This window comes from Notamacropus eugenii, chromosome 1, assembly GCF_028372415.1.
Source record: "Notamacropus eugenii isolate mMacEug1 chromosome 1, mMacEug1.pri_v2, whole genome shotgun sequence".
NCBI classification, from domain to species: Eukaryota; Metazoa; Chordata; class Mammalia; order Diprotodontia; family Macropodidae; genus Notamacropus; species Notamacropus eugenii.
This window is the reverse complement of record NC_092872.1, coordinates 123097723-123241901: the sequence shown is the minus strand read 5'-3', so window position 1 is coordinate 123241901 and position 144179 is coordinate 123097723. Positions and strand designations below refer to the sequence as shown.

The window sequence follows — 144179 nt, the reverse complement described above, 5'->3', positions numbered from 1 at the left end:
TCCACGTATCCAAATTGCTTTTGTCAGGGAATTTCCCATTGACTTTTTCTTTGAAAAAGAAATATATGTCTTGAGACACCTTCCACTATATCTACCATATTGGCCAAAGAGCAATGGAGGATGTGATATTTGCAAATATCTCCCAGGTAACTGCAAACCTTGTATTGAGATCCTTGCTGCAGATAAGATGTCAGGAGGTTTACCCTTTACATGTATTACTTCAGAGTATTCTCTTTAGTTTATTTGCCAGAATGATTTTATTTGGATTCCTATAGCCTGCAGTTGAAGAAATAACATATATTGACATTACCTTCAGGAAATATGCACAAAATTGAAACTCATATTCTCCATGAATAGAGTGAAGGGAAACAATCCTGTTAATGTAATATCTTCCCAGTGTTCAATATAAGTCTTGAGACACCTACCACTATATCCACTATAATGGCCAAAGGAGCAATTGAAAATGTGATTTTCCCAAATATCTCCTACATAACTGAAAACCTTGTATTGAGCTCATTGCTGAAGATAAGATGTCAGGAGGTTTACCCTTTACATGTATTACTTCAGAGTATTTTCTTTAGATTGTTTGCCAAAATGTTTTTATTTGGATTCCTATGGCCTACAATGGAAGAAATCTGAAATATTGAAGTAACCTGCAGGAAATATGTAGAAGATTAAAGATCATATAGTCCATGAAGAGAGTAAAGGGAACCAATGCTGTTTGCTTAATACCTTCCTAGTGTTCACTGTATGTTTTGAAATCCCTTCCACTCTATCTACAATTTTAGGCAATGGAGCAATTGAGAATGTGATATTTGCAAATTTTTCCGGAGTAACAGAAAACCTTGTATTGAGCTCTTTGCTGCAGATAAGATATCAAGAGGTTTACCTTTTACATGTATTACTTCAGAGTTTTCTCTTTAGGTTATTGGACAAAACGTGTGTATTTGGATTCCTATGGGCTCCTAAGGAAGAAATCCTAAATACTGAGATAACCTCCACGAAATATGTACAAGATTGAAGCTCATATTATCCTTGAAGAGAATGAATTGAAACTATGCTGTTAATATAATATCTTCCTTGTGTTCAGTGTATGTCTTGAGATACCTTCCAGTACAGCTACCATATTGGCCAAAGGAGCAATTTTCAATGAGATATTTGCAAATATTTCCCAGGTAACTGCAAACCTTGTATTGAGGTCATTGCTGCAGACACGATTTCTGTAGGTTGACCCTTTACATGATTTACTACAGTGTATTCTCTTTCGGTTGTTTTCCAAAATGTTTTTATTTGCATTCCTATAGCCTACAATTGAAGAAATCAGTTATACTGAGATAACCTTCAGGAAATACGTACAAGATTGAAACTCATGTTATCCATGAAGAGAGCAAAAGGAAACAAGGCTGTTAGTGTAATATCTTCCTAGTGTTCAGTATATGACTTGAGATACCTTCTGCTATAGCTACCATGTTGGCCAAAGGAGCAATTAAGAATGTCATATTTGCAAATATCTCCCATGTAACTCCAAACCTTGTATTGAGCTCATTGTTGCAGATAAGATATCTGCAGATTGACCCTTTACATGAATTACTTAGTTTTGTCTTTAAGTTATTTCCCAGAATGTGTGTATTTGAATTCCTACGGGATCTGAATGAAGAAATCCTCAATATTGAGATAACCTCCAGGAAATATGTACAACACTGAAGGTCCTATTATCCGTGAAGAGAGTGAAGGGAAACAAGGCTGTTAGAGTAATATCTTCGTACTGTTCAACATATGTCTTGAGATACCTTCCACTATATCTACCATGTTGGCCAAAGAGCAATTGAGGATGTGATATTTGCAAATATTTCCCAGGTAACTGCAAACCTTGTATTGAGATCCTTGCTGCAGATAAGATGTCAGGAGGTTTACCCTTTACATGTATTACTTCAGAATATTCTCTTTAGGTTGTTTTCCAAAATGATTTTATTTGGATTCCTATAGCCTACAATTAAAGAAATAACATATATTGACATTACCTCCAAGAAATATGTACAACATTGAAGGTCGTATTATCCATGAAGAGAGTGAAGGGAAGCAAGTCTGTTAGTGTAATATCTTCGTAGTGTTCAATATATGTCTTGAGATACCTTCCACTATATCTACCATATTGGCCGTAGGAGCAAATGAGAATTAGATATTTGCAGATATTTCCCAGGTAACTGCAAGCCTTGTATTGAAGCCATTGCTGCAGAAAAGAAATCTGGAGATTTACCCTTTACATTACTTCAGACATATCTCTTTATTTCCCAAAATCTGTTTATTTGGATTCCTATGGCCTACAATTGGAGAAATAACATATATTGACATTACCTTCAGGAAATATGTACAAAATTGAAACTCATATTATCCATGAAGAGACTGAAGGGAAACAATCCTGTTAATGTAATATCTTCCCAGTGTTCAATATAAGTCTTTAGATACCTACCACTATATCCACTATAATGGCCAAAGAAGCAATTGAAAATGTGATTTTCCCAAATATCTCCTACATAACTGCAAACCTAGTATTGAGCTCATGGCTGCAGATAAGATATCAGGAGGTTTAACCTTTGCATGTATTACTTCAGAGTATTTTCTTTAGATTGTTTGCCAAAATGTTTTTATTTGGATTCCTATGGCCCAAAAATGAAGAAATCTGATATATTGATATAACCTTTAGGAAATATACACAAGATTGAAAATCCTGTTATCCATGAAGAGAGTGAAGGGAAACAATGTTGTTAGTGTAATATCTTCCTAGTGTTCAATATATGTCTTGAGATACCTTCCACTATATCTACCATATTGACCAAAGGAGCAATTGAGGATGTGATGTTTGTATATATCTCCCAGGTAACTGCAAACCTTTTATTGAGCTCATACCTGTAGATAAGATATCTGGAGATTGACCCTTTCCATGAATTACTTAGTTTTCTCATTGTTTCCCAGAATGTGTGTACTTGGATTCCTAAGGGATCCAAATGAAGAAATCCTAAATATTGAGATAACCTCCCAGAAATATGTACAACATTGAAGGTCCTATTACCCTTGAAGAGAACAAAGGGCAACAAGGCTGTTAGTGTAATATCTTCCTAATGTTCAATATATGTCTTGAGATACCTTCCACTATATCTACCATATTGGCCAAAGGAGCAATTGAGGATGTGTTATTTGTAAATATCTCCCAGGTAACTGCAAACCTTGTATTGAGCTCATTCCTGTAGATAAGATATCTGGAGATTGACCCTTTACATGAATTACTTAGTTTTCTCTTTATTTCCCAGAATGTGTGTACTGGGATTCCTACGGGCTCCAAATGAAGAAATCCTAGATATTGAGATAACCTCCAAGAAATATGTACAATATTGAAGGTCCTACTACCCTTGAAGAGAGGGAAGGGAAACAAGGCTGTTAGTGTAATATCTTCCTCGTGTTCAATATATGTATTGAGATGCCGTCCACTATATCAACCATATTAACCACAGGAGCAATTGAGAATGAGATATTTGCAAATATTTCCCAGGTAACTGCAAACCTTGTATAGAGGGCATTGCTGCAGATAACAAATCTGGAGGTTTACCCTTTACCTGTATTACTTCATAGTTTTCACTTTAGATTATTTGCAAAAGGTGTTTATGTTGATTCCTATGGTCTACAAATGAAGAAATCTGAAATATTGAGATAACCTCCAGGAAACATATTCAACACTGAAGGTCTTATTATCCATGAAGACAGTGAAGTGAAACAAGGCTGTTAGTGTAATATCTTCCTAGTGTTCCATATATGTCTTGAGTTACCTTCCACTATATCTACCATATTGGCCAAAGGAACAATTGAGAATGTGATATTTGCAAATATCTCCCAGGTAACTGCAAACCTTGTATTGAGTTCCGTGCTGGAGATAAGATGTGAGGAAGTTTACCCTTTACATGTATTACTTCAGAGTATTCTCTTTAGGTTGTTGCCAAAATGTTTTTATTTGGATACCTATAGCCTACAATTGAAGAAATCAAATGTGTTTATTTGCATTCTATTGGCCTAAAAAGGGAGAAATGCCATATGTTGACATAACCTTCAGGAAATATGCACAAGATTGAAACTCATAATATCCACGAAGAGAATGAAGGGAAACAATGCTGTTTGTGTAATATCTTCCTAGTGTTCAATATAGTTTTGAGTTACCTTCCACCGTAACCACCATATTGGTCAATGGAGGAATTGAGAATATGATATTTGCAAATATCTCTCAGGTAATTGCAAAACTTGTAATGAGGTCATTGCTGAAAATAAGATATCAGGACGTTTACCCTTTGCATGTATCACTGCAAAGTTTTCTCTTTAGGTTATGTGACAAAATATTTTTATTTGAATACTTATAGCTTACATTTCAAGAAACCTTAAATATTGAGATCACGAACTGTTAATCTCAACAAGTCTGAAGGTCCTATTATGCATGAAGAGAGTGAAGGGAAACAAGGCTTTTAATGTAATATCTTCCTAGTGCTCAATGTATACCTTGAAATACCTTCCACTGTATCTACCATAATGGCCAAAGGAAAAACTGAGAATGCGATATTCCCAAATACCTCCCACGTAACTGCAAACCTTTTATTGAGCTCGTTGCTCCAGATAAAATGTCAGGAGTTTTACCCTTTCCATGTATTACTTCAGAGTATTCTCTTTAGGTTGTTTGCCAAAAATGATTTTATTTGGATTCCTATAGCCTACAATAGACAAAATAACAGATATTGATATTACCTTCAAGAAATAGTCAGAATATTAAAATCATATTATCCAGGAAGAGAGTGAAGGGAAACAATCCGGTTTGTGTAATATCTCCCTAGTGTTCAATATAGTTTTGAGTTACCTTCCACTATATCCACCATATTGGTCAATGGATTAATTGAGAATGTGATATTTGCAAATATCTCTCAGATAACTGCAAACCTTGTATTGAGGTCATTGATGCAGATAAGATATCTGGAGGTTTACCCTTTACATTTATTACTTGAGAGTTTTCTCTTTGTATTTGCTAAAATCTGTTTATTTGGTTTCCCATGGCCTACAAGTGGAGAAATACTATATATTGACATAACCTTCAGTACATATGCACAAGATTAAAGCTCATATTATCGATGAAGAGAGTGAAGCGAAACAATGCTGTTAATGTAATATCTTCCTAGTGTTCAATATATGTATTGAGTTACCTTCCACTACATCTACCATATGGGTCAATGGAGCAGTTGAGAATGTGATATTTGCAAATACCTCCCAGGTGCTTACTTTGTATTGAGCTCATTGATTCAGATAAGATATCTGGAGATTGACTCTTTACATGAATTACTAAATCTTCTCTTTTAGTTATTTCCCAGATTGTGTGTATTTATATTCCTATGGGCTCCAAATGAAGAATTCTCAATATTGAGATAACCTCCAGGAAATATGTACAACATTGAAGGTCCTATTATCCATGAAGAGAGTGAAGGGAAAAAAGGCTGCTAATGTAATATTTTCCAAGTGTTCAATACATGTCTTGAGATACCTTCCACTATATCTACCTTAATGGCCAAAGGAGTAATTGAAGATGTGATATTCCCAAATATCTACTACGTAACTGCAAACCTTGTATTGAGCTCATTGCTTTAGATATGATGTCAGGAGGTTTAAACTTTACATGTATTACTTCAGAATATTTTCTTTACGTTGTTTGGTAAAATGTTTTTATTTGGATTCCTATAGCCTACAAATGAGGAAATCTGATATATTGAGATAACCTTCAGGAAATATGTACAAAACTGAAGGTCATGTTATCCATGAAGACAGTGAAGGGATACAATGCTGTTAATGCAATATCTTCGTAGGGTTCAACGTATGTCTTGAAATACCTTCCACAATATCTATCATTTTGGCCAAAGGAGCAAATGAGAATGTGATATTTTCAAATATCTCCGAGATAACTGCAAACCTTATCTTGAGATCCTTGCTGCAGATAAGATATCTGGAGGTTTACCCTTTACATGTATTACATGAGTGTTTTGTCTTTAAGGTACTTGCAAAAATCTGTTTATTTGGATTCCTATGGCCTACAAGTGGAGAAATAGTACATACTGATGTAACCTTCAAAAAATATGCACAAGGTTGAAGCTCATATTATCCATGAAGAGAATGAAGCGAAACAATGCTGTTAATGTAACATCTTCCTAGTGTTCGATATATGTATAGAGTTACCTTCCACTATATCTGCCATATTGGCTAATGGAGCAGTGGAGTATGTGATATTTGCAAATATCTCCCAGGTTACTGCAAACCTTGTATTGAACTCATTGCTGCAGATAAGATATGAGGAGATTCACCCTTTACATGAATTACTTCATAGTGTTGTCTTAAAGTTACTTGCCAAAATGTGTGTATTTGGATTCCTATGGGCTCCAAATGAAGAACTCTTAAATATTTAGATAACCTCCAAGAAATATGTAAAAAATTGAAGCTCATATCAGCCATGAAGAAAGTGAATTGAAACAATGCAAATATTGTTTAAGAAAGTGAATTGAAACAATGCAAATCAGGAGGTTTGCCCTTTACATGTATTACTGCAGAGTTTTCTCTTTATTTTATTTGACAAAATGTTTTTATTTGGATTCCTATAGCCTACATTTGAAGGAACCTTAAATATTGAGATAACTTCCTGGAAATATGTAGGTGATAAAAAATCATATTTCCCATGGAGAGAGTAAAGGGAAGCAATGCTATTAATGTAACATCTTCCCAGTGATCAATGTACGTCTTGAAATACTTTCCACTATATCTACCATAATGCCCAAAGGCAGGGTAGAATCTGGACTCTCATTTTCCTGACCTCCACTCTGGCCTTCTATCTACTGGGGCTTCCTGTTTCTCATCATTTTTTCCTGTGCAATAATCTATCTATCATGTAGATACGTAATAGGTACATTTTTAAAACTTTATTTCATTATTTTTTTCAGAAAGAAATCTATCTTTTCTCGTCCAATTGACCTACTCCTCATTGAGAAAGAAAGAAAATCAAATCTCCTATGATATGCTTGTCAAGTCAAGCAAAATAAATTTCTGCGTTGGGCATGTTAAAAAAAAAATAGTCTCATTCTGTACTCTAGCCTTACGTATAATCTGCTGAACCTGACATATCTTTTCCCAAAGAACTGCTGTAACTCCCTCAGCCCCCACCCTAATAACAGCATCAATAGGGCAATTGTAATTCTTCATAGGGTGGGCTCGAACCCAGGGCTGCCTGACTAAGCCCAGCTCCACTCTCCCTGTGCCAGGCTCCCTGTTCCAGAGGAATCATTGCCCTGTCCTCCTGAAGGGAGAATCAAAGGAGAGCGGAACCTAGACTACGTTTGTCCCAGGGCATCCATCAGACATCAGAACACCAACATGGCGTTGGTTTTCAGTCTGGGCTTCACAGAATTATTCATGGCTTGCAGACACTTGGGTAGTTATAGAGATCCAAGTCTTCCCTGTACAGAAAAAGAAATGGAGGCTCAGAGAGGAAATGCTTTACCCTACTTCACAAAGGGAAACAACAGAGCGGGTCCGGGATTCGACATTCGAACCCAAGTGCTCCCAATCCACATGCCCCACCCTCCCCTTAGGTTTCACCTAGCCTCTATAGCGCCCCCCTCCCCTCCTATGCATCCTGTCGCAGTGCGAGGTTCCAAAGAATCTCCAGCACAGGATGCAGCCAGCCCAGGGCTCAGCCACCCTCACGATCTTGATCTTGATCTGCGGGCCCTTCCCGTGGAGAGCTAACTGACCTGGCACATGCACACTCACCCAGGCTTAGCTTTACTGTTGGGCCCATGCGTGTGACTCCTGCAACTGGAGAACCCATGCGCATTTCGGTCCCCCTAGGGGCGTTGCTAGGGCTACAGCCATCTCTAGGACGGATTCACTTATCGCTGTTACCTGCTTAGGAGTCACTTCACTTGAAGCCTCTAGTGGTTGACCTTTTTTTTTTTTTTTTTTTTTTGGAGCATATGAAAGGGCCCAGAGAAGGCTGAGACACCATGGGAGAACTCCTCGTGAGTTCCCCCACCCTCTCTGAGACCCACTGCCAACTTGAAGAAGATTTTAAATATCTTTGGGAGGAGGGCTCGAGGCAAAACTCACACCTGCTTCTCCTGAAGGGCCAGCGGGGTCCGACCCTTCCACCCAGCTACTGATTACATTTTGAAAGTCAAGGACCTCGATAAGATCCACAAAACTGCCGCCTTCGGGAATGTGGAGAAAGTGCAGAAGCTGCTGCTGCACGAAAAGGCTGGAGTCAACGATCTGGATGAAAAGTGCAGGTGAGAGGGCGGTGGGGGAGAGTAAAGGGAAGGCCCCCAGGAACAGCCTCAGACACCCCTTCCTCCTCCCTCCACGGGGGCGCCTGTGCCTCGGCTACCCCTTGCCCAAGCTCAGCACCTGGGACAGCGCAGGGTCAGGCTCTGCCTGTTGGAGAGTGGATCCCAAGTCCTGACTGCTGACGCCCCCTTCCCCTCCTGCCTATCCATTTTTAATGAAGGGAACTTTCTTCAATTTTCCTTTAGCCAGCCTCCAGCTGACATCCTCTTTCTCAGTGATTAAGTGGGAGCAAATGCTACCCTGTTCTAGTGAAATGTTTTCAGCCTTTCAGTTGTGCCTGACTCTCTGTGAAAGCCTTTGGGGGATTTTCCTGGCACACATACTGGAGTGGTTCACCATTTCCTTCTCCTGGTCCTTTTCCAGATGAGCAAATTGAGGCAAACAAGGTTAAATGACTTGCCCGGGGCCACATAACTAACATTTGCGTAAGGTTAGGTTTGAACCCATGAAGATGAATCTCCCTGATCCAAGGCCCAGCACTCCTATTCCCTGGGCCACCTAGCTGCCATCTGGAGAAATATGGTCATTATATATGGAGTGTAAAAGCAAGAAAGCAGAAAAGTACTTTCTGCTTTTATTAAATCGCGTTCTGTGTGTCAGGCACCCAGCTAATCTCAACAGATACAAAGAAATCTGAGAGCTGTCCCTGCTTTGTAGGAGGTCAGGTTAATGGGGATGGTAATCTGCAAGGGAGACTGAGAAGAAGAGAATCAGAAACTTAGGAGGAAAACCAGAAAAGAGTAGTGTTACAAAACACAGAGAGTAAGGAATATCAAGGTTAAAAGGATTCTAGTTTGAAAAGGCTTCAGAAAGGTCAAGTAGGATGAGAATTGAGAAAAGACCATTAGATTGGGCAGTTAAGGGAGCATTCATATCTTTGGACAGTTTGGAAGTCAGAGTGTCGTGTTTGTTTGTTTGTTTGTTTGTTTTAGTTTATTTACTTTTAGTTTTCAACATTCATTTCCACAAAATTTTGCGTTCCCAATTTTCTCCCCATCCCCTCCCCCCAACCCATAACACCTTGCATTCTGATTGCCCCTTCACTCAAAATGCCCTTCCTTCTATGACACCCCTCCGTTCTCTTATCTCCTTCTACTCTCTTTTCTTGTAAGGCAAGGTAGATTTCTATACCCCCTTACCTGTATTTCTTATTTCTCAGTTGTATGCAAAAACAATTTTCAATATTCATTCCTAATACTTTGAATTCACACTTCTCTCCCTTCCTCCCTCCTCACCCACCCCCACGGAGAAGGCAAGCAATTCAACAGAGGCTGTATAAGTGTAGTTTTGTAGAAGACCTCCATAATAGTCATGTTGTGTAAGACTAACTATATTTCCTTCCATCCTATCCTGCCCCCCATTTATTCCATTCTCTCTTTTGACCTTGTCCCTCCCCTAAAGTGTTTGCTTCTGATTACTCTCTTCTCCTAATTGCCCTCGCTTCTATCACCTCCCTCAATCCACTTGTCCCCTTCTCCTCTACCCTTCTGTAGTGCAAGGAATATTTTCATACCAAAGTGAAAGAGCATGTCATTCCCTCCTTAAGCCAAATGTGAAGAGAGTAAACTTCTCTTTTCCCCTTTCTCCTCCTTCCTTTCCTTCTCCACTGAAAAAACTTTTTCTTACCTCCTTTATGAATGATAATTTGCTCCATTCCATTTCTCCCTTTCTCCTCCCAATATACTCCTCTCTCACCCCTCAATTTTATTATATTTTTAAGCATCATTCCTTCTTATTCAGTTCATCCTGTGCTCTGTGTGTGTATATTTGTGTGTGTGTGTATGTATGCGTGTCTTTATAATCCCTCCAACTACCTGAATACTGAAAAAAGTCTCAAGAGTTACAAATATTATCTTTCCATGTAGGAATGTAAACAGTTCAACTTTAGAAACTCCTCTATGATTGCTCTTTCGTCTTTATCTTTTCATACTTCTCTTCACTCTTGTGGTTAGAAATCAAATTTTCTATTCAGTTCTTATCATTTCATCAAGAATGCTTGAAAGTCCTCTATTTCATTGAATGATCATTTTTTTTTGTCTGAAGTATTATACTCACTTTTGCTGGGTGGGTGATTCTTGGTTTTATTCCTAGGTCCTTTGATTTCTGGAATATCATATTCCAAGACCTTTGATCCCTTAGCATAGAAGCTGCTAGATCCTGTGTTATCCAGACTGTATATCCACAATATTCGAATTGTTTCTTTCTAGCTGCTTGCATTATTTCTCTTTGACCTGGAAACTCTGGAATTTGGCTATAGTCCTAGGAGTTTCTGTTTTCGGATCTCTTTCAGGAGGTGATCTGAGGATTCTTTCAATATTTATTTTGCCCTGTGGTTCTAGATTATCAGGGCAGTTTTCCTTGACAATTTCATAAAAGATGATGTGTAGGCTTTTTTTTATCACGGCTTTCAGGTAGTTCCATAATTTTAAAATTTTCTCTCCTGAATTTATTCTCCAGGTCATTTGTTTTTCCAGTGAGATATTTCTCATTATTTTCTATTTTTTCAAACTTTTGGTTTTGTTTTTTAATTTCTTGTTTTCTCAAAAAGTCATTAGCTTCCATCTGGTCCACCCTAATTTTTTAAAGAACTATTTTCTTCAGTCAGCTTTTGAACCTCCTTTTCCATTTGGCTAATTCTGTCTTTTAAAGCCGTCTTCTTCTCATTTCCTTTTTGGACCTCTCTTGACAATTGAGCTAGCCTATTTTTAAAGGTGTTATTTTATTGTTGTTGTTATTATTAGTATTATTTTATTTGTTTTCGGTGTTCTACAATCCCTTCCATGTAACCTAGATTCCCCCCCCCCTCCATCCCCCTCCTTCCCGCCTGCTTTCCCCATCCTTCCCCGAGCTGGCATAAAATTTTATACAGGTTCTACACATTCATTCCTATTAAATACATTTTCGCCTTTGTCGTGTTACATAGAAGAATTAGAATGAGTGGGAGAAATAGTAAAACAAACCAAAGTGTCAATACAAAAGAAAATGATCTGCTACATTCTGCAATCGAATTCCATAGGTCTTTCTCTAGATGTGGAAGACATTTAGCCTTAAGAGACCATGGAGAATTTGTTAAGTCCTTGCATTGCAATGAAGTTCTAACTCTACCAGGAAAATCCTTACACACTGAGGCTGTTTCTGCGTATAAAGTTCTTGTGATTCTGCTCCTTTCACTTACCAACAGTTAATAGAAGTCTTTCCAGGCCTTTCTGACTTCTTCCTGTTCATCATTTCTTACAGCACAATAGTATTCCATTATATTCATACACCATAATTTATTCAGTCATTCCCCAGTTGATGGGCATCCCCTTGATTTCCACTTTTTGGTCACCACAAAGAGTCCTGCTATAAATATTTTTGTACATGTGGGACTCTTTCTCATTTTTATGATCTCTTGGTCAAAGAGTATGCACATTTTTGTGGCCCTTTGGGCATAGTTCCAAATTTCTCTCCAGAATTGCTGGATCAGCTCACAGCTCCACCAACAATGAATTAATGTTCCAAGTCTCCCATATCTTCTCCAACATTTATCATCATCCTGTTTTTTCATGTTAGCCAATCTGATATTCATTGACTACTGGGTTTTGGGTAACTGACCTATTCCACAGGTCTACCCTTCTCTTTCTTAGCCAGTACCAAGTGGTTTGGATAATTGCTTTTTTATCATACAATTTCAGATCTGGTAGAGCTAGGCCACCTTCCCTAGCAATTCTTTTCATTAGTTCTCTTGATGTTCTGGACCTTTTGTTCTTCCAGATGAATTTTAATATTATTTTTTCTAACTCTACAAAATAATTATCTGATAGTTTGATTGGCTTGGCAATGAATAAGTAAATTAATTTCGGTGGAATTGTCATTTTTATTATATTGGTGTGGCCCACCCACGAGCAACTGATGTTTTTTCCACTTACTTAGATCTGACTTTATTTGTGTGAAAAATGTTTTGTCATTGTGTTCATATAATTCCTGGGTTTGTTTTGGCAGGTAGACTCCCAAATATTTTATAGTATCTACCCTAGATTTAAGTGGGATTTCTCTTTCTGTCTCTTGCTGTTAGGTTTTGTTAGTAACATACACAAATGTGGAAGATTTGTGTGGGTTTATTTTGTAACTTGCAACTTTGCCAAAGTTATTTATTATTTCAAGTAGTTTTTTACTTGATTCTCTTGGATTCTCTAAGAATATCACCATATCTTCTGCCAAGAGTGATATCTTAGTTTCTTTTTTGCCTATTCTAATTCCTTTGATTTGTTTTTCTTGTCTTATTGTTACAGCTAACATTTCTAGTACCATCTTGAATAATAGTGGTGATAATGGACATCCTTGTTTCATCCCTGATCTTAATGGAAATGCATCTAGCTTATCCCTATTGCATGTAATGTTTACTGAAGGTTTTAGGTTAATAGTGCTTATTATTTTATGGAAAGTTCCATTTATTCTTAGCAATATCAATGGGTGTTGAATTTTGTCAAAACCTTTTTCTGCATCTTGTTGAAATACTCATGTACTTTCTATAAGTTTTGTTCTTGACATTATCAATTATATTAATAGTTTTCCTAATATTGAACCATCCCTGCATTCTTGGTACAAATCCTGCCTGATCATACTATATTATTCTCGTGATTTATTTTCTTTTTGCTAAAATCTTATTTAAAATTTTTGCATCTATACTCATTAGAGAAATTGGTCTATAGTTTTCTTTCTCTGTTTTGCCTCTTCCTGGTTTAGGTAAAAAAACCTTAATTGTATCGTAAAACGAATTTGGGAGGACGCCTTCCCCTATTTTCCCAAATAGTCTGTATAATATTGGAATTAATTTTTCTTAAAATGTTTGATAGAATTCACTTGTGAATCTTCTGGCTCTGGAGAGTTTTCCCTAGGGAGTTCATTGGTGGCTTGTTCAATTTCTCTTTCTGAGATGGGGTTATTTAAGTATTCAATTTCCACTTTTGTTAGTTTGGGCAATTTGTGTCTTTTAAAATAATCATCCATGTCATTTAGATTGTTGAATTTATGGGCGTACAGTTGGGCAAAGTAATTTCTTATTATTTTTTTTTAATTTCCTCCTCATTGGAGGTGAGTTCACCCTTTTCATTTTTGATATTAGTATTTTGGTTTTCTTCCTTCTTTTATTAAATTGACCAAAAATTTATCAATTTTATTGGTTTTTTTAAATAAAAGCAACACTTTTTTTTTATTAGATCAATAGTTTTCTTAATTTGAATTTTATTAATCTCTCCTTTGGTTTTCAGCGTTTCTAGTTTGGTATTTACTTGGTGATTTTCAATTTGTTCTTTTTCAAGCTTTTTCAGCTCCAAACTCAATTTATTGATCTCCTCTTTATTTTGTTCATAGAGGCATTCAAAGATATAAAGCTTCCCCTAAGAACTGCTTTTGCAGAATCCCATAAAATTTGGTAGGTTGTCTCATTATTGTCATTCTCTTGAGTGAAGTTGTTTGTTTCTATAATTTGTTGTTTAACTCACTCATTCTTAAAGATTAGATTGTTTAGTTTCCAATTAGTTTTTGGTTTGTATTTCCATGACCTTTGATTACATATTATTTTTATTGCATTATGATCTGAGAAGGATACATTGACCATCTCTTCCTTTCTGCACTGGACTGTGAGATTCTTGTGGCCTAGTACGTGGTCAGTTTTTATATATGTGCCATGTAGCTCTGAGAAAAGGTGTATTCCTCTCTATCTCCATTCAGTTTTCTCCAGATATTTATCATATCTACCTTATCCAGAGTTATATTCATCTCCTTAACTTCTTTTTTATTTGTTTTGCTGTTAGATTTATCAAGTTTAGAGAGTGGGAGGCTGAGGTCCCCCACTAGTATAGTTTTGCTCTCTTCTTCCTGTAACTTCCTTAACTTCTCTAAGAATTTGGAGGACTTCTCTCTATCATTTGGAGCACATATGTTTAATAATGAAATTTATGCATTGTCTATGGTGCCTTTTAGTAGAATATAGTTTCTTTCCTTATCTCTTTTGATTAGATAGATTTCTGCTTTTGCTTTGTCTGAGATTGATTGCTACTCCTGCTTTTTTTCCATCAGCTGAAGCACAATAAATTCTGTTCCAAACTTTTACCTTTACTCTATGTGTACCTCCCCTTTTCAAACGTGTTTCTTGTTAACAACATATTGTTGGATTATGGTTTCTAATCCATTCTGCTATCCATCTCCGTTTTATGGGAGAGTTCATCCAATTCACATTCACAGTTATGATTATTATTTGTGTCTTTACCTCCATTCCTTTTCCCCTTGTTTATTCTTTTACTTCTCCCTTCTCCTTTTCCCAAGAGTTTTAATTTTTAACTGCTGCCTCAGTCATTCTTCCCTCCCTTCTTTCAGCTTCCCTCCCTTTTAATCCCCTTTTCCCTTATTATTTCTTCCCTCCCTTTTAGCCTCCCCTCCCCTCTTTCTCCTTTCCCTTCCTATTTCTTGTAGAGCTAGTTGCATTTCTACATTTAACTGAGTTTATTGTACTCTCCTTGAATCCAATCAGATGAGAATACCTTTCAGACAATACTCATCTCCTCCCCTCTTTCCCTCTACTCTAATATATTTTTCTGCCTCTTTTTGTGATAGAATTTATTTTTTCTGCCTCCTCTTTTTCACGTTTCCCATTACCATCCCTTCACACCCTTAAATCATATTTGTTATCATCACATCATTAAATTTATACCCCCTCCCTCTATCTATGTGTATCCCTTTTACTTTTCGTAATAAATATACAGTTCTCAAGATTAACAAATATCATGTTCCCTTATAGGGATATAAACAGTTTACCAATGCCATGTAATAAGTTTTTTTCCCCCTCTTCACCTTTTTATCCTTCTCTTGAGATCTGCGTTTGAAGATCAAATTTTCTGTTGAGTTCTGGCCTTTTCATCAGGAAGACCTGGAAATCACTTATTTCATTGGATATCCTTCTCCTTTCCTGAAATAACATGCTCAGCTCTGCTGGCTAATTAATCCTTAGTTGTAGTCCCAGCTACTTTGCCTTATGCAATATCATACTGTAATTCCTTCAAACTTTTAATGTAGAAGCTGCCAGGTCCTGTGTGATCCCAATTGTAGCTCCTCGATATTTAAATTGTTTCTTTCTGCCTGCCTGTATTATTTCTCCTTCACTGGATTATTTCTCAATTTGGCAATGATATTTCTTGGTGTTTATAATTTGGGGTCCCTTTCAGCAGGTGAATGATGGATTCTTTCAATGACTATTTTGACCTCCATATCTAGGACTTCTGGGCAATTTTCCTTGGTGATTTCATGGATGATGTTGTCCAGACTCCTTTTTCATCACGACTTTCTGGTATACAAATAATCCTTAAATTTTCTCTAGTGGCTCTGTTTTCGAGGTCAGTTGTTTTTCCAGTTAGATTTGTTTTACATTTTTTCTGTCTTTTCATTCTTTAGATTCTGTTTGACTGATTCTTGATGCCTCATAGATTCACCTGCTCCATTCTATTTTTTGTCTAATTGTTTTCTTCAGTTAACTTTTGCATTTCCTTTTCCATATGCCCAATTGTTCTTTTTAAGGAGTTATTTTCACCAGTTAGGTTTTGTACTTCCTTTTCCATTTGTCCAATTTTCGTTTTTAAGAAGCTGTTCTCTTCAGTGCACTCTTTTCTATATTTTCAAAATCATTGGTCAGTTTTTCTTCTATTTCTCTAATGTGGCTTTTAAAATTCTTTTAGAGCTCTTTCAAGAAGGCTCTTTGTTCTTTTGACCAGTTCATATTCCCTTCTGAAATTTCAGATGGGAGTACAGTCTCACTGCTGACCTGTTTGGTATTTGTGCTTTCATTCTTGTCCCCACAGAAAGATTCTGTGGTCTTTTCTGCTTTGCTTTTTACTCATAATAATAACCCTTTTCCTGATTTTTAAGGTAGTTCTCTGAGTCTGTGGCATAGGGAGCTCTGTCCCACATTTCTTGTTCCTAAAACTTGAGACTTTGTGTGTTGTGGCCTCTGGTTCTTTCAGCTAGAAATTAAATGCTGCAGCTTACTTGGTGCTGAGCTGGCTAGTGTTTGACAGCGGAGGCCAGTTAGGACTTTTTGGGTTTCCCCACAATTACCCTGGAATAAGCTCTTCAGTTGTGGGGGAGGGTTGATATGGATGCAGGCAGCTCCTCTGCTGAGCTAGAGCATAGGCAAGCTCAGCTTTCTGTGTTTGTGTCTTCCTGATTCCACTGGAGTGCTGAGGCATGCCTGCGGTCCTGGTGTTGGCAGTTGCTGACTTCACCTCCCTGGGATTCAGAAACTTCACCCAGTTTGTTGAAGTGGGACTATCGGGGACAGCTCTGATCCTGAGCTGATCGCCTTTGGCCACAGCATGAGGAACCCTTCTTAGAGATCTTTCTAGCCTCTTTTGCTGCAAGTCTGTTTACCCCTTCTGCTGCTCCCACTGTTCCAGGGTTTTTTTGAGGAAATAATCTCTGTTCTGGTCAAGGTCATCAAGAAGAAGGAAATAGCAGTTACCAATGACTCTGCCATCTTGACTCTGGGAACCAGAAAATCAAAGGTGTTAATTTCTTCAGCATTTCTTTGGGTCTCCTATAGCAAGCTGTTGACTTGCTTCTCATGCTTTTCTTGCATACCTCTCATTTCTCTTCCCAATTTTCCTTCCACCTCTCTTCCTTGATTTTCAAAATCCTTTTTGAGCTCTTCCATGGTCTGAGACCACTGCGTATTTATTTTGCAGGTTTTGGACATGGAAGCCTTGACTTCCTCCGAAGTTATGCTTTGTTATTCCTCATCCTAACAGAAGGAAGAAAATACCTGTTCACCAAGAAAGTAACCTTCTATAGTCTTATTTTTCTCCCTTTTCTGGGCTTTTTCCCAGCCAGTTGTTTGACTTTTGAGTCCTTTGTCAAGAAGAGGGCATACTCTGAGGACCTGTCAATTCTCAGTTCCTCCAAAGTGGCACAATCAAGAGAGAGGAGTTTATCCTCTTCCTGGCCTGCACACTGGCCTAGGAGCAACCAAAAACTTTTCTGCTCAGAATCTATAATTGAAATTCCCTCACCACAACCACCCCCAGTTCCATTGCCAGTGCTCCTTCTCATCCATGGGTGGAACTTAGGGTTGAGAATTAGATCAGTGGCTCAATTTCCCCAGGGGCTCTAGGCAGAAGTCTCCAAAAGTTGCAGCTGCAGTGCCTGCTGTTGGAGGTCCAGATTCAGCTCCCCTCTCCTGGCTGAAGGAGCCCTCCCACTGATCTTTAAAGCTGTCTGTGGCATTTGTGGGTTGAGCAATCTGGGAACTGCTACCTGTGGTGCCTTGAAGCCTGTTCCTGGTCCTGTTGCTGCTGCGTTGTGCTGGTCTGCAATCGACACTCTAGGCTCAAGACTGTAGCATTTAAAAAAAGGGCCCAGAGAGAAAGTGCAGACACGTATAATCAATGATCCTCTTGGAGCATTTGGACACAAACGAGATGAGAAATGTACAATGAGAGTGAGGACAGATTAATGCAGTGAAAATGATTTTGGGAATGGGGTGGAAGTTATGGGCATGTTTGTAGGCAAGCAGGGAAGTAGCCAGTAGGCAAGGAATGATTGAAGAAAACCAGAATATGAATTAGAAGGGAGGGTGATATGCTGCAGGAGATATGATAGAATGGAATCACTTGTACCTATAGAAGGTTTTTCATGGGCAAAGGGAAGATCTATCTCTTCTTGTGAGATGGATGATGGAGGAGATAGTGACAGAAGGCATTTGGATAATGTTAGATGAGAAGAAGCGGGGCCGGGAGATCTCAGGTAATGGCCTCAATTATTTTCAGCCAAATATGAGGCAAGATTTTTAGCTGAGGAAGTGCAGAGTGAAATTTGGGAGATTTGAGGAGGGATGAAGAGGTTTGACTTTTGGCTACTGTGGTAAATGTAAGGAGACTGTTTTTCATGTGTATTTTATAGAATCTGCTTTCTTACTCTCTCAATTTGCCTAATATAGCCATCTGATTAAATGCGTATGTTAGAGTTTCTCATGGAATGTGGACTGAATATGTGGTGTCATTGGTATCGGGAATTCCCTTTACCCTTCAGGCCACTAGATTTTCAGCAAGTTAGAATCTTAGAAAATTGCTCAGGTGCCTGAGAGGTCGCGCTGTCAGTGTGAGTCAGAGGCAGATCTTGCCAACTTCAAGGCTGGCTTTCTATCTGCAATACTGTGCTGCCTTTCTGTAGTTTATTCAAAAACATGTGCATGGGGACCTTTAAACATGAGTCAGTTAAATTATCCATAGGGAAGTCAAGTTCCAAATATAATTTTCAAGGGTATATATGTATATATATACATATATGATATATATATATATCTTTTTTGTTTGTTTATTTTGTTTCTTAAATATTGAAAATCTGTGGAATCCAGGGTGGAAATGTGACGGTTCAGAGTGTCCCAATTGAATTTGTATAGTTTCTTATTTGGTGAAAATATACAAAAATAATATGATATATGTTCTTAGAAACAACGAAACGCTGAACTGTTGTAACCATGACCCATATATTAAATGTAATTTCCAATATTAGTCATACATCAGTTTTCAAAATTAAAAGGGATAGCTATATTTTGAGTTTTTACTAATATTTTCAATTGTTTAAAAGCCAAGAAATGCAGACATTTCCATGTTTCCTGTGAACATAGGTCCATGTCATTTCATCTGCCTTCACATTTATAGAGCTAAGGCAGGAATGGATATGTGAGAACAGCCTCATGGGTTAAAGGAGCTGGAGAATTGGCTCACTGAAGTGGCTGAAACCAAAGGCTTTCATGGTTCTCTGACTATCCTTACTCACCTTCCTCTGACACATATGCTGTGATTTGCAGACTAATAACTTTTGCCCTTCCCATAAATATATGTTGTTTTGTTGAGGTGATTATTTTTTTTTCTTTTCTTTTTTTTTCTTTTTTTTCTTTTTTTTTTCTTTTTTAATGTTTAACAATCACTGCCATACAATTGCGATTTTATCCCTCCCCACCTACCCCCCACTACCCCCCTCCCTCCCCACGACTGCATACATTTCTGTATATATTCTACATATACTTTCCTATTGAGTATATTTTCACTATAGTCATGCTATGTAGTCAGACTAAGATAAATGAAAGAGATCGTATAACAAATCAGAACATGATACACAAACACATACACATACACAAACATGATCTGCTACATTATGTGAGTGACTTCCATATTTCTCTCTCTGAGTGTGGAAGGCATTTTGCCTTGAGATCCACCATTGGGATTTTTTTTTTTTTTTGTAAGAAGTTCTTGTGTTATTACAAAAATCTAAGTCTACCAGAAAAAACTCTCACACACTGTGGTCGTTGCTGTGCATAAAGTTCTCCTGGTTCTGCTCCTTTCACTCAGCATCAGGTCATATAAGTCCTTCCAGGCCTCTCTGAAGTCTTCTTGTTCATCATTTCTTATGGCACAATAGTACTCCATTACATTCATATACCATAATTTATTCAGCCATTCCCCAATTGATGGACATCCCCTTGACTTCCAGTTTTTGGCAACTACATAGAGTGCTGCTATAAATATTTTTGTACATGTGGGACCCTTTCCCATTTTTATGATCTCTTGGGGATATAGTCCTAGTAGCGATTGTTGAGGTGATTATTAAAAAAGCAATTAAAATAGAGTAATGATAACAGAAATGAGTGTAGGAAACTTTGCTAATAATGCAAATGTTATCTAAAACTGAAGAAAAAGAAAAACCTACAACCAGTCACTATACAGTTTAGTGCTAGTCCATTCTCAAGGTTGAGATACCTTTCAAAGTGTTCAGTAGTGGCCTGTGAAGAGAACGCTAGCCTGTTGAGCCTGCATGGCATGTCGACTAGATATTTATCCCCTAGTTTGAAGATTAACTGTACTTAACACGGAAAGAAACATTCCCAGAATGATGAAAGTTGTAATTGCTAACAGCAACTACATGTGAATTCCGATTGAAAGTTGTCACAGATTCTTGTCGTTCCACCGTCTTTGCGTTATATTCTTCCTTGAAATACAAAGCAATGAAGTTGGCCTCCCCCCATATTGCCACTCAGTCAGTGTGATGGCTGACCCAATATCTTTCTCTTTCATGATCCTTTAACCTAATATTTGAGGCTGTTTTGCTTCCTTCTTTTCTGATTTCTTTCACCACCCATAACTCATTTTCTTGCTTAAGTAACTCTCAAATGTATACAAACACGTTTTTAACTTCCTTCCCCTCTCTCTGCCAATGCCTTCCCAAGAATATCTCTATCTACCCTGGCTCTTTTACCCTGCTTCCCATTTCCTTTTGTCTCTTTTCTGAATAAAATAAAATCCTACCCTAATCATAGATGATAGGGATGGGATACCACTGGATTCAAAAAGAGAAAATGAGTGTAAACCGAATGAACCAATCTCAAATTTATTTTAGTTCCCTTCACAATCTCCATAATCAAAGGCTTCATTTCATCTTCCCCTTTTTTTCTTTAAGCATTAGCATTCAATGTTTTCAAGAGACACAGAAATATTATTTATTGTTGTTTTTTGTGTTTTGTATAATTACTAATTCAAGATAATATTGTCTTGCCAAAAATGATTTTTGACTGTGGATAGAGTATTGAGCCTGGAAGTTGAGGAAGACATGAATTCAAATTCATCCTCAGAAGCTCTCTAGTTGTGTGACCCTGAGCAATTCCTTAATCATTCTTTGGCTCTGTTTGCTCAATTATGAAATGAGGCTAATAACGGCACCTACCTCCCGAGGTTATGTAAAGGATCAGATGAGAGAACATTTATTAAGTGCTTAGCCCAGTGTCTGGGACACAGTAAATACTTACTACATACTAGTTGCCTTACTTCTCAGACTTCATCCAAGCACATCACCATTGCAACTGGGAGGAGGGAAAGGAAGATCTGTTCCCTCTCCCCATGTGAAGAACGCATGAGGGAAAAGGCAAAAAGGGAGTCCTGAGGAAGAAGAAAAATGAAAACTATCGATCTTTGAATATTTAGATAGACATTCATTACTTCAGGAATACGTGATTTTGTGGGTATGGATATTCCCTCCACCAGTACATATCATGAACCCTAAGGGGCAGCTAGGTGGTGCAGTGGATACAGCACCAGTGCAGGAGTCAGGAGGACCTGAGTTCAAATTTCACCTCAGACACTTGACACTCACTAGCTGTGTGACCTTGAGCAAGTCACTTAAACTGGATTATCTCCAGTCAGATGGTTCTGGAATAGAAGTGAGGCTGGTGGCCTGGACAGACCTCACTCACTCAAAACAAAGTCAGTGCAAGTCATTTCATTATTTCTCTGATGACATGATCTTCTTCAGCAACGAAGGACGAACACATACACACATACATACCATGACCTCTTTACAACTTGGCAGATGATCAGCCAGAGGCAGCTAGGTGAATCAATGGATAGAATGCTGGGCCTGGAGTCAGGAACACTCATCTGTGTGGGTTCAACTCTGGCCTCAGACATTGATTAACTATGTGACTCTGAGCAAGTCACTCAATCCTGTTTGCTTCAGTTCCCTCATCTTTACAATGAGCTGGAGAAGGAAATGGGGAACCATGCCAATATCTTTTGTCAAGAAAACCCCAAATGGGGTTCACTAAGAGTTAAACATGACTGAAAGACTGAACAACACAGCTAATCTTTGAGATTTACTTTTGATAAAACAATTCATCCTCCTTTGAACAACCTGGTGAAATCTTTATCAGCTCAGTTAGGTTGATCTGTGGACAGCAGACATACCAGGCTCTTACCTTGCCAGCATGGTAGAGCTCCCAAAACTTGCACCCTGCTGGGATAGCCTTTTAGTATCATAGAGCCCCTTCACCTGTCCAATGTTTCATTGCAGTATGATTTTAGTGGAGAATGCACACACATATGCAAATGTGCCTATCACAATACACAATATACAAATTTGAAAATGTTTTTTCCCCCTGAGGCAGCTGCTTTACTAAATACTTTGTAATTATGAATTCTCTTAGTGTAAAAAGTTATTATTAGACTTAACAGCCAACCAAGGTTGTACACACTTATAATCCCAGTTGCCAGCAAGGCTGAGGCTGGCAGATCTCTTGGACTCATGAGTTCTGAGCTGCAGTGGGCTATGCCAGTAGGGTGTCTGCACTAAGACTGGCATCAGTATGGTGAGTCTCAAGGTACAAGGGACCATCAAGTTGCCTATGGAGAGGCGAACCACTTGAGGTCAGAAACTGAGCAAAGTTCCCATACCAGTCTCTAGTGAAATCTAAATCTACTGTTCTTTGTCCCCCAGGCACTTTTGTTCATCATATCCAGTAATGAGAGCTAATACACATTGTAGGTTTCTTCAGGTGACAGTAGTGACCACTTATATTTATTTTGGCAGTGATTTAGAGTTCAGGCATCATAATAATTTTTATTTTTATATTGCTATGTTAAAATTTTTCTATGTTAGAACTACAGTATATAAAAATAGAACAATTTTAATTTTTGTAATTATGAAGCAATCACATCGCTCTCTCATTTCCATAGGACACCACTCCACCTGGCCTGTGCTCATGGATTTCCAGATGTTGTGGCCCAGTTAGTAGAGAAAAAATGCAAGCTAAACTTGTTTGACAATAAAGGTCAAACACCTTTAATAAAGGTATGCACTAGTTAACCATTTTGGTCTATTTAATGTCTTTTGATTTCTGTCTTAGATTAAGAAAATATGCTTTACTCATTTAAATACCATTAATGATATTTTAGTACACTAAATTTTATCTTAGAGTACCTATTATCTCTTTCTCTACATTATATTGGCAGGCAGTACAGTGTCAGCAGGAGGAGTGTGCAGCTGTCCTGCTGGAACGTGGTGCAGACACTCTTCATTGGGATACCTACCACAACACTGCACTTCACTATGCTCCCTGTGGACGTAACATAAAGATAGCAGCCAAGCTGCTTAGACATAATGTAGTAATGGAAGCAAGAAACAAGGCAGATCCCACCTCTTGTTAATACAGTAATTTATAAGCTAAAATGTATAAATCAGTTCATGTCCAATTCATGTATTTACAATTCAAATATTCTTGGAAGCATTTATTTAATGAAAATAACTTAAAATAGTTCTATAGTCAACGTTCATTGTCCTTTCGAATTTTCTGGTGGCAAGGGGGATCAGAGGAGAAGATTTCATTGACATCTGACCTCCTAATGTAGAACGTCCCTTTACTGCTTTAGAACAGCATCTGCTCTGAAATTTAATCTTAGAGTAGGGATTCCTAACCTAGGATCCATTAATTAAAAAAAAAATCAACATTTACTTTATAGTTATTTCAAACTATAGTTATAGTTATAGTCATTGGCTTCCTTTGCATTCTTTATGTTTTAGGTATTTAAAAATGGTATCCTGAAAAGGTGTCCATGACACACAAAAAAGTTACAAAACCCTGATGTAGGGAGTGTTCTGAAATGCTGAAATGACCAGGAACTTCCCAGTGTAACCCAGCCAGTATAGGCAGCAGACCTTTAATCAGGGTCTTACTGACTTTGAGGTTAGCTCTCTATTCATTGCATCACAACTGTCTACTCAGAATTTTCTTTGCATGCTATGTTAGGTCTGCTCCTCAGAATGAAATGTTTCCATCAGATATTTGTCTACAATGCTTTTCTACCTGTAGACCTTTACTTGTGATAATGCAATGTTAATTTGTCATGTAGAAATGCCATAATGTTTTTAAAAATAATCTTCTAAAAATGTGTTCCTATTAAGCATAAAACTACACAGAATTTTCACAAGAACAAATTCTTACTTGTATGTAGGTTTGGTTTTTTTTTTTCTATTTCCTAAACACTATGCCATTCCCTTTCTGGAGTTACTGAACAACGCCTGAATTTTAAGAAAAAGGTTTAACTCTTAGTCACTGCCACTTGAGTGAGAAAACAAAATAAATTATACATTTGAAGGGTTGGGAAGGGAGAGAAAATGTGGAGGTGAGATTTTCTTGAGATTTGAGGTTGGTTGTACACACTTCAGGGGAATGGGTGAAGAGAGCCAGGCAACCTTAAAACTGACCAGAATATATACTTTTAGCTTGGCAGAGTACAAAGGAAATAAGGTTGGCTGCATGCAGACAATAATTGGTCATGACATGAAGATAGCAAGAAAGGAGGTTATTCCTAAGGTAATATGAAACAGTCTCTTACAAATCTTGGGTTTCTATGTCCTGATCACAAATTAATCGCTGGAAGAATTCCCAGAAGCTTTCTACTTTCATTTGGTCATTTTATATACGAGGACACTAAGTTCCAGATAGATGAAACAACTTACCTATGATCACACAGAAATTACTCAACAGGAGCAGGATTCATGCCCTGCTTTTCTCTCCAAATTTCCATTGTCCCATACTTCCTTGGCATGTTAGTTAGCAAGTTCAGAGCATGTTTACAAAATGCCTTAAACTCAGTTGAAGTATATAAATATTTCTTGCATACTGTAACAATATCTTTAATATGATTTTGCACGAAAGCCTTACACCACTCTTGCTTGCAGTTATAGAAAATGACCGAGATATGGTGGATCTTTTCTTAAAGCATGGAACGAATGTGAATACCTCAGATAGTTTTGACAGGTACTGTAATTAAAGTTTGAAAGAAAAAAGAGGGGAAAGATACTAAATGAATAAGAATAACTTAAATCATGGAACTCTTAGTGAACAACAGTATTTGGAATTGATCATCATTGTGAATGGATGAAAATGCCCGTAAACATCAACTATGAAAAGAAGAATTATTATTTATGATTCTATAAGAGACAAGGCAGTTCATGCGGGCATGCCATCCAATGTGAATTGGTGATTTCTATTTGCAGTTTTCTCTATTTGATTTTGTTATTAACGATCATCACATAGAAGTTTTGTGCTCTAGTGATGCAATTGATTCTCTATATGAAGTAATCCTCATGTCACCCATGAGAATTGAAGTGTGTAATTTTTGCTCTTTCTTCCTTTGATTATCCTGAAGGATATGTGCATTAGCAAATACAAATCAATACACGAATAATAGGAATGACTTTGATGGCCCCATGATCTTACAATACTTCTGGTTCAGATTTTAATTCTGCCATGCCTTTTAATCTTACATGATTTTTTCCTTGTCAATCCATAAATTCTTCGTAGAGGATCCCAGAAAGACACTGGAACCTTCTCCTGGTTCTTTTAATATTTGAGGCTGAGGAAAGCACTATGTTCTCTTGATTTCTTCTCTCATTTTTTTTTAAGTTTAATTATTTATATTTGGTTTTCAACATTCCCTTTTTTTAAGATTTTGAGTTCAAAATTTTTTTCCTTCCCTGCTCTCCCTCTTTCTTTGCCCTCTCCCCTTCCCAGGACCATATGTAACCTGACATAGGCTGTACATGTGCAATCTTATTAAACCTATTTCTATACTAGTCATGTTGTGATAGAAGAATTAGAATAAAAGTGAAAAATCCGAAGACAGAAAAAGCAAAGAAAGGGAAAATAGTATGCTTCAATCTCCACTCAGACTCCTAGTTCTTTCTCTGGATGTGGATTTTATTTTCTGTCACGAGTCTTTTTTTTTTCAGTTTTCCCAGCAGTTTTTGTCCATTCTTATCCTTATCCTTATTCCTTAATGAGCCTTTGGGTTTATCATACAGTAGATTATTATAGTCATTGACTATGGTGTCTTGGATACCTAACTTATTCCACGGATCCACCATTTTGTTTCTTAGACAGTATCAAGTAGTTTTGATGATTGCTGCTTTATACAATTCACTTTTAGATTCAGTAGAGCTAGGTCAGCTTCCCTTGCATAACTTTTCGTTAACTTTCTTGATATTCTAGACCCTTTGCTCCTCCAGATGAATTTTATTTTTAGTTTGATTGGTATGGCACTGAGTAAGTCAATTAATTTTGGTAGGATTGTCATTTTTATCATATTAGCTTGGCCTACTCATGAGGAACTGACATTTTTCCATTTATTTTGATCTGACTTTATTTGTGTGAAAAGTGTTTTATAATTGTGCTCATGTCGTTGGTTGGTTTGTATCTTTCATATTGTGGTAATTCTCTTGGATTACTCTCATTTCTTTTCCTACTTTTTCTTCTACTTCTCATATATGATTTTTAAGTTCCTGTTTAATCTCTTCCATGAGCTTTCTCTGGGACTGAGAACACATTTCCTTTTTCTTTGGGGTTTTGCCTATAGGTGTTTTGAAATTGTCCTCCACTGAATTTTTTTCTCCATATTCCATGTGACCACAATAACTTTCTATGGGCAGATTTCTTTAAATTGTGCTTGTTTTGCTCATATTTTTTCGTCTTTTTTCTTTCTTTTCAATTTGAGCTCTGCTCACAGTGTGGAAAGGGCACTGCCTACAGGTACTGACCTTGTGCTGCACTGATGTTCTGCTGAGGTCCATTGCGGACACTCTTGTCTGGAGCTGTGCTAAGGGGGTGGGAGTGGAGATGGCTGGCACTGCTGTAGGAAGTAGGAGTCTGGCTGTTTGCCTGATGCTGAACTGATGTTCTAATGCTGATGTCTGGCATGTGCTATGGCTGGTGGAGTGTTTTTGCATTGCCCTAAGGACACACTGAAGCATTTGTCATTGTGGCCACAGGGGGATGGCTGTTTGCTTAAGCACCTGTAAGGATGGAGCCTACCTGTTTGCCTGGGATTCTGGTGAAGGCATGCGGGTTCTCAGAGCTGGAGTCTGCTGATGCTCCTGTCTATTCTGAGGCACATGGGTGGTCCTGCTGTTGGCGTTGCCCTGTTCCACCATACTGGGGCTCATGACCTACCGCTGCTTTGCTGAGGTGGGGATTGCTCCTGGCCTAGTGGGACATTTCCTGTCCTGGACTGTGCTCCCTTTTTCCTAAGTAAGAAAGGCCTTTCCTGCCAACCTTCCAAATTTCTTGGTCTCAAAGATTGTTTCACCCCATATTTTTGCTGGTTGTGGTGTTCCAGGATTTGTTTAGGGGTACTATTTTATGTTTGTTTGGAAGCAAATATGGGAAAGTTATGGAAATTTACTACTTATTCCACCATCTTGGTTCCCAGAATTAAACATCTAAAAAAGCTCATATTTTAAAACATATGATATCAACCACTAATGCCAGAGCTGATGACTCCATTCCTTTCAGTCTTTCTCATAATCCCTGATTTCCCACCCAAATATAATTCCCTAGTTTCTTTTGGTCTCTTATTATGTTTGCTATTGATAGTTTGGATCAGAGAAAGAAGTTTAAACAGAATGAACATTTCTACCTGCTAGAAAGAGCTTATTAACCCTTCAAAGTACCTTTAAAATATCCATGATTTCATCAATAAGGATACTTCTTAAACTATTTCAACATTTAGCTGAGTCAGCCTGTTGTATTGGTTATCATTAAGTAGCCAACAGACAGCAAACCTCTACTTGACATCACTAATATTGGTATAATACTGCTTGAGGCAGAAAGTCCATGAATCATTCAGCATACCATAAACTCGGTATTTTAGAAAATTTGTGTTCTCATCATGGAAATTCTCTCTACTAGTGCAGCTCATAATCACACGAACTCTTAATCAACTGCTTTCATGACTTAATGGGCATTCCTCAAATCAAGTGGTGCTCGCTTTCTGGTGATGAATCTTTCTGGACTAAATTAGATTTGTCCTTAAACAGCAGAATTCATTGCTATATTCATGGTCAAAAACTTGCAGGTTTGTTAAGACATAAAATAGCTTGTTCTGGATTAACCTTTGACAACCAAGTGTCAGTTCCACATTTGGAAGTGGTATTGGAATAGCAACAGAGTGAGTTCCCAATTTCTAATTCAATCATTTGCAAAGTCCCTCCACTTGACTTTGGACGCTAGTAGACAAATTGAAACTCTGTGTTTGGTCCTTTTGAAAGTCCTGAACTGTTGTAAACAAGTGACTTTTATACCCTCCCTTCTTCTCTGTCATAAAGTCTTAAATTTTACAGTCCCTGCTAAAACTCTATGGGGACCAAAAAACCCCTCTTATTCTTATCTGTCATTCTGGTCTTAATTGCCATTTTTCATGCTGCACATAAGCAATAAAAGTACTCATATCCATCACTAAGTGTTCAAGGTCCACATACATATTAACTCATAAAGGACATATGATCCTGTTGAAACATATCAAGAAACATCTAATTACATGTGACTAGTTTAAATTTTTAAATGTGAGTTGTTTCTTTGGCATTCTAGAACACCTCTGATGATTGCTGCCAGTTGTGAACCAAGAGGTGTGGTCAAACATCTTCTTCAATATGATATTGATCTCTCTCGTAAAGATAAAAATGGAAAGAAAGCTGAAGACTTTGCTATTAACACTGGTCATGTCCTGTAAGTACTAACATTAAAATTCTAATTATTTTTACATAATTGCATTTAAAATACTTTTTCTTCTATACAACTGAGACTGCCTTCAACTTTCATAGTTGCATAATATAGCAAGCATCTGGCCAGCATACTTCAAGGAACTAAGAAGAAATTAGGCAAATGGCCAAGTTAGGTCATGCAAGTTCACGAGGAAACAAACAAGTGACAGACTACAAAGCAGAGTCAGGCGATCTGAGAACAGAATTTTCAGAAGTAATAATGATGATGACAATAGCTGCCATCTTTAAGGTTTTCCGATGTTTTACATACATTTTATTAATTTATCTTCATAAAAGTTCTATAATTTACTTATAAGGTGTGATTTAGAGAAATGAGTGTTTTTGTTATTTTAACATTTCAACATTCATTTCCACAAAATTTTGAGTTCTACATTTTCTCCTCATCTCTCCCCTGCCCCCACCCCAAAACACCTTGCATTCTGATGGCCCCTTCCACCAATGTGCCCTCCCTTCTAACACCCCCTCCCTTCCCTTATCCCCATCTTCTTTTTTATCCTCTAGTGCAAGATAAATTTCTATACCCCATTACCCGTATTTCTTATTTCCCAGTAGTATGCAAAAATAATTCTCAATATTTATTCCTATAACTTTGAGTTCTCACATCTCTTCCTTCCTCCCTCCCCATCCATCCCCACTGACAAGGCAAGCAATTCAATATAGGCTATGTATGTGTAGTTTTGCTGATGACTTCCACAAATAGTCATGTTATGTAAAACTAACTATATTTTCTTCCATACTATCCTGCCTCCCATTTCTTCTATTCTCGCTTTTGACCTTCTCCCTCTTCAAGAGTGTTTACTTCTAATTACTCTCTCTTCTCATTTGCCCTCCCCTCTATCATCTCCCCCACCCTGCTTATCCCGCTCTCTCTTACTTTCCTGTAGTGTAAGATAGATTTTCATGCTAAATTGAGTGTGCATGTTATTCCTTCCTTGAGCCACATGTGATGAGAGTAAGCATCCCTTTTTCTCTCTCACCTCCCTGCAGTTCCCCTCCATTGGAAAAGGTTTTTTTTGCCTCTTCTATGAGATAATTTGCCTCATTCCATTTCTTCCTTTCTCCTCCCAATATATTCCTCTCTCATCCCTTAATTTTCTTTTCTTATATATGATCCCTTCCTATTCAGCTCACCATGTGCTCTCTCTCTCTTACTCTCCCCCTCTCTCTCTTTCTCTCTGTGTGTGTGTGTGTATATGTACATGTACATGTATATGTATATGTCTCTTTGTGTATCTGTGTGTGTTTATAATCCCTCTATCTACCAAGATACTAAGAAAAGTTTCAAAAGTTACATATTTTATCTTTCCATGTAGGAATGTAAACAGTTCAACTTAAGTCCCTTGTGATTTCTCTTTTCTGTTTACCTTTTCATGCTTCTCTTGTTTCTTGTGTTTGAAAGCCAAATTTTCTTTTCCTTTCTTGACTTTTCATCAAGAATGCTTGAATGTCCTCTGTTTCCCTGAATGACCATTTTTTCCTTTGAAGTATTATACTATGTTTTGCTGGGTAGGAGATTCTTGGTTTTACACCTAGTTCCTTTGACTTCTGGAACATCATATTCCACTCCCTTCGATCCCTTAATGTAGAAGCTGCTAGATCTTGTGTTATCCTGATTGTATTTCCACAATACTTGAATTGTTTCTTTCTAGCTGCTTGCAATATTTTCTCTTTGACGAGGGAACTCTGGAATTTGGCCACGATGTTCCTAAGAGTTTCTGTTTTTGGATCTCTTTCAGGCGGTGACCTGTGGATTCCTTGAATACTTATTTTGCCCTCTGGTTCTAGAATATCAGGGCAGTTTTCCTTGATAATTTCATGAAAGATGATGTCTAGGCTCTTTTTCTCATCATGGCTTTCAGGTAGTCCCATAATTTTTAAATTGTCTCTCCTGGATCTATTTTCCAAGTCAGTTGTTTTTCCAATGAGATATTTCATATTATCTTCCATTTTCTCATTCTTTTGGTTTTGTTTTGTGATTTCTCGGTTTCTCATAAAGTCATTAGCCTCCATCTGTTCTATTCTAATTTTGAAAGAACTGTTTTCTTCAGTGAGCTTTTGAACCTCCTTTTCCATTTGGCTAATTCTGCTTTTGAAAGCATTCTTCTCCTCATTGGCTTTTTGAACCTCTTTTGCCAATTGAGTTAGCCTATTTTTCAAGGTGTTATTTTCTTCAGCATTTTTTGGGTCTCCTTTAGCAAGGTGTTTACCTGCTTTTCATGCTTTTCTTTCATCTCTCTCATTTCTCTTCCCAGTTTTTCCTCCACCTCTCTTACTTGATTTTCAAAATCCTTTTTGAGCTCTTCCATGGCCTGAGCCCATTGGGTGGGCTGGGATACAGAAGCCTTGATTTCTGTGTCTTTCCCTGATGGTAAACCTTGTTCTTCCTCATCTGAAAGGATGGGAGGAGATACTTGTTCACCAAGAAAGTAACCTTCTATAGTCTTATTTTTTTCCCTTTTCTGGGCATTTTCCCAGCCAGTGACTTGACTTCTGAGCTTCCTCTTGGCACCCACCTCACCTCCAGATCCGTCCAGGCAGAGCTTGGGGTCTGAGATTCAAATGGTGCTTCCCAGCCCCAGTGCTTCTGGTGGGGGCGGGGCTGCTATTCAGTGTGAGATTAAGTTAGGTGCTCAGGTGGGGGCAGGGACGCCACACAGGACTCAGTTCCCTCAGGGTGTTTATGTGGAGACCTTCAAGAATGAATCCGGGCTCCTGCCTGCTTGGGGAGCCCCTGTCCCTTGCCGCCTCCGCTGTTGCCTCCCAAGGGGGCCTGAGTTATGGAGACACCCCGCTCCCCTCCCAGCAAGCCAGAAAGACTCTCTCACTCAGCCCTGGCACCCGTGGGTGGAGGGATGTGCGCAGCCGCTGGAGCTTCCCTCCCTGAAGCCTGCTTGGATCTGCTCCTCTCGGTGCTGCAGGGCCACTGCCAATGCAGGGCTAGGCTGTGCTCTAGTCCGGGACGCAATAGACCTTTCATCTGAAACAGAAATCTCGTCTGCTCCATTCTTCTTTGGCTTCTGCTACTCCAGAATTGGTTGGGAGTTCTTTTTTACAGATATTTTATGGGCTGTGGGTTCGGAGCTAGCATATGTCAATCTTTTTACTCCGCCATCTTGGCTCCTCCCCCCTTGGATGCTTTTCCATGGTCCATCCTGGACACCTCTTGGAGTAATGCTTAAAATATTCTCTTTGAGCCAGTCTGGCTTTTCAATGACGCTCTGTGCTGCTGCCACTCACTCAGTGACCTATCATGTACTTTTAACCATGGTATATTACACTATCTATCTGAAAGAGATGAACTACGTAAACCCTTCCATGAAAGAAATGAGAAATCATAGTGGAGAAGAAAGAGTATGTAATTGTAGGTATATCTTACTACTGCCTGAAAAATAACCTTTTCCAAAAACACATATTTCAATTTCCTATAACCATTCCGGGGATGACTGAACCACATTTTTCCTCCTTTATTCATTTGTAAAATAGGCTGTCTCCAGCTACATACATGAAATTGTTATGACAAGCCATTAAAGCTAAAAAAGTCAAGTTTTATTCCTCAATTTTTATCATATAACTATATAAAGAAATTTTAGGTGTAAATTTTTTAAAATGCCATATCCAATTTTAATAAAAATAATTGTACTAAGGAATTTCATTGAAGATGGAGTATCTATGAAGTTTACCAATCAAGAAAATGTTATATTTTAGAATACAGAACTAAATATAAAGACAATTGAAGACTAAGAATTCTGAGAGATAACAACTATTCACAAATATGGTCATGGCAGATAACTGATTGTGGACAATGACTTTATGAAATACATAGTAACCAATAACATTTTCTATAGCAGCCAAAATCATAGTATAAACATAAACTTATTGGTGTTAGAATTTTAAAAGTTTAAAACAATTGGGGATAGTCATAAGAAGAAAAATAAATTTTTATAAATTGCTATTTATAAAATACATATTTTTCTTCAAATACCCGTTCTCCACCAAAAGACATTTATTTGTTGCACTCCATTTACGTTCCTCAAAAAACTGGTAAAATTCTTTACTTGATGGATAAGTGAAGTAGTGCAGCATCACTTAACTTATTAGACTTGAAACTGATGATCTCTTCACTTTGTTTGAACTTGCGGAGTTGGGGAACTATTTCCCTTAAACCATAAACCTTCATTGATTTTGGGTGAAGCTTAGAGTAGTAATAAATTGAGAATCTTCTCTTTCTTGAGTATTTTTAATCGTGAACCCTTTGCATATAAATTTCCTTACAAATCATATTGTCAAAGGGAACAAGACTCTTATCATGAAGTATGAGTGGTTTAGAATTCTGATCCTGGGGCCTGATAGTCATTTTCACTTCCCTACAACAACATCTTGCTTTCTTGCCATTATTTCTTGCATTCTTGTGTTCACATTAATTGTGAATAACCCTAATTTCTTTGTCAGAATCACCCAATATTATGAGTTTTCTGCAACTTTGACAAATTATTATCTTCTGGAGTTGTGTATTCCCTAATTCTTTATTCTGATTACTTTGATATTTTAACTCAGGGTCGTGGGAGAAAAGCCATAAATTATCCCAAAACACTGAAATCCAAAATGTTTTTTTCCTGCTCTCTGAATATTGATACTCACTTTGCTTTTTTGCAACCATAAAATTTTAATTATGTAATGTCATCTTCCTGCATAGTTCATCATGGGTAATACTATGAACCAGGAATGACAAATTCAAGCAAGTAAAGTTATCCTTCTCCAGTGAGACAGTGCTGTAGTGTAGATAGATAAAGCAGGCAGGATTTAGGACCATGTGGTATATTCCTTGCTCTTCCACAAATTAGCTCCTTCAACTCGTTGAATTTCATTTTCATTTCGTTTCCATTTATAAACAGGAAGTAAAGGGTTTGGAATGCTCTCTGAAATTCTATCCCTTCTAAAGTACTATGCTTCTGTGCTAATTTATTTTTCGATATCCGTGAAGTATTTTTTTTTTATTTTGACCATGCATAATATGGCTAGTCAACTGCAGTGATTTCATTCATCATCTGCCCTTATAAAATATTTTATACTATTTAAATACTAGTCTATAGCATGACATAGAATTGCCTCTTTAGTTGTGCATTTTTAAAATTCAAACACTCCTGTCACTTGGCTCCATAAGTGCATAAAAACTTTAATTCATAATTTGTAACTCCCTTAGGTCATCAATACTGCTTCACTGCATTGCAGTGAATAAATAAGCAAGAGAAAAGAACCTCAATACTGCTATCAAAAGAGCCTTCAGCTTCTAAGCTAGAATTCTGACCTATATAGTTACCACTTTCACAGTCTCTTTAGCTTAAGGCTGAGGATAGAGTGCTATGTGCTCAGCAGTTGGAAAATATTCTGTTATATTTAATATGTCAAATTGAAAGAAGCAGGCACATTCTAATTGGAAAAACATAGAACAAAGTCTGAAAAACTGGATTCAAATATCACCTGTGTGAATGTGAACAAGTCACTTGACATTCCTCAGCTGCATTTTTCTCACCTCTAAAATAATGATGTTGGTCTAGATATCCTCTGATATCCCTTCTAGCATAAGTTTATGTTTCTATTATTTTATTGAAAAAAAAACAATAGGGTCAGCACTTAAATGAAAAGTGGAATATTTCAGAACCTACATACATGGTTAGAAAAGTTTGAAATTTATTGAAATGAACACGGTATAAGTACGTTAATTGTTTACTTCTTAATTCTTTTTCTGAATTTTGTCCGCTTTTCTTAATAATAGTGTAAATCACATTCAATTAGTGTTTAAATGTTTTGCTTTTTTCTTTTTTCTTCGTATTATTTTTTTCCAATGGCATGTAGATAGTTTTCATAGTTCAATTTTGTAAAATTTTAAGTTCCAAATTTTTCTATCTCCCTCACTTCCCTCCCCTCTCTCTTTGTTAAGATTTCATTTATAATTTTGCATGAATATTATTAGGGACAGTAGTCTATAACTTTCTTTATCTATTTTGACTCTTCCTGGTTTAGGTATCAGCAACAAATTTGTGTCATAAAAGGTAGTTGGTGGGACTCCTTCTTCACCTGTTTTTCCAAATATCATAAATAGTATAAGAATTAATTTTTCTTCAAAAGTTTGGTACAATTCACTTGCAAATCCATCTGGCCCTGGAGATTTTTTCTTAGGAAGTTCATTGATTGTTTGTTCGATATCTTTTTCTAAAATGGGATAATTTAAGTATTTTCATTTCTCTTCTATTAAGCTGGACAATTCATATATTTGTAAGTGTTCATCCATTTCACCAAGAGTGTCAGATTTATTGGCATCTAGTTCAGCAAAACAGTGCCTGATTCTTGCTTTAATTTCTTCTTTATTGGTGATGAATTCACCCTTTTCATTTTTGACACTAGTAATAGGTTTTTCTTGTTTCTTACTTAGTCAAGATACCCAAAGTATTATCTGTGTTTTTGGTTTTTTCATAAAACCAGTCTTACTTTTATTTATTTGTTCATTGGTTTCCTTACTTTCAGTTTTATTAAACTGTCTTTTGATTTCCAACATTTATAATTTGGCATATGTTCGGGGATTTTTAATTTGTTCTTTTTCTAACTTTTTTATTTGCATGCCCAATTCATTGATCTTTTTCTATTTTATTCATTGTAAGCATGTAGAGATATAACATTTCCTCTAAGAACTGCTTTGACTTCATGTTTTGGTGTGTTTTCTCATTATTGTCATTCTTTTGATAAAATTATTGATTATTTCTATGACCTTCTGTTTGACCAACTCAATTCTCCTGTCATTTACTTGCATTTCCAGAGTCTAATTTTTGAGATATTATTTTCTTCAGTTAGCTTTTATGCCTCCTTTTCCACTTGGCCATTTCTACTTTTAAAAGAGTTACTTTCTTTAGTGGATTTTTTTCCATTTGCACAATTCTGTTTTTTTACTCAAAGATACTTACACATCATTCATGCTGTAAAGATGTATTAGAAACAAATGGAAAAAGTCTGAGAATGAAGAACCAAAAAAAGAACAAAATTGTATCCTTCTATCTGCATATTCTTTTCATTGGTTTTGAATAACATTTTCCAACATGAATCTTTTGAAATTGTCTTAGATACTTGTCTTGCTAAGAAGAGTTAAATGGATCAAAGTTTCTCATCATATAAATTTGCTGTTACTGTATGATAGGCTCCAAAAAAGAAACCGTTATTGGGAGTATTTTTCCACACGTTACAAAAGAGATAAAATACATGACACATGAATTAAGAAAATAAAATCATAAATCTTGGTAGCAATTTGAATGACATCCTGGGGTAAATTTAAATAATGCATCAGGTGGATAAAACGGATGTACTATTTAACTCCACTATTTCCTTTTCAGATGCATCCACCATTAGTTGTTGGAAAAAAGGAGAGCTACAGATACTCTAAGGATAGGACTTTTGATGTCAATCATCCATGCCACTCACTCCCAGTGATGAAAGAACACTCAAGATCCAATGAGTTTAGAGTGTCTCCTGTGCAAGAAGATGAAGCAGCTGGAGCTGAAAGTGCCCCTGAGAATGCGTACAAGATTGTGATTCCTGGAGCAAAACCAGTCACTCAGAAATAGGGTGAGCCACAGCTCCCTCTAAAAATAGAAGGTGAAGAAGCTACTGAAGAGGCCTGTACAGTTAACATTATGAATTTCCCATGGGTCGATTGGTTTCTGAAATTGTTACATTGCAATCTTTATTACAAGAGATAAGAAAAGATAAATGATAAAGTCATGTGATGACAAAATTCATTTCTTGTTTCTCCTCTCATGGAGCCTAGAATCAAGCAGGTGTCTTTCAACAAGTATTTTTATATTCTCCTTAAATCAATGTAACATATTCCACAAGCACTGAAAGGCAGTAGCACAGACCATTGTGATAAATTAATCTTCTCCGGGACAACTGCGATTTGCTACTTCCCTTTTCAAATATTTAACAAGTTAAACAATTCGGCTTATGTGAATTGATATCCACACAAAATGTTCATCTATGCGTGGTTTTTCTCTCATTTTGGATTCTTTAGAGCTGTCTTCCCCAAAACTGAAATTTAATCAAATTGTCTTTTCCAAGATACGAAATGAACTAGTTAATTGATTATAAGACTGATAAATCCTAGCACATGGCTGCTATCATAGATTCACTGTTCATGTAGTGGTCCAGAAGACGCCTCAGAGGGCTTAATCCTCTTGCTTTATTCTGGTCTGATCTTTTGAAAGGGAGTTTTTGACAATGGGAGTACTGCTTCCTTCAACATTCCTTAATCACCCTTCATGCAGGGTCTGGGGAGAAGGGCAGAGCAACTACCCCTACATCTCCACATGTCAGTCAAGGCAACCACAGATTGTGCACTCCCCTATAAAAATCAGAGGTGAGATTCAAGCCTCAATGGGGCTAGGATGAAGCAAACACACATTCTTCCCACACATTTACATACAACACTCTAGTTTGTGCATTCAACCCTAAGGAAACCCCATTCACTGAAAAGTGCCCACTTGCTTTATAGGGTATCAAACAAAGAAGGTGTATTGCCAGCAATAGCCTCCAAATTTACCTTACATGGTCTCTGTATCTCACTGCACAGTCTCAGCACGTAGTTGCAATTTTAACCTAAGTATTTATATTATTTATTGTATAATGTGGTACAAGTGTGGTGGAGATGTTTTGAACCTTAATCATGAGAACTCATATCTAATACCAAGGAATAAGAACTTTAAGTACAAAATCACAGTAATTGCTTCTATGAAATTAGATAGAATGGAATAAAATTATCATACCAGGGAATATGTTTGTAATGCTTTCATTAGAAGCTTCATAAATGAAGGTGATTGTGTTGTATTCAGGTTTAAAAGTTTGTGTTCATTTTGGTTCAGTAGATTTGTTTGACCTGGAACATATACAGTTATCTCTTGCTAATCTTTGCAAATTCTGTTAATCTTTTTATTTTTGTGAATGTCACTCCATGCAATCATACTCTGTCTACCTCTGAGGTACCTGAAAGTGTTACAGTGAATTTCACATTAACTGCTGGCTTATTATCTGCACACCTTGCAGTCGTGATTCTTGGCTGAATCAGAGTAGCTGAAAGAGTTACTTAATGACAGAGATGTCATTTTCTTTGACTTGCCTTTGGAATATGGTATTAAGGAAGAGGACTTCTTTCCTGCTTCTTTTGAGACAGTCCTTGCCAGTGATTTCACATATTAAGAGCTGGGTTTTGTTCTCTCTCTTTTGAGATAATCAGATTGATTTTGTCATTTTTTTTTAAATAGTCCTCTCACTGCCTGACTCATGATTCTTTGTCTCCGAATTTAGTTCAGAAGTTCATCTGTCCAGTAACAAGTTAAATTTAGAATTCCCATTCTCTTGTAAATTACTTTTCTATTCCGACGGTTAGTTTCAGGCAACACAATAAGATCAGTTTTAGTTTAATGAGTTTGTTAAACAGATATCTTCCTTATGATACAAGTCCATATCAAACTATTCTTTTTAGTGCTGGAGATTAGAATTGTAATTCCATTGGGATCAGTTAACTCTCTTGACCAGGGCACGTTTAGTGCCTTGTGTGAAACTAATGTTTCAGAGAACTGACTGGAAAACTGAAACGGGAAGTGGTATGTTAATAGTCTCAGAGGCAATATCAAAATCACGGGTGAAACTCCAGCTCAGGCCTTTCTCATTCCAGAGTCAGATCTCTATCCACACTGCCTCTCAAACTTCATTCGTCTCTCTCTGATCCCCTGGCTCTGAAACCTTTGCTTATTGATTCCCTGCGTCTATCAAACAAAATGAAAACTGAAGAAAATGTGTAATAAGTTCCATCTTTAAAAAAAAACAACTTACGTATCTCCTTATTAAACCTGTGAATGTTCAGACACTTGTAACTTTAGAAAAGAGATTTCATAGTCTGATGCCAATAAATCGTGGCAAAACAGTAAGCATCAGGAAGTCGTAAACGAACGTAATAGTACACGGCTTCATTGGAACGAGGAAGAGAAAGCAACCAGCGATCCCTTTGCTTTCATCAATTTGGGGGAGGAGGGTATGAGGGCTTCGATCTCTAATGCGAGTTTTTTTTTTTCCTTTTTTTCATCCAGATACACGTTTCCCCTCCCCATATTCATTTCCTCAAGAATCCTTCATGGTTTCTGTTCTCTTCATTTCTTTGCAACTTTTGCCTTACTTTCTTTCATGTTGGCATCTAGCTACATAATCTAAGGATGTTAAAACGAGGTGACCATAGGAAAAAGTAGAAAGTTCAAAAAGAAATTCTGAATTGTTTAGAACAGTAACTCTCCTGCCTGCAAATGTTTACGAGATGAATGATTGCTGGCTACTAAGGACCTTAAAAGTCAAACTCTAAACCAGCCTTATTTCATCCTGCTCATCTTTAGACACTTTCAAACCAAACGGTTCTATTAGTCTGCATATTGTCCTCACCTGTGTTACCTCTTTGTGTCCCTTCAGATCATCTGTTGACTAACAATTGATTTCCATTACATTGATTTGTTGATTGCTTTTAAATGTGCACTTCTTATAAAGAATATGAACTAATTTTACAGAGCACCTACTACTACATACATGAAAATGCAATACTTCCTGAAGTTTACTCAACTTAAACCCAAGAATGATTGTTCCTTCAGAACTTATCAAAAAGAGAAATAGAGATCAAATATTATATAGAAACAAAAAGAATTCTATCTTCACTTAGCCCAAAGATCCATGATTTCATTGTTCTAGACACTACTGTAGATGCTGTGGAAATTGAGACAGATTGAGCCCTAATTCCTTCCCGCCTTTTTTCTGAGTTATGTACAATCTTCTTTATTAATTTCTGTGGGGAGAAAATCATCTCCCTATTCGCAGACATTAAATGATATCCAGACAGAATATACATATACGAACAAACATTGCTCACCTCCAGCTGCATATGCTATCCCTCTCTCCTGGAAATTAAAGACGTGTTTCAGTTGTCAGTAGCAATTGAGTGTTTTCTTCCGCAATGTGCAAATGTGGCCAGCATGAGTGTGCTTTGTTCTGAAAGAGGACCAACTCGACATAAGTATGCTAGAGTCAAGATTCAATGTGTCAAACTGTGGATGATGACACAAATAATAGTTTTGAATTGTCTACCACACCTCAGGCACGAATACTCCGTGTGGACAATTGAGGTGAATACTATCAAAATGTTCATCTCGGGTTTCCTTGTAGCTATCTCACAGAGCAAAACACCTTCTCTGACATGGGCACACGAGGATGACAGGTCCTGTGCCAGTGTGTCCCAAGGCATATGGTCAATTCCAAAATTCTTAAGAGAGAACTTGAGAGTGTCCCTTTATTGATTCTTCTCATTCTTATGTGAGCATTTGCCCTTTGGCAGCTCTTAATAAAATATCTCTTTTGACTAGTATAATGTTGCATTCACTATGACCACCCCATGGGACTTGGAGAATTTGCGTGCTTGGCTGTTCATTTCCAAGTTCAGGACCACAGCGTCTGGAACCTTACCCTATCCTGCTACATGATCTTCAGAATCTTCCTGAGAAAATTCAGATGGGAGGGATTCATTTCCCTGGCATGGCGCTGGTATAATGTCCAGGTTTCAGAGGCAAAACACAGTCCATTACTTCTTCTCTCATATAACTTCCTCTGGACCCTCCCAAGCACCGAACTACTTCTGCCAATGTCTGTGTCAACCTCTTGAGCAAGGCTATGCTGCTGTGTAAGTGGTAGCAAAAGGAAGACGTAGAAAAAGTCTATCAGTTTTAGCAGTGAAAATATCATTGATAATCTGCGGGTCAGCAGTTTCAATAGAGTCTTACACCATAATAAAATATAAGTGTATGTGGAGTGAATAAAAATACCTCTAGCATTTAGAGAGTATAAAGGAGGAAAGATGTTGGGTAATAATAACTGGAAACAATGCCATGATTGAATGAAGGATCAAAGAAACTTTAAAGACACAAAAATTGAATGTTGATTCAGTATTCTACTGCTTCTAGAACTTTCCTACATCATTGTCATTTAGTTGCACTTTTTGAGTCTAGGATAGAAGTAGTCTTGTCATACTTTAAAAGGAAATGCTGAAACTCTATAAACTGTTACTTTCATGCTAAATTGATTTTGGGTATTGACAGTAAAAAGATTAATCTATAAGAAGTTATATTATTCTAGAAAAGCTAACTTCTGATGTAATTAAAGTAGTACAAGTGCTACAAAAATGTTGCGAGTATGTATAGAGCAAATAAGAGCTCGTTTCAAAAAATAAAATAAGAAAACGGATCCAAATTGTAGGCATTTTCTGTGGCAAAGTATTTGAACGTGGTGGATAGAGAGCTGACCTCAAAGCCACAAAGACATGATTTCAAGTGTCATCTATGACACATCCTAGTTAGATGATCCTGGACAAATCTTTTAACTTCTAGGTGATTTAGGACACCCTGTAAGAGTAAAAGTTGCAGAGAACGTTCCAACCTCCGTTATTCAAGGGGAGTTTCCTCACCTGACAGTTCTCTGTAAATGAAACACAGGTTGAACATCATTGGTTGAGAATCTATTTCCTAACCCGGAAGTCAAATGTGCATGTTAGTTTTAAAAGATTATCCCACGATAAAAACCTTTCCCCAAGCACATTACTCAGAAATTCTTTGGTACTACACATGGAGATAAATCTTGAGGAGGAAGTAAGAGCTGGATATCCGAGAGAGTTAGGCTGACAGAAAAAAAAGAAAAGAAAAGAAACTATTATTAAGATTGTTTTCTCACACATGACATAAGAGATAAAATAGATGATGTGTAAATTAATAACATCAAGGCATAAAGCTAAGTAGTATTTTGACTGACATCCCATGATAAAATTAAATAACATGTCAGGTGGATAAAAGTGATGTACCATTTAACTCCACTATTTCCTTTTCAGATGGATCTACCATTAGTTGTCAGGAAAAGGACAGTTACAGACGTTCTAAAGATTTCACTGATAATTTGAATCATCCTTTCCAGTCACTGCCAGTGACCAAAAGCCTGTCAGGATCCACACACTCTACAATGAGTCCTGTCCAAAATGATGAATCAACTGGAGTTGGAAGTGACCCTGAGAATGCGTACAGGGCTGTGATTCCACAAGCAAAATCAGTCCCTCAAAAGCAGGGTGAACCTCCCTCAAAAAATGGAAGGTAAAGAAGCTAATGAAGAAGCCTATGCAGTTAACATTGTGGATTTTCTATGGGCTGATTGTTTCCTCAAATTGTTACATTCCAATCTTTATTACAAGAGAAAAGGAAAGTAAGTGATAAAATCATGGGATGAAAAAATTCATTTTTTATTTCTCCTCTCATGCAACCTAGAATCAAGCAGGTGTTTTTTGGAGAGGTATTTTATTTTTCTCCCTTAATCACTGTAAAATATTCCACAAGCCCTGACCATTGTGATAAATTAGTCCTCTCCGGGATACCTGTGATTTGCTACTTTTTTAAAAAATACATAACAAGTTAAACAATTGGACTTATGAGTTAATATGCACACTAAATGTCGATCTCTGCTTGGTTTTTCTCTGGTTTTGGATTCTTTACAGTTATTTTCGCCAAAGCTTAACTTTAATCAATTTACCTTTTCCGAGATATGAAAAAACTAACATACAGGAGGGCTGCTTACATATGTCCTTGCTAAAATTTGTAAAATTCAGACACTTGGAACTTTAGAAAGGAGATTTCACAGCCTGATGCCAATAAATCATCACAAAAGAGTAGTCATCAGGGATTCATAAACGTCCATAGCAGTACATGGCTTCATTGGAAGCAAGAAGAGAAAGCAATCAATGATCCCCTTGATGTCAACAAAGAGGGGGTGGAGGGTATGAGGGCCTCAGTCTCTAATGGGAGACTTTTCACTTTTTTCATCCAGATACAGGTTTCCCCTCCCCATATTCATTTCCTCAAGAATCCTTGATGGTTTCTCTTCTCTTCATTTCCTTGCAAATTTTGGCTTACTTGCCTGCATGTTGGCACAAAGTTACATAGTGTAAAGATGTTAAAATGAGGTGGACTTAGGATAAAGTAGATAGCTCAAAAAGAAATTCCCAGTTGTTCAGCAGAGGAACTCACCTGCCTGCAAATGTTTGAGAGATGAAGGAGTGCTGGCTACTGATGACTTTGACAGTCAAACCCTAACCAGTCTTACTTAATCCTGCTCATCTTCCCTCTCACCTTCAATCCAAACAGTTAGTCTGCATATCTTCTTGCCCGGTGTTCCCCCTTTGTATCCATTCAGGTCACCTGTTGAACTCCCTCCTCTTCTGGAAACTTTGTGTGGTGCAAGCTCCAGGACAATTTCCTGCATTTTACCAGTGTTCCTGACAATTATATCTCATTATATCGATTTATTGGTTGCTTTTAAACGTGTACTTCTTCTAATGAATATGAGCTAATGTAACAGAGCACACATTACTATATGCATGAAAATGCAATCTTTCCCAAGTTTAGTAGACACAAGTGTTATTGTTCTTTCAAAACTCTTCGAAAAAAGAAATGTAGATTAAATATTAGATAGAAACAAAAAGAATACTATGTTCACTTAACCCAAGGATCCATGATTTCATTGTCCTAGATACTACTGCAGATGCTGTGGAAACAGACAAATTGAGCCTTAATTCCCACCATGTATTTTCTGAGTTCCGTGTATGCTTCTTTATTCATTTCTTCTGGGGGAAAAATCTTCTCTCCATTGCCAGATTTGGAATGATATCCACACAGAATATGCACAAACCAACAAACATTACTCATATCTAGCTGGATAAGCTATCCTTCTCTCCTAGAAATTAAAGACGTGATTCAGTTGTGAGCAGCATTTGAGTGTCTCCTTCCTCAGTCTGCAAATGCTGCCAGAAAGAGTGTCCTTTGTTCCCAAAGAGGACCAAATTGACATAAACTACCCCAGGGTCAAGATTCAATGTGTTCGAATGTGGAGGATCACACCCACAGTATCTTTTAACGGTCTACCCCACCTCAGGCACGAACACTCTGTGTGGATACTTGAGTTGGATACTCCCAATATGGGCATCCTGCTGTTCCTTGTAGCTGTCTCAATTGTGCTTTGTTCATAGAGTACAACACCTTCTCTGATGTGGGCAAGCGACGAAGAATGGTCCTGTGTCAGTGTGTCCCATGGCAAACAGTCAATTCCAAAATTCTTAAGAGAGAGCTTGAGAGTGTCCCTTTATTGATTCTTCCAACCCCCATATGAACACTTCCCTTTGGCAGTTCTTAATAAAGTAGCGTTTTTGGCTAGAGCAAATTTGGCATTCAACATGACTAGCCCAAATGGAGTTGGAGAGGTTGAATGCTTGGCAGTCCAGTTGCGAGTAAAGACTACAAGGTCTGGAACCTTATCCTGTTCTGCTAGATGATCTTCAGAATCTTCCTAAGAAAATTCAGAGGGAAGCGATTCAGTTCCTGGCATGACGTTGGTATAGTGTCCATGTTTCAGAGGCACACCACAGTCCATTACTTCTTCTCTCCCATAATTTACTTTGGAACCTCCCAAGCACTGAGCTAGTTTTTCCGATGCCTGTGTCAACCTCCTGAGTAAGGTTTCAGCCAGAGGAAGGTGTAGAAAAACGCTATCAGCTTTAGCAGTAAAGATGCCATTGATAATATGGGAGTCAGCAGTTTCAGTAGAGTCTTAGCTCCATAGCAAGATAAAAGGATGTGTGAAGTGAACGTAAATAGTTCTAGCACTGAGAAAGTATAAAGGAGGAAAGATATTGGGTAATAACAGCTTGAAGGGATGCCATGATTGAACGAAGGATCAGAGAGAGTTTAAAGCCACAGAAAGTAAATGTTGATCCTGTCTTCTATTGCTTCTATCACTTTCCTACATCACTGTCCTTCATTTGCACTTTTGAGGTCTAGTATAGAAGTAGTATTGTTATATTTTAAAAGGAAGTCCTTAAACTCTATAAACTGTTATTTTCATACTAAACTGATTTTCAGTGTTGAAAGTTAAAAGATTCATCTAGAAGATGTTATATTATTCTACAAAAAGCTCTCTTCTCATGTAATTAATGTAGGTCAAATATTCCAAAGCAAATAACAGTTCATTACAAAAAATAAAGTGAATGAACGGATGCTAATGGTGAGCATTTTCTGTGGTGAAATATTTGAACACAGAGGACGAAGAGCTGGCATCAAAGTCACAGAGATATGGTTTGAAGTGTTATCTCTGACATATCCTGGCTAGGTGAGCCTGGGCAAATTGTTTATCCTCTATGTGCTCCAGGACACTCTGTAAGAGGATAAATTGAAGAGATGGTGTCAACCTCCATTACTCAAGGGGAGATTCCTCACCTGAGAGTTCTCTGTAAACACAGCACAGCTTGGACTTTATTGGTTAAGAATCTATTTCCTATACCCTAAGGAATTTGAGAAGTCAAATGTGCATGTTATTTTAAAAAGGCTATTCCAAAAGAGAAGCCTTCCCAAAAGCACCTTAATAATAAATTCTTTGGCACTATAAATGGAGATAAATCTTCATGAGACAGTAATAGCTGGATATCCAATAAAGAGAAGATGGGCTGAAAAAAAGAAGGAAACCACTATTGGGATTGTTTTTTTCACATGTGACACAAGAAATAAAATAGATGATGTGTAAATAAACAAGATCAAGTCATAAAGCTCAGGAGTAATTTGGGTGACATCACATGGTAAATTTAAGTCATATGTCAGGTGGATAAAAGTGATGTACCATTTAACTCCACTATTTCCTTTTCAGATACATCTGCCATTAGTTGTCGGAAAAAGGACAGTTACAGACGTCCTAAAGATGTTACTGAAAATTTAAATCATCCCTTCCAGTCACTGCCAGTGACCAAAAGAATGTCAGGATTCCCACACTCTAGAATGAGTCCTGTCCAAAGTGAAAAAGGAACTGGAGCTGGAAGAGGCCCTGATAACTCATACAGGACTGTTATTCCAGAAGCAAAACCATTCCCTCAAAAGCAAGGTGAAGGACAACTCCCTGGAAAAACAGAAGGTAAAGAAGCTAATAACCAAGCCTCTGCATTTAATATTATGAATTTTCCATGGGTCGAATTTTTTCTGAAATTGATACATTCCCGTCTTTATTACAAGACATAAGAAAAAATAAATGATAAAGTCATGCGATGACAAAATTCATTTCTTATTCCTCCTCTCATGCAGCTTAGGATCAAGCATCTGTTTTTTGGAAAGGTATTTTATATTCTCCCTTAGTCAGTGTAACATATTCCACAAGCACGACCATTGTGATAAATTTCTCCGGAGTAACTCAATTTTAAGTATTTAACGAACTAAAAAATTCGGCTTATAGGATTTTATATTCATACAAAATGTACATCTCTGCACAGATGTTTTCTGGTTTTGGATTTATTAGACCTACCTTTCCCAGATATGAAATGATCTAGTTAGTTGAGTATAAGACTGATAAATCCTAGCACAGAGGATGAGTGCTTGAATAACATCCCTGTTCATCTGGCCAGACGGGGAGACATATCAGAGGGCTTAATACTCTGACGTTATTCTACTCTGATCTTTTGAAAGGGAGTTGTTGGCCATGGGAGCACCGCTTCCTACAGCATTCCTTAATTAAACTTTGGCAAAGGCCTGGGGGAAAAGACAGGCAAAGGCGCCTACATCTTGCTGTGTCAGTAAAGACAGTTAGAGTTTGGAACTCCCCTATCAAAAATAGAGGTGAGATCCAAACCACAATGGGGTTCCGGTGAGGCAAGCCCACATTCTTCCCACACACTCACACATACACACACAAACATACACAGACACGCACACATGCACAGCATTCTAGTTGGTGCATTCAAATCAAAGGATTCCCTACTCAGTGATGACCATCTGGTCTATAGGGCATCAGACAAAGAAGGTGTATCGCCAGCAGTAGCTTCCAGGTATACTTTACATGATCTCTGTGTCTGAAAAGGAGAAATACATATTAAATATTAGGGAGAAACAAAACGAATTATATGTTCTCTTAGCCCAAGGAACCATGATTTCATTGTTCTTGACACTACTATAGGTGCTGTGGAAACAGACAGATTGAGCCATCATTCCCCTCAGCCTATGCTCTCAGTCAGATATAGTGTGCTTTCCTCATTTCTGCGGGGGGACAATCATCTGTCTATTTCCACATCTGGAATGATATCCACATAGAATATGCCAATACAAACAAATATTGCTCACCTGTAGCTACATAAGCTATCTCTCTCTCCTGGAAATTAAAGACGTGAGTCAGATGTCACCAGAGATTGTAGCTGTCTCAATTGTGCTTTGTTCACAAAGTACAAAACCTTCTCTGATGTGGGCAGGTGACGAAGAATGGTCCTGTGTCAGTGTATCCCAGGACAAACAGTCAATTCCAAAATTCTTAAGAGAGAACTTCAGAGTGTTGTGGATTTTTCTAACTCCCATGTGAACACTTCCCTTCGGCAGTTCTTCGTAAAAAGCTTTTTGGCTAGCGCAAATTTGAGATTCACCATCACCATCCCAAATGGAGTTGGAGAGTTTGAATACTTGGCAGTTCAGTTCCGAGTAAGGACCACAAGGTCTGGAACCTTAACCTATCTTGCCAGATGATATTCAGTACTTTAATAAGAAAATTCAGATGGAAGCGATTCAGTTCCTTGGCATGGTGCTGGTCTAATGTCCAGGTTTCAGAGGCACACCACAGTCCATTACCGTTTCTTTCCCATAATTTTTTTTTGCACCCTCTCAAGCAATGAAGTTGTTCTGCAAATGGGTGGGTCAACCTCCTGAGCAAGGCTATGTTGCTGTGTAAGTTGCAGGAAGAGGAAGACGGAGAAAAAGACTATCAGATTTCGCAGTGAAGATGCCATTGATAATCTAGGAGTCAACAGCTTCCGTAGAGTCTTAGCCTTATGGCAAGATAAAATTGCGAGAGGAGTGAATATAAATACCTCTTGCACTGAGAGAGTATAAAGGAGGAAAGATATTGGGGAATAATAACTTGAAGGAATGCTATGACTGAATGAAGTGTCAGAGCAAGTTTAAAGCTAAAGAAAGTAAATGTGGATTCCCTCCTCTGCTGCTTCTATCACTTTCTTACATCATACTCCTTTACTTGCACTTTTGTGTCCTAGTATAGAAGTAGTCTTGTCATATTTTAAAAGAAAATGCTTAAGCTCGATAAACTTTTTCATGCTGAATTGATTGTTAAAAGAGTAAAGATTAAAAAGATTAAAAGTTAAAAGATTAATCTGTAAGAAGTTAGATTAGTGAATAAAAAGCAATCTTGCCATGTGATTAAAGTAGTTCAGATGTTACAATATTATTGCGACTAAACATAGAGCAAATGGGAGGTCGTTACAGAAAATAATGTCCGTGAACGGATGGTAACTGTGAGTATTTTCTGTGAGAAAGTGTTTGAACGTGGTGGATAGAGAGCTCTCCTCAAAGTCACAGAGACATAGATTGAAGTGTCATCTCTGACACAGCCTGGCTAGGTGATCCTCAGCAAATTGCTTCACCACTTTGTGCTCTGGGACACTCTGTAAGACTAAATGAGTCAGAGAGCGTGCCAACTTCCATTACTAAAGGGGAGTTCTCTCACCTGATTATTTCGCTGTTAGTGAAGCACAGGTTGCACATTGTTGGTGAAGAACCTATTTCCTAACACAAAAGAAGAATTGGAGAAGTCCAATGTGGGTGGTATTTTTGAAAGGGTATCTCAAGAGAAAAGTCTTTCCTCCAGCATCTTACTAAGTAATTCTTTGGGACTACTCATGGAGATAAATTTTCATGAGGAAGTAAGAGCTGGATATCCGAGAAAGAGACGATTGGCTGAAACAAAGAAAGAAACCATTGCCAGGATGATTTTTTCACACGTGACACAAGAGATAAAATAGATGATGTGTAAATTAACAAGATCAAGTCCTAAACTTCGGTAGTAATTTGAGTTCCATCTCGTGAGAAATTTACATCATCTGTCAGGTGGATAGAAGTGATACACAATTTAGCTCCACTATTTCCTTTTCAGATGAATCTACCATCAGTTGTCGGAAAAAAGACAGTTACAGACGTCCTAAAGATGTCACTGTGAACTTGCATCATCCTGTCCAATCACTGCCAGTGACTAAAAGCCTGTAACGATCCACATGCTCTAGAATGAGTCCTGTCCAAAGTGAAGAAAGAGCTGGAGCTGTAAGTGGCCCTGAGAACGCATACAGGGCTGTGATTCCAGAAGCAAAACGCGTCCCTCAAATGACAGCTCCCTCACAAAACAGAAGGTAAAGAAGCTAAAGGAGAAGCCTCTGCAGTTAACATTATGAATTTTGAGTGGATCGCTTCTTTTCTCAAGTTGTTACATTCCAGTCTTTATTGCAATAGATAAGAAAGAATCAATGGTAAATAATGCGATGGCAAAATTCATGCTTATTTCTCCTCTCATGCAGCCTAGAATCAACCAGGTCTTTTGGGACAGATATTTTATTTTCACCCTTCATCAGTGTAACATATTCCACAAGCACTGATCACTCTCAGAAATAAGTCTTCTCCAAGATAACTGCGATTTCCTCCTTGCCTTTTAAAGTATTTAACAAGGTAAACAATTCGGCTTATATGAATTAATATTCACGCAAAAATATCCATCTCAGATAGTTGTTCTCTGGTTTTGGATTCTTAGGGTCATCTTCCCCAAAGCTTAATTTTCATCAATTTACCTTTTCCTCGATATGAAAACATCTAGTTTGTTGAGTGTAAGACTGATAAATACTTGTACACAGGATGTGTGCTTGCATTGCTTCACTGTTGATCTGTTGTAACAGGGAGACACAGCAGAGGGCTTAATACTCTGACGTTATTCTAGTCCGATTTTTTCAAAGCTAGTTGCTGGCAATGGGAGGACTGCTTCCTACAACATTCCCTAATCACCCTTGGTTAAGTGTGTTAGGGAAATGGGGGGCAAAGATGCCTACATCTTGCTGTGTCAGTCAAGACAGTCATAGTTTGGAACTCCCCTATCAAAATTAGAGGTGAGATGCAAGCCGCAATGGGGCTCAGGTGAGGAAAACCCACATTCTTCCCACACATACAGATACACACACACACACACACACACACACACACAGCATTCTTGTTTGTGCGTTCAACCCTAAGGACTCCTCACTCACAGACGAGTACTCACCAGATCTATAGGGCACCAAACAAAAAAGGTGTGTTGCCAGAAATAGCCTCCAGGTTTGTTGATCCCTGTGTCTCACTGCATAATCTAAAATACTTAACCCAAGTGTTTTCATTTTTTATTGTATAATGTGGTTGTGTTTTTCCTTCTTTGCCGAAGAACCCCATGGCATCAGGGAAATGATGACATGACTTGCCCTTGACTTTGTTTTCAGTGAGAGAGGGCTGATAGGGTTAGATTTGGTGTGGTGGAGATATTTTGAACCTTAATCATGACAACTCATATCTAACACTAAGGAATAAAAACTCTAAGTACAGAGTCACAATAATTGCTTCTATGAAATTAGATTAGAATGGCATACATTTATCCTATCAAAGAATATCTTTGTAATGCTGTCCTTACAAACTCCGTAAATGATGATCATTGTGTCATATTCAGGTTTCAGTGTTTAAGTTGATTGTGTTTCAATACATTTTGTTGACCTGGAGCATATGCACTTATCTCTTCCTCATCTAGAGAAATTCTGTCAGTCTTTTCATTCTTGTGAATTTCGCTCCATGCAACCATATTCTTGGCTAGGTCTGAGGCAACTGACACTTATACAGTGAATTTCACATGAACTGCTGGTGTATTCTCTGCATAACTTGCTGTCATGTTTCTTGACCTAATCAGAGTAACTTAAAGAGTTACTTAGTGATTCAGATTCCATTTTCTTTGACTTCCCCTCACAGTATGCTATCAAGGAAGAGGATTTTTTCCTACTTCTTTTGAGATGGTCCTTGTTAGTGGTTTCACATATTAAGAGTTAGGTTTTGTTCCCTTTCTCTTTTGAGATAATCAGATTGAGTTTGTCATTTCAGAAGAAAAAAATAATCCTGGCAGTTCTTCAGGCCTGATTCTTTGTCTTTGAATTTAGTTCAGAAATTCCTGTGTCCTGTAATGAGTTAAATTTAGAAATTACGTTCTCTTGTAAATCACTTTTCTACTCTGATGGTTATTTTCAGGAAACCCAATAAGATCAATTTCATTATAATGAACTTCTTCTACAGATGACATCCCTACAGTGCAAGTCCATATCCTACAATTCCTTTTAGTGCTAGAGATTAGACTTGTAAGCCACTGGGAGCAATTAATTCCTTTGACCAGGGCAGGTTAGTACTTTCTGTGAAAAGAAGGTTTCAGAGAACTGACTAGAGCACTGAAACCAGAAGTGGTTTGTAAAGAGTCACACAGGTAATATCAAAAGCACGGGTGAGACACCAGATCAGGCCTTGCTCGTTTCCGAGTCAGATGTCCATCCACACTGCCTCGCAAACTTCATTCGTCTCTCTCTGATCCCCTGGCTTGTGAAGCCTTTGCTTATTGATTCCCTATGTCTATTCAATAAAACGCAAACTGAAGAAAATGTGCAATGAACTTCTTTCAAAAAATCTTACAAGTCTGCTTACTAAAGCCTGTGAATTTTCAGACACTTGAACAGTTAGAAAGATTTCATAGCATGATGCCAATACATCGTGAGAAAAGAGCAGCCATCAGAAAGTCCTAAACGACCACAGTAGTACATGGCTTCATTGGAACCAGGAAGAGAAAGGAACCAGCGATCCCTTTGCTTTCATCAATTTGACGGTGGAGATTATCAGGGTCTCAGTCTCTAATTCGAGTTTTTGTTGCTTTTTTCATCCAGATACATGTTTCCCCTCCCCATATTCATTTCCTCACGAGGTGTTGATGCTCTCTCTTCTCGTCATTCTCAGCAGCTTGTGGCTTGCTTTCCTGCATATTGGCATCGAGTTACATAGTGTACGGATGTTATAATTAGATGACCATAAGATAACATAGAAAGTTCAAAAAGAAATTCCCTGTTGTTCAGCAGAGTAACTCACGAGCCTGTAAATGTTTCAGAAGAGAAATATTGACTACTAAGGACTTTGACAGTCAAACCCTAGCCAGCCTTTCTTAATCCTGCTCATCTTCACACTCATCTTCAAACCAAACAGTTACATCAGTTAGTCTTCACATCTTGCTGCCCAGTGTTTCTTCTTTGTATCCCTTCAGGTCATCTGTTGAATTCTCTCTTCCTTCAGAAACTGTGTGTGGTGTAAGCACCAGGAAAATTTCCCGCATTTCCTGCATGTCTTCCTGACAATTATGTCCCATTATTGACCATATTGACCAACTGATCATATTGACCAATAGAGCAATTGAGAAACTTAAGTTTGCAAATATTTCCAAATTCACTGGCCATCTTTGTATCATGCTCATTGCTGGGGATAAGATGTCTTCAGGTGTACCCTTTACTTACATTACTTCATTGTTTTCTCTTTAGGTGAAAAACCAAAATCCGTTAATTTGGTTCCCCATTGAAGTCAATGAGAGAGAAAATAACGATGGTGAAGCAGCCCAGAAAAAGGGTCCCAGACTCATGACGTAGCTGAAGAGAATAGAGGGAGGCAATTGTGGATATGCACCACCTTCCTAGTATTCAATGTATTAGTGGATTTCTATTCAAAGAAGTCTTCCATGTTGGCCAATGGAGCAATGAAAAAATGTAAAGTTGCAAATTTCTCGAAAATCAATGGAAATACTTGAATTGTGTCCTTTGCTACAGGTAAGGTCTTTGGAGTTTTACTCTTTTCATAAATATTGGTCATCTTTGTATCGTGTTCATTGCTGGAGATAAGTACCTTTTTCATATCCTATTTCAGAATTTTCTCTTTAGCTTAATGGCCAAAATGTGTTTATTTGGTCTCCCATTGTCTTCAGTGTGAGCGACATTAATGTTGATCAAACTTCCACGAAATATGTAGCAGATTCAAACTCATGATAGGCATGAAAACAGTACAGGAATCCAATGCTGGGTAAGTCATAGCTTCTTTGTATACAATATGTTTGTTGAGTTATATTCCAATAAATCTCCCATATTGACCAATAGAGCAATTGAGAATATGATATTTGCAAATATCGCCCAGGCAACTGGCAAACCTTGTGCTGAGGTCATTGCTGTAGGGAAGATATCTGGAGGTTTACCCTTTACATATATTACTTCAAAGTTGTCTCCTTAGGTGAAAGGCCAAACTTCATTAATGTGGTTCCCCAATGACTTCAATGTGAGAGGAAATAACGACTGCGAAAACGTCCAGAAAAACAGTCCAAGACTCATGCTGTAGCTGAACAGAGCAGAGGAAAGGAATTGTGGATATGCACCACTTTTTTAGTCTTCAATGTGTTTCTTGATTTATGTTCAAAGAAATCTTCCATGTTAGCCAATGGAGCTATTAAGAAATTTAGGTTTGAAATTTTCTCCAATGTAAAGGACATTCTTGAAATTTGTGTATTATTATAGATAAAGTCTCAGGAGGTTTAGGCTATTCATCAGTCACTTCAGAGTTCTCTCTTAAGTGAATGACCAAAATGTGTTCATTTGGTTTCCCATTCACATTAATGGCTGAAACAATAAATGTTGAGATAACATTCAGGTAATATGTTGAAGAGGGAATCTCATGATGTCCTTGAAGAGCATACCATGATCCAATGCTGTGTATGTAGCAATTTCTTTGTATTCAACGTACTTGTTGAAATATACTTCAATAAATCTTCCATATTGACCAATAAAGCAATTGAGGAACCTAAGTTTGTACGTATTTGCGAATTTACTGGCCATCATGGTATCATGTTCATAGCTGGGGATAAGATATGTGCAGGTGTAGCCTTTACATATATCACTTCAGAGTTTTCTCTTTAGGTGTAAGGCCAAAATGTGTTAATTTGATTCCCGATTTGCTTCCATGAGAAAATAACAATTACCAAAACATCCAGAAAAAAGGTCTGAGACTCATGACGTAGCTGAACAGAGTAAAAGGAGCGAATTGTGTATATGCACCCTCTTTTTAGTATTCAACGTAGTTGTTGACTTGTATTCCAAGAACATTTTCATGTTGGCCAATGGAAAAATTAAGAAATGTTAAGTTGCAAATTTCTCAAAAGTCAATGGCAATCCTAGAATTATGTTCTTTGTTAAAAGTTAAGGTTTTTGGAGTTTAACCCTTTTCATCAATGTTGGCCATCATTGGATCCTGTTCATAGCTGTAGATACGTGCCTTTTAAATACGTCACTTCATAATTTTCTTTTTAGAATAATTGCCAAAATGTGTTTATTTCATCTCCCACTGACTTCAAAAAGAGAAACATGAAATATTGAGAAAACACCGAGAATATTCAGGAGAGTGAAACTCCTCATGTGTTTGAAGACAGTACTGTGACCTAATCTTAGTATGGAGCAGTTTACTTGTATTCAATGCATTTGCTGGGCTATCTTCCAATAAATCTTCCATATTGACTAATAGAGCAATTGAGAAAGTTAAGTTTTGATATATTGCCTAAGTTGCTGACTCTCTTTGCATTGAATTCATTGCTGTAGATCAGGTGACTGGACGTTTACCCTTTACATATATCACTTCAAAGTTTTCTTTCCTGTGATTTTCCAAAATGTGTTTATTTGTATGCCTGCTGACTTTAATGGGAGAAACATTACGTATTATGAAATCTTCCAGGTAATATGTGGGAGAATCAGAGTCATGTCATCATGGAGTAGAGCACAAGAAAACAGTGTTTTTAAGTGGCAGCATCATTGTATTCAATGTATTGGTTGAGTTATATTCAAATAAATCGTCCGTATTTGCAATGGAACAATTGAGAAAGTTAAGTTTAGGAACATCTCCCAAGGTGCCAGCCAACATTATTTTGTGTTCTTTGCTCCAGATAAGTTATTTTGAGGTTTACCCTTAACAGGTATCACTTCAGAATTTTCTCTTTAAGTTAATTGCCAAAATGTGTTTATTTGTTCTCCCATTGTCTTCAATGTTGATCAAACTTCCACGCAATATGTAGTAGATTCAAACTCATGACATGCACAAAAACAGTACAGGAATCCAATGCTGGTTAAGTTGCAGCTTCTTTGTATACAATATGTTTGTTGAGTTATATTCCAATAAATCTTCCATATTGACCAATAGAGCAATTGAGAATGCGATATTTGCAAATATTGCCAGGCAACTGGCAAACCTTGTGCTGAGGTCATTTGCTGTAGAGAAGATATCTGGAGGTTTACCCTTTACATATATTGCTGCATAGTTTTTTCTTCGGTGAAAGGCTGACCTGCGTTAGTGTGGTTCCCCAATGACTTCATTGTGAGAGGAAATAACGACTGTGAAAACATCCAGAAAAACAGTCCAAGATTCATGGTGTAGCTGAACAGAGTAGAGGGAGGGAATTGTGGATATGCACCACCTTTTTAGTCTTCATTGTATTTCTTGATTTATGTTCAAAGAAATCTTCCATGTTGGTTAATGGAACAATTGAGCATGTTGTTTCCACATATTTCCTAAGTCACAGGGTATCTCAGTATTGTATTCATTGCAGTATGCAAGTTGGCTGGAGGTTACCCTTCACGTATATCACTTCAGGGTTTTCTCTTTAAGTTAATTGACAAAATGTGTTTATTTGCCTGCCCACTGACTTCAGTGGGGGAAACATTCCATATTATGAAATCATCCAGGTAACATGTGGTTTAGTCAGTGTCATGAGGTCATGGAATAGAGCACAAGAAAACAGTGTTTTTAAGTAGCAGCGTCATTGCAGTCAATGCATTGGTTGAGTTACATTCAAATAAATATGTACTGGCCAATGGAGCAATTGAGAAAATTAAGTTTGGGAACATGTCCCAAGGTGCTGGCCAACATTATTTTCTGTTCTTTGTTCTAGATAAGTTGTCTTGAGGTTTACCCTTTACAGGTATCACTTCAGAGTTTTGTCTTTAAGTGAATTGCCAAAATGTGTTTATTTGGTTTCCCATTGACTTCAATGTGAGAATCATTAAATATTCTTAAAACTTCCAGGAAATATGTAGCAGAGTGAAATTCATGATATCTACGAAAACAATACAGGAATCCAAAGCTGGATAAGTCGCAGCTTCCTCGTATTCAATATATTTGTTGAGTTATATTCCAATAAATCTTCCATATTGACTAATGGAGCAATTGAAAATGTCACATTTGCAAATATCTCCCAGGTAACTGGCAAGGCTCGCATGGAGGTCATTGCTGTAGATATGATATCTGGAGGTTTAACCTTTACAAATATCACTTCCGAGTTTTCTCTTTAGGTGAATGACCATAATGTGTTCCTTTGGTTTCCTGTTGACATTAATGGCTGAATCATTAAATACTGAGATTACATTCAGGTAATATGTAGAACAGTGAAATTCATGAAATCCACGCAAACAGTACTGAAATCCCATGCTGTGTAAGTAGCAACTTCTTTGCATTCCATGTATTGGTTGAGTTAGAGTCAAATAATTCTTCCATATTGACTAATGGAATAATACAGAAAGTTAAGTTTGCAAATATCTCCAAAGTTACTGACCGTTCTTGTACTGTGTTAATTGCTGTAGAGAAGAATGCTGCAGGTGTACCTTCACATATACCACTTGAGACTTTTTTTTCTCTTTACGCTCATTGCCAAAAGGTTTTTATTTCTATTGCCATTGACTTCAATGGGAAAACCATTAAGTATTGAGTAAAGAGTCAGGGAATGTGTGAGAGCGAAACTCACAATGTCCACGAGGAGCATCCTGTGATCCAGTGTTGTATGCATAGCCCCTTCTTTGTATTCAATGTATTTGTTGACTTATGTTCAAGGAAATCTTCCATATGGAGCAATGGAGCAATTGAGAAATCTAAAGTTGCAAATTTCTCTTTAGAGGTGCTGCCAGTCCTTGAATCTTATTCACTGAGACACGTAAGGTCTCCAGAGGTTTACCCTTTTCACATATCACTTCAGAGTTTTCTCTTTATGGGAATTGGCAAAATGAGTTCATTTGGTCCCCCTTTGATTTCAATGGGGGAGAAAATGAAGATGGAGAAAAGGTCCAGGAAAAAGGTAGGAGCCTCAAGATAGATGGAGAAGAACAGAGGGAGGCAATGCTGCTTGTACCCCAGCTTCTTAGTATGCAATGTATATGTTGAATTCCATTCAAAGAAATTTTCAGGACTGGCTATAGAGCAATTGAGAATGGCTAGCTGGCAAATTTCTCCAAAGTTACTGACAATCCTTGAATTTGATTCACTGCTGTCCATGGGGTCCTTGCAGGTTTAATGTCCAAAATACTTTCATTTGGTTCCCTTTTGACTTCAGTGGGAGAGAAATTGAAGACTTCAAAATCTTCTAAGAGAATGTTGCCGACACAAACTGTTGATGTAGATGAACAGAGCACCAGGAGACAATGCTGTGAATGCAGTAGCTTCTTAGTGTTCAATGTAGTTGCTGACTTACATTCAAAGAAGTATTCCATATTGGCCAGTGGAGCAATTGAGAATGGTGAGGTTTCTCCACATTTCTCCAAAGTTACCAGCAATCCTCGATTTTTACCCTTTCCATGAATCACTTCCAAGTTGTCTCTTCATGTGAATTGGGGAAATGAGTTCATTTGGTGGACCTTCGACTTATTAGGGGAGAAAGGAAAGATTGGGAAAAGTTCCAGAAAGCAGGGACGAGCTTCACTCTAATGATCTAGAGGAACAGAGTAGAAGGTGGCAATGCTGTGTAGGCACCAGCTTCTTCATTTTCTCCTGAGGTCTTTGAGGAAAATACCGTGATCCAATGCTGTGTATGTAGCAACTTCTTTGTATTCAACGTATTTGCTGAATTATTTTTCAATTTCTACTTCCAAATCCAACTTCTGGGTTCCAAATACAAATTTCAACTCCTAATTCCTCTTCCAAATTTCAATTGCAAATTCCAAATCCTTATTCCTATTCCAAATACCAATTCCAATTCTCAGTTCTTAATTCTCAATTCCACATTAGAATTCCACATTCTAAGTTCCAATTCCAAATTCCAATTCCACATTCCAATTCAAATTCCAATTTCAAATTCGAGTTCCGCATTCCAATTTTAAATTCCAATTCCACATTCCAATTTAAAATTACAATTCCAAATTCGAGTTCCAAATTCCACTTGCAATTTTAATTTTCAGTTCCAAATTCCAATTCCAGATTCTAATTTGAAATGCCAAAATCAAATATCAAATTCCTAATTCAAATTCCTCTTCCAAGTTCTATTTCCAAATTCTTATTCCAACATTCATTTCCATAGTTCAGTTCCCAATTCCAATTCCATTTCTACATAACACATCCAAATTTGAATACCAACTTGAAATTCCAACCTTACAATTAGAGAGCATTTTTTTTTAGGGATTAGAATCAGAGCTCATTTTGAGTAATGATTAATGTTTGATTTAGCTAAGATGGTGGACAGAGAGCAAATACTCAACTAAGCTCTACCACAAATTCCTTCGGATCCCTCTAAAAGAGAATCTGAACAAATTTTAGAGTGGCAGAATCCACTAGGAGACAGCGTATGGCAGAGTTCTAGATGAGGACTGCCTGTAAGGTCAATAGGAAGGGCTTGTTGGGGAATGCAAAGCACACAGGTTGCACCAGCACAGAAGACTTCATTGTGGAGCTCCAGGTGGACTGAATAAGAAACATTAGGGTGGATTCACAAAATATCAGCTCAGGATGGGAGTCCAGTGGAACTGAGTGAGAGAAGTGCAGGACCTCTGGTAACAGCAATCGCCACTCCTGAGCCTATTAAATGTGTTTAGGTCACCTACTTGAACTACTTGGAGCCAAGATGGCAGAGTGATATGTAAGAGCTCATACTCTCCCCTTGTTGACCTTGAGAAATTCAGAGAATATTTCCCCAGTAAAATCCTGGAAGAGTGGGATCAGCCAAAGGGGTAAACAATTCCTAGCTTGAGAGGCTAGGAAAATCATTAAGGAGTGATCCTCTTGCTGTGGATGAAGGGGACAAGTGCAGGACCAGAGGTGTCCCAGACAGCCCCACCTCAGGGAACTGGGACGAGATCCTGAGCCCCAGGGAAGTGAAGCCCATAAATGCAAATACCAGGACCCCAGACATGGCTTAGCACAAGTGAGGGAATTGAGAAGACACTAGTGCAGACAAGAGTTCATAAACCACTGAGGCTTCCTGTGCACTAATTCAGGAAAGGAGACCTCCTGTAGCCAGACCACCCCTCCCCTACACTTCATGCAGCGAAGCTCCAGGGTAACTCTGGGGAAACTCATAAAGACTTCACCTTGTCTCTGGCTTCGCACACCAGCCAGCTCATCCCCAGGTAAGCTGCAGCATTCTAGCTTCCAGCTGGAAGAATCAGAGGCCACAACACACAAAGCGTCCGATTTTGAGCATGAGAATGGTGGGGCAGAGCCCCCTGTGCCCCAGAAGCAACGAATCACTTTAAAAGCCAGGAAAAAAGGCAATCATCATGAGTGGGAAGCAAACCAAGAAAGAAAAGACCATAGAATCTTACTATGAGGGCAAAGTACAAAACACAAATACAGAAGAGATCAGCATAGAGATTATAATCCCATATGAAACCTCAGAAGGGAATAAGAACTGGTCTCAAGAACAAAGAGCATTCTTGGAAGAACTCAAGAAGGATTCTAAAAACCAAATTAGAGAGGTAAAAGAAAAATTGGTCAGTGATTTTAAAAATATGAATAAAAGAATTCACTGAAGAGAATAGCTCCTTAAAAAGGAAAATTGGACAAACAGCAAAGAAAGTACAAAACCTAACTGGGGAAAATAACTCCTTAAAAGGAACAAACAGTTGGGCAAATGGAAAAGGAGATGAAAAAGTTAACTGAAGAAAACAAGCTATTAAAAGCTTTTATTGGGCAAGTAGAAGTTAATGACTCTATGAGACATCGAGAATCAGTTAAACAGAAACTAAAGAATGAAAAAATAGAAGAAAATGTAAAATATCTCATTAGAAAAACAACTGACCTGGAAAATAGATTCAGGAGAGAAAATATAAAAATTATTGAACTGCTGGAAAGCCATGATGAAAGAAAGAGCCTGAAGACTATCTTCCAAGAAATCATCAAGGCAAACTGACCTGAGATGCTAAATTCAGAAGGCAAAATAACCATCGAAAGAATCCACCTCCCAAAAGAGATTTTAAACTGAAAACACCAAGGAATATTGCTGCCAAATTCCAGAACTATTACATTAAGAGAAAATATGGCAATAAGCCAGAAAGAAACAATTCAAATATCAAGGAACTACATTCAAGATCACACAGGACCTTGAAGCTTCTACATTAAAAGATATCAGGGATTAGAATATGATATTTGGTAAAACAAATCAGCTTGGATTGCAATCAAGTATCAATTACCCAGAAAAACTGAGCTAAATAGTTCATTCAAGGAGATAGATATTCAATGAAACGACGTATTTCCAGGCTTTCATGATGAAAATACCAGAGCTCAATAGAAAATTTGGCCCTCAAATACAAGAGAGGCATAAAAAGTAAACAGGGGCAAAAACTTTCAATATTCAATCAAAAAAAATTTCAGTATTCAATATAGGAAAACAGTTTCCATCCCTATAAGGGAAGATGATGGTTGTTAGTCTTGAGAATTGTGTATTTATTATGATTATTTAAAAGGGATGTGTGCGTTCGTCCTTCATTGCCGAAAAAGACCATGCCATTAGAGAAATAATGACATGACTTTCACTTGACTTTGTTCTGAGTGAGGGAGGGCTGTGCAGGTCACCAGCCTCACGTCTCCTTCAGAGTCATCTGAATGAAGTGACCAGATAGTCATCAGGATGGCTGGAGATGAGGCAATAGGGGTTAAGTGGCTTGTCCAAAGTTACACAGCTAGTGAATGTCAAGTGTCTGAAGTGAGATTTGAACTCAGGTCCTCCTGACTCCTGCACTGACGCTCTATCCACTGCTCCACCTAACTACCCTTTTAAAAGAGATACGCATAGATAGAAGGAGTGGGTATAAATTAACTGATGTGATAATAAAAAATGCGATTTAAGGGTGAGAAGGGAGATGTGACAAGGAGGCAGAAAAAAGTAAACTACATCACAGGAAGAGACAAAAACCATATTATGGTAGAGGGAAAGAGGGGAAGGAGATGAGCACTGATTGAGATTTACTCTAATCTGATTTGGTTCAAGGAGGGAACAACAAATTAGGTTAAGTATAGAAATACAACTTACCCTATAGCCAGTAGGAGGGGAAAGAGAAAAGAAAAAGGCAGGTTCGTCACATCTGCAGGGAGAATAGGGGGTTGGCCTGGCCCCAGTTCAAAATAAAGAAAGTGTACCTCTAGCCAGAATGATGACCCCAAGACTGCAAATTGGAAAAGAGTAAACAGTTGTGAATGGGGCTATGATAATGGGTTCATGGACTCCAGAAGTATGGCTATATTTACCCTGCTGCTTGTTATTGTTTCCTTGTTTCTTTTTGGCATTTTGTTTGTTCACTTTGCTTTTCAGATTTATTTTCTGCTGGTTTAAAACCCTCCACCTGCGGATGCCTGATCAGTTAAGCCAGATGTCACCCCCTACTCATGTGTGTGCTATGTCACCTTTGGACCTGAAGTTGACCTAAGTCTGGATGCCAGCTAGGGATCTCTCAAATGGGACCTGTTAGGGCAGGAACAACTCTACGTCCAGTCACAGCAGGAAGTAGCTATGGAAGAAACGAGAAGAATGATGGGGTGCTTGAACTCAAACCCCACCCTAAGATATTGTTTTATGTGCTCATTTTGTGTGATCCCTGTTATATTGTTGTAAAGTTATGTTGCCACCAGTTGCCCCACCGATCTATGTAATGAATATGAAAGATCTTGGGGCAGAATGTATTGGTGATTTGAAATGGAAAATTTCCTATTCATTAATAGGCCCATTAAGTCACATGGAGGAGTTTGCTGAATGAGTGGAGCAGGAAGAGTCAGAGCTAGAACAGAGCTGAGAGGAAGTTAGTCTTGGGACCAGTCACATCTAGGAAGGATGCAAGTTCTGTAGCGTGACTGATTTTGCTCTCTTAGAGCCTGCTTGTGATGAGTATAATGGACGTGGTTTGTGGGATGTCTAGCAGGGGGATGCTTTGGTATGATATTGTGAGAGACAGCATAAAGTTAAGTTTCCACAGAAGCTATTATTAGTTAATGAAGTCAAGGAGACTAAGTCAGATAATAAGGGGGCCAGCAGACTGCAGGTGGACTCAACCAATGAGGAGACAGACAGTGACTTTCAGAAAACTACAAAGTTTTTGATAAAGGAACCATATCTACAGCTAGCTGAAACTAGCCAATAAAATTGACCTAGGGTTACATGAGAAGGCTTTTCTTCTCTGTGCTTGCTTAATGAACCTCATGGATATAAGCAGACACACTTTGCATAAAATTATCCCTCCATTTTCTGATCATCAGTCATATGCTAGAGCATGTTTCGGAGGTGGATCACACTAAGGGGGTTTATGTAGTGGGCACATCGAGAAGACGGTGATTTAATGGAGGATGGACCAATCCAACTCTTGGTGGGAGGAACTGTCTTAAACTAACAGAAGCTCATGTTGCTTCTGTATTCAGTTTTATCTCCTCCTGAAAACAGGATGGGGACCTGCTTTGGCCAAAATGATCAATTCCTTTGAACCCTGCCGCAATAAATTTTCCTTTACACCATATTAGTGTCAAAATGTCTCTAACCGTCTTTCCCTCTGCACTGTTATTGTGTATAGATACTTTTTTTTGCTATGATGGATTTGGGTCTGAATAAATGTTTTGATTCTGCCTTCCATGTGAAGAGTCTGTAATATTTCACAATTCCAAATTGCACCATGATATTCATGGCTACTGTGGGCATTGTCAATATTGCATTGGCGCTACAGACACATAGACTACAAAGCTGCTAAAGCCTGACACGCAATATTTTCTCATAACACATCTGAATAGAAATCTTGGACAACTTAGAAACAGTGAGGACACATCTTTGTCTTCCTTCATCTTGCATAATGTTACATTTATTAAGTTTCCTATAGATTTTTTTTTCAAAATCAAATCCATTTTGCAAATTTAGGGATAGAGAAAGGTCTTAATTCCACCTCCAAAGAAAAAAGAAAGCTCCACAGTCTCTAATTATTGTAATACATTAAATTGAGTGAAACAAAGCAAGTCCTGAGGATTTCCCATACTTCATACTCAAATTTTTTTCTGTTGATAACAGCATTTCTTTTGAGCAATCTAGAGGCAGACATGAGACTAACAATAATGTTTTGTACCATTCTTTTACAAGAAAATTTCAAAAGTCATTTTATTCCTCACTTTAGTGGTAATGAAATATTGAATTCAATGTTTTTTTTTTTTTACTACATTCTGCTCTGAAACAGCTTTTCCTTTTTAAAAAAATGCCTTCTTCATTCAACCTGAAGGAAAGGGATTGTTGCAAAATCATATTCCAAAAGAATAATCCAAGGACCTGAAAAAATTGCTAGATTTCACTAATCTAAACGGGGTGTTCTTGAATTCATTCATAACTCCGAGAAAAATGTGCATATCAACATCCAGTGTATGACAGATAGGGTTGCAGAATTGCTAAACCTTTACACTTAGGAAATATTTCCCTATATGCTTCTCCACAGAAATCTTGGACATCGTGCAAGTTTTGTGGGCACATCTTTATCTTTCTCGATTCTGATAATCTTTTTCATTGCATAAGGATCAGTATGGTTCCTATAGACTTTTTCTTTCCAAATATGATTTTCTCTTTCAGTCAATGTTTGACCAAAGCCAATCCATTCTGCAAATTCAGGAAAATTTAACAGTTTTCAGCACAACTTCAAATGTTTGAAACTCCACTCTTTCAAGCAATTGCAATGCATGGAATGCAATGAAACAAAGGAAATGCTGAAGGATTTCTGTACCTTTATCACTGAAATTTCTGTCATGATAAAAAGCATTTCATTTGACTCATCTAGAGAAAGGAATTGATAGAACAACCATGCTTCATTGAAAAACATTGAACAATAACAAGAATAACAATTTTTTTCCAAGAAAACTTCAAAAGTCATCTCCTTATTTTTCACTTTAATGGCAACGTACCATTGAATTCAATGTCCTTTACTTGTTTTCTTTTAATAGAATGCCTTCTTCATTCACTCTGAAACAAGTGGATTCCAACAAAAGTCCCTTTCCAAAAGAATATAGCCAGGTCCTGCAGAAATTGTTACATTCCAAAAGATCTGTTAGGGATTTTATTCAAATCATCCATTACTCTTTTGGAAGTCTATGTATTGATATCCAGTGTAAGAGAGATGGGTTGCAAATTTGCTAAAGGTTTATACTCAGAAAGAGTTTCCTCAAATGCAACTCCACAGAAATATTAGATTTTTGCACATTTTGAGGGCTCATTTATATCTTACTCCATTCTGATAATTTTTCTTATTATATAGAAAGTATTAAGGTTTTGATAGATTTTTAATACATAAAAGACAAACGTCTTTTTCTCCTTCAGTTAAGGTTTAACAAACCCTATCCATTCTGCAAATTCAGGGAAAGAATCTTGACTCTAACATCAAATGAAGAAAGCTCCACAATCTGTAGCTGTTGAAATGCATGAAATCCAACGAAATGAAACAAGTCCTGAGAAATTCCCATCCTTACCACTCTAATTTTATCCTTAGGAAAATAGCTTTTCCTTTGAACCATCTAGATATAGACATTGATAGACCACCAATAATAGAAGAGGGACATTAGCAACATCAATATGACCTCATATCATGTTTTTCCCAACTAAAGTGGCGAAAGTAATTTTCTTCTTTCTCAGTTCAATGGAAATGACCCATTGAATTCAATATCTTTGTCTTAATTCTGCTTTCAATATGATTTTCCTTTGACAGAATGCAATTCAAATTTTTGGTCAGGTGATACTTCTTTTTAAAGCATTTACAATATGGACGGCAAAAGAATTTGGTTTTAACATTAACCACCCGAGACACAAATAATATTTATGTTGCTAACTTCACAAGCTCTTGACCTAATTGTCTCCACAGTATTACTAAGAATTAAAGGACCCTAACTTATTGTTGTTGGTCTGAAGTCCCATGCCTAATGGCTTAATTTTAGACTTAACCTCAGATGTTCCCCTACCAATAATCTATAATTTAATGGATCTGGTTACAAACATTTTGACCACAGGATATTACCACTAAGTGTAGGGACATTGCAGGGATACAATATCTCCCCAACTTCATGTCAACTCCAGGCAAGATTAGATTGTTCACTTGCATTCAGTGAGGCTTAAAGTCTGCCAGGTGTCAGTGAGGAAATTGAGTCAGGAGAATCCTACCTCCACCCAGGTTGAACAGCCGCTCTCCCACTCTTCCCATGAGATTACCTTTTGCGTTTATACCAGCATCTCACTGGCTTACTGGCATCATGGATTAGAGGCTCAGACTGCCTTTCTTGTTATTCATACCTGAAGTTAGACTCAGAAAAACAGTCCCATAACATCTAAAAATGGCAAGTTCTCATAACTAGGTTTCAAATATGATTATAATTTCACTTTGGCTAAGGAACATCTTTTGAGGCAAGTCTTAAGTGGCTTACATGCCTTTCTATACATGTTCTAGTTCCTGATTAAACAGCAATCACAAATCAAATTTACCATTAAAACCTTACCTTTTCCATCAACGTCAAATTTTACCCAAGGTTTCCTTCCTCTAGGAAATTTAGACTGAAATTCTTTTCCCCAAACTAAAGATGTCATTGATTTATTCTCAGTAATTAATTCATTCAATTTTTTTAATACTAATTGCTCTTACCTCACTTTGTAATATGTCCATTATTTCTCCCCATCACTCCCCTCCCCCCGCTTCCTAATACCTTGCCTTCAGATCATTCCTTCTCCTACCCTCCCTTCTATCACACCCCACCCTTCCCTTATCCCCATCTTCTCTCTTTTCTTGTAGAGCAAGATAAATTTCTATATCCATTCCCTGTATTTCTTATTTCCTGATTATATGCAATAAAAATTCTCAACATTTGTTTCTAATACTTTGAATTCCAACTTCTTTCCCTCCCCCCTCCCTCCCCAGCCCTACTGAGAAGGCAAGCAATTCAATACAGACTAAATATGTGTTGTTTTTTAAGACTTCCATAGCAATGATGTTGTGTAATGCTAATTATATTGCCCTCTGTCCTACTCTATCCCCTCTTATTTTCCCCCCACAATTGACCTTGTCCCTTCTCGAAAGTGTTTTTTTCTAGTGACTCCCTTCTCCCATTTACTCTCCCTTCTAATATTCCCCTCACCCCACTTGTCACCTCCTCTCCTACTTTCCTGTGATATGATATAAATTTTCATATCAAATTTAGTGAGCATGTAATTCCCTCCTTCAGGCATATGTAGAGAGAGTAGCTTCATTTTTCCCCTCTCCCCTTCCCCCCTTTCTCTTCCATTGAACAAGATTTTTCTTTTCTCTTTTATGAGTTATAGCCTGCCCTGCTCCACTTCTCTCTTTCTCTTCCTTATATTTTCCTCCTTCACCCCTTAATTTTTATTTTATTTTATTTTTGTGTGGATATCATCTCCTCTGATTCAATACACCCTGTACTCTCTATCTATATATACGTATGTACAATCTCTCCATCTACCCAAATACTGAGAAAAGATTCAAGAGTTATAAATATTTTCTTTCCATGTAATAATGTAAACAGTTCAGCTTTAGAGAGTCTTTTATGATTTTTCTTTCCTGTTTACCTTTTCATATTTCTCTTGATTCTTGTCTTGGGAAGTTAAATTTTCTATACAGATCTAGTCTTTTCCTCATTATGAATGATTGAAAGTCCTCTATATCATTGAATGGCCATTTATCCCATTGAAGTATTATACTCAGACTTGCTGGGTAGGTGATTCTTGGTTTCAATCCCAGTTCCTTTGACCTCTGAAATATCCCATTCCAAGCGTTTCGATATCTTAATGTTGAAGCTACCAGATTCTGTGTTATCCTGATTGTATTTCCGCAATACTCAAATTTTTCTTTCTAGCTGTTTGCAGTATTTCCTCCTTGATCTGGGAACTCTGAAATTTGGCCACAATATTCCTAGGAGTTTCTCTGTTACGGTTTCTTTCAGGAGGTGATAGGTGGATTCTTTCAATATTTATTTTGCCCTCTGATTCTAGAACATCGGGGCAGTTTTCCTTGATAATTTCATGGAAGATAATATCTAGGCTATTTTTTTTATCATGGCTTTCAGGTAGTCCCATAATTTTTTAATTGTTTCTCCTGGATTTATTTCAAGGTCAGCTGCTTTTCGTTATCTTCTACTTTTTCAAATTTTTGGTTTTGTTTACCAACTGCTTGGTTTAACTCATAGTCATTCATTTCCCTGAATTCAATTCTCTCTTTCAATTATTTTGTCCAATGAGCTTTTGAACCTTCTCCTCCATTCGACTAATTCTGCTTTTTAAAACCTCCTCCTCGTTGGCTTTTTGGACCTCTTTTTCTAATTGAGTTAGTCTCTTTTTAAAGTTGTTATTTTCCTCAGCATTTTTTTGGTTCTCCTTTAGTAAACTGCTAACTTGTTTTTTAAGGTCTTCTGTTGCCTGAACCAAATTTAAATTCCTTTTGGAGGCTCTGGAGGCAGAGGCCTTGACTTCCTCTGACAGTATGCCTGGTTCTTCCTTATCTGAATGGAGGGGGGGAGACACCTGTTCCCCAAGAAAGTACCCTTCTATGGTCTTATTTGTCCCCTTTTTTGGCCATTTTCCCAGCCAGTTACTTGACTTCTGAGTTTCCTCTCCACAACCACCTCTCGTCCAGTTCTGCCAAGCCAGCACTGGGGGCTGAGATTCAGATGAGCTACTCCAAACCCTCAGGGGCTTTAGGTGGGAGCAGGGCTGGTATTCAGTGTGAGATTGAGATCAGTTCCTCAGTAGGGGTCAGGGCCACCACATGAGGCTCAGTTCCCTCAGGGTATTTACAATGATACCTTCAACAATTGATGGAGGCTACTGCCTGCTTTGGGAGCCCCATCTGCTGCTGCCTTTATTAATGCCACTTGAGGAGACCCGAGTTATGGGGACACCCTACTTCCTTCTTAGACAGCCAAAAAGACCCTCTCACTGACTTTTGGCACCTAAGGGTTGAGGGATCTGAGCTGCCACTGGAGATCCTGTCCCTGAAGCCTAGTCAGATCTGCTCCTCCTGGTGCCAGGTGGCCAAGGCTGGGATGGGCTCTGCTCCAGGTCTGGTCTTTCAGGTCACTCTGGGCCATAAATCTCCTCCACTCCGTTTTCCTGTGGCTACTGCTGCTCTAGAATTTGTTGAGAGTTCTTCTTTACAGGTATTTTATGGGTGTGGGGTAAGAGCTAGCATGTGTTTGTCTTTCTATTCTGACATCTTGCCTCCACCCCATAAAAACTTTTTAAAAAGACAAAGATCTTGGAGCAATTTGTGGTGGTGAGATTTAGGGTACAACTACATGTCCTGTGGTATGCTAGTAAATATTTAACAACTAGCACTCTGAAAAAAAAGAAACGTATGCATGCCACACCTTTAAGTTTAATCAACTTTATAAAACATTTTCTTTGCGACTTTCTTGCCTACACAATTAATAAAACTACATATCATGACCTGATTTGTAGTGTTTCCAAGTTGTAAATGTTGACACTGAAAATTTAACAGTCAGTTATTCCTGTTGACACTTCCTCCAGCACAACCCTGGGCTGCTCCCATGAGTGGTTGAAATTGAATAGAAAGTGACAATTAAGAAGTGAAATGAACTTGGAAGTCAGACTGTTTCAAGGGTCATTAATGTAGATATTGAATGTAAGTTGCTTGCAAGTAGGGAATTTTAGAAATTCTTGTATTTGTATCTTTCACATGTAGCACAGTGTTTGGCACATAGTAAAGTAGGCCCTTAACATGCTCACTGATTGATTAAAGACACCAAGGACAAGTGGCAATGGGGGTGAAAAGGAAAACAGTTAACAGGATCTAAAAGTAAGGAGAATAATCCTCAAGGGAATAGATGACAATTACCTAGATGGGGTATATAGAAGACATAGAAGAATGGAGGACTTCAAATAAAGAGAAATTGATGAACGATTGTGGCAGAGAGAATGTTTTCATGTGTTGTTGATCAAGAAGGAGAATGCTGACTTCTGATGCATCCACCAGCTCTGGAGAGGATAGCCTGCAATGAAGTGTCTTTGGGAAGAAAACTATCTTCAGTGCACCAAAAATATGGAAAGAGTGGAAGAGGAAGAACTTATGAAGGAGTGTTAATAAGAATTGGGATTACAAAGTATATTGAAGTGGAAAGTCAAAGTGTGTTCAGTGGAGGGATCTAAAGGATAGGCTGAATAGGGAAAAAATTTCAATAAGACGTAGCAGGGAAAAAGAATTTCTGCTCGGGTTGTCAGCAACTCAGAATCATAGAGATAAAAGGAGCAAAAGGAAGGAATTTTCTACTCTTTGGTCAAGTATCAGGCGATTAGAATTCTTGGTTCACCAGAGAATGATACTCTGTGGTCTAGTGACACTGGCCTCTTTCTTGTCCCTTGCATAAGCATTTTCACTGGCTATCCCCCATGCCTGGAACTCTCTTCATCTTTACTCTGATTTCTCTGGCTTCCTTTAAAGTCTTGGCTAACGTTCTATATTCCATAAGAAATCTTTCCCACTCTGAGACTGTCTTCAATTTATCCTGTATATATCCTATAGTTGTTTACGTATTATCTCCTTCATTAGAATGTGATTTCCTTGAGAGAAGTGATAGGACTTTTTTGTTTTTCTTTGTAAATCATACAATTGGCATGTCATAAATGTTTGAAAGAGTGGTTCAGAAAGGTCTACGGCAATGGTGGCCAGGAAGATCATGCCACTAATGCCTAGTCCCTAATGATCTTGACAGTCTTGAAACTATCTTTTAATTGGTACCACTAATCCAAGGACAATAGTCCTATTCTTCTAAAATATCTCTTCAGGCTATTCCAAGAATAGCTCAAATAAACCCAAATATTAAAATAAATAGTGGCTTTATTCTTTTAGCAAATTGAGAGCAGAGACAAAGTGGAATGACTACCAAAGTGATATTTTGAAATTATATGCATGACCACATCACTCACTAAACTACAGTGCAACTCTATGACATCTATGATGAAATGCAAACTTCTCTGTTTGACATTTAAATAGACTTCCAATGTGGCCTCAACTGAACTTTACCTGTCTAGACTTATTATACAGTTTCCTTTCACATACTGTATGGTCCAGTCAGATTAGCTGTGCTGATTTTCACACTTGACATTTCATTTCCCATATCCATGCCATTGAACAGATCATCTCCCATGCCTAGAATGTATTCCCTCATCACCTCTTCCTCTTAGAATCCTTTGTCTCTTTCCAAGCCCAGTTCAGATTTTTCTCTCATGAGGTCATTCCTGATCTTTGTAACTTCTGGCGTTTCTTCACCACGCCCCACCGCCTTATTATGCTTATTTATTTTATATGTTATATATATACACACACATATACATACACACACATATATATAAATTATTATATAAATAATTACATAAATAAATATATATATTTACATTTTATCTCCCTCTGTAGAATGGAAAAGCTTTGAGAGTAGTGAATTTTTTATTTTTGTCTTTGTATACCTAGTACCTAATACAGCACCAGGCACATAAAAGTTGCCTAATGAATGTTTATTGATTGACAGGAGGAAGAATTCCCTGATTCTGCCTTCAGAAGACCTGAGTTAAAATTCAGCCTTTGATGATAATTACCTGTGTGACCTCACACAGTCAAATTTTTTTAAGTCTCAGATTTCTCATTGGCAAAATGAAGAGATTGAACTCATGTAAATATTAACTCTGAGGTTCCTACAATTATCTTGTAACAGGAGGTCGTCTGATGGATGGTTGGTATGGAACTGATTATATACTCTGACCTCTAATGATAACAAATAAAAACAGCTAACAATTATATTGTGCTTACTATGTGTCAGGCACTGGCTAAGCATTTTAAAATTATTATACAATTTAATCCTCAAAACAAACCCGGGAGGTAGGTACTATTATTATCCTTGTGTTACTGAAGAGACTTACCCGTGATCACAAAGCTAAGTGTCTTTTTTAAAATTAACTAATGATTTGTTTTCAGTTTTCACCACTTTCATAAGCTTTCAATTGTCTCACTCTCCTTCTCTCCTCACTACTCAAGATGGCATAAAATCTTATATGAGTTCTACACATATATTCTTATTAAACACATTTTCACACTAGTCCTGTTGCAAAGAAGTAAAATGAATGGGAAATCATGAAAAACAACAAAACAAAACATAACAGAAAAGTCTGCTTCATTCTGCGTTCTGACTCTCTACTTCTTTCTCTGAATGTGGTTGACATTTTCCATCATGATTCCTTTGGAAGTGGCTTAGATCCTTGAATTGCTGTGAAGGGACATCACTTTATCAGATATTATCATATTATCAGATGCAGTCATTGCATATTGTGACTCTCACTGTGTATAACCTTCTCCTGGTTCTGCTCAATTCACTCAGCATCAATTGATAGAAATCTTTCCTGGTTTTTCTGAAGTGCTCCTGTTTGTCATTTCTTATACCACAATAGTATTCCATTATATTCCTATGCCACAACTTGTTCAGCCATTCCCTAACTGATGGGCATCCCCTTGATTTCCAGTTTTTGATCACCACAAAAAAGAGCTGCTATAAATATTTTTATACATGTCAATCCTTTTCCCATTTTTATGATTGCTTTGGGATACAAGCTTAGAAGCCATATTGCTGGGTCAAAGTGTATGCACATTTTTATAGTCCTTTGGGGAGAGTTCCAAATTGCTCTCCAGAATGGTTTGATCATCTCACAACAACAACGAATTAGTTAATATTTGTAGAACACTTTATTTTGGTAAGGTGACTGGGGTTAAGTGACTTGCTCAGGGTCATACAACTAGTAAGTGTCTGAACCCAGATTTAAACTTAGATCCTCCTGACTCCAGGGCCAGTGCTCTATCTACTGTGTCAGTTATGTATGTATGTGTGCATATATATGCATATCTACATATATCATGCCTATACATATCAAACTTACACATGCAAGCCACATAATATAAATACAAGTTTGTGTTCATAAAATATAACATACTTATATGACTATGTATGTGTACACACACATACATGCACACATGCACATACATATATATGTTCAATGCATATACATATATGAAAAATTGAGAATACATACATATGTAAGTATATATGTATATATTCTATAACCAATGATATTGTTTTCAAAAAGTAGGTCTGACCTTTTCACCCTTCTGTTCAAGGAGCTCTAGTAGCATGCTTTTACTTATAGGATATAGTACATACTCCTTTATTTAACATTTAAAGCTCCTCATAACCTGGGACCTTCTTATTCTTCCAGACGTCCTGCATTTTATTCTTCTTCATGTACTCTACATTCCAACAACACTGGTTTACTTAACAGTTTCTTAAATATGGCAATCTATATCTTGTTTCTTTACTTTTATATGGAGCATTGTGACCTGAGTTCAAATTTGACCTCAGACACTTCCTTAGTTGTGTGACTCTGAGCATTTCATTTTATCTATGTCTGTTTCAGTTTCCCCATCTATCTTATTGTTAAGATGTTTATGACTCTTCGTGACCCCTTTTGGGATTTTCTTGGAAAAAAATTCTCTAGAGTGGTTTGCCATTTGTTCATTTCAAAGGTGAGGAAACTGAGGCAAACGGGGTTAAATGACTTGCCGAGAGACCCAGCTAGAAAGTGTCTGAGGTCGTATTTGAACTGAGGTCTTCTGGACTCCAGGTCTGATACTCGGTCTGCTGTGCCATTTAGTTGCTTCTTCTTTATTTCTAAATAAGGATAATAATAGTGCCTCCCCTTCAGGGTTGTTGCATAATATTTGGAATCTATATTGTGGCCTGGCTGTGTTCCAATAGAATATAAGACATCTTTTCTTTTAGTCTTGGAGACCAAATTTGTCATTAAGCTTGCCCCACTTTCGAGGCAAGGGGAAAGGGAGCACTGCTCTGGAATGTTTGGAATTTCAGGTAGTCTGGAGTATCTTTGAGAATGCGTAAAGATAAGGTTAACTTCAATGCATAGTCTTCTTGCGGTCAGATTGTGATCTATGAGCACTTTCTGGTTGACCACATTCTGCATTCTGTCTCATATCTCACATCCTACATTTTGTCTGCTAGATGTCCTTAACCTGGAGAGAAGGCAGGATTGCAAGCCACTTGGAATTAAGGAATACTTATGTATAGAGCTCTAACCTAGAGTACAAGTTTTACTTGCTTACAATCATGCATAATGAAAGGCATTGCACTAGTGGCGTGGCCTTAACCTTATAAAAACCTCTCATTGTACTAGTCTTTTGACTCTTCTTTTTTAGAATATTTAGAATATTTTGCTGTTTTTCAATTACATGACAAAACAATTTTTAGTTTGTTTTTTTTAAATTCAAGTTCCCCAAATTATTTCCCTCTCATTATCTGCTCCCCTTCCCTGAGAATTCTTTTGTCTTTTCAAACCTACATGCTTCAGCCCTTTCCCACCACTTAAGCATTGTTTCAAAAGAGAAAAAGAGAGATTAAGGTTTTGACGCTGAAATGACTCAGAACCAGAATCAGAACTGCCATCATATATCCTTACCTTATACTTGATAACTGTAATCTTGCTAGCTAAGTAAATCTATTCATTTGTGTGTGTTGGGTATGTCTTCTCAATACCCGAGACAGAGATGGAGAATTGTCAGCAGTCACCAATGAAAATAGGCCTAAGACATTATATTTGTGTAGTGTCTGTTTTTAGAAGGACATTTGCTTCTTTTTCTTTAATTTCTAACCTTGATATTGATTATTTCATTATACTTATTACACGAAAGTAAATGAAATAGTGTATATGTGATAGGAAGTGTTTTCTTCTGATGGTACCTGTCTTCCCTGATGTAGCTAGTTCTCTCTCCATAAGCAACCCCACACAACTTCCATTTATCCCAGGTTTCTTGACACAGCTTCCTGATCTGAGGGCATCAAAAGCCTCAGCATCATTTAGTTCGGGCCACTGAGATTTCGTAATTGCCTGATGCCACACAAATAGACACACCTTGATAACTTACTGAGTTTCTAGATAGACCAGCTTGGCTGTGTCCAGAGGAAATAAAAGTCACTGAATCATATTTGCAAACTTCCTCCCTTTGTTCAGAGTTCTTGCAAGTTCCTCATATTGTCTCAACATCTTAATGTAAGGGGCTTCAAGTTTTAGAGCTGTGCTATGAAAAGAGGTCAAATACTTTGCAAACTATAAAGTATAACCCAAATTTCAGTTATTGATATTATTAAGTATATACAGGAGAGAGAAAGTGTGGCTTAGTAGATTAAAAAAAAACTACCTTCAGAATTAGGAAGACCTAAGTTTAAGCTCAGAGCAGTTAAGTGGTGAATTGGATAGAGTACCAATCTCAGAGTCAAGACTCATCTTCTTGAGTTCAAATTTGGCCTCAGACATATGACCCTGGGCAAGTCACTTAACTCTATTTGCCTTGCTTTCCTCATTTGTAAAATGAGCAGGAGAAGGAAATGGCAAACCACTCTCCCTTTTGGTTTTTCTTATATCTATCTGACCAATCATTTCACATTGGACATGATTTCCAGATACTCATCATGCTGCAAGATGAAGTCAACTCTGGAATACATATCTCCTCACCATTCCCTGCCTCTGGGCTCCTTCTCTCCCTTCCTCTGATTGGAGAGGGTGGAGTTTGAACACTGGAAAGTTCCTCCTTGTTCTTCCATCATTTAAAGAGGGCACTCGGAATTATCTTCATCATTTCCTACGTGGCTAAGAAATTCATCATACTACAAGAAGAAATAACTCTGGAATTCACAACTCTTTCATTAATTCAAATCCCAGTTGCCACTTCATCACCATTCCCACTTTGACATCCCCCTCTCCTCCTTTTCAGTTTCTTTTCATGTTTTGTCTTTGCATCTCTAGTACTTTGTACAGAAGCTCATAGTAATAGTTTAATAAGTGTTTGTTGACTTAAGTCACTTAAGATGTCTCAGATTAACAATGTTAATCCAGTCTTAATACTATTATGATAAAAGGGATACATAGGAATTATTTTTAATATTGTTCTTATAACTGTGGAATAAATACCTCTGTCTGATCATACTGCTGAACACTTGTGTAATTGTGAGACAAATTCTTCAAAACTGTGCAAAGCATTTTATCATATGCTAGAATCTTAATAATTCACTCAAAAAGTGAAGAGAATGTAAAGATGGCTAAAAATCAACCCTTCTGAGCACAGCAATGGGGATTCTAAAGCTGCTAAAATAAGTTTTAAAAAATAATGGTTGTTGAGGCACTTAAGGGACACTTAGGTTGAGCAAACTTCAACAATTGTATGACTGGGCTCTTTCTCGGCTCAAGGAAGAGTAAAATTTTGTGGTTACTACTGAAAAGTAGAGTAACTTTCAGTCGGAGACAAAAGAAAGTAACTAGAGCAGGTGCATGTGGCTAATGGAGAACAATTTTCCAAACTCTAAGTATTCATACTGTTAAATAGCCCTCAGGTCCATGAAAGGATCTGAAATGAAACAGATTCTAATTACCAATTAAAAGCTTTATTTTCTAAGAAAAAGACATAGAGAGGAGAAAAGATTCTATAAAGGAATGAGGAGAGAGGGAGAGTTCTGCAGGTGCTCAGAGGGGAAAGAAAAATGGTGAGATATTACAGTTTCTAGAGGCTTTTGGGTGGTGAATGGGGGTTAAAGGAGAAGACATCTGTAGACACAATAAGCCAGGCAGCAGCATGTTTAGAAAGTCCTGAGCAAAATCTTGAGTCTGTAGCTTCTGCTCAAGGTTGTCCTTGAGCTGATCAAGGCTGGTCCTGTGGGTTCTGGCTGTTTACAGGCATCTCCAAATTCTGACAGAATTGGCTCACAAAGGGTCATTGGTATGTCAAGCAGTTTGGGGCTTCAAAAGCCTTCTAATTGCCTGGCTGTTGTGTAGCTCCATTGTTCTTCTGTCTGATGAAGAAGGAAGTTTTAATACAGTCATTCCAGAGCATAGTCATACAGAGTCCATATGAACAAAGCTAAGTTTGTTTCTACGTATTAAAAACCTTTTTAGTTTTTCTAGAAACATTAAGGAGTAATATTTTCTAATCTAAAATCCTTTCCACATTTTATTTTTAAGGAGAAGTGGGTAAAACAGTCATGTCATTGTTCAATGGTTCCGATTCTTTGTGATCCCCTGGATCTTCTTGATAAAAATACTGGAGTGGTATGCCATTTCTTTCTCCAGAAGGTTAAGGCAAATAGAAGTTAAGAGATTTGACCATGGTTAAAAGCTAGTTGCCATCTGAATTCAGGTTTTTCTGATTCCAGGACAAGTGTTATAACCATTGAGTCATCTAGCTGCTTTCAAATCTTTTGATATGGAATGAATTAAAGGTGATAACCAAATTTAACTCTTTTCTAGGATATAACCTATATAAGATATAACTTTGCCTCCCTAATCCAAGGAAAGTACCCTTTTCAAAAGAAAGAGAAGCATCCTCTTTGTCCACTATTCAGTTTAGCTTCTTGATAGAACTAACAGACTATCCACAAAAAAGAAAAAGAAACTAGAAAACAAAGGAAAGGAAATAAAATAAGCAATAGTGATAGAAATAATGACAGAAACAATGTCCCAAAAGGCTGAAAGCTTCTTACAGATTGACCTCATTGATTCTTTGAGGGGAGTGGTAAAGGAGTAATGTGATAGTGACTTAGTTTTCCTCTCAAGCTTCTTATACGTCTACATCGAGTTCGCAGAAAACTCATCATCTAGAAATCTTATCATCTTGCAATCCAGTCAACTTTGATATTCATACCTCATCAGTAGCCTCTGCCCCTCTGATTGGAGAGTGGATCCATAAATACTTCAGCATCTTGGGCCAATGCTGCTTTTCTCTTCTTTTCTTTTTCTTTTTTTGCTGATGTCTATAGTTCCAGCCTTTATGTAAATCTTTGCAAACATGTTTGAATACTCAGCGCTTTCATTTCTAGTTGAGTTTAACCATTGTCATATATTAATCTAACACATTTTTTTTAAAATTCCGAATATTTCTTATTGTTAGCTCCATTAAGAATTTGGTGACTACCATTTTCTACTTTCCAGTGACACGCCCTCCTATATGATTCCTAAAAACAAACACTTCGATTTTCTCCTTTTTTGTTCTGAAAATTTTCTTATTTCTTTTATGCAGGGAAGAGTTTTTTAACTTTTATTTTCTGCAGCATACAATTTTTTTGTAAAAATTGCTTTAAATTTTGATATGGTAGAAAAGACACAATACTGGGAGTCAGTTTACTCTGCCAAACTAAGTGACTTTGAACAAGTCACTTCTCATTTAGGCTTCAATTTCCTCTTTTTAAAAATGAAGTAATAAGATTAGTTGATTTCTAAAGCCTCTTTGTGAATTCAAATAATTCAGATTTCCAGTATTTAAATTATGACCACTAGATGGCAGTCATGGAATAGCATTCATTTCCTCAATTAGACTCTAAGAAACAAAACCTCCAGTTAGAAGAAAAAAATTATTATATTGTATTGGCTATTTAATGTTTTTAGTTTGAGCTTAACATCAATGCTAAAAATAATTTGAATTTTTATATATGTAGGTATGTGTGTGTAAAACAAAGAGGATTGTATACGGAATTGAAAATCACTCTGACGTACATCTTGCTCTTCTTTTAGAGTACCTAATAAATTAAATCTATAACTCATCAAGCTTTCCTCCTTGTCTGTAATTTTTTCTGGTCTGCTTTCTATTCTCTTCTGTACATAAAAATGTTTCAATGGCTCTCTTTTCTTTTTTTTTTTCTTTTTATAACCCTATTCCTATCCCATTCCTTTCTACTTTCTCTAGCCACTTTTGAAAAAAAGAAAAACAGAAGTCTTTTGACAATTATATGTAGTCAAGCAAAACAAATCTCAGCACTGGGGTTTTTGGAAGGCTATTCATACAAGATAGCATTGTAGTATAGTGAGTAGAGAACTGCTCTGAAGCGCCAAAAGATCTGAGTTCAAGACTCTCCTTGGGCTTTGAGACCATTGACAAGTTGTTTGACCTCTTAGTGGTCTCTAAGCTTTTTTCCTTCTTACATCCTATCAGCAAAATAATTTGAGCATATACTCTTAATATATGCATATTTAGTTATACATTATATAGATGTCCTTCTATACTAGTAATTTTATACATCAGAGACCTTGTACAAAGTGGTCATGACTGTTTCGATAAGCATGACCCCTACCTCTGAAGATCATTGAAAGAAGCAACTCTTTAAAATTCTAAATTGCGGAATAGTTGCTGATCTGTAATGCTAAAGATTACCTCATTAGGAATTTCCTACAGCAATTAAATCATAAATCTGTGTTTCTCAGACTAGAACTTCTTCAAAATGGAATCTCTAAGCATCTAATTCTTCTACATGTTTTTGGTAAGGTTCATGACTTTTCTCAAATTTTTATTAATAATGCATTCAAAATTCTGTTTCATATTCTGAGGGATGTGTGTGGAATAATGTACTTGTATTCTTTACTTTCTTTTTTCTCTTGAAAAGACAACTAGTTTGCAATAGATATTTAGTATTCCTGATTCTGTTTATAATTCCATAATTTTGGTTCTTAATACACTAAAATTCTAGTTGAGTGCCTCCTTATTGTGTGATGTCTGGAAGCCATTGGGTATGGCTTTGGCTGTATTGTTAAATTTCTGTCACCCAAAGATCAGTTCGGCTAAATGCTGAGCATCTCACCAGTGGATGGTTTGCCACTTTGTGATTAATCTTTAATACTATGGCTATTCAGGGTTGGAGAGGATACATTCTACATTGATAGAGGGAACATCCACATTGATGAAATCACATACCCTTGCATCATGAAAGAAATAAATTAAAGTTGAGATTAACTAATTTATATTAAGAAGAGTGGGTTTTGCTCCTAAAATTGGACAATATGTAGAAAGCTTTAAAAACTTTAGTTCATGAAGGTGATTGTCCCATTTTGACTACATTAAAAGAGGAGAAGCATATAAAATACAATCAATTTGTAAAATTTTGATTCTAACTAAAATTTTTCTCAATTTTTAATTGTAAACTTTTGGATAACAGAATCATTGAACATGAGGCAAAATACACAGCTAATAATCCTTGAAGAAAACACTTAGAGACCCAGGAGCTGTCCAGGTGCTGAGGTGGTGCAGGTGGTCATAAGGTTGGCTTTCCAGACAGAAGGGAGCACAGAAGCTTTCAAGGAAGGGGGGGAGGGGCAGTGAGTTATAGTGCCACCCCTAGGTACAACTGGTACTGCCTCCATTCCAAGAGAGAATGGAAGAGTAGGCTGGGAGATGGAAAGCTGAGAAGAGAGAGAGGTCAGTTCTCTGGAAGAGGAGATTGAGAGTGCAAAACAGCAGAAATCTCTTCCTGGATTCTTTTTCCTTCTAGGCAACATGAAAGCTACTCTGGTGACTGGTTTTCCTTCCAGCTTAATGGTAGGTGAGGACAACAGCTTGGGAAGGAGGGCATACTTTACTATACAAAGACATGGGTATCTAGGATCATCAGATGGCACTCTACAAGAGAACAAGAGGGAATATTACTGTGGGAGAGGGAAGCAGTCATCCTCTGAGTATGGGTAAAGGGTTTAGTGGCACGAAGGGATCTGAAGTAATCTTTTCCAAGTCAGTTCAGAGCATGCCATGGGTAGCTATCTTTGGAGGTTCACTGACTTTTAAACTTCCATGCTTCTCACTAATGTTCCCTCCAAAGTTGATGGGAAGGGTAGGAAGGAGGAAAGATACAAAAACGAAAGAAAATGGACATCTTGTAGAGACTTGGCTTATAGATTTCATGTGACCCTCTGGCAGGTTCTTCTAATTGTCATTGCTCATGGGTGGCATGACCTGGACAACAGCAGTTTTGACTGCTGGCCCCTGGAGAAGGCTAATGAAATGAACATGGTGGACTGTGGAGGTGAGCAGGGTACTTTGGAGGGAGGAGTGCCCTATTTGTTTTATTTTTTGGTCTAAAATCTTTGGCCCTAAGCTATTTTTGATTCTAAGTGCATAATTTGCAGAAGGTAGATACGGGACAACAGTGTCCCATCTATGGCTCTGGGTTGTCAACTGTGCCCTCCAAAACTGTAAATGGTAAACTTGTAGCTGGTTATTAAGGCATTCACATTTGTGTTATTTTTAGTGCATATAATTAATTTGTACTCTGGCCCTTTAAGTTAGCAAAAGTAACTTAAATAAAGCTAAATATTTCCAAGCATTAACAGCAACCTTATGTGTCAGATATGGGAATCTTTCCTGATGAATTAATATAGTACATATTTCTTTATATTGTTTTAGTTTTAGAAAAAGATGCACAGTAATAATCAGGCTAAATGACAGATTTCTTTCTATACATTTCATGAATTAAGCTAAATCAACCACACTATCCTGTAACTCAAGTTTGCTAAATCCACTCATGTTTAATTCAAGAAATTAATAGAAAAGAAATAGAGTAATCCTTGCCCTCCTCAGCTGCTATATTGAAGTAATAATAAATTGCTGGGTTCTTAAAGTGGAAGAAATGATTTGATAGGTTAGAGACTTAGATAAATTTATTTTTAAAATGTTTTGTGCTCAAATTTGAACTAGTCATCAGTATGTATGTATAGTGATGATTATTTTCCACATCAATAGCAATTTAAATTAGACTACTTAAAGAGGTTTGGTAAAACTTTAAGATTCAGTTATGCCTTTAGGAAAATGTGCTAGGTACTTGCATAATTCCTGTCATTGTAGGGGGTCTACAGTTACTTTTAAATCATTAATCTATTCTTTAACTTTAGAATGATCCAATAGATTCTCTCTCTCTCTCTCTCTCTCTCTCTCTCTCTCTCTCTCTCTCTCTCTCTCTCTCTCTCTCTCTCTGTCTCTGTCTCTGTCTCTCTCTCTCTCTCTCACACACACACACACACACACACACACACACACTTGGATTACTAATTGGAAGATGATGGAAATTGGCCCTGTTTCTTTTCTCTTCTATGTTCTCATTACTTTGGACATATAGAATTTAATTCTTTGCTTATTTCCCACTCTATCCTAAAAGTATCCAATCTCCTTTTAAAAACCTTGCAGAGGATTAGCAGAACCAGCAATACTATCATATCTTCTATGTTACCATCCAATATAAGTATGACCATTTGAACATTAATCCCAAATATTAGAGACGAACAACCAGGGGTGAACTGATTTGTCTGACATCATACAGCTGAGAAGTTGCGGAGTTTAGGGTAAACCCTAGGTCTTTCAGAGACTTTACTCCAATGTCCAGTTGTCTCTTTAACCATATCGGACTTCTTAATTATTTTATTATCACCCATGTTACATTTACTTAAGTGTAGGCTTCTTCAAAAGAAGCTTGATTTATAAATCAAAATGTTTTAGATCTGCCATATATAAGACTCATTGCCTTATTCACTGTGATTTCTATTTCTTGAAAGAAAATTATAATTTTTTACACACAAAAACCTTCAGGGCAAATTATAGAAAAAAAACAATTTCCCCTGATGTTATTCTTATTCTATATGTTTTGATTCAGCACCAAGACAATGTCAAATACAGGAAAGAGTATTCTTGTTATTGTTCCATGGTGTATTTAGCCATCCAAAGAGGTGTGTATGTTTATTAATTTTCAATGAGTGTAAAAAATTTATAGGTTTGGGGACTTCTTGGGGATGCTAAAAGGGGTTTAAAAACTGGGGATACTTAGTTTAGAGAAGGGAACAATAGTTTTCTTCATGAATTTGAAAGTCTGTAAAGAGGGATTAAATTTATTCTGTTTGGGCTTAGTGGGCAGAACTAGGAGCAATAGGGAGAAGGCTGAGGGAGGGGGACACTTATGGGTATAATTATCTAATGGAGTTGAACAGAATATTTTGTTTAAGGAGGACTGAGAAGAGAAAACTCCAAGATGAGAAAAACAGAGAATCAGTTCTTAGAAGAGGCGAGGCAATCAGTTGACAGAAGTAATGGAAAAAAATACGTCAAAGGAAATATTGACAAGATGTGGGAAGATTGGATATGGGAGACGGATAAACTGGGAAAATGATGTTATCATCACAGTGTCATACAATATGATGGACAGAAGTAAATCACTGACGTGGTACAAGAAAGCTAGAATTCCAGTTAAGGTAAAGTTAAAAAATGAAAGGTAAGAATTATTGCTGGAGGAAACTAGACCCAGAAAATACTCAGAAGCTAGAAGTTGAAATGGAAACTAGGATTCAGAAGCTAGCTTAGTAATTGGAAGTTGGGAAACACACAAGTGCCAGAAGGCAAGGAAAAGTCCTGCAAGGCCATAAACTATGCAAACAAGCACAATAGCAAATCAGAGGCACTGAAAACGAGGACACCATCTTCTATGTCTCCTATATAGCCCACCTAAAGCCTGCAGATGTGTGATACATAGAATGCATATAGGCTCACCTGTCTTGAATAGACAATACCAGTTGGGGAGTCATTAGCACATAAATGAGAAGCGAAGTCATAAAAATGAATGAAATGTTGGCGGGGGGGGGGGGGAGACTATATAGAGAAATGAACATTGGGTGAAAGAGAAATGTCAAGGAAAGTTTACATTTACTGGGGAGGGGAAGAAGCAAAGGAATCAGTGAGACAAGTAAATAGAGACATATCTAGGATAACATAGTTTTACAAGAGCAATAATGTCACCAAAGTCAAAAGAGGAAAGTATTTTAAGAAGGGGTACCAAAGTGTAGGAGAATTTTAAGAAGTTGCACCAAAGTGTAGGAGAATCTAGGGAGTTAAAAAATATATTGCATTTGTCAAAAAATGATTGGTCATCTTTTAGGAAGAAATTTCTTTGTAGAGGAAAAGATGATAAATTTCAGAGGCTTAAATATTGAGTGTGTAAAGAGAAAATATAAGTAATGGAGGTGGTGCAGGAAAACAGAACATTCGGCGAAAGGAAAGAAGAACTGAAAAATACTTGTAGATGAAGGAGATAGCAACCTATAAGAAAGGGGAGATATAAAGATAGACAGACAAGCAGATAGTTAGATAGATAGATAGATAGATAGATAGATAGATAGATAGATAGATAGATAGATAGATAGATAGATAGATAGATAGATGGATGGATGGATGGATGGATGGATGGATGGATGGATGGATGGATGGATGGATGGACAGACAGACAGATAGATATAGATAGATAGATAGATAGATAGATAGATAGATAGATAGATAGATAGATAGATAGATGGATGGATAGATAGATGGATGGATGGATAAATAAACAGACAGACAGACACAGAGAGAGATATAGACCAAGAGAGGTAGAAAGAGGAAGAGATAGAGGCAGATAATGAAACAGAAGACAGAAGCAAAGACACGAAAACAGACACAAAGACAGACAGAGATGAGACAAAAGGAGGGAGAAAAAGAAAGACAGAGAGATCGAGTTAGACAGAAAGACATAGAGACAGAGAGGTAGAGATAGAAAGAGATAGAGATAGAAAGAGATAGAGGCAGAAATAGAAACAAACAGAAGTAAAGACAAAGACAGAGAGATGTAGAAAGGAGAGGCTGGTAGAAGTGGAGGAGAGGTGCAGGAGTAGGATCCTTTAGAAACAGATAAGAGATGAAGTGAAGGACACAGGCAGATTTAGAAAGGACAAGAGATAATTCTTCCTGACACTGAGCAACTGGAGGACAGGCTGGGTACAAGGCTGTTAAAGTGTAAAAGTGGGCATAAAGGTTATGCAGGAGTTAACAGGGATGGTCAGGATCTCAGCAGGAGGTTTCATATATATATATATATATATATATATATATATATATATATATATATATATATATATATATATATATATATATATATATATATATATATATATATATATATATATATATATATATATATGTGCACACATATAGATCTATGTACTTACATATGTGTGTATATATATGTGTGTGTATATAATTGAAATTAGTCAGGATTAAAGCAAAATAAGCCTACATAGTTAGATTTTTATCAAAATGTTGCTATATTTCAAGCCTGAACATTAAACGTCTATTTTAAGGTTGTCACAGCAACATTACTTGCAATGAACTTATAAGAATTTTAGATATGATACTCAAATCTGTCATGCCATTTGCCCCAAGTCAGCTTTTCTTGCTTCTATACTTCTTGTTTTCATAAAGATTTGAAATAGTCAACATGATTCTGTAAGAATCCATTCCTAGGGATACCTTTGGGAGGATGAGTTTAAAGCAAGCAGTTTTTTGCAACCTTAAATGATCAAAGAACAGAGTCTTTTAGTTGGGAGAGATTAATAAAGAAAGGAAATTCAGAAAAGCCAAGAACCAAGGGGAAACCTGAATCATATTGGTGGTAATTTCCTCAATGATTCTACACATTCCTTCTTAGCCTTCTGACTCTGAACTGCCTTATGCTAAATGCTTTTGTCTCTGATGGTATTCTTTTCCATCATCTCTGCCCCTTTGGAATCTAAGTCTGAGGATGCTCAGAAATGAAGATATTTTTGTTGCAGGGGGAGAAAAATACCTATTGTTAAAATGACCTCAAATGTGTGTTTCTGGAGTTGACTGTAGACAAATGGTGAAGTAGATTAAATTTATCTTTCCTATATTTGCCTTTGAAGTTTTTGCCGTCCCCATTTGTATTGTCTTCCCCCTAACCCTTCCCCCCAAAAGCCCGCATTGTAGCACTTCATAGTGGCTTGTCTTTGCTGAGCAGTGACAACCTCCCCTTTCTTTTCCATCAAAATCTGTCCCATTTCCGCAGTGTCTTATTTTCTAAAACCAGTTGCTATGATAACAGAATGGATCAATGCATTTCCCATTTTAAGTAATATGTTTTCATTTTAGTAGGAGATTTCTGGGAACTAATAGAGAGAGAGAGAGAGAGAGAGAGAGAGAGAGAGAGAGAGAGAGAGAGAGAGAGAGAGAGAGAGAGAGCTCTGATATTCAGACACTGTGGCAGACTGATAGGAAATAGAATTTGTGGCAGGAAGGGATCTTGTCGCTCCCCAGGAAAGTATAAACACTCCTGAAGAAATATCCCTGATTAATCTATCGGATTCCTGCCTGTGTTGTACTAAATGACTGTTTTCTTTTGGAACGTCTGACTGCTTTTTCATTCAGTTAGTCAACAAGCATTTATTAAGTGCTTGGTGTATGTCAGACACTCTGCTAAACACTGAGGATACAAAAAAGGCAAAACCAGTCTCTACCCTCAGTGGACTCACATTCATATGGGAAAGACATCAGAATACATACAGACAAGATCTATGCAGTGTAAATGAGGGAAGATTATCTCAGAAGGAAGGCTTTTGCAAAATCTTCACAGTAGAACTAACCAGGACAGAGGGGCAGCTAGGTGATGCAGTGGATAGAGTACTAGTGCAGGAGTCAGGAGGACCTGAGCTCAAATCTCACCTCACTTGAGCTGTATGACCTTGGGTAAAACACTTAACCCCAATTGCCTCATCCTGGGTCATCTCCAGTCATCCTGATTTAGACACTGGATTTAGATGGCTCTGAAGGAGAAGTGAGGCTAGTGACTTGCACAGCCCTCGCTCACTCAAAACAAAGTCAATTGCAAGTCATGTCATTATTTCTTTGATGGTATGGTCTTCTTCAGCAGCAAAAGATGAATACGCAACCAGGATAGAAAAGTGGCAAAGCATTTGTGCCCTGTAGGCAAAGTTTACAAATTTAGTATTTTACTATCTACCAGAGGCTTTAAACTTCTGTAATGCAACTTGAGTTATCACAGAACAAATACTTATTGGTTAACTTATATAAATACTTATTGGAGCCCATGCTCCGGAGAAGGAAATTTTTTAGATTTAAAAATATATACATTTATTTGTAAAAAATGAAATGCCCTTGGTTACTTCTTATGAATGCTGTCTATGTTGGCTACTCCAATTCTCATAATTTAGAGTGAACATATTTTTCAAACAAATTTTTTTTCCACTATGAATTCTAGGGTAATATCAAGAAGGATGTTAACCTTTACATACAAGTCAGGGGCTGTCATCTGGCCTCGAGGATTACCTTCAGCTCTGTTAATGTGAAATGAGAGCAGATTTCATGACAGATCTCATTCAAACTGTGAATGTCACATAAATTCCAAGAACTTAGAGCATGGCTTCTTATCTTGAATCAACAGACTCCTAAGAGATCCCTGGTTAGATTTCAGTGTATTTGAAAGGGGAAAAATAACATTTTATTTTCCTTAATCACTAAATGAAATTAAGCACTTCCTTTAATGTCTGTATGGCAACAGACAATATTCTGAGGAGCTCCAAATGGATCTATGACATAAAAAAAGTTAAGAACTCTTGAGTTGGTTAGAGGCTCTGTCCAGGGACACATCTCAAAGCTCAACATTTGATCTTCATTTATTTAAATAAAAACATATGTTGTGCCACATACTTTCTTCATAGTTATCTCTTTTCTTCTATTCCACATTCTGGGAGTCTTAATTAAGTCCACTGAGAGAGGTAATGGGAATAAAACATTAATTAATCACTTCATTAATAAAAAGAAATTAGCAGGTTTAATGACAGTATTCAATACTACAACAATATGCAGTAGCAGTCATTATTTATCTAGTAATCAAATTATTGGGAAACAGAGCTGAGAACCCAAGAGAAAATCCAAAACAAAAAGGATTCTGAGCATACAAAGGAGAATCCTGAGAGTTCATGCACTAAAAATCATGTACTTTATTCAAATGATAGACCTTTTTAGAGGCAGCTAGTGGTATACTGAATAGAATTTTTTTCTTTTTGTATTTAAATTTATTTATTTAAGTTTTCAACATTCATTTCCACAAAATTTTGGGTTTCAAATTTTCTCCCCATTTCTCCCCTCCCCCACCCCAAAACTCCGAGCATTCTAATTACCCCCATCACCAATCTGCCCTCCCTTCTAACATCCCTCCCTTCCCTTATCCCCATCTTCTCTTTTGTCCTGTAGGGCAAGATAACTTACTGTACCCCATTACCTGTGTTTCCCATTTCCTAGTTGTATGCAAGAACAATACTCAACAGTTGTTCCTAAAATTTTGAATTCCAACTTCTCTTCCTCCCTCCCTCCCCACACATCCTATTTGGGAAGGCAAGCAATTAAATATAGGCCATATCTGTGTAGTTTTACAAATGATTTCCATAAGTCTTTTTGTGTAAGACTAACTATATTTCCCTACATCCTATCCTGCCCCTCATTTCTTCTCTCTCTTTTGACCCCGTCCCTCCCCAAGAGTGTTGACTTCTAATTGCTCCCTCCTAGCATTGTCTTCCCTTCCGTCATTCCCCCCCCCCCACTTATTCCCTTCTACCCCATTTTCCTGTATTGTAAGATAGGTTTTCATACCAAAATGAGTGTGCATTTTATTCCTTCCTTTAGTCGAAAGTGATGAGAGTAAGCTTCATGTTTTCTCTTTCACCTCTCCGCTTTTTCCCTAGACTGAAAAGTCTTTTACTTGCCTCTTTTATGAGAGATAATTTGCCCCATTCCTTTTCTCCCTTTCTTCTCCTAATAGATTTCTCTCTCACCCTTAATTTCATTTTTTAAGATATAATCCCATCCTATTCAACTCACCCTGTGCTTTCTGTCTCTGTATGTGTGTGTGTGTGTGTGTGTGTGTGTATGAGTGTAATCCCACAAACTATCCAGATACTGAAAAAATTTCAAAAATTAGAAATATTTTCTTGCCACGTAGGAATGTAAACAGTTCAACTTTAGTAAGTCCCTTATGATTTCTCTTTGCTATTTACCTTTTCATGCTTCCCATGATTCTTGCATTTGAAAGTCAAATTGTTTTTCAGCTCTGGTCTTTTCATCAAGAAGGCTTGAAAGTCCTCTATTTCATTGAAAGACCACTTTTTCCCCTGAAGCATTATACTCAGTTTTGCTGGGTAGGAGATTCTTGGTTTTAGACCTAGTTCCTTTGACTTCTGGAATATCATATTCCACTCCCTTCAATCCCTTAATGTAGAAGCTGCTAGATCTTGTGTTATCCTGATTGTATTTCCACAATACTTGAATTGTTTCTTTCTAGCTGCTTGCAATATTTTCTTCTTGAGCAGGGAACTCTGGATTTTGGCCACAATGTTCCTAGGAGTTTCTCTCTTTGGGTCTCTTTCAGGAGGTGGATTCTTTCATCAGGTGGATTCTTTCAATATTTATTTTGCCCTCTGGTTCTATAATATCAGGGCAGTTTTCCTTGATAATTTCATGGAAGATAATGTTTAAGCTCTTTTTTTAATCATGGCTTTCAGGTAGTCCCATAATTTTTAAATTGTCTCTCCTGGATCTATTTTCCAGGTCAGTTGTTTTTCCTATGAGATGATTCCCATTATCTTGTGGTTTTTAAAACTTTTGGTTTTGTTTTCTAACGGCTTGGTTTATGTCATAGTCATTAGCTTCCCTGAACTCGATTCTCTCTTTTAAAGAACTATTTTGTTCAGTGAGTTGTTGAACCTTGTTTTCCATTTGGCTAATTCTGCTTTTTAAAGCCTCCTTCTCCTCATTGACTTTTTGGACCTCTTTTTCCAATTGAGTTAGCCTCTTTTTAAAGATGTTATTTTCCTCAGCATTTTTTTGGTTCTCCTTTAGTAGGCTGTTGACAAGGCTTTTCAAGCTCTTCTATGGCCTGAGCCCACTTCATGTTCATTTTGGGGGTACTAGAGGCAGAGACGTTGACTTCCTCTAACAGTATGCCTTGTTCTTCCTCATCTGAAAGGATGGATGGAGACACTGCCTCACCAAGAAAGTAACCTTCTATGGTCTTATGTTTTTTTCCCTTTTTTGGGCATTTTCCCAACAAGTTACTTGATTTCTGAATCCTTTTTCAAGAGGAGGGTCCTGGTGCTTCTCCTCTCCCCAGGACATGGCTGAGATTTAGATCAGCTGCTCAATTCCCTGGGGCTTTGGGTGGGGACGGGGCTGCTACTGAGTGCTGAGATACAGATCAGCTGCTTAATTCCACCAGACGCTTTAAGCTGAGCTGCCTCGAAAACGGACCCAGACTGCTTCCTCAGCCACCGTAGATGCCCATCTCCTGCTGCTGCTGCCCCCTGGGGCTAGTGCTGGGAGAACCCTGTTCCCCTCTTGCCCAGCTTGGAAAGCCCTCCCACATTGACCTTGGAAGCCTTCTTTATCCCTTGTGGGTTGAGGGATCTGGGACCTTCCCCACTGGGAATTCTGCCTCGGAAGTCTGTTCAGGTCCTGAGCCTCCCAGTGCCTTGTGGCCAGGGCTGGGCTCCACTCAGCATCCCATGAGATAGACATTTCCTGTTGGCTTTCCAGGTTACCTTTGGCTGGAAACTTCTTTCACTCTGTTGTTCTGTGGCTTCTGCTGCTCTAGACTTCATTGAGAGTTAGTTTTTACTTTTTCTGAGCTGTGGGGGAAGTACTAGAGTGTATGCATCTTTCTACTCCGCCATCTTGGCTCCACCCCTTTTTTCACATTTTTAAAGTCATTGCCCTGTTTTTCTTCTATTTCTCTAATTTGGTATTTAAAATCCTTCATGAGCTGTTTCAGGAATGCTCTTTGGTCTTGAGACCAATTCATATTCCCTTTTGAAGTTTCAGATATGAGTACTGTCTCAAAGCTAACCTCTTTGGTATTTGTGTTTTAGTCTTTGTCCCCATAGAAAGATTCTATGGTCTTTTCCTTTTTGCTTTGCTTCTTACTCATGAAGATCACCCCTTTCCTGGCTTTAAAGTAGACCTCTGCTTCTGAGGCACAGGGAGCTCTGTCCCACAGTTCTTTTACTTTGAACATAAGGTTTTGAATGTTGTGGCTTCTGGTTCTTTCAACTGGAAGCTAAAATGCTGCAGCTTACTTGGTGTTGTGCTGGTTGGTGTTTGAAAGCGGAGACCAGGTGGGAAGTCTTTCTGGATTTGCCCAGAATTACCCTGGAGCTAGCTGCACTAAGTGTTGGGGAGGGATAGTCTTACTCTAGGAGTTCTCCTCTGCTGAGCTAGTATAAAGGAAAGCTCAGTGGTTGCTGAGCCCATCTATGCTAGTGTCTTCCTGATTCCCCTGGGGTTCTGAGGCATGGCTGGGGTCCTGCTGTCTGTAGGCTCCACCCCCCTGGGGTTCAGGATCTTTTCCCATTTTGCTAAGGTAGGGCTGTCTGGGACAGCTCCAGTCCTGCACTGATCCCTTTCAGTCACAGCAAAAGTGACCCTCCTTAGCAATTTTTCTAGCCTCATGGACTAAGAGACTGTTTACCCCTAGCCTGATCCTACTGTTCCAGGACTTTTCTTGGGGAGATATTCTCTGGGCTCTTCAAGGTCAACAAGGGGATGGAGATAGCAATTACCGACCACTGTCATCTTGCCTCCTGAAAGTTCAAGTAGGTAACTTACAGACATTTAATCTGTTAGCTGATAGTTTCAGGAGCAGCTCCTGCAATTACCTTGGGTTCTGCGCTTCTCTCTCCCTTGTTTCCATGGGACTCCTTTCCTAGCTGATGTGTTTGAAAATTTTCAGTGCATCTACAGTTTCAGATCACCTGGGAATTCCTGCTCAGCTCTGCCTTGGCGGGGACCACGCTGGTGCAACCTGTAAACTGTGCACTCCTCCAACCACACACAACAAATCCTTCCTCTCAGCCTTCTAGTCATTCCTGGGCTAGAAATCTGCCACAGTCTGTCTCCTATTGAATTCTGCCCCTCCAAAATCCATTCAGATTTTCTTTTTAGAGGTATCTGAAGGAGTAGTTGGTGAGTAGTTGCTCTCACTCCACCATTTTGGCTCTGCCTTCCTAGCTTCTTGGTCAAGAAGAGTTGCAAATGACTGAACAACAACAGAGAAGCCAACAGAACATTTATTCATTTTAAAAAGAGTTAAAGAAAGAAACAACGAAACCTTGTTTAAGTACTAATCTGACTTTTATTTCTCTTTATTTTTATTATCTAGGAAGCAATTGTAAATAATTTTGAATTTTTTAAGAGTGAAAATCATAAAGTGCTAGCCTATCTTCTTTAAAAGGAGATTTTAATGTGTTTCATGTCCTTATAAATAATATATCCTGCTAATGTAAGTTAACATTCTTACTTGAAAATAGAAAGCAAATACCTTGATTTTTCTTGTGTTACAAGTACAAGCTGCCTAGTGGCAGGAAATATCTTTTCTACTACCAGAGGGAATCAGATTCACACTTTGTAATTGAACTTCTGAAGATGAACCATAACTTCTTTCCTACGAAGAATACTTTGGAGAACTTTACTCTTCAGAAACCATGTTATATCACTGGGAACCACTGTTCTTCTGAAGACTTGGAATTTGTTGTGATCAGTGGGCAGACCTAGCAGTCATTAATACTGACATTATAGTCTCTGGTGGAAATGGTGGTATGGTCTGTTTGGAGTTGAATGGGTGGCAAACCAGTTCTTGGTCTTCTTGATCCCCTTTGGTTGTAAATGATAAAAAAAATAAAGTACTCAGAAGTCCTGGGATAAGCACATTAAAATCTTGTTCTATGCTATTGTTTAATTTGGAATAATTAATGCTATTTAGCTATACTTTCTTTCTAGTCTAGAGATGGCATGGGTCCAGCGGCCACCAGAGAAGACTATCAGCGGGGAACCTTTTAACATGACCTGTGCTGTCTTTGCTTCAGATGACTTCTATGAATATGCTATAACAAATGGAATCCTTTTCCACAGGTATAGACTTGCCTAGAGACTTCTTCAAATATTCTCTGATAAGTGCAACAATTATCTATTTGTAGAAACAAATTGCAATGCATGTGATTATTGACTTTAGACTTCTTCCCATCTGGATAGATTGCTTTTGGATATTCACTGATCCTTTTGCAATCAATGGAAAGTTATTAAAAGTAGGTTACATGAGCCTGGGGTCTCTGTCTAAGGATCAGCCACATAAATTATCCTTGATAGTGGAGGATAAACTAAATATATCTGATAAATGAAATATATCACTTTAGATAATTTAAGCTTCAACTTTCTATTACAACCCACCCTGACCCACCCTTTTAAAACCAGAGTTACACTTTCATTCCCTGCTTCTCCAATTCAAGATGTTTAGACATTCCAAAGATGGAACAAGAGAAATAAGATGTGGGAAATTAATAACTTGGCCAATAAATTTCTGCTTAACTGAGAACTGGCTGTAAATGACAGGTCAAATCCTGTTAGTATGAATATTGTTAGCAAAATCAGTAGGAGTTCTCTTTTTAATTGGTGGTTATCTCAAAAATTTGCTTATAGGAGAGTCATCCATAAGACTTCTTGTGTCTTTATACCCTGTCCTAGATCAGGCTTAAGCTGAAACCCTCTCTTTTTCTCTTTCTATTCTTATCACTCTGCTCAGCTTAATGGGTAAAGATAGGAGGTGGTATTAAGATGGACCGTACTATGCCCAAAAAACCTTTTCTTCAATAAAACTATATACTTCATTTGAGGAGTCAGCGCATGAGGGGAAAAAGCCTATGCTTCTCATGATAGTCCATCCACTCTGAGTGATATTCAGGATACATTGTCATTCTACTAAAATGAATGAACTGAGACACCACTGCCCTCTCTATTCATTGTAACAGGATTCATTTTAACAGGTACGAGTTTAAACTAAATCGAAGGAATTGAGTGAAATGATGATATTTTTCTATCAGAGAGTGAAGTGAAGCTCACTTCTGCTTGATAAAACATTGTGAAAACTTTCTTAGTTTAGTGCATTAACCATTTTTCTTTTATCCTCTTACTCTTAAAGGCTTCTCCCCTTTAACAAAAGTAGAAAAGAAAAGACACATGACACATGGCACCAAAAGAATGGTGAGAAAACAATGGTATCAGGGAGGGCATACACCACATCTATTTAAAAGACAGCAATCACACAAGACACGATAGAGAACTATCCCTTCCATATTGCAACTTTCACCTTCCTTGAGTTGGTATAAGAAATTAAGTAAGAATTTGGGGGGAGTTTTTTTGGCAGTCTCAGGTAACATGCGAAGGCCAGTAGGCAACATAGAAGAAGTCTGGCAATTCAGAAATGCATAACATGTAAGTATAGTATTGTATAATATCAACATATTTTATCTTTTAATACCATAATAATTCAGACTTCTCTGTTATGAAGGGAAAGCCAAAAAATTTTACATGTACTTTTAAATTCGTGGGGCACAACATTCTTAACCCCTTTCTCTCCCCATGTGGAAGGGATGACTGTATTATGCATAATATGAATGAGGAGGACAATTGATAGCACTTTCACATCTGATAATTAGTGCAAATGACTAATGAAGAAAGGGAACACAGCATAGTAGATAGTGCACTGAAAAAGCTTGGTTTCTAGTTCCAGCTTTGTCCTTAACTTAGTGTGTGACCATAGGCAAGTCTACGTTGCATGTGAAAGCCTCAAGTTTCTTATTTATTCATTGAGGGAGACAGAGTAAAAAATCTCAAAGGTACCTTTCAACTTTAAAATCCTATAACTTTCTAAATGTCTCCATGTTTTATATCATTGTACATTTGAAGAGATCTATACTATTGACTAATTATGCACTAATGTAAGTGGAGTTCTTGAATTTCACTTTCTCTCCCAGAAGCCACTCTGAGCTCTTAGAGAACAGAGACTGACTTTTACCTTATTTTGTATTCCCAACTCTCAGCACACTTACCTACAGTAATGGCCGAATGTTTCCATCAACAACTGTGGCTGCCCTTCAGTATAGTCAGAGAAAGAGGAGAAAAAGACCTTTACAAGTGTAGTGACCAAGGCTGTTAAGAATGGTTGTAAGGAGGCTTAATAGGGTAGTTAAGTGATGCAATAGATAGAGTGTGGGCCCTTCAAATCAGGAAGATGTATCTTTGTGAGTATACATCTGGTCTCAGATACTTACTAGCTGCGTGACCCTAGGTAAGTCACTTAACTCTTCTATAAATGAGCTGGAGAACCAAATATCAAACCACTCCAATATTTTGCCAAGAAAACCCTAAAGGGGATCATGAAGTCAGACATGCCTGAAACCACTGAATAGCAACAAAAGAGGCTTAAAAATATTCTATGCAGGATGTCAGCTTCCTTAGACTCTTGTCTTTCCTTTTCTTTTTCATTTTTCGACTACTGATTTCTATTCAGTGAAATAAACTAATGGGTTTTGTTAGGATACGTAGAACTTTGTTGAAGCTAACTACACATTAAATCATGGTGTGAAATTTAAATGGGAGGAGAGATTGCATAGGGAGTGAGGGAAAGAATAGAAAAGATTTTTTTCATCTGCTCTTTTAAGTGAGCCCATACTTTAAGTGAGTAATTTTTAAAGTAACAATTACTTTAAGTGAGTAATCAGCTATGACTAAATGGTACCTAAACCTCCATTTAACCAAATAAAATGGTGTGTGTCAATAGTGAAATTTACTGCAACTGGTTTCAGCATAAGAAGAATAGGAATCTGCATGACTCACATAACTGCTATGGATGAACATTCATGACATGACTCACAAAGATAAACTCATTGTAATGGTTGAGGTTATAAAATAGATTTCCTTAAAAGAAACTTAACTGGAAGATTCAGGCATTTTTAAATTGCTGTGATTCAGCTATGAATATGATTTAGAAAAAGCACCACAATTTTTCAGATAATGCAAAATTCATTATGGAATAGTGAAGAATTAACTGAAATTGTCGTTCTTGACTCCTGAACATTTTTTTCCTATGGAATGAGGTTATTCAGATTGAAAGTGAAACAAACAGACAAACCACAAAAATGATACAGAGAGAAAAAGTTATCTTAATTTCAAATTGCCTGACTTGGTGATGTGGTCTTAGGGAGCATAGGCTTAGGACTTACACAAGACCTTCATTAACACTATTGATTCACAGTTTTCATATGCATTGTTTCATTTTATTCTCACCAGAAGTCCTACGACTTAGCAGAACAAGTATTATTATTCACATTTCACAGAAAAAGAGAATGGCACCTGAGAGAGGATAAGTATTTTGTGGAAGATTCCAAAGTCACTAAGCATACTCAGGTTAGAATCCAGGTCTGTTCCACTTTATTCCTACTATTTTGGTGATTACTAGAGTTTCCCAAATAATATACCAAGAGAGTTCAAACTCTGGAAGGTTTTGCCAAGTTAGAAAGGAATCATGTATTCAGTATGGAATCATATTTGTCTTAGAAGGACCAGTTTGGGTTAGTTTGGAGAAGACTATCAACATATTGGGGCAACTAGGTGGGCCTGGAGTTAGGAAGACTCATCTGGCTTCAGACATTTACTGTCTGGGTGATCCTGGACAATTCACTTAACCCTGTTTGTCTCAGTTTCCTCATCTGTAAAATGAATTGGAGGAGGAAATGGAAAACCACTCCAGAGTCTTTGCCAAGAAAACCCCAAATGAGGTAAAAAAGAGTCAGACGCAACTGAAGCAATTGAACACTGACATATTGGTTGCAGACTGCTTATCATCATCATCATCATCATCATCATCATCATCATCATTATTTTGCTAAAAATATTCTTGAAGACCATCTATGGAAATTGTAGATGGATTTCAATCTTCACTGTTGAAGGAAGTACTTATCAATATAATCATAAATTCTTGAAGTATTGGAACAATGATAATAATGAAGAGCTAATATGAACACATATATAACCAAAATATATGTTTATTATATTAGTATGTACATGTTATTTACCATTATTATTTTTTCAATAGTTAATGTAAGAAATACTCTCCTTGTTTTTCAGATGAGATATTAAGCAACCGATTCAGTCACACGACTAATAAGTGTTTGAGGTGGAAGATATTGATCTAACGCTCCTTTCACTATATTATGCTGCCTCTTTATCTCTGCCTTGATGTCAATGTTAGCAAAGTTTCTTCAAATATTTCACCTCCACAGAAATAATTTGACTGGTACATTAAGAATAAGAATGGATTAAAGTACTTAGGGAACAATTCTGAATTAGAAATTGTTATTACGATTTTGGCCTCCACAAAAATTGTACTTAAGCTGGTGAGATTGTCAGGGCTTTCAAGTCTACTGCTGTTTTGATGGGGGTTTCCTATCTTATTTTCATCATTAACAAAGGGCCAAGTGTTTCTTGCTCTTTGTACATCAATACATGTTCATCTCCTTGTACCAACTTTCCTGATTGGCCATTGTATATGATACCTGCTATGTGACTGTATTGACACAACCAAAATGGGGAGTAATGAGTTACAGTTATTAATGATATGCAGCCTTAAAGACATTGAAGAAAATAAGGGTTTCATTTGTATATTTTGTTTTCATAGGTGAAGGCTAGATAGAATTAGCAGTATCTTTTATCAAAATTTATCAGATTTTCTTATTAAACTGTACATTCCTGCTCATTTCTGTGTGACCTTAAGAAATCAATGAAGCTCTCTGAGATGTAAATGAAGTGATTGGAGTAGATTAAAATAAAATTCCTTCTAATTCATTCCAATGTAATCTCCCTTCCAATGATTTATGAATTTGTCCCATCCCTCCATTCCCCTGAAACTCAGTGCTCCAGAAAACATATGGTATCCCCAACAAAGAAGGAATAATCTTGTTCCCAAAAGGATATTTTCTTTAGCCTAGCCTGTTATAGGTCCACTATGACTAATATTTGGTTGTTTGACTCAATTTTCAGATAAGGCTTTACATTTTGTATCCTCTATTTGGAGTAATTTTTGCTATTTCATTTAGACATCAGCATGTAAGGGATAGTGTCTATCAGAGGAAGTTGGCTTCCAAACTCAGGTTTGGACCTGAGTACCAAAACAGATTAAAATGTGGTGTGTTTGTTGTGACTGACATAAACCATGTGAGATTATTGAGTTTTTCCTTTTACACGAGGTTTAATCAATAGGGCATGGATTGGTCTTTCTTGGATCTAGGAATGCAAGTTGCAGAAATGAATGAGGGAAGGGGAGAAGGGATAGTACAAGGAGGAAATGAGAGAAAAAAATAAAAACATTTTGTTTTTCTAGCAATGCAACTGCTTCAAATAAATTCTGTGAAGATGTAGAGTGCCCTGCCAATGGGAAGGAAGTAAATGAAGAGAACTGCTGTGTCCACCATGCCAACATTCATTCTTGTCCTCTGGCTTTCATGGTTAGTTGCAGTTAGTGGTTTGATGATTCTGTGGATGTTTTCTATTGGGTGAAGCCATTTATTGAATGACAGAATTATATAAGCTCCTGGATCGCAGGACCTTTATTTTTATTAATCTCTAGGGTTTGGTATAGAAGTGGTATAGTGGGTAGAGTGCTAGACTTAGAATCAAGAAGACCTGAATTTCAATCCTGCCTCAGACACTTACTAGCTATGTGACACTGGGCAAGTCGCTTACTCTGCCTTGGTTTTAGTGTCCTCACTTTTAAAATGGGGATAATAATAGCAACTACATCACAAGGATGGTGTGAGAAATAAATGAAATAATTTATGTGAACTGCTTTACAAACCTTGAAGTACTATATAAATTAGCTCTTATTATATATGTAACAAATTGACTAGAACATGGGAGGTTAATAAATGTTTATTTAATAAGAATAAGTGACTTTGATGGCACTTTAAGATTGACAAAGCATTTTACCTATATTATCTCATTTAATTCTCCTAATAGTCTTAAGTGATAGGTACTGCAAGTACAATCATCTCAGTTTTACAGATAGAGAAATAGAGATTTGAGAGATGAAATGACTTGCTTGTGATCATACAGTTTTTGTTCAGTTATTCCACTCTTTGTGACCCATTTGCTGTTTTCTTTGAACAGATACTAGACATTTCCTTCTCCAGATCATTTTACAGATGACGCACTGAGGACCGCAGGGTTAAGTGACTTGCCCAGAGTCACACAGCCAATAAGTGTCTGAGGCCAGATTTGAACTCAGGAAGATGAGTCTTCCTGACTCAGGCCTGATACTCTATCCATTGTGACACATAGTTGCCTGATTGAAACAATAGTATGGTTGAAACTTAGATTTCTCAACTCCAAGGTCCTTTCTCCACTATATATTGCCTTTCATTAAACATTAGAACTTCCAGTCATTACTTTGCAATACATCTGAACCTATTTCTTCCTTTGTATACTAAATCTTGTAACTAACAACATGGTTTCTAATATATAACTGGATTCATATTCTTGTAGTCAGTATAAAATAATGGAATATAAAATAATGAAAAAGTTTTTATTCGGTATTTAGTATGCATCAAACACTACATTAAAACTTTATAGCATATGCATATGATCAGAATCTTTCACAAGATTGTATCCTTTGTATCACCCAGAGTGAACCATCACAATAAAAAAAAAAGTGTGATGACTTCTGAATCACTTCTTTTCTTTTCCGATTAGATTGTAACCTTCTCATGGGTAGGGGTGTTATATTACACTTTAAAGTAATCCTCTGGAGTTAGTGTCTAATATGCACAATGCACTTGGAAAAACACTCAAATACTTAGCCGGTTGAATAGATCCCAACAATTACAAGTCTTTTTTTGTGGGGAAAGTCTTGGAAAGCATGCACTGGAACAAACCCAGGGTCCAGCGCCAGATTCACAGAAATCATTGGAAGAGAATTGTGAGGCTCTATTTAGGAACATAAGAGTAACAGCATACACACACATGTGAAATATATGTATACATATATATAATTTCATCAGACCTCTTGAGATTTCATTTGTATGGGGAAATCTAAGTAAGGAAATTACTTCATCTATCAATTCAGACTGATGATTGGTATGTAGGTATCTCTAACTTGTATGCCCAAAACAAAATTCATTATCTTTGCCCCCAAAATCTCTCTTCTTCCCCACTTTCTTATTGTCATTCTGTCAGTCAGTTAAGCTAGAAACCTAGGTATAATTCTTGATTCCTCACTCTCAACCCACATATCCATCCATTGGATAAAATCTTGCAATTTCTGCCTTCACAGGGTACTTCATATATGTTTCCTTCCCCCTCACACAGTTCAGGCCCTCATGATCTGTTGCCTGGACAATTCAGATAGCCTCCTAATTAGCCTCTTGGTCTCAAGTCTGTCCCTAATCCAATCTCTACCCCAACCAGTTGTAAAAGTGATTTGTGTCAGGTCTAACCATATCACACACTTCTCCCCTCTGGGCCTAAGTAATGTAGAAACGCTCAGAAGCATAACTCCATTGCTTTTTATCTTAGGACCAACAATTCTTTTAAAGTAGTCAAAGAAAGGCTTAGAAAGATCTTTTACTGATATGGAGAGATGATATAAGAGCATCTCATGACACACACACATATATGTACATATGCATATATATGCATGCATGTATATGTGTATCTATGTGTTGTTAAAACCTTAGTTCTACATATGAGGTGAATTTCTAGAAGTATTTAGAAATAAACTGAAAATTGAATAATGAGTTCCATGTTTTTCCTGAGAAAGCTAAATGTATATCATTTTCTGAACGTTACCTAAGCTGTTATCATCAAGCAGAACATAGCATAGACATAATCACTGAATAAATAAATGATGGACACTGAATAAATGTTAATCCTCTGTTATGATTCATTTAAATGAACCATTGAACAAATGAAATAAAATTCATCCTTAAAATGGTTCATTTACACACTAACCTGAAGTATTTTAACTAAAGTGTCTACATTTTGAACTCAACTAAGTATCAGTTATTCAAGAGTGGAAGATACTTTTAGAAAATGCAATTGAGAACTGTCCAAAAGTGAAAGCAATTCCAATTTTATGCATATTTCAAGGATTAGGAAATTTTGACTTTTATTTTTGTTTTTTTGGTTGTTTTTTAGCTACAGCACTTAGCACAGAGTAGCTCTTTACATACTTGATTGATCATGGTTCATAAGAAAACAAGAAACTATTATAAATAAATACAAATATAATAAAACATAATGCTTTATTATAAATTTTTGTTTTTATCCACAAAACCTACTTAAATTCTCAATTGATAAAGGTTTGGAAGAAGACAGGAGCCAATTGTGAACAAATGTAAGTACAAGAAAACATAGATATATTATTAATATCTGGTTTTCTAAGGGTACTTATTTTTGGTTTAGTGACCTCTGTTTCTGTTTGAGTTTGACACCACTGGAGTAAACTTACACTTTGCTTATTTATTTGATTTATTTCAGTTATATCTCTCTATTTAGAGTTAAGCCAACAAATTGTGACAAAAGACACAGTGGTGAAAATGGAGAAAGTGTCCCAGGGCCTGGGTTTGAGTCCTGGTCTGAGAATCTGTTGCCTCATATCTAAAATGAAGGCAGTTAGATCAGTTGATATCTAAAATCTCTTCCATCTCTAAAGCTATGCCTTTAATAATTACATGCTTAAATATATATGTACACATATACACACATATACATACATGTATATACACACATATCTATCTATCTATCTATATATATATCAAACTTTCCAATTTACAAAACATTTACCAATTTTAAAAGACTTTTACACACTTTACAAGACATGTTACTTGTAGCATATAAAGCTAGAATAGATTTAGAATTTAGCGCCAGGAAGAGAGATGCAAATGTTGCCCCCTCGGACAACTACTGGCTACGTGGTTCAGAGAAAATTTAATTTCTCTGGGATTCTGTTTCCTCATCTGTAAAACGAAAGAGTTAGATTTGACAGCTAAGGTTCTTTTCAGCTCTAAATCTGTGATGCTGTGAAATACTTGTTGATTGATTGAATCAATAAGATCTGGGTTTGAATCCTGCCTCGTATACTTGTTAGTTGCATGATTTTGAGTAGGTCAATTAATTTCTCTGAATCTCAATTTTTCATCTGTAAAACGTTTATGATAATAACACCCGACCTCACTGGTTTGTTGTGAGAGTCAAATGAGATGATGTATAACAAAAAATTCTTGGAAAACCTTAAAACACTATGTAAATGTCAGATATTATGATTATTTGAACACTAGGCAAAAATAAGAATAGAATAAATCAATTAATTTATTAAGCACCTGTTAAGTACTAGAAACTGTGCTGTGTGCTGCAGATACAAAGACAAAAATAACACTGTCCCTTAAAGGGGTTTATCTTCAAAAATAATGTAACAGAAATGTAGCCTGTTCTGAGACTGTTGTTTTGGTGATAACCAGTGGTGTTCTGGTAAATGCTTAATAACCAGATCTCAGAAACAATGTATGTAGGACACAATTTTAAGTTTAACGTGCATCTTTAGCATTTTATCTATCAATTTTTGAAATTCACACAATCTTTAAAAATAACAAGCCTTAATCTGTACCATTTGCCAATTTCTAAAGTGCAAATGTTCACATGGAAAATTTGTTAACTAACTGCTTCCTAAGTTAGTAGTAGATGGCTCCCCTAGGATAACCTACTCAAAAGGTGGAAACTACTATGGCTGTTCTGGGACTTCCTCCTCCTTTTTGCTAACAAAAATAATTCAAATCAAACGTTTTTCAGTAGGCAGATAGAGTATATCATTTACTCCCTCAGGATAATGATTCTACATTAGGTATCTAACACATTATAGAGAGAATGGTATATGATATTCTTTGAGAACAAAAAGCATGAGGTGTTTGGAGGAAAAAAAGACTTCTGACTGCATTAGAGGATGAAACAAAGGAGGTGAAATAACAGGGTCACTCTCAGAGCTCTTCAGAATGATTCTAGCTTTTTATATTTTCATAATGATTTTAGATTTTGTTGAAAGCTTAGTCTTTATCAGAAGATGGGGATTAAATGATTCCATTGGTGATAACATTTTCACCCTCTTTTTCACTTGCCTATCACTGTTCAATCAACTCCATCCAATCAGTTCTCATGCCTATCTCTGTAGTTAATAAACCAGCTTATCTTTTTCTTTCTTTCTTTCTTTTTTTTTTGGTGAAGGGGAAAAGTGGAATATGTGGCCCGTGGATCCCTGATGATGGACAGATATTTACTCACACGTTATCTACTGCTGGCAAAATGACACAGAAAAATTGGACAGCCAAGGTATGATCTGCCTGTGGACTCTTGAGCTTGTGTGAGCAGTGTGATGACCTCAGTAGAGATGACTCAGATTCATAGAGTGTTCCAATCATATAGAGTAGGGTGGTTGTGTGTGGCAGATATGGGATATTCTGAGAAAAAATATTTGGGAAATCTTAGAAAAACAACTGGTCAAAAAAGCTGCAAATGTAGGGTCAAGATTGTGACATATGGAAATCATTATGACTGTAAATAAGCGTATATAGTAAGCTGTGAATGTTAAAGCATTATATAAATGTGAATTATTATTCTAAAAATCCCTTGACTCAATTGAGTAAAGTGAGGATTTCTGGGAGTATCAGAGAAATGTTTGAGGACTTTGTCTTGCAACCTTCATATCAATAAGCCTCTCTTCTGACCTTTGATAAGGCTATCTCTAGTGTCAGGGGTGGACCAATAGGACCAATTCTACTGTCTCTTTCTTGAAGTACCTCTATTCTGATCTTATTAGTTATCCTTAAGAGCAATTTGAATCCGTTCAGGCCACCATCGTATATAAAATGCCTTCTTTTTGCCTTTACTTTTCCAATCTAATCTGATCCAGTCATTCAAATTCAATTAAAGAAACATTTATCAAGCACTTACTATGTGCTAGGTTCTATGCTAGGCACAGAGGTTACAAAAAGAACTTTCCCTGTCCTCAAGAAACTTACATTCTACTGAGATGAGGGGAAAGGAGGAATGAACCCAAATAAGTAAATGCAAGTATAAGTGAAGTAATACCAATTACTTTTAAGAGGCAAGATATGACTAACTACAGGATGACATGAATTTTGTTTCTCATATGACTTCAGAGGAAGCCTTTTGCTTCCTTCTTCTCTCCTTTCCCCACATTAAAAAAAAAAAAGACAACTGTGACACGGGGGAAATGTCTTAGATTTGTAGTCAGAGGACCTATGTTCAAATTCTGACTCTCCTACTTACTACCTGTGTGACCTTGGCCAAGTCACTTACCTTCTGTGGACCTCAGTTTCCTAACCTGTAAAATGTGGATGTTGGGCAAGATGTCCTGTAAGGTCCAACTTAGCATTGAAGTTTTGATCCTATGATACCTGTTATATAATACATTTTTTAAATGAAATTATCTCTTCCTTCTCCACTTCCTCATAATAAACACTCGGAATACAGGATCTTGAAAGCCTCACTTCACATTTGATAACATTTTGCTACCAAAAACGATACACTAGGAGTATCAGTATAGAGTTGATCCTCATTTTACAGACGAGAAAGAAAAGGCCCAGAAAGATTGTAACTATTCAAGATAACCCAAAGAGAGTGAATGGCATCCAGGAGTCAAACCCAAGACCTCTGACTCGAAAAGAACTTTTTTTGCCTCTCTCTTGGGGTGCCTCTCCATATATTAAACATGTTGGGAAGACGCTTCTTTTCATAGCTCCACCATGATCTTTGGTAGCATGGTGTAGTAGAAAGGTCACTGTTAGACTAAGTCTGAGATATTTGAGTTCTAGACCCAACTTTGCTGCTTACTATATGAACTTGGAAAAATACAAAGCACCATTGAATCAATTTCTTCGTCTGTCTGCCTCAGATTGGTCCTACTGATAATCTAAGGGAATTCCTGGGAAGATACTTTGTAAAAGTGAAATGATTGCTATTGTTGCTTCTCCATTTATTACTGTATTTTATATCCTTAAGGTTTACATCATTCTCCTCATCATTTCCTCACTCACCTAGGTCACTACACACAAAGTGCAAAGACACAGGTTCTGAACAACCAAAGAAAACCTCAGTCAACTTTGCCATACCATACCTGACAAAGGGCTGTTAAGAAACTGAGTGTTTTTTTTTAATCTAGTGAGTTCTGTCCTTAAGCTGTAATTGTTGCTTGTTTCTTAGATTTTTAAGTTATTTTGTTATACCAAATGCACAATATGTATTTAAATTAACTAGAGTTATTTAAATTATATTTTTTAAGTTGTTTTCTCCTTAAGTTATATGATTTTAAGAAGTTTGCTGAAATCTTGAATTTGATTTGCATCTTATGGCCAAAATACATTTCAATGAAATACACCCTTAATTTGACATTGAAGACCAACAGGGCAAAATTAAATAGATAAGAAGAGGGAAATATAAAGATAGAAAGATAAAATTTGCTTTTCAAGCAATTATAAAAATGTTTTTCTAATGTTTCTTAAAGAAACATTTGTTGGGGACTGTGCCAAGATGGCAGAGTGAAAGCAGAGATTCACAAATTCCTTCAGATGCCTCTAAAAAACTGAATCTGAACAAACTTTAGAGTGGCGGAATCCACTATGAGGCAGAGTGTGAAAGATTTCCAGTCAAGGAAAAATTCAGCTCCGAAGGCTGACAGGAAGGATCTGTTATACATACTTGAATGGTGGAATACAGAGTATGTAGGCTACACCAACGCAGACTTAGCCATAGCAGAGCAGGAACTCCCCGGGTGGACCAAATCACCAGAGGCAGTGCCAATTCACAAACCTCTCAGCACAGGATGGAAGTCTGGAGGAATTGGGTGAGAGAGAAGCACAAGGCCCAGAGCAGTGGCAGAAGCTACTCCTGGGGCTATCAGCCCACAGACTAAATGTTTGAAAGTCTAGAGATTCTGAGCCCCACAGAGTGGAGTCAGTAAGTGCCAACACCAGGACCCCTGGTGTGCCTTATCACAGGGCAATCAGGCAGACACCAGTGCAGGTGGGAGTCCATCAGTCACTGAGCCTGCCAGTGGTCTAGCACAGACCTAAGGGAAGAGAAGGTTTACTGAAGCCAGACCAAACCTCGTTGCTAGCTTCAGTATAACCCCAGGGAAAGTCAGAAAGATTTCACTTGGCCCCAAGGCTCACACCAGCCAGTGCAGCACCAAGTAAACTGCAGCATTAGATAGCTTTCACCTGACAGAATGAGAGATGACAGCACATAAAGCCAGTAACCAAGCCTCTAGCTCCCATCACAAGAAACATGGAACAGAGCCCCTGTGCCCCAGAAGCAGAGAACCACTTTAAAAGCCAGGAAAAAGGAAATCACCATGATGAAGAAGCAAATTAGAGAAGCAAAGACCATAAAATGTTATTATGGGTACAGGGAACATCAAAGTACGAATTCAGAAAAGGACAGCCTTGACACTATATCCACATGTGAAACTTCAAACTGGTCTCAAGCACAGAAAGCATTCTTGAAAGAACTAAAGAAAGATTTTAAAAGCCAAATTAGAAAGGTAGAATAAAAATTGACCAATGATTTTAAAAATACAATTAACAAAATGAAAAAAGAATTCACTGAAGTGAACAGCTCCTTAAAAAGTAAAATTGGCCAAATTGATAAGGAGGCACGAAACTTAATTGGAGAAAATAACTCCTTCACAGGAAAAATTAGACAAATGGAAAAGGAGGTATAAAAGCTATCTGAAGAAAACAATTGGTAAAACATTAGAATTGGGCAAGTAGAAGCTAATAATACTATGAGGCACCAAATTCAGTCAAACAGAACCTAAAGAATGAAAAACATGAAGAAAAAGTAAAATATTTCTTTGGAAAAACAACTGACCTCGAAAATAGATCCAGGAAAGATAATCTAAGAATTATTGGTCTCCAGGAAAGCAATGATGGAAAAAACAGTCTCGATAGTACCTTCCAAGAAATCATCAAGGAAAACTGCCTTGAGGTCAAAGAGAAAATAATGCAAGCAGACAGAAAGGAATAATTGAAATATCGAGGAACTACAGTCAGTATCCCATGGGATCATGTGCAAATTAATTACAATTACAATAAATCAATTACACAGCAAAACTGAGCATAATCTTTCAGGCAAAGAGATGAACATTCAGTGAAATAAGGAATTTCCAGACCTTCCTGATGAAACGGCCAGAGCTCATTGGAAAATTAGATCTTTAGATACAAGAATCAAGAGAGGTATAAAAAGGTAAACAGAAAAAAAGAAAAAAGCCTTGTTATTCAATAAGGGCAAACTTTTTAAATCCCTACATGAGAGAATGGTACTTGTTAATCTTGAGAACTGTATATTTATTATGATATTTAAAAGGGATATACAAAGATATAGGGTAGAGTTACAAATTAACTGATGCAATGATAAAAAATCTAATTAAGGGGTGTGAAGGGATTGTAATGGGAGAAGAGGAAAGAAGTATGCAGAAATATTATAGTGGAGGAAAAGAAGGGAGAGAGATGAGCATTGTTTAAGTTTTACTCTCATAGGATTTGTTTCAAGGAGGAAACAATATACTCAGTTAAGTACAGAAATCTAACTTGTCCTACAGGCAGTAGGAGGGAAAAGGGGAAAGAAAAAGGAGGAGGACTGACAGAATAGAGGTAAAATGAAGGGAGGTGTTGGTCAAAAGTAGATCTCTTTTGAGGAGGGGAAGAGAGAAGGGAGAAATAAAAGAAGAAATGGATGGGGGATAGAATGGAGAGAAAGATATAGATAGTAATCATAACTGTGAATGTGAGTGGTATGAATGGGATGAATTTTTTCATAAAACAGAGATGGAAAGCACAATAGATTAAAAACTATAATACTACAATATGTTGTATATATGTATGTATATATACACGTGTGTGTGTGTGTGTGTGTGTGTGTGTGTGTAATCCCTCAAACTACTTAAATATCAGGACAGTTTTCCTTGATAATTTCATGAAAGATGGCTCTTTTTTTGATCATGGCTTTCAGGTAGTCCCATAATTTTTAAATTGTCTCTTCTCGATCTATTTTCCAGGTCAGTTGTTTTTCCAATGAGATATTTCACATTATCTTCCATTTTTTTCATTCTTTTGGTTTTGTTTTTTAATTTCTTGGTATCTCATTAAGTCATTACCTTCCATCTGTCCCATTCTAATTTTTAAAGAACTATTTTCTTCAGTGAGCTTTCGAACCTCCTTTTCCATTTGGCTAATTCTGATTTTTAAAGCATTTTTCTCCTCAGTGGCTTTTTAGACCTATTTTGCCAATTAAGTTAATCTATTTTTAAAGGTGTTATTTTCTTCAGCGTTTTTTTTTTGTCTCCTTTAGCAAGCTGTTGACTCGCTTTTCATGATTTTCTTGCATAGCTCTCATTTCTCTTCCCAATTTTTCCTCCACCTCTCTTACTTGGTTTTCAAAATCGTTTTTGAACTGTTCCATGGACTGAGTCCATTGCATAATTATTTTGGATTTTGGGTAAGCAGAAGCCTTGACTTCCCCTGATGGTAAGCATTGTTCTTCCTCACCTGAAAAGATGGGAGAAAACACCTATTCACCATGAAAGTAACCTTCTGTAGTCTTATTTCTTCCTTTTTTGGGCATTTTTCCAACCAGTTCCTTGACGTTTGGGTCCTTTGTCAAGAGTAGGGTATACTGTGGGGTGGTGTAAGTTCTCAGTTTCTCCAAGGTGGCACAATCAAGGGAGAGGTGTTTAGTCCCTGGCCGGGTTCATGGCTGAGATTAAGATCAGTTGCTCAATTCCCCCAGGGGCTTTATCCAACAATAGACACTGTTGCTGCCTGCCAGTCATGGCTGGCAGTTGCAGCCTCTGCCACCACCTCTGCCACCTCCTCTTCTGCAGCCTGGGGCCAGAGCTAGGGGATGACGCTGCTCCCTTTTCAAAAAGGTGAAAAAGCCCTCTCACTGACCTTTGAATTGTCTTTGTCACCTGTGAGTTGAGTGTTATGAGAATCACTGCTGATGCTGAGGATTCCTGCCCCCCCCCCCAGGGCCTGCTCCAATCCTGCTCCTCCTACTTCCACACGACCCAGGTTGTGCTGTGCTCTGCTCCATGTCTGGTGGGACAGACCTTTCCCATCAGCCTTGCAGGTAACCCTGGGCTGGACATATCCTGCACTCCGTTGTTTTGTGGCTTCTGCTGCTCTAGAATTTGGTGAGAGTTGCTCTTTATAGGTATTTTAGGGAGGGGAAGAGTTAGTGTATGTGTGTCTTTCTACTTGGTCATCTTGGCTCCGCCCCTGAAAATTGTTTTTGTGTACAACTGGGAAATAAGAAATACGGGTAATGAGATATAGAAAGCTGTCTTGCCCTACAAGAAAAGAGAGAAAATAGGGATAAGGGAAGGGAGGGGTGTGATAGAAGAGAGGGCACGTTGAGGGAAGAGGTAATCAGAATGCAAGGCATTATGGGATGGGTGGAGGTGAGAGAGAGGGAAAAAATTTGGAATTCAAAATTTTGTGGAAATGAGTGCTGAAAACTAAAAATAAATAAATAAACTTTAAAAAAGAAAAAAGCAATGAAAAAGATAAACCTTTAGTTAACATACAACAAGAAAGAAAAAACCAATACTAGTATCAAAAAAGAAAAAGGTGAATTCATCTCCAGTGAAGAGGAAATTAAAACAATAATTAGAAATTATTTTGCCCAACTGTAGGCCAATAAATTTGATTATCTTAGTAAAATGGATGAATATTTTAAAATATATATATATATATATATATATATATATATATATATATATATATATATATATATATATATATATATATATATATACATATATAAATTTCCAAGATTAACAGAAGAGGAAGTAAAATACTTAAAAGCTGTATCTCAGAAAAAATTAATTGAACAAGTCATTGATGAACTCCCTAGGAAAAAATCTTCAGGGCAAGATGTATTTACAAGAGAATTCTATCAAACTTTTAAGGAGCAGTTAATAGACTATTTGTGAAATTTGGTGAACAAGGAATCCTACAAAATTCTTTTTATGATACAAATATGGTGCTGATGCTCAAACCAGGAAAAGCCAAAACAGAGAAAGAAAAATATACAGCAATTTCCCTAATGAATATAGATGGAAAAATTTTAAGTAAGATATTTGCCAAAAAGATTACAGCAACCTATTATGAGAATAACACACTTTGATCAGGTAGGATTTATGCCATGAATGGAGAGGTGGTTCAATATTAGGAAAACTATCAGCATAATTGATCATATCCACAACAAGCAGAAAAAAACTTTGGACAAAGTTCAATACCCATTTTTATTGAAAACAATGGAGAGCATAGTAATAAAAGGAGTCTTCTTTAAAATGATACTCTGTATTGATTCTACTTTGCATGCGCTGAGTATGAGACATCTCTAGGATTTAATATTTGAAATGTACAGTAAGTGATTAGATATGCCTGATAGAGCTTAGGAAAGAGACTAAGACTAGATTTGTAGATTTAGAAATCATAGACATGGCAGGGTCATCTATGGAAGCTCCAGAAGTGACCAAGTGAGAAACTGTGGAAAGAGAAGAAAAGGTGACCCAAGAGACTTTTGGAGGTATACCCAGAGTAAGCGGGCATAATGTGGATGATGATCTATCAATGAGGAGTGAGGAGTAGTCACACTTGCAGGAAGATAACCAGAAGACATCATTACAAAAGTACAGAGAGGAGAGAGTGTTCAAGGGTGAATAATAGTGTTAAATGCTTCACAGTGGTTGTAAAGGATGAGGTTTGGGAAAATGTCATCAAATCTGCCAATTAAGAGGTTATTGGTAACTTTGAAAAGAGTTCTTTCCATTGAGTTATGAACTAAGAAACCAAGAATTTGGCGAGACATAAGATAATATTTTTAGGTAATGGTAAGAGTTAGTGGGGGTTTTCTAGAACAGAGGAGACATAGGAATATTTATAGATAGTAAGCAATAAACCAGTGGATGAGGAGAACTCAGCTAAATAAAGCTTCAGATTGAAGAATTAAATTCAATTAGTATCATATTCAATAGCCATAGGATGTCCTTAATGTTTTGTATATTTTGTTCATTTCAATGGGAGGCAGAGTTAGATGCTACTGACCAAGTGCCTAGGAAGGAGATATGGATCCTTATTATCCTTTGGAAGCAGCAGCCTATGAGAAAAGGGAAATGAATGAATTAACCACATTGGAGTCATGCAGTTTACAATGGTTTGTCTTTGTCTTTTCTAGGTTGTATTAGTCCATGTGGGTGTGACTTCTCTTATCGCCCATATCAAAGTTGGAAAGATGCAGGTGGCTTTGGAAGCCCAAACCATAGTACTGACTGCAATAGGTAAAAAACTATATTAGTTTCCCCCAAAGAGAGTGTCTGTGGAGTTTATCCTGGGGTGTGTCAAAGATCATTAGTCACAATGGGCCACTTCCTATGAATTTTTCTGAAGGCAACTGTTTCAGAGATTTCCTATTTAAGTTTCTGTGGAGGTTCTTTGTAATAGCAAAGTAATAGGAGTCATGTGACCTGGATAATAATAACAGCTGATATTTACATAGTCTTTCAGAGTTGACAAAGTTCTTGACTATCTTTTTTGTCTTACAATAGTGCAAGGAGGTAGGCACAGCCTACCTTTTTATTTATAAGTACACAGATATACATATATATGTGTGTGCATATGTATTATATATGTATATATATTATTTATACCCCCATTTTATAGGCAAGAAACTGAGATTCTAAGAAATGAAATGATTAGATTTTGATGACAAAACTAACAAGCATCAATGGCAGGATTTGAACCCAGGTTTCCATTGCTATTGATTCCAAGTCTCTCTCCCAAATCTCCTTCTTTTCTTCTTCCACTCTCTATGTAAAACTATGTGGTTAGGCTAGTTGATGCCTAAGATTCCTTTCAGTTCTATACTTCATAGGTTTTTTTGTTTGTTTGTTTGTTTAGGTGTCTCCTACAAGTATTGCATATACTGTCAGTAGCTGATGTTCCATTGTTTTCAATGAATCACTTCTGTTTTTTTTTTTCTTTTAAAAGATCATGAGAGATCACTGAGGAAGGGGAGAAGGATAATTTTATAAATGGATAAAAACAAAAGACATCGTTAGAAATAGGATGAATAAAAAAGTCTTTCCCCTGCAGTGAAGATTTTCTCTTTTTAAATTTATTTTTAACATTCATTTAAAAAAAAAAAACTGAGTTCCAAATTGTCTCCCTTCAAGTAATCCCTCTCTCACCTATTGAAGAGCCAAGCAGTATAATGTCAATTATACATGTGAAGTCATGCAAAACATATTTCCCTTTTAGCCATGCTGCAAAAACAAGCAAGAAAAATAAAGTGAAAAAGTGTGTTAATCTGCACTCAGAGTTCATCTTTTCTGTCTCTGGAAGTGGATAGCTTTTTTCACCATGAGTACTTTGGAATTGTCTTAGGTTATTGAGCGGGATTTAGTGGGGGCCATTCACCCCGAGACAACAGGTCTTATCTGACCAGCAGGTCCTGTCGACCCTGAAGGAGCTTGCTGTGAGTAATGGATGAGGCGGGAGGCAAAGATGTGAGGCAACTCCATTTATTCAAACTAGCTCAGGCACTTATATAGTATCATGTACGTTTTAGTTACATAAGCAGCACAAGCAAGATTAAACTAGTTTAAGCAAGTTTTGCTACTGCTTTCCAGCCACGTCTCAGGAAGTATCTGGTGGTGAACAGGGGCGGAACCCTTCCTCCCAGCGCCATCTTGTTCATGCTTTACCAATCTCCCCTCAGATTACCCGAGCCATGATTGGTGTATGCTGTCCAAGAGAGCTGAGGGTTGGCAATTCCCTTACAATTTCGTCTTTTTGTTTTGATACATCCGATCTTTAAGGATAAGAATGCTTTGTGCTAGGGTTGGAAGTTCAATTCCGTGTGGACGGTCTCAGGCGGGTAAAAGTGGGACTTCTAAATCTTAGAGTCTTACGAGGCCCTCCATGAACAGCGGGGATTCGAGAAGGTCAGACTGAGCTAGCTCGGCTAGCTCGGGTATTTCCGCCTCTCCCCGGGAGATACGTGATGGGTGGAGTCTCCCTGCCCTCGAGGTCGTCCCGGATTGGGCACACCTGTTGTCTCCTAACAGGCTCGATATTGATATGTAAACTACGGGCAAAGGGCTTAAGTAGGTTCAGGAAAGCCTGAAAAAGCCTCTTGGGCGAGGGGCCACATGTGAGCTTACTAGGCTCCTCACTTTCCTCTCTCTTTCTCCCCCCTCCCCCTCTCTCCCCACTTACACTTTTATTCCTAATCCCTTATTGTAAGATCTTTGCCTCCTTGGGAGATTTTCCCTCTTCCTCCTAAGGAAGAACCCCCTGCACTTGTAACCGAGACCCTGTAATAAAGCTCAACCCTTGTTCGACTCTGGAACGTCCTTTCTCTCATATGAGCACCCGGTTTGGCCAACCGAAGACCTCGGGAGCTGAGGTAAGAAGACTCGGGTAGCCCACAGGCCTCTAGGCTTGGCAGCTTTGCTTACTGGAAAGTAGAGCATTATTTAAACTTTGCAATGCAAATTTGATACACATGGGTGCAATGATGCATCTTAAAAACAATACTATGAAGCCTATAATAAGCAGCATACACCAATTTTTGACAGATTCCCATGAATTTTTGATGCTGTTTTTTCAGGTACAAAATCAGTATCTGCTTCTTCATCAATATCCTGTGGTAGTTTTGTCAATTGTTGAATTTCCAATGTAATATTGTCGGCAACTAACCCATGTAACTCTGTCCTAATTTATTCCCATTGCATTTGAGATTCATTGTATTTTTTCTTTGTTAGACAAAATGTATTATACCTATAATCACATTGTAGCTGCAGTTATAAGCACTCCAACAATATCATGAAAAATACTTGGAACTGATAAATGTTTAAAAATTCAATAATATTTTGAGCAGTTTTATCTGGGTTAAGATCCTGATCAGCAGCTTTATAAAGGTGTCGGGAAATATCGTGCAAGGCATTGATATCCAGAGTAACATTGCGATTATCGATCACTCCATTCAAATGATTACGAATCCGTTCTCAATTGTAATGGCTCTCATTGTACAAGGCGTTGGTAACACATGCATGAGAATAACAATAATCACACACCAATCTCTGTCTAAATTCCACAATATCCAATTCATCTCCAACTGCCACATCTCGGAGTTCTTTTATCATAGTATAAAATTCCTGATCAATTTGTCTTTGTTCTTAGAATCCCATGGACACACTCCTTGCTAATTCATTCAAGAAATTTGCTTGTTTAATTTCATTTTGAGCATTAGAAACTGACACAGCAATTTATATAGAAGGAGTAATTAATGTAATAAGTAAAGTAGTACCTAAAATCACACAACTGAAACATCTTTTTACTCTCTGAACTGATATAGCATTAATCTGCTCCTCTATATCATAAAATACATGATCTGCATGAGATTGATACCACCCTTTTGTTATGACCTTTTCCTATTCATCCAAATGTTGAATGCCAGGTTATGTATAGTATTGATGATTAAGGACAGCAAGGCAGGAGCACAGATACAAATACAAAATACTCTTGCAAGGCCTATGACCAACAGTCCAAGGTCTTGTAAAAGGTCACTTAAAAACCCAAATGCTCTATTTATCACAGCTGCAATCTGTTGTGCAGCCTTGGGTGGATCCAAGTCGCTATGACTTCTGGCATCATCAATAATCTGAACAATTTGTTCCAAATCATCCATATCCATAGTTATATTATTAACATTCCATAATCCTCTTAAGTGATTGGCAATTTTGGTAAAATTATAACAGGTATCATTATAATTCACATTTAACAAACAACAATAGGTAAACCTATAATCACATTATAAGGTGAGTATCTCAACTTGTTCATTAATTTCTATTACACACCGTCGCAATTCATCAATGGCTTGATAAAAATCCTTATTAATTTTTCTTGTACTTGAAATGCCCTTGAAATTTTTCTGGACAATTGATCTAAATATTTGGCTTGTTTATCTTCTGTTTGTACACTCATAATACCTTCTGTTGAAGCTACACTACTAGCAATAATGGCTACTGAAGCAATAATTCCAAAAATAATACAGGAAATACACCTTTTGGCTTCCTAATTTTTCATTTATGCAAGCATTCACAGAGCAATTCAAACAAGTGACATTGAAAGTGTTGTCCCCTGGTGCTGTCACAGTCCCGTTTTTGTAAGCCTTAACCAAATTTAGGGAATTCAGTAAAAAGAGGAGCCCAATGAGAGTCTGTTTGGTATCTCCTTTAGCCTTTCCTCTTCTTCTGTGCTCCCAGTGGGTCTTTTTGTGCAGGCGCAGCTTCTGTATCCCCTTGGACAGGCCTCGTATCTCTTTCTCGGACCCACACGACTCCAACATCTTTGGAGACAGAAAGAAATCCTCTCCCTCCAGTTACCGCCCTATCAGGCCTTCTCCATACCTCATTGACATCCTTCCACAGCACCTGTTGTTGCTGGGGTGCAATCTGCTTTTTACTAATAACTCTGATATCATTACGGCCGAAAAATGACAAGAATGTTTATGAAGGAGTAAGGTTGTCATAATCTAAGGTTAAGTTCTTCATTGTATATACGGCCTGTGCCAATTGTTCCCGATGGGACCTACCCAGCATTCCCCTTTTTTGTTTTTCAAGGAGCAATTTGAGAGTTTTATTCTTCCCTTATACTATTGCCTGACCCATAGGGTTATATGGTATTCCTGAAATATGAATGATTTACAAAGAGAAATGCAGTATTAGAACTGGGGCCCAAGTACATGCACTCAAGCACCCCACTCTGTCCCCCTATAAACAGATGGGACCCAACATATTTTAGGATAAAGGATGAAGGTCTCGACTTCTGAAATTGCTTCCTACTGAGATTGGACGTAGAGCTGACCCTGCCTCACAGGGTCCCAACATTGTAGGGGTTGTGTCTTTAATCAATATGAGGAACCTGATGATTCAGAGGGTGATAGGTGATGGTCTTGGACAGAGAAAACTAGAAGACACAAATCTGGCACAGAGATTAAACAAACAAGAACCAAAAAGGAGTAAGAATAAAATAACTAGAAGCGAAGTGGGTGTGAGAGTACTGTCAGACATCCTTACACTCTCTTGACATACTTAGTAACTATCTAGGATAGGAGGGGCTTGGATGATTCACATTTGTCTCCAACCTCCTTATCTGCTTTCTATATGTATTCATCAAGCTTTTATTTAGCTTTGCAAATCTCTAGAACTGATCATTTAGACTGCTTCATATTCCTTTATATTTCTACCATAGACAAGATAATGCATGAGTTATTACTGTTAACTAGCATAGCTTTATTGTCTTAAACAAAAGAGATTTCTAAGTTGAATCTCACAACTGAATAGATGATCATCGTTGTTTCATTGGCTTGTTTATCTTTTTCTGATTATATTCACTCTGGAAGAAAAAACTTTAGAAATTAAGTTGTTAAGAAGTTCACACATTAATTTTTGCTTTTGCTTATTAAAACAAGATCTTTGCTGATTTATAGATCATTATATATTAAGTAACAATACATTATCTTGAAAATGAAAATTTTAATAGACTTTAGCCTTATTTTGAAAAATATTTCTTCTAAAAATATTCCTTGTTCTTTTTTAAAACAGTTGAAATTTTATCTTAATGTTAAGAGAGTTACAAAACTTTTTTTAAAAAAGATTAGGTGAAAGCTTTTAAAATGATAGTTGTCCTTTCACTTTGAAGCAAAAATAAACCTTTTAAAATTAAAATTTATTAAAACTTAGTTATTATAAAAATGTCCTAAGGAATATGAATTCCCAAAGTATTATAACAAACCAAATTCTTAGGTATTCCAGAATTCCTAGATATCACAAAATGCTTTAATAAAAATGCATAATAGAATCTCACATTAGTAACAGTAAGAGACTGATTACAAAAAAAACTGCTTTAAATAATAGGAACATCTTAAGATGAGTCTTAAGTCATTTACATAAATTTCTGAACATGTTCCAATTTCAGATAAAAATAATATTAAGTTTTTCAGTAAGATTACACAAAAGGGCTCACATGTTATACTGACTACTTGTAATTGATCATAGAAGTTTGTTATAGAAGGAAAAAATAGGGACATGTGATATTGCAAATATGATAGGATAAAACATCTTTGACTGTGCTTGAATTCAGATAGGAGTGAAATTTTCCAATCATGCAGTATCTGTATTACGGCCAGACTCAGGAATAGTCAGGTGGGAAACATTCCTTTACAAAAGGACACAATGGGGAAACTGACCAGGAGGATCCCATCCTAGATTGAGTCTAGAATTGTCCCCTCGGTGTTTCCTCTCCAGATACAAATTTCACCTGGTAGCAGTACAGGATGCAAGATCACAGTCCCTCTGAGTAACTTATGGCATATTCTTTCAGATACTGATTTAATGCAGACAACTATACCCAACTTCAAACTTAAACAAAAACATTTATGGCCCCAAATGCTTTTACCTTAAACAGCAAATTTCACTAATCACAACTTAAAGCCAAATACAGTTATTTGTATTCCCATGGAGTTGCAATAAAAAATGAAAATTAACAGGACTCCCATACATATGAGATTTCATTTAAGATCCTTCCTTCTCAAATTTAAAACTTGTTCTGATATAAAAGTCAATTATTAAACATCTTTTCTATCTATTACAACTTTTGAGCAAGTCACATTCATTGGTTATGAATTATATAACCCAAACAAATTTCTTACTTGGGACTGATGACCTTGTCCACATGAAAGAGGCCTTGGCAGTTTTACAAAATAAAAGGAATTGGCAAGAATTCTATTCCTGCCAACCCTAAAACATACAGGAGAACTGTTCCAAATAAGCAGAACCAGTCTAAATAAAAATTTTACTCCATTCTTTTCTTTCTATACACAGCAATCAATTAACAATTTTAAGTTTAGCATTAAAACAGCAACTTCAAAAACTTAATTAACAATCTTACAACTTTTATAAATGATAAAAAAATTATTTTGGCTGTAATTTCTTTAACAGGTAAAGGTGAAAATACCTGGTTTTCTAAATGGCAATTACAAGACATTATAAGATAAGGTTAGTAGGACTCATAAAATTTTTAAGTAACATAAATGGCTACACACAATTTTTCCAACATCTTTTAGTTTCAACAAGATTCAGATTACAAATTGCTTTCTCTAACACCATTTCTGGGTTACAGAGTAAAATAAAAATCACAATAGTTCTAATTTTTACTCAAGAAAATTTCACATCTATGTCTATTCCTTAAAAATGTGTTTGAAAGAAAAGGTTGTAAAACTGCAAGTAAAAATGAGGGAGACTCTGGAATAAAGTCCAGTGGTGCCTAGTCCCCTCCTTTCCACTTGGGAGTTCACAGTTTTATCTCTGAGGTGTCTTTTTTTCTTTTTTAGATTTATGCATATTCTCAATTTGCCTTAGTGCCAAATAATACAATAAATTCTGACCTGTCTTAAACACCCAATTAGGAGTGACATGTTTCACTTAAAATATGACCAGAATAACTAACTTTTAGTTGCATCCCATACACAAAAACCTTTCTCTTTTAGGTGAGGCATGAGATAATTAAAATGCTATTCAATCTGCCTTTCTAATAGGAGGGGGGAAATTTCCCTAATTTCTTCTTGTCTTTCTCTCTACCTTCACAACCTGGCCAGAGTTAGAAGGTAGAAAGAGAGAGAGAATTTTACCAACGAGTTAACAATAAATTCCAAAACTTTTATGCTTTCCTTAAACTTCATACCCATGTTGTACTCCTAGTGGGCTTTGATTAAAGCCTCTTTAAAACTTCACATATTATTTCCTTGTATTTCTTATGTAAAACCTCATTTAGCACTCATATAAACTAAATAATATAAGAGTAGTTTCTCTCTTTCTCTCTCTCATTCTCCTCCCTGATGCTGCAGCCATCAGAGAGAAGGGATGAGGGGGAGGAAAAGAGATAACATTCCGAATTCCAGCTACAACGGAGCTGGTCGTAATAACTCACAAACACACGCAAACAAAACATGTAAAGACTGAACACATATACAGTCAATAAAAAAAAATTCAAAAACTGAGAAAAGATTGTCAGAAATCCTCTGCACAAATTAGACCTATGGCTTGATTTCCTTTACTTAGTTCCAAACATACTTTGTGAAATTCAAATTTCCACAGCAAGTAATCTCCTTCAAAAGTAATTTTAAACTTGTTGCCTCCATATTTTCAGCATGAGAGTCTATAATGTCCTCCTTAATGACACATTCTTTCTAAACTCTAATTGCTTCAATTTTTTGCTTATGTTTAGAAGCTCAGTCTCCAAATTATTAATTTTTTCTTTTTCTTTCCACTCGGATAGCTCCTTCTGCAAATCAGGATACATTCTTACTGGGCTATGCTCTCTTGAGCTCTCTGAAGAGCTTGAAGGAGTGGTCTGTGTCGAGGTGCAAAATTGTCTAACTTGTTTATCACAACCTCCCTATTCTGCTTGAAAAGAACATTTTACAATGTTACATGGATAAAAAGCATGTGCTGATACAACTCTAGGGCTTTCCTGGTCATAAGCAGTTAACTGTTCTCCCACTATCTGCCAAGTATGTGTACATAAGGGGGGCATCGCTCCTCCACCCAGGGACTGTTCTAAGTCTTGTACTTGTTCTAAGAATTTTCTAATCACTTTTAACTACACTGTAACACCCCGGCTCTTAGCTTTCTTGCATATAAGGCTTATTTAAACTTTTTTATCTAGCTTTTCTGCTGATGTTGTTAGCCCCATGATGCTAACAAACCTAGCTCCCTACATATATATATATATATATATATATATATATATATATATATATATATATATATATATATATATATATATATATATATATATATATATATATATGTAGGTTACTCACAGTCTGAAATTCTCTTTTATTCCTCTCTCTCTCTCAGATGGCTGAAGCGTTGTGTCGTCCCACGCTTGTCGTGAGGCACCATCAGAGGAATGCGGACTATGTCTTTTCTCGAGCTACAAGGTCATGCTTTTGGCCTGCACTGTCGCTCCATTGTTATCTTGAGACCCTCAAGTCTTCTGTCTCTCAAGTCTTTGATAACCTATGACCATCACCAAACACTTTCCACCGCCGCTGGTCGCTGGGAATTATTATATGCTGCCTCACGTTTGGGCACCACTTGAACGGGATTTATTGGGGGCTGTTCACCCTGAGCTTACAGGTCTTATCTGACCAGCAGGGCCTGTCGACCCTGAAGGAGCTTGCTGTGAGTAATGGATGAGGCGGGAGGCAAAGATGTGAGGCAACTCCATTTATTCAAACTAGCTCAGGCACTTATATAGTATCATGTACATCTTAGTTACATAAGCAGCACAAGCAAAATTAAACTAGTTTAAGCAAGTTTTGCTACTGCTTTCCAGCCACGTCTCAGGAAGTATCTGGTGGTGAACAGGGGCGGAACCCTTCCTCCCAGCGCCATCTTGTTCATGCTTTACCAATCTCCCCTCAGATTATCTGAGCCGTGATTGGTGTACGCTGTCCAAGAGAGCTGAGGATTGGCAATTCCCTTACAGGTTATTGTATTGATAAGAGTGGTTTTTCACAGTTGTTTAATATTACAGTATTTCTCTATGTATCATGTTCTTATGGTCACTTCAATTGGCTTAAGTTCATGTGTCTTCTCTTTTCTGAAACCATCCCCTTCATTGTTTTGTATAGCACAATTTTCAATTCTTTGCTGTTACAAAAAGAGCTGCTATAATATTTTAGTACATATATGTCTTGTTATCTTTTCTTTAATCTCTTTGGGATACAGAACTAGTAGTGGTATTTCTGGGTCAAAGGAGTGGCCTCTTTAATAGGTTCTTTTTCTCAGTGCTTGTTGATACATGTTCATAAGCCGTCTTTCTCAATATTCTGTAGTATTAGGGAGAAGTTACTAGAGTGTTTCTGTACCATTAAATGTGTATTCAACTGGGGGGGGGGCAGAGCCAAGATAGTGGAGTAGAAGCAGACACCTACTACAGCTCTCCTGCCAAACCCCTAAATAAACCTGTAAACATGACTCTAAACAAATTCTAGAGCAGCAGAAACCACAAAATGAAACGTTGAAGTAAATTTGCAGCCCAAGACAATCTGGAAGGTTGATGGAAAGGATTTATCACACCAGATTTGGAGCAAAGAAAAGTTGGGCCACACAGGCATAATGAGCAGGAGTAGACCTTGGAGAATTGAATGGCTGCTGAGGATTCCTGACTTCTCAACCCACAAATGCTAAAGACAGCTTCAAAGGTCAGTGGGAAGTGTCTCTCACCTGGCTGAAAGAGGTGTTCCAGCCTTAGCCCCAGCCCCAGTCCCAACCCAGCCTCAGTTCCAACCACAGGGCAGCTGCAGCCACTGTTGAAACGGAGGCTGCTTCTGTAGCCCTCCCCTTAACAAACCTGAAAAATCAAGAAATTGGCTGGGAAAATGAGCAAAGAGGGGGAAAAGAAATAGACAATAGATTCTTGATTTCTCGGTGAAGAGGTATTTTTTACGCAATTGGTGATGAGGAAGATCAAAACATACAGCCAGAAGAAGATAACAAAGCCAAAGCTTAGGGCATCCAATGCCTCTAAGAAAAATATGAATTGGTCTCAGGCCCTGGAAGAGCTCAAAAAGGATTTTAAAAATCAAGTCAAAGAAGGAGAGGAAAAATTGGGAAGATAAAAGAGTGATGCAAGAAAATCAGGAAAAATGAGTCAATACTCAGTTTTGCTGGAGAGGTGGTTCTTGGTTTTAAATTCTAGCTCTTGTAATTTCTGGAATATCATATTTCAAATGCTTCGATGCCTTAATGTAGAAACTGCTAGATCTTGTGTTATCTTGATTGTATTTCCACAATACTGGTATTGTTTCTTTCTAGCTGCTTGCAATATTTTCTCCTTGACCTGGAAACTCTGGAATTTGGCTACAATATTCCCAAGAATTTCTATTTTTTTATCTCTTTCAGGAGATGATCATAGATTCTTTATTTATGCTGGCTTGTAATTCTAGAATATCAGGGCAGTTTTCCTTGATAATTTCTTAGAAGATGACGTCTAAGCTCTTTTTTTGATCATGGGTTTCAGGTAGTGCCATAATTTTTAAATTGTCTCTCCTGCATCTGTTTTCCAGGTCAGTTGTTTTTCCAATGAGATATTTCACATTGTTTTCTATTTTTTTTATTCTTTTGGTTTTGTTTTGTAATTTCTTGGTTTCTCATAAAAGAACTCTTTTCTATTCTTTTTTTAATTTTTAACACAGTTTATAACAGATAAAGCAATTCAAACTTTTGGTCAGGTGCTACATCTTTTCAAAGCATTTACAATATGCACCACAAAAGAATCTTTTTTTAAAACATAAGCCAACTGAGACACAGATAATATTTATGTTACTAGCTTCAAAATCTCTTGATCTAATTGTCTCCATAGTATTACGAAGAATAAAAGGACCCTAACTTAATGTTGTTGGTCTAAAGTCCTATGCCTAATAGTTTAGTTTTAGACAGCCTTGGATGTTCCTCTACCCATAATCTATAATTGAATACATTTAGTATTAAGCTTACAAACCTTTTGACTATAGGAAATTGCCACCAAGAGTAGGGACATTGCAGGGAAACAATATCTCCCCAACTTCATGTCTATTCCAGGCAGGATTAGATTGTCCACTTGCATTCAGTCAGGCTTAAAGTCTGCCAGGTGTCAGTGGGGAAATTGGGTCTGGAGAATCCCACCTCAGCCCATGCTAAACAGTTGCTCTCCCACTCCTCCCTTGACATCATCTATGCAGTTCATACCAGCATCTCATGAGCACAGTGGCATCATGTAATGGAGGCTCAGATCGCCTTTCTTGCTTCCCATACCTGGAGTTAGACTCAGAAGAATAGACACTTCATAGTCCCACATCTCCTAAAAATGGCAAGTTCCTATAACCAGGTTTAAAATATGATTATAGTTTCACTTTGGCTAAGGAACATCTTTTAGGCAAGTCTTAAGTGGCTTAAATGTCGTTCTATACATGTTCTAGTTCCTGATTAAATGGCAATCATAAAATCTAATTTACCTTTAAAACCTTGACTTTTCCATCAATGCCAAATTTTATCAGAGGTTACCTTGTTCTTGGAAAGTTAGACTGAAATTCTTTTCTCCAAACTAAAGATGTCATTGATTTATTCTCAGTAATTAATTCAGTCTATTGTTTCAAAACGAATTGCTTTTACCTCACTTTGTGAAATGACCAATTTTTTCCCCATAACCCCCCTCCCCCCACTTTCTAATACCTTGAATTCTGGTTGCTCTTTCCCTTAATGTACCCTGCCCTCGATCACACCCCACCCCTGTCCTATCCCCATCTTCTCTCTTTTCTTTTTTTTTAAATTTATTTATTTAACTTTTAACATTCATTTTCACAACATTTTGGGTTCCAAATTTTCTCCCCATTTGTCCCCTCCCTTCACCCCTAAACACTGAGCATTCCGATTGCCCCTATCACCAATCTGCCCTCTCTTCTATCATCCCTCCCTTCTCTTGTCCCCATCTTCTCTTTTGTCCTGTAGGGCCAGATAACTTTCTATACCCCTTTACCTGTATATCTTGTTTCCTAGTAGCAAGAACAGTACTCGACAGTTGTTCCTAAAACTTTGAGTTCCAACGTCTCTTCATCCCTCCGTCCCCACCCATTCCCTTTGCGAAGACAAGCAATTCAATATAGGCCATATCTGTGTAGTTTTGCAAATGACTTCTATAAAAGTCGTGTTGTGTAAGACTAACTATACTTCCCTCCATCTTATCCTGCCCCCCATTGTTTCTATTCTCTCTTTTGATGTTGTCCCTCCCCAAGAGTGTTGACTTCAAATTTCTCCCTCCTCCTATTGCCCTCCTTTCCATCATTCCCCCCCCCCACCCTGCTTATTCCCTTCTCCCCCACTTTCTTGTATTGTAAGATAGGTTTTCATACCAAAATGAGTGTGCATTTTATTCCTTCCTTTAGTGGAATGTGATGAGAGTAAACTTAAGGTTTTTCTCTCCCCTCCCCACTTTATCCCTCCACTAATAAGTCTTTTGCCTGCCTCTTTTCTGAGAGATAATTTGCCCCATTCCACTTCTCCCTTTTTCCTCCCAATATATTTCTCTCTCACAGCTTAATTTCATTTTTTTTAAAGATATGATCCCATCCTATTTCATTCACTCTGTGCTCTCTGTCTCTGTGTGTGCGTGCGTGTGTGTGTGTGTCTGTGTGTGTATATGTAATCCCAACAACTACCCAGATACTGAAAAATTTCAAGAGTTACAAATATTGTCTTTCCATGTAGGAATGTAAACAGTTCAACTTTTGTAAAGTCCCTTATGACTTCTCTTTGCTGTTTACCTTTTCATGCTTCTCTTCATTCTTGTGTTTGAAAACCAAATTTTCTTTTCAGTTCTGGTCTTTTTATCAAGAATGCTTGAAAATCCTCTATTTCATTGAAAGACCATTTTTCCCCTGACGTATTATACTCAGTTCTGCTGGGTAGGAGATTCTTGGTTTTAGACCTAGTTCCTTTGACTTCTGGAATATCATATTCCACTCCCTTCAATCCCTTAATGTAGAATCTGCTAGATCTTGTGTTATCCTGATTGTATTTCCACAATACTTGAATTGTTTTTTTTTTTTTCTAGCTGCTTGCAATATTTTCTCCTTGACCTGGGAACTCTGGAATTTGGCCACAATGTTCCTAGGAGTTTCTCTTTTTGGATCTCTTTCAGGAGGTGATCTGTGGATTCCTTGAATACTTATTTTGCCCTCTGGTTCTAGAATCTCAGGGCAGTTTTCCTTGATAATTTCATAAAAGATGATGTCTAGGCTCTTTTTTTGATCCTGGCTTTCAGGTAGTCCAATAATTTTTAAATTGTTTCTCCTGGATCTATTTTCCAGGTCAGTTGTTTTTCCAATGAGATATTTCACATTATCTTCCATTTTTTCATTCTTTTGGTTTTATGACTTCTTGGTTTCTCATAAAGTCATTAGCCTCCATCTGTTCCATTCTAATTTTGAAAGAACTCTTTCCTTCAGTGAGCTTTTGAACCTCCTTTTCCATTTGGCTGATTCTGCTTTTGAAAGCATTCTTCTCTTCATTGTCTTCTTGAACCTCTTTTGCCAATTGAGTTAGCTTATTTTTCAAGGTGTTATTTTCTTCAGCATTTTTTGGGGGTTTCCTTTGGCAAGGTGTTGACCTGCTTCTCATACTTTCTTTCATCTCTCTCATTTCTCTTCCCAGTTTTTCCTCCACCTCTCTTACTTGATTTTCAAAATCCTTTTTGAGCTCTTCCATGGCCTGAGCCCATGGTATATTTGTTTTGGATGTGTGGGATACAGAAGCCTTGATTTCTGTGTCTTTCCCTGATGGTAAGCATTGTTCTTCCTCATAAGAAAGGAAGGGAAGAATTATCTGTTCACCAGGAAAGTAACCTTCTATAATCTTATTTTTTTCCCTTTTCTGGGCAGTTTCCCAGCCAGTGACTTGACTTCTGAGTTTTCTTTCCACCCCCACCTCGCCTCCAGATCCACCCAGCCAGTGCTTGGGGTCTGAGATTCAAATGGTGCTTCCCAGCCTCAGGGCTTTGGGCGGGGGAGGGGCTGCTATTCCGTGTGAGATTAAGTTTAGGTGCTCAGGTGGGGGCAGGGTCTCCTCACGGGGCTCAGTTCCCTCAGGAGGTTTATGTGGAGACCTTCAACAATGGATCCAGGCTCCTGCCTGCTCTGGGAGCCCCTTTCTGCTGCCGCCCCGTGCCGCTGCCTCCTGAGGGGGCCCGAGCCAAGAGCACACCCCACTCTCCTATTGGCCACCCAAAAAGACTCTCTCACCAACCCTTGTCACCTTCGGGTGGCGGGACCTGCGGGGCTGCTGGAGATTCTGTCCCTGAAGTCTGTTGGAATCTGCTCCGGGTCCGGTGCCCAATGGATCTTTTGTGTCAGGTTTTCAGGGCCCTCTGGAACAGAAATCTCGTCCACTCTGTTGTTGTGTGACTTCTGCTGCTCCAGAATTTGTTGGGAGTTGGGGCAGGAAAGAGTACTTATAGTTGCTCACAGACCAGAACACATGCCACGAGAGGAAGAAATTCCTCTCCCTTGATTGTTCCATCTTGAAGGAACTGAAAACTTACCAGTCCCTGGAGTATACATTCCACTTGACAAAGGACTCAAAAGTTAAGTAACTGTCAGGGGAAATGCCCAAAAAAGGGGGAAAAATAAGACTATAGAGGATTACTTTTTTGGTGAAGAAAAAGGTGTTTTCTTCCATCCTTTTGGAAGAGGAAGAACAAAACTTACCATCAGAGGAAGACATAAAAATCAAGGCTTCTATGTCCAAAACCTCCAAAAAAGATATGCAATGGTCTCAGAGCATGAAAGAGCTCAAAAAGAATTTTGAAAATCAAGAAAGAGAGGTAGAGTAAAAATTAGGAAGAGAAATGAAAGAGATGCAAGAAAACCATGAAAAGCAAGTCAACAGCTTGCTAAAGGATACCCAAAAAATGCTGAAGAAAATAACATTTAAAAATAGACTAACCCAAATGGCAAAAGAGGTCCAAAAAGTCAAAGAGGAGAAGATGGCTTTAAAAATCAGAATTAGCCAAATGGAAAAGGAGGTTCAAAAGCTCACTGAAGAAAATAGTTCTTTAAAAATTAGAAAGGAACAGATGGAAGCTAATAATTTTATGAGAAGCCAAGAAATTACAAAACAGAACCAAAAGAAAGAAAAAAAAGAAGACAATGTGAAATATCTCATTGGAAAAACAAGTAACCTGGAACACAGATCCAGGAGAGATAATTTAAAAATTATTGGTCTACCTGAAAACCATGATCAGAAAAAGAGCCTAGACATCATCTTCCAAGAAATTATCAAGAAAAACTACCCTGATATTCTAGAACCAGAGAGTAAAATAGAAATAGAAAGGATTTTGGCTGAAATATATAAATTTCAAGCAATCCACGCTATCAGTACTCCAGCTCCTTCATCACTGATTTTCATCATCTAAGATATTAACAATTCTCCTATCCTTTGGGTAAACTGACTCAAAATATCTTGTGAATTCCTGCTCAATAAAATTCTCAATTATCTCCCTAAATACTATGTTCCCTGCTTGGTTCTCCTGTTTTTGCCTTAGTATGGGGCAAGCTTTGACCTTAGAAGTTCCCCCTGTAACATTGATTCATTTTCCAACTCCGACTCAGTTTCATTTTCTGCCCATGCACGCTTCTGTTAGTCTTCATCATAGCAACTAGGCTGGGTTAGTACAAGGGTAGTATGCATACTTTTTTGCCAACCCACCATTTCTTAGTTAAATGAACAGCTTTTTCTTCCACATAGGACCCCCCAGCTTGCTCTTTTAAAGGAGAGCCTGAACCCTGAGAATTCCCATGCAAACTGGCTAACTCTTTTTCCATCTGATTTTTTTTTCCTTCAGCAGCTCATCTCTGCTTTTACACATAATATGGTAGTCTATAATGATATCCAGCCTCTCCTACACATCCATGCTATCTCTTTTCCTGGTCTCGTTGGTATTCTTTACAAATATCTTTCCAAGTCTAGGTTTCCTCTCTTGGAACCTTGGTTCCAAGTTCTTTCAGGGTCCAGTGCTTTTAACCCATTACCTTGCCAGGGAGGAATACAGCAAATTCTCCTGTCAGGATATTCGTTTTTTCCTCTAAATTCTTTATACCTTCAAATAGAGATTTTATATCCTCTGATATTGTTTGTGATGTCAAATGTATAGCCAAGGTAATAGTCACAGCACTGGTGGTGACTATGAATATGCTGGCATATTTCTCAATCACAAAGTATAACAGATTGTCCATATAGAAGAAAAAACCAGAAAGCCAAATCCCAAACCAGAAGGATGAATACCAAACCAGAAAGCCAAATCCTTCATAGTAGCCAAGAAGTCAATACACATTAACAATGCAGCAGACAAATCCATTCCCAAGCTTCCTCCTCCCTGCCCCTTTCCCATTTCCAAAAACAAGCATTCACAAACCTATCTGTTTACTTGCCTGTGTCCTCTCTCTCTGGCCTAATTGCTCTCACTCACTTTCTCTCAGCTCCGCTCCACCGTTCCTATTTCACCAGTTCAACAAGCTCCTCCCACTACGTGTGATTAGACTTCCATATAATTTAAGTAGATCATATGATACTATTAATGAGTGGGAAAGATCTTTCCATTTAAATTACCATTACATTACCTGAATCAGATGACTTACAACTATTTTATATAAACAAAATTGCATCTTTATCTGACTTTAATATATTCTAGCCATGCATTCCCCTTATTAAGTTTTTGGTGCTCAGGGAATTACAATAAACTTGAATATTAGTCTAATTAAAATACAATTAAGCAAGTAAATTTATATTTTAAAAGATTATAATGTATTCTACAACCAAGTTCACATATTCAGGATGATGTAGTTTACTGTTTCCTTTTAGTAGCAATGGTTGCATGACAGTAGGTGGCACAAATAAAATTTATGCTCCTAAACAGGACCAAGTTACAGGATGTCATTTAGTGAGCTAAAAATATTACTTGGATTAGACACAAGATAGGACTAAGTATCCTCTGAGGGCTATAGCAGAGTTGGAATACTTTGGGTCATGGAGAACAGCCAGGAAGTAAGTGAGTAATGGGAAGATGTGTTATTATTCAATAGGCTTAAGAGAGATATTCAAGTCATAGACTTTCGGGGCTAAATTCAACACTTGGAGTTTTAGACCAGGAGGAAGAAAGCACATGTACAAATCAAGTTCTGAGTTCCTTGATCAGTTTCAAGGTCCAGGAGTTTGGAAGAGATTGTGAAGAATGGTTTGATAGAGGAGGTTCAATATGAGGAGGTGAGAGATGACTGACAAAGGAGAGTGGGTAGGCCATGTGGTTCCCAATAAATAAGCTAAGTTTAATTACCCTGGAGAATAGCATAAATAGGGAGGAGCAAGTGACTAACAGAGAGATAGTCACAAATTGGGTCAAATTTGGCATACTTAGGTTTTATTAAGCTCTTGACACAACTCCTAGTCAATCAATGGGATACTTAGGTGGTTTTTCTCATCCACATAAGACGAATTCTATGATGGAGTCTGGCACAAAATAGATGCTTACTAACTGCTTGTTGATTAATTCACAAATTTTATGGATGAGAGATTGGTCCTCATTCAAGTGGATCTGATTGGCTGATGAGTTTTTAGCATGAAGCATGGAAGTTTCCAGAAAAGGCAGGGACAGTGTATTAGACTGGAGAAGAGAGTCAAGCCTAGAGCAGAATTCTCAGAGAAGTACTGTAAATCAGACAGATTTTTTTGCTTTTTTCAATCTGGAAACTCTCTCTCTCTCTCTCTCTCTCTCTCTCTCTCTCTCTCTCTCTCTCTCTCTCTCTCTCTCTCTCTCTCTCTCTCTCTCTCTCTGTCTCTCTCCCTCTCTCTCTCCCTCTCTCTCTCTCCCCTCTCTCACTTGGTGACCTCATCAGCTCTCAGATCATTTTACTAGCACCATTCTTTCTCCTGAGCTCCAGTATTACATCATTAATTGCCTATTATACATTTTGAACCAGGTAGATAGATCTCTCAAACTCAACACGTCAAAAACAGAGTTTGTTATCTTTCTCCCTAAATCCAACAGTTTTCCAAACATCCTTATTTCTGTTGAAGGCACTACCATCCTCCCAGTCACTCAGCTTTCCAACCTTGATATCTATCTTTGATTCCTCATTCTCATTAACTACATATCCAATCAATTGCCATATTTTGTAGTTTCTACATTCAAGTTCTACAAACCATCTCCTTACCACAATCTTGGTAATTCAAGTATTATTATCTCATTTTACAAATTAGGGAACCCAGGATCAAAGAAATTCAATGCTTTGCCTACGTTCAGTTAGGTAGTAATTGTAGGAATCAGGATTTGAACTCAGGTCTCCTAATCCCAATCTGATGAGTTTGTTGTGCTGAGTTGCTGAGCAGTACAGAGGGAATATTCCAGACCTTTTTCTTATAGAAAATATGGTCCTTGAAAGTAGGGGTTATTTCACTTATTGCATTTGTATCCCCAGTATATAGCACAGTGTCTGGTACATAATCAATGCTTAATAAATGCTTATTGACTGAGTGATTATTTCCAGGAACTTGAGAGGAAATTTGAAAGGTAATGTTACGAAGTTATACCTTGGACAATAGCATTTTAAAATTTCAACCAAGGATTTTTAGAATTGGAGATGAGGATGGGGAGAAGGTAATGAAATTATGACTGGACAAAATTGCCAAATTTTCATAAAAATCACAATATTTTGTTTTGCTAGCAATGAAGAATTTTAGTAATCAACGTAGTTAATATCAGCATCCTACTAATGCTATTTGGAAAAGAGGAATCTAGACCTTGTCCCAGAGATGGCAATCCCAATGAAAGTCAGTACTTCAGAGTCAAGTGTGGGAGGAGCAAAATGTTACCTAATAAACCTGTGGGAAAAATTCCATTTGTTTTCAGAACCACTGGGTAAAATGGAGAGAAGAACCATTAGTAATATTTTCCCTCAGAGATGAAAATTTTCCTTTTCCTGTGCTACCCTGCTATTACTTTTTCCCCGAGTACCTTTCACCCTCAAAAACAAATTAAATGTTTCTGGTATTGCAAGCTTTTTACAAAGTCTTAAAGAGCAAAAGGAAATGTATTTCTTATCTTACCATTTTGCAGTTTGTTTATTTTCAGCCCCCAATGCTCCCATGTTTCTACCTTAGCATTCAAATTTCCTTATGAAGCAAATTAGTAATGCTTGCAGTGATAAGACTATAATCAAAGTTAATAATCAGTTTTTCAAAATTCTTCTGTTGTCTATATTAGGGTCACTTCACGCTGTTTGGGAATGGATACGGTTTTTGACATACATTTTAACACCCATAGCTAACTCTAAAACCATATTCTTTCCTTTGTATTCAACCTAATTCAATTCAGCAATCATCTAAGTGTTTATTATGGACCAGATGCTTTTCTAGGTACTAAGGATAAAAATGAAAAAAAAAAAAAACAGCCACTGTACTCATGGAGCTTACCTTTTGCCAAGTGGAGAAAGCATGTGCACAGATAAATTATATGTAAAATATAAACAAAGAAAATATAATTCCCAGCAAAGTTAGATGGGATCTTCAACTGGGAATCAGTAAAGGTCTCATACAGGAAGTGACACCTGAGCCTTGAAGGGAGATAGGTATTCCATATTCCCCATTTCCTTCAAGCTGCATGTCAAACCTCTAATTAAACTCAATAAAGATTTCTTAAATGCTATGTGCCAGGCACTGTATTAAATGCTAGGAATAGAAATAAAAAAATAAAACAGCCCCTGCCCTCAAGGAGTTTTTAATCTAATGGAGAAAACAATACACAGGAGGAAGTTGGAGATACCAGGTGGTACTGTGCGTTGGGGTACTTTTTTCATCAAGTTCAAACGAACCAGAGCTATAGATGGAATAATGTCCTCTCTGCCTTGTAGTTAGCCATAAGGCACTTAGCAGTGATTCTTGATTGGACATGTGCAAGTAAAAAGGGAGAGTATTCTAGGCATGATAGACAACCTGTGCAGAAGCACAGAGGTGGGAAATGGAATGTATATTGTCAGAAAAAATCTAGGGGAAAAGGGAGAATTAGGAAATATACCCTATCAAACTCGTATTGATTTTTGCAGAGAACTGGTTCATCTAAATATTTGTAAATTCACTGGAGGCTGCGTCGAAAAGCCTAACATTGCAATTGTGACTGAGTACTGTCCAAAGGGAAGTTTGAATGACGTGCTGCTCAGTGAGGACATTCCTATCAACTGGGGCGTCAGGTACAAGATGAATTTTGGAATGATTGGAGATATGATAATTAGTTGGCCACTAAGTTATGATAACCTGTGACTATGTTTCATTATTGTTGATGTCCATAATTAATTGCTTACTACCTTCTGCTTTCCCCAAGGAGTTATACTGGAAGCAGCTATGATCCAGGTTGCTAGGCAACATTTTTCTTTTCTTTTTTTTTTCCTTAACCTCTTCAGTCACACAGAGTGGGTGAAGCAATACCCATTCACCACACATGGGAGAGTAAATTAAGTAGGGTTCGGCAAAATATTGCACACAAATTTCATTTCTCTCTAACTCTCTCTCCCTTTGTCCGAGTTATGGCCTGCTCATTTCCTAGTTGGGATTTAAATCACAACAACACTAAATTAATAACAATCATTATCCAAATATCTGGGCATGTAGGGATTTGGGTAAGGGGGAGGTCTGGAAGGGATCATATGACTACTTATTGAAAATGCTATAGAGGGAATATTGAACCAAGTTGAAACAGTTCCCCCTCCAAGGGGATTCTGTGATTCTGAGTTTTGTTTCTATTACATAATTTTGCTTGGCATTTATTCTGGAATGTGCTAAAAATGCTGTCTTTCAGAGAATGATGCTTAGTTTTATGCTGTGATCACTCCAGGGGCTTATCTGTGTCTCAGATTTTCTTTTGCTACAGACATTGCCCAGGGAATGGCTTATCTTCATCAACACAAAATATTCCATGGACGTCTGAAGTCTACCAACTGTGTGATAGATGACTGATAGGTATGCAAAATTTCAGGTAAAAGGATTCCATGAATGCTTGGCATTTGTTTTTCACGTTAATTGATTATTTTCCATTCTTCAATCTTATCTTAACTAATCTTTATAGCTCCTCTACCTCATAAAGTTTTTCTACCAGACAATAAATAAGAGAAGGAAAGCTTTCCATCTTAAATTTGCACCTCGCCCAGTACATAGTGCAGAGATCGACATAGGGTAAGAATTCTTATTGGTGGTGAATATAGTGCATGATACTACCCCCATTTCATGCGAAGTAAAATCAAAGAATAGAAAGGTAAAGAGTTTTGCATAGTGATTGCTGGAAACTGAGAATCATTGTGATTTATGAAGTAGAGAGGAAATGAGAGTCTTAAAGTGATCAGGATGCTATTGAGATTTAGAGAGCAGAGACAGAGTCAAAGAAAGTAAGTACTGATGTTCTTAGCACAGAGGGACAGTTCTCTCTATGCCCCTCTTGGATTGAGAGGGCAACTAAAGAAAGAAGTAATTGAATTGTTCCAGTGGTGGACTGATTTGTGAGTAGTATCATGTATACAAAGCTAAGACATTACTTGGTGACATAGAGAAATGCATACTACCTGACACGGGCAGATAAATTAGTGTGAATGTTCGCTGGGTAGAGACGGGAAAACGCTGAAGAGCACTGAGTGGTGAGCTATACTGATTAATCTTGGGTTTCCTTCTTTTTCCGTCTTCATTGTGGCATTTGACAAATGTTGCTGTGTGACTCTGTTGGTCTGTGTTGGTGACTTCTTTTGCTCCATACGTAGCATTTAATGGCATGAAAAAAAGTGATTATGAAGGTAGGAGTTCAGTTTTGATCTGATACTGCCTTTATGAATTATACCAACTGAACCTGTTCCTATTTTCTGAGAAATCTGCTGAAAGAGTTGGAAGAGATGAAGGAAAGGGTAGAGGAAGGAACAATGATAGGGAGCATTCTTCTGATGACATAAACCCACTTGCGCACTCTAGGAGCATCAGACTTAACCAGGGAATTCACTGTGCTTTCTTCATTGAGGCTCAATTGTTCTTTCCAAAAATATTTACCTACTATGTGCTAGGCAGTGGAGATACTAAGAAAAAAGTAATCATTCCAGAGGAAAACAAATGGAGTGGATGAGGAAAAGCATTGTAGAGGAGGTGGTGCTTGAAATGATCCTAAGAGGACAATAACTTTATTATTGCAATTAAATAATACTTCCAGGCTCCTTGTCCCTTGGAGAACTATGTTAATGGGTTTCAGCAAATTATCTTGACTGAAGCTTTAAGTCTGACATCATTGTACGTGAAAAGATAATATCTAATAATGTGTATATTTAATGTATATACATATAATGTACAATATTTTCTATTAGTTGCTATGTATAATAATTTTAGATGTATAGTATATATATGTACACATATTTTTTTTTAGTAATTTTAATAAAAGAGACAAAAAAAGTACAAACAATATGGGCTAAGGAATGATTCAAAAGTATTTTTTAATGTATGTTTTGATTGTATTCTTTAATATACTCACACAGAGTCAGATATACCTTATTCTTTACCTGGTCGTCATCCTTCCTCACTTAGACTTCCTGTTTCAGTTAATCTAAAGAAAACCAGAGAAATTCTATGTTTTAGTCAGACACTTCCCTGCTTTAGGAATAGTAATGGGCCACTTACCTTGCAGAGAAGGTGTTGACCTGCAGAGGGAGTTTCCTCACTTGGGATTTCCCTATGATAATAAAAACGAGTTGGACAGGTTCCATCTCTGCTCTTTCCCCATCTTTTAGTTTTATACTACCTTAATTCTTAAATCTCTCTCTCTCTCTCTCTCTCTCTCTCTCTCTCTCTCTCTCTCTCTCTCTCTCTCTCTCTCTCTCTCTCTCATCTCTCTCTGTCTCTCTCTGTCTCTCTCCACTTTCCTACCTTGCAATCTATCTCTTGTAAAAATAACAACAAAAATCAATTTAGCAAAACTAACAAAAATATCAACTACTCAGTATGCTTACTGACAGTATATTCAGTGTTTCACAGGAATAATTCCTCTCCCCAGTACATGCACAGACACAGACACATACACATTTCTACAAAGGAAGATAGGAATGGAGCGCTTCTTTTACCTTCTTTCTTCACTTTATTCCTGTCATGAATCAAAATTAATTCTACACAGAAACAATGTTTTAGACTGCAGTTTGAGTGCATGTATTATTTGTTACATTAGTGCTTCATTATCAGCTAGGGTACTGTATCTTTTGTCAGTACGATTTTAATACATCATAGACATCTAAATCACCGTCGTTTTAGATTGAGTGTTGTGATATTAATGTGATGATATACAATGGTACAATTACATGAATCCTAATTAAGTACTTCTTTCTGTCTTTCCTTCATGTTAGATTTTGGATTAAAGTCGTACCGAGAAGAAGATTTGTCTGAAGGTTTTAGTTCACATCAACAGCATCTGAAGCAGATTTATCTGGCTCCAGAAGCTCATTTAGTGTCAAATTGGGAGCCATCTCCATTGGGAGATGTATACAGGTGATCTATGACCTTTTCTGAGGAATCATCAAAGACCACACATAGAAGTTTTTTTGATATTCTGGAATCCACCATTTTAAGACTCTAAGGAAAGCTACACATGTAGATCTCAGTGTGGTTGCTTTGGCAGATGGCATTTGGTTTCTTAAATTTTTAACCTTATAAAGAATTATGTTCATATGTTTACATATATGGAAGTATGTTACATATCATTTGATCCTCTCAAGAATTCTGTGAAGCAAGTGCCTGTTAGAGGTAAGGAAGCTGAGTTTGAGAAAAGGTAAGTGACTTGCCCATGGACACACAGATAGGGTCCAAGTCATCAAGTGAACCCAAGTCTTACATAATTTAATATGTCCCCTACTAATACATTAATTCTAGTTCTAGAGAAAGTCTCAAGTTTTGTACAAAAACAAGGAAGATTAAGAACATTTGCTTGATAATATTATGTCAGGTACATTATTTTAATACAAGATTCATTTCATAGCATTGTCTTTTGCTGTAGAGAAAAAAACAAAATTAAAAAAATGAGAAAGACACTGCTGGAAAGCATGAAAGAGGAGTTTTCAAGCAGCTGGGGGATAAAAACTGAAAAAGTATGTTAACCAATGAAATATTTTTCTTATTGGAAGAAGGTTATTGCAGGCTTGGATGTAACTCCTTGATGATTCTGTGGCATGTTTGTGAACAAGCCAAAAATGGTAGTTGTGATAGGTTGGAAGGATATTAAAAAAACAAATTCATAGAAAGCTTTGTGTTACATAAAAAAGCACCTTTCCAGAGTAACTGGACTTACTGTCTCAACAACGAAGGTCATTCACTTTTTGTGTCTGATAAATTGTAAACATGATATCTATCTATATATCTATAGCTAAAGGATATTGACACTCATTCCACAAAATAGATGGAACAGATTAAAGTGGTTTGAAATGGTTGTGATGGGGTGCTTGGGTGCATGTACTTGGACTCCAATTCTTAAATCACATTTCTCTTTAAAAATCATATTTCTCCTTAACCTCAAAACATTATCCCAGGCAGTTTCATGTAAGAAAGGCAGGAGTAGCAATCCTAATCTCAGACAAAGCAAAAGCAGAAATAGACCTAATCAAAAGGGATAAGGATGGAAACTATATCCTGCTAAAAGGCACCATAGACAATGAAGCAATATCATTACTAAACATGTATGCTCCAAGTGGTATAGCATCCAAATTCTTAGAGGAGAGGGTGGGGGAGTTGAAGGAAGAAATTGATAGCAAAACTATACTAGTGGGGGACCTCAAACTCCCCCTCTCTGAACTCGATAAATCCAACCTCAAAATAAACAAGAAAGAGGTTAAGGAGGTAAATAAAACTCTGAATAAGGTAGATGTGATAGATCTTTGGAGAAAATTAAATGGGAATAGAAAGGAATATACCTTTTTCTCAGCGGTACATGGAACATTTACAAAAATTGACCATGTACTAGGACATAAAAATCTCACAATCCAGTGCAGAAAGGTAGAGATAATCAATGCATCCTTTTCAGATCATAATGCATTAAAAATTACATGTAATAAAAGGCCATGGAAAGAGAAACCAAAAATCAATTGGAAACTAAATAATCTAATTCTAAAGAAGGGTTAGGTTAAAGAAGAAATCAGAGAAACAATCAACAATTTCATTCAAGAGAATGAAAATAGTGAGACAACATACTAAAACTTATGGGATACTGCAAAAGCAGTTATTAGGGGAAGTTTTATATCTTTGAATGCTTACATAAATAAAATAGAGAAAGAGGAGATCAATGACTTAGGCTTGCAGTTGAAAAAGCTAGAAAAAGAACAAATTGAAAATCCCCAAGTAAATACCAAATTAGAAATACTGAAAACCAAAGGAGAGATTAATAAAATTGAAATTAAGAAAACTATTGAATTAATAAATAAAACCAATAGTTGGTTTTATGAAAAAACTAATAAAATTGATAAACCTTTGGTCAATCTGATTAAAAAAAAGAAAGAAGAAAATCAAATTACTAATATTAAAAATGAGAGGGGTGAACTCACCTCCAACGAGGAGGAAATTAAAACAATAATTAGAAACTACTTTGCCCAACTTTATGCCCACAAATTCGACAATCTAAACGAGATGGATGAATATTTTAAAAAATACAAATTGCCCAGATTAACAGAAGAGGAAGTTGAATATTTAAACAACCCCATCACAGAAAAAGAAATTGAACAAGCCATCAATGAACTCCCTAGGAAAAAATCTCGAGGGCCAGATGGATTCACAAGTGAATTCTATCAAACATTTAAAGAACAGTTAATTCCAATTCTACATACACTATTTTTGAAAATTGGGGAAGAAGGAGTCCTCCCAAATTCTTTCTATGATACAAATATGGTTTTGATACCCAAACCAGGAAGAGACAAAACAGAGAAAGAAAATTATAGACCAATTTCCCTAATGAATATAGATGCAAAAATTTTACGTAAGATTTTAGCAAAACGAATACAGCATCTTATCACGAGATTAATACATTATGATCAGGTAGGATTCATACCAGGACTACAGGGTTGGTTCAATATTAGGAAAACTATTAGCAATATCGATCACATGAACAACAAAGCTAACAAGAACCACATGATTATCTCAATATCTTCAGAAAAAGCTTTTGACAAAATACAACACCCATTCCTACTAAAAACATTGGAGAACGTAGGAATAAAGGGAACTTTCCATAAAATAATAAGCAGTATCTATCTAAAACCTTCAGCAAGCATTATACGCAATGGGGATAAGCTAGATGCATTCCCAATAAGATCAGGGGTGAAACAAGGTTGTCCATTATCACCACTATTATTCAATATGGTACTAGAAATGTTAGCTGTAGCAATTAGACAAGATAAAGATATTCAAGGAATAAGAATAGCCAAAGAAGAAACTAAGTTATCACTCTTTGCAGATGATATGATGATTTACCTAGAGAATCCCAGAGATTCAAGTAAAAAATTCCTTGAATTAATAAACAACTTTGGCAAAGTTTCAGGTTACAAAATAAACCCACACAAATCTTCTGTGTTCCTATATATTAGCAACAAAGTCCAACAGCAAGAGATAGAAAGAGAAATCCCATTTAAAGCTAGGGTAGACAGTATAAAATACTTAGGGGTCTACCTGCCAAAACAAACCCAGGGATTATATGAACACAATTACAAGACACTTTTTGCACAAATAAAGTCAGATTTAAGTAAGTGGAAAAACATTAGTTGCTCATGGGTAGGCCGTGCTAATATAATAAAAACGACAATTCTACCCAAATTAATATACTTATTTAGTGCCATACCAATTAAACTATCAGACAATTACTTTCTAGAGCTAGATAAAATAATATCAAAATTCATTTAGAAAAACAAAAGGTCCAGAATATCAAAGGGACTAATGAAAAGAAATGCTTGGGAAGGTGGCCTAGCGCTACCAGACCTCAAACTGTACTATAAAGCAGCAATTATCAAAACCACTTGGTATTGGCTAAGAAACAGAGAGGTAGACAAGTGGAATAGACTTGGCACTCAAGATGCAGTAGGCAAGGAATATAGCAACCTTCTGTTTGATAAACCCAAGGACCCCAGCTTCTGGGATAAGAACTCATTGTTTGAGAAAAATTGCTGGGAAAACTGGATAGCAGTGTGGCAGAAATTAGGCATAAACCCATACCTGACACCGTACACAAGAATAAAGTCCAAATGGGTACATGATTTAGGTATAAAGATTGATACCATGAATAAACTGGAGAAGCAAGGAATAGTGTATTTATCAGATCTATGGAGAAGGGAAGAATTCTTTACTAAAGTAGAGATAGAAAGCATTATGAAATGCAAAATGGATAACTTTGATTACATTAAACTGAGACGTTTTTGCACAACCAAACCCAATGCAACCAAAATCCGGAGGGATGTAGTAAATTGGGAAAGAATTTTTACAGCTAAGCTCGGGGATAAAGGCCTCATTTCTAGAATATATAGAGAACTGACTCAAATGTATAATCATACAAGTCATTCTCAAATTGATAAATGGTCAAAGGACATGAACAGGCAATTTTCAGAGGAAGAAATTAAAGATATCTATAATCATATGAAAAAATGCTCTAAATCACTATTGGTTAGAGAGATGCAAATCAAAACAACTCTGAGGTACCACATCACACCTATAAGATTGGCAAACATGACAGAACAAGAAAATGATAAATGCTGGAGAGGATGTGGGAGAGTTGGAACACTAATTCATTGTTGGTGGAGCTGTGAGCTCATCCAACCGTTCTGGAGAGCAATTTGGAACTATGCGCAAAGGGCTACAAAAATGTGCATACCTTTTGACCCAGCAATATCGCTACTAGGATTATATCCCCAAGAGATCATAAAAATGGGAAAGGGTCCCACATGTACAAAAATATTTATAGCAGCACTCTATGTAGTTGCCAAAAACTGGAAGTCAAGGGGATGTCCATCAATTGGGGAATGGCTGAATAAATTATGGTATATGAATGTAATGGAGTATTATTGTGCCATAAGAAATGATGAACAAGAAGACTTCAGAGAGGCCTGGAAGGACTTATACGACCTGATGCTGAGTGAAAGGAGCAGAACCAGGAGAACTTTGTGCACAGCAACGACCACAGTGTGCGAGAGTTTTTTCTGGTAGACTTGGAATTTTGTAATAAGGCAAAAACTTCTTATAAAAAAAAAAAATTCCAAAGGTGGTTCTCAAGGCAAAATGCCTTCCACACTCAGAGAAAGAAATATGGAAGTCACTCACAAAATGTAGCAGATCATGTTTGTGTATGTGTATGTGTTCGTGTATCATGTTCTGATTTGTTATACGATTTCTTTCATTTATTTTAGTCTGACTACATAGCATGACTATAGTGAAAATATACTCGATAGGAAAGTATATGTAGAATCTATACAGAATTGTATGCAGTCGTGGGGAAGGAGGGGGTAGTGGGGGGTAGGTGTGGGGGGGATAAAATCTCAATTGTATGGCAGTGATTGTTAAACATTAAAAAAATAATAAAAAAATTAAAAAAATATTTATTTATTTGTTTTTAGTTTTCAACATTCATTTCCACAAGATTTTGAGTTCTAAGTTTTCTCCCCATCTCTCCCCTCCTCCCACCCCAAAACACCATATGTTCTGATTACTCCTTCCCCCAATCTGCCCTTCCTTCTATCATACCCCTCCCTTCACTTATTCCCCCTTCTCTCTTTGCTTATAGGGCAAGATAAATTTCTACCCCCCATTGCTTGTATTTCTTACTTCCCAGTTGCATGCAAAAACAGTTCTCAACATTCGCTGCTAAAACTTTGAGTTCCAACTTCTCTCCCTTCCTCCCTCCCCACCCATCTCCACTGAGAAGCCAATCAATTCAATATAGGCCACATATGTGTAGTTTTGCAAAAGATTTCCGTATTATTATGTTCTGAAAGGCTAACTATATTTCCATCCATCCTATCCTTCCCCCCATATATTCTATTTCCTCTCTTGAACTTGTCCCTCCCCTAAAGTGTTTACTTCTAATTACTCCATTCTCCCACTTGCCATCCCTTATATCTTCCCCCCACTTCACTTGTCCCCTTTTCCCCTACTTTCCTGTAGGGTAAGAAACATTTTCACACCAAATTGAGTGTGCATGGTATTCGCTTCTTAAACCAAATATTTTTCTTGCCTCTTTTTTGAGAGATAATTTGCCTCATTTCATTTCTCCTTTTCTCCTGTCAATATATTTTTTTCTCTCCTTCATTTTATTGTTTAGATATCATCCCCCCCATTCAACTCACACTGTGCCCTCTACCTATATGTATATAATTCCTCCAACTACCCAAATATTGAGAAAAGTTTCGAGAGTTACAAATGTTATCTGTCTATGCAGGAATGTAAACAGTTCAGCTTTAGTTAAGTTCCTTAGGATTTCTCTTTATTGTTTATCTTTTCATGCTTCTCTTGATTCTTGTGTTTGAAAGTCAAATTTTCTATTCAATTCAGGTCTTTTCATCAAGAAGTGTTTAAAGTTCTCTATTTCATTGAATGACCATTTCCCCCCCTGAAATATTACACTCAGTTTTGCTGGGTAAGTGATTCTTGGTTTTAATCCTAGTTCCTTTGACTTCTGGAATATCAAATTCCAAACCCTTCAGTCCCTTATTGTAAAAACTGCTAGATCTTGTGTTATCCTGATTGTATTTTTACAATACTCAAATTTTTTCTTTCTGCCTGCTTGCAATATTTTCTCCTTGATCTGGACACTCTGGAATTTCACTACAATATTCCTAGGAGTTTTTCTTTTCAAAACTCTTTCAGGAGGTGATCAGTGGATTCTTTCAATTTTTTTACTCTCTCGCTGTAGAATATCAGGGAAGTTTTCCTTGATAATTTCACAAAAGATAATGTCTAGGCTCTTTTTTTGTATTTTAAGAGTTTTTTAGACTCTTGTTTTGATCATGGCTTTCAGGTAGTCCCATAATTTTTAAATTGTCTCTTCTTGTTCTATTTTCCAGGTCAGTTGTTTCTCCAATGAGATATTTCACATTGTCTTCTATTTTTCATTCTTTTGGTTTTGTTTTGTAATTTCTTGATTTCTCATAGAGTAATTAGCTTCCATCTGTTCCATTCTAATTTTTAAAGAACTGTTTTCTTCAGTCAGCTCTTGAATCTCCTTTTCCATTTGTCTAATTCTGCTTTTTAAAGCATTCTTCTCCTCATTGGCCTTTTGGACCTCTTTCATCATTTGAGTTAGTCTATTTTTAAAGATGTTATTTTCTTCAGCATTTTTTGGGTCTCCTTTACCAAGCTGTTGACTTGCTTTTCTTGTTTTTCTTGCATTGCTCTCATTTCTCTTCCCAAATTTTCCTCCACCTCTCTTACTTGATTTTCAAAATCCTTTTTTGAGCTCTTCCATGACCTAAGGCCATTGCATATTTATTTTGGATGTTTGGGATGCAGAAGCCTCGACTTTTATGTCTTCCTCTGATGGCATGTATTGTTCTTCCTCATTTGAAAGGATGAAAGAAAATGCCTGTTTATCAAGAAAGTAACCTTGTATGGTCTTATTTTTTTTCTCTGTTTTGGGTATTTTCCCAGACAGTTACTTGACTTTTGAGTCCTTTGTCAAGTGGAGGGTTTACGTTGGGAACCTGTAAGTTGTCAGTTGCTCCAAGGTGGCACAATCAAGGGTGAGGGGCTTACTCCTCTCCTGGCCTGCATTCTTGTCTGCGAGCAACTGCAAGTTTTTCTGCCCAAGATTTATGAAATCCCTCTCCAGGGTCTCCACCAGCTTCACCACGGCAGCCAGTAATCCTCCTCACCCCAGGGCAGTCAATCAGTGCTGAGACTCAGATTTTCTGCTTGATTCCCCCAAGGTCTTTAACCTTAGGCTTCCAAAAATGGACCCTGCCATCGCCTGTGGCAAAGGCCAGACCACGTTCCCTACTCACTCAAGTGAAACAGCTTTCCCATTGACCTTTGAAGCTGTCTTTGGCTTTTTGTGGTTGAGGAATCTTATTACCGCAACTGCTGCTAGGGATTCCACCCCCTGAGATCTGCTTCAATCCTGCCCCTGCTGCGAGGCCCACTCTGGGCTGTGCTGTCCTCTGAGCCCAGTTTGGTAGACCTTTCCTGTTGATCTTCCAGGCTGTCTTGGACAGGAAATTTCCCTCTGTTCTGTCCTCCATTTATTCCATTATCTCCCTTGACTCGTCCTCCCACAATGTTTGCTTGTGATTATCCTTTTCTGCAACTAGCTGTCCCTTCCATTATCTTCCTCCTCCTATCCCATCCCATTCCTGTGTGCCCCCTGACCCTATTGTTGGGGGCTGTGTGACCTGTCGGGGGCTGTGTGCCCCTCGACCCTTGGAGGGCTTTGAGACCCATGACCTTGGGGTCCATGAGACCCCTGTGACTCCAGTCCCTCAGGGGCTTTGTGACTCCCAACCCTGGGGTCTACAAGACCCCAGACCCAAGGTGCTCTTGTCCAGCAAGAGACCTTGTTCTGTGAGTAATGAATGAGGTGGGAGGCAGGATGGCAATCAACTCCATTTATTCATCTGAGAATCAGGATTTATAAAGGCTGTAACCACAATCACATGCAGGCTGAGCTATCCCATTACTTCACCATCTCATGACTAGCCTACATCCTTGTGCCTGAAGCAAGTAACAAAGCTTATCTTGCTCCTGAAGCTAGTTCCTGAGTTCCCAGATCCAACCGTAACTTTTCTGCAAAGAGTACCAGTATCTGCAGGAATATCAGGTTCCAGGGTCATGGAGAGCTTCTGCCAGGGTTTGAGTAAGCACAAGTTCCACAGGAACAGGCTTTGCCCTAGCTATGGCTTTGATCACAGGACTCGCACTCCCCTGAGCCCACTACACTACAGGGTAAAATAGATTTCCATATCCAATTGAATGTGTGTTATTTCCTCCTTAAGTCAAATCCCATGAGAGTAATGCACACTTATTTCCTTTCATCTACCCCCTCTTCCCCTCCATTGTAAAAGCTCCTTCTTGCCTCTTTTATGTGAGATGATTTGCTCCATTCTACCTCTCCCTTTCTCTTACTCCCAGTACATTGCACTCAATAGTAAATTTTATTTTTTAAGTAACCTCCCTTCATATTTAGCTCACTTTCTGCCCTCTGTCTATGTGGGGTGTGTGTGTGTGTGTGTGTGTGTGTGTGTGTGTGTATATTTGTGTGTGTACATATATATATACATACATACATATATTATACGTGTATATATTTATATGTATGTATACACACATACGCATGTGTGTATATATAATATACACATACATACATATCCATACACACATACATACGTGTGTGTGTGTGTGTGTGTGTGTATTCCCTCTAACTATCCTAATACTGAAAAAGGTTTCATGAGTTACAAATATCATCTTTCCATGTAAGAACGCAAACAGGTGAACCTTAATAAGTCCCTTGTGGCTTCCTTCTCTTTCCTGTTTCCCGTTTCGTGTTTCTCTTGATTTTTGTATTTGAAAGTCAAATTTTCTATTCAGCTCTGGTATTTTCAACAAGAACGCTTGGAAATGATCTATTTCATTGAAATTCCATTTTTTCCCCTGAAGAAAAAATACTCAGTTTTGCTAGGTAGGTGATTCTTGCTTTTAATCCTATCTTCTTTAACCTCTGGAATATCCTATTCCAAGCTCTTTGATCCCTTGGAGTAGAAGCTGCTTAATACAGTGTTATCCTGATTATAATTCCACAATACTTGAATTGTTTCTTTCTGGCTGCTTGTAATATTTTCTCCTTGACCTGGGAACTCTGGAATTTGGCTATAATATTCCTAGGAGTTTTCTTTTTGGGTTCTTTTTCAGGAAGTTATCAGTGAGTATTTTCCATTTCTTTTTTGCCCTCTGGAACTAGAATATTAGGGCAATTTTCCTTGATAATTCCTTAGAAGATGATATCTAGGCTCTTTTTTTTTGATCATGGTTTTTAGACAAACCAATATTTTTTAAGTTATCTGTCCTGGATCTATTTTCCAGGTCAGTTGTTTTTACAATGAGATATTTCACATTGTCTCCTATTTTTTTTTCATTCTTTTGGTTTCGTTTTATGATTTCTTGATTTCTCATAAAGTCATTAGCTTCCATCTGCTCCATTCTAGTTTTTAAAGAACTATTTTCTTCAGTGAACTTCTGGATCTCCTTCTCCATTTGGCTAATTCTGCTTTTTAAGGCATTCTTCTCCTCATTGGCTTTTTGGACCTCTTTTGCCATTTGATTTGGTCTAATTTTAAAGACACAATTTTCTTCAACATATATTTTGGGTCTCCTTTAGCGAGTAATTGACTCATTTTTCATGATTTCCTTGCATCACTCTCATTTATCTTCCCAATTTTTCCTCCACCTTTCTTACTTGATTTTCAAAATCCTTTTTGAGCCCTTCTATGTTCTGAGACTATTTCATACTTTTTTTTGGAGGCTTTGAATGTAAGAACCTTCATCTTGCTGTCTTCATCCAATTGTATGCATTGGTCTTTCTCTCATTATATGCTTTGATCTTCCTCATCCTAAAAGATGAAAGAAAATACCTCTTCACAAAGAAGTAACTTTCTATAGTCTTATTTTACCCCCCTTTGGGGCATTTCCCTAGCCAATTATTTCACTTTCCAGTGCTTTGTGAAGTGGAGAGTCTTGGACCCTAGTCTT

General features: G+C 37.3%; 1 protein-coding gene across 1 annotated transcript; it reads left to right on the top strand.

Annotated features, from left to right (window-relative positions):
- The first annotated feature begins 47213 nt into the window (after positions 1-47213).
- On the top strand, positions 47214-133977 carry LOC140507455 (uncharacterized). The gene is made up of 9 exons (XM_072615562.1): positions 47214-47440; positions 49019-49141; positions 56730-56829; positions 79901-80010; positions 91634-91765; positions 97068-97191; positions 101957-102061; positions 109994-110096; positions 133832-133977. Exons 1-9 carry the CDS (start codon positions 47214-47216, stop codon positions 133975-133977), a joined length of 1170 nt encoding a protein of 389 aa, XP_072471663.1.
- The last annotated feature ends 10202 nt before the right edge of the window (positions 133978-144179 follow it).

Excerpts from the sequence above, each read along its gene's own strand:
- LOC140507455 (XM_072615562.1), top strand. The coding sequence starts at position 47,214 with ATGGTCCTGTGTCAGTGTATCCCAGGACAAACAGTCAATTCCAAAATT. Across the intron at positions 56,830-79,900 it reads AATCTTATTCACTGAGACAC|GTTCTTCTAATTGTCATTGC; the intron begins GTAAGGTCTCCA and ends ACCCTCTGGCAG. Across the intron at positions 80,011-91,633 it reads ATGGTGGACTGTGGAGGTGA|TCTAGAGATGGCATGGGTCC; the intron begins GCAGGGTACTTT and ends CTTTCTTTCTAG.